Source organism: Capra hircus, chromosome 16 (genome assembly GCF_001704415.2).
Source record: "Capra hircus breed San Clemente chromosome 16, ASM170441v1, whole genome shotgun sequence".
Taxonomy (NCBI): domain Eukaryota; kingdom Metazoa; phylum Chordata; class Mammalia; order Artiodactyla; family Bovidae; genus Capra; species Capra hircus.
Genome location: NC_030823.1, coordinates 2,989,547 through 3,098,725, shown reverse-complemented (window position 1 = coordinate 3,098,725; position 109,179 = coordinate 2,989,547). Strand labels below are relative to the sequence as shown.

The following is a 109,179-nucleotide window of genomic DNA, read 5'->3' as shown; positions in this document are numbered from 1 at the left end:
CCCTGCATTGGGAGCATGGAAACTTAGCCATTGGACCACCAGGAAAGTCTCCCCTGAAAGAATTTTCTGTTGTATTGTTTGTAATAGCAAAAAAAAAAAATTTTTTTTTTAAGAAACTGAAAATGATCTAATGGAAATCAGATAAATAAAATGTGGTATATTCAAACAGTGGCACTTCCCAGCACTGGAAATAAATAAAGCCACACACATCAACTGGGTGAAACTCAGAAGCTCTGGAAGATAGCAAGCCATAGAAGACATATGGTAAAGCATTTATGTAAAGTTTAAAACTTAACAGCTTATCTTCATACATATTTATCATAAATGCATGTGACAAAACAACAGAAAGCAATAAAAGGCGAGCAAATAAGGGACACCTGGACCCCAAATTTAGACTGTGTTTACCTTTGACAGGGTCAGGGTCAGGGGAGGCAGAGCTGCAATAGGGGCCAGACACTCAAGGCACCAGGACGATGCTGGAAGACTTTTATTTCTCCAGTTGGGTTGAGGCCACAGGCAGTCATGTTGTTATTACACTTTGTGTCTTCGGTGTATGCTACGTATATTACACGTATTTTAACCACTCAGGGATTCAATTTTTAAAATTTTAGCCGCAGTCTGAGCCTTAGCATCAGGCCCTCCTGGGTTTGAAGCCTGACTTTGTTTTTTGTAGCTGTGTGAACTTGGGCCTGTCCCCTGCCCTCTCAGAGCATCCATGGTCTCATCTGTGCTAAGTCACTTCAGTCGTGTCCGACTCTGTGCGACCCCATAGATGGCAGCCCACCAGGCTCCCCCGTCCCTGGGATTCTCCAGGCAAGAACACTGGAGTGGGTTGCCATTTCCTTCTCCGATGCATGAAAGTGAAAAGTGAAAGTGAAGTCGCTCAGTCGTGTTCGACTCCTAGCAACCGCATGGATTGCAGCCCACCAGGCTCCTCCGTCCATGGGGTTTGCCAGGCAAGAATACTAGAGTGGGCTGCCATTGCCTTCTCCTCTGTACATAGGGATAATAATGTTTACCACTAAGGGTTATGTATGTGCTGTGCCTGCTTGTAGTAGATGCTCAACGCGTACTCAGTCGCTTCAGCCATGTCTGACTCTTTGTGACCTCATGGACTGTAGCCTGCCAGGCTCCTCTGTCCATGTGATTCCCCAAGCAAAAATACTAGAGTGGGTTGCAATGTCCTCCTCCAGGAGATCTTCCTGACCCAGGAATTGAACCCAAGTGTCCTTCGTCTCCTGCATTGCAGGCAGATTCTTTACCCAGTGAGCCACCTGGGAAGCCCATAATTACTAATAGTGTGTCCCCCAGTACATTAAGTATTCTCCATCATTTCTGTTCATTTGGTCCTTTCCTGTAATATTTTATTGGCATGTCGCAAAATGAACATTAAATTATCACTTTAGTCCCTGAAATAATACATCTTAACGTGTTTCTGTCTTTGGTGACCAGGGTGATCAGGAAGGAAAACTAGGAGAAAGAGCGGTGATCCCTAGAACACGGGCGTTGTTGGGGTTTCTGCAGGAAAGGCAAGGCAGGGCTGAGTAAAATGTTTACGATTGGCTGGTTTAAGTAATTCCCACAGGCTTTGGGGCAAGTGAGTCTTTACCTAGTCGTCTGGTTCCTGGCCCTGGGTTGATTTAGGACAGGAGAAACATTTACATGGTGTGTGAGAGTCGAAGGTGGCAGAGGCTTGGGTCTACACTGGAAAGGTGTGCTCCAGGCAGGCTACTTGCAGGAGACACATAAACAATTCTAGCTCTGAGGGTGGCCCTGTGATTTGTTGCTGCCAAACTGACAGATACAGAATCTAAGAAAGCACAGTTAGAGAAGTAGAGAAGGGCCACAGGTCAAAATGAAAGGAGTTTTCACAGGACGGCCCGTAACTAGGTTTACTGTTCTTTATGATATTAGCCGAGAAAACAGATCTGAAATTTGGGGGACTCTCTAATATTATCTTGGTAGAGTTGTAAAGTGTATTAAAAGTGTGAGACCTGTGATAAATCTCGGTGTATGTCTCAGGAGAAGGTGGTAGGCCCAGCAATAAATGCTGGTTATTCTTGGGTCGGGAAGAGTTTCAGGAGGATTGGCTTAAATCTCTTTGTGAATAAAGGTTATCAGATTCTTTAACTTACCTTTATTAAGTTAAGGGTGCAATTAAACAAATGAATGAACTGAATGAATGAATGAGTGAGAGAACAAACAAAAGAAGTCATCCATCCTGTTCACATCTACTCATCTTCCCTCACTGACTTCTGGGACTCAAGCTGCCTGGTTAGCATTGAGGTCACTTGTAAAAGCAAAATCCAATTCTCACACCTTTGCAGAGTGTCTGGAAGCAGGCAGCTGGCACGTTTAGCCCCAGGAAGACTCTGCCTGCATCCTCCAAACTGGACCAGAGAGAAGACCTCATGGGCGGAGCTCACTGCGTCCTCCCTGCTGCCATGCCCCGGCACGGTTCTGAGCCCACGGCCACTGTTTTGGGAAGACAGGTCTTCAGTCAGCAGGGAGCTCCCCAGACATCTGTAGCCTCGGATCCATAGCTCTTGAATTTCTGGGAGATTTCTTTGCCCTTAAAGTCTCAGAAACATCTGTTCTATATGCAATACCAGCCCATGATTGGAGAAAATTAAGTGCATTTCAAAACTCTGAAAATGAGAGAGACTGGTGTTTATAGGACTTCTGAGAATCTCTACCAGTCTCTGATTTGATTTTTTTCCCTGTTTCAGGCTACATCTAGGGGAGAGAATTACCTGTGAAATCAGAGACAGGGCCATAGATTTGAAGTCAGGTGATTTTAACGAAGTTTTTTTTGTGATATTAAGCTAGTATTCTTTCTAGCCTCAGTTTTCTCTTCTGTACAATGAGAACAATAGTTGTTTCCTGGGGATTTCCCTGGCAGTCCAGTGGTTAGATTCTGTGCTTCCGTAGCAGAGGGCACATGTTCCACCAAAGGTCAGAGAACTAGGAATCTGCATGCCATGAGGCACTGCTAAAAAATAGTTATTATTATTATTTCTTGCTCATTTCTCAGAGTAAGATAGAAAAATGATAGAAAAATAAAGTAAAATTATATATATGTTAGTCATTTGGAAACTATACAGCTCTGCATAACATGGTGTAGGGAGGGAATGCTGAATTCAAAATATCTTGGTTGGTTGGTGGGTGGGTTGCTTGTTTTTAACACAATACATTTTAATGCCACAGGTGTTAGTTTCTGCAAAAATCCCCTGGTCAATAATGTGTTAGACGATCAAACATATATTGAGGCTGATTATGTACTAGGCACTGTTCTGAGCAGTTTATGAATGTTAACTATTTTAGTCCTCACAAGAGTCCTGTGAACTAGGTGTTAAATCATAATCCACATTAGACATATGGGGAAACTGAGGCACAGTTCAGTTCAGTTCAGTTACTCAGTCATGTCCAATTCTTTGCGACCCTATGGACTGCAGCATGCCAGGCTTCCCTGTCCATCATCAACTCCCAGAGCTTGCTCAAACTCATGTCCATCAAGTCAGTGATGCCATCCAACCATTTCATCCTCTGTCATCCCCTTCTCCTCCTGCCTTCAATCTTTCCTAGCATCAGGGCCTTTTCTAATGAGTCAGCTCTTAGCATCAGGTGGCCAAAGTACTGAAGTTTCAGCTTCAGCCCCAGTCCTTCCAATGCATATTCAAGACTGATTTCCTTTAGGATTGACTTGTTTTATCTCCTTGCAGTCCAAGGGACTCTCAAGAGTCTTCTCCAACACCACAATTCAAAAGCACCAATTCTTCGGCACTCAGCTTTCTTTATAGTCCAACTTTCACATCCATACATGACTACTGGAAAAACCATAGCTTTGATTAGATGGACCTTTGTTGGCAAAGTAATGTCTCTGCTTTTTATGTGCTGTCTAGTGTGGTCATAGCTTTTCTTTCAAGAAGCAAATGTCTTTTAATTTCATGGTTGCAGTCACATCTGCAGTGATTTTGGAGACCAAAAAAAATGAAGTCTGCCACTGTTTCTGTTGTTTCCCCATCTATTTGCCATGAAGTGGTGGGACCGGATGCCATGATCTTAGTTTTTGTAATGTTGAGTTTTAAGCCACCTTTTTCACTCTCCTCTTTCACTTTCATCAAGAGGCTCTTTAGTTCTTCCCTTTCTGCCGTAAGGGTGGTGTCATCTGCATATCTGAGGTTATTGATATTTCTCCCAGCAATCTTAATTCCAGATTGTGCATCATCCAGCCTGGCATTTCACATGATGTACTATTTAGCATATAAGCTAAATAAGCAGGGTGACAATATACAGCCTTGACATACTCCTTTCCCAATTTGGAACCAGTCCATTGTTCCATGTCCAGTTCTAACTGTTGCTTCTTGCAGATTTCTCAGGAGGCAGGTAAGGTGGAACTCTCCACTATGGCCCGTCCATCTTGGGTGGCCCTGCAGGGCATGGTTCATAGTTTCTTTGAATTAGACAAGGCTGTGGTCCATGTGATCAGTTTGGTTAGTTTTCTATTATTGTGGTTTTCAACTGAGGCACAGAGAGGTTAAATTACTTGTCCATTTTGTACACTAGTATGTGACAAAGCTGAAACCCAAACCCAAGCTGTCAAGCTCTAGAAGCTGAGCTGTTAGTCAGCTATGCTGCCCCCTCCTTGAGAGATCTGAAGCCTACACCTGACTTTCACTAATTCTGCCTTCTAACTTCCATTCAGTGATTCCATTTATATTTACTGAGTGACTACTGTGTGTTGGGCACTATTCTAGGGATGGATCAGTGAACAAAACATACTGTTATGGAGTTTGTATTCTAGCATGAAAAGCGGACCGTAGACAGATAATCATATAAGGTGTCCAGAAGAGTGAGTGCAATGGGTGAAGAATAGGGTGGGAGTCTACGTCTGTTCAGGCTACAGGAATAAAACACCAGACTGCTGCTGCTGCTAAGTCACTTCAGTCGTGTCCGACTCTGTGTGACCCCATAGACGGCAGCCCACCAGGCTCCCCCGTCCCTGGGATTCTCTAGGCAAGAATACTGGAGTGAGTTGCCATTTCCTTCTCCAATGCATGAAAGTGGAAAGTGAAAGTGAAGTCGCTCAGTCGTGTCCGACTCTCAGCGACCCCATGGACTGCAGCCTACCAGGCTCCTCCTGGATTTTCCAGGCAAGAGTCCTGGAGTGGGGCGCCATCGCCTTCTCTGGACTAAGCAGCTAATAAACACCATAAATTATGTCTCACGGGTCTAGACGCTGAAAGCCCAAGACCAGGGTACAAGCACAGCCGGGTTCTGCTGAGGACCCTCTTCTGGGTTTCAGTTGGCCAGATTCTTACTGTGTCCTTGCAGGGTAGAAGGGACAAACTTGTTCTCCAGAGTCTCTTTTATAAGGGCACTAATCCCATTCATGAAGGCTCCACCCTCATGACTCAACCACCTGCCAAAGACTCCACCTCCTAATACCATGAGTTTGGGGTATTAGGGAGGAATATGTATGAATAAGTGAGGAGCACAAATAGCATTGTATGAATTTTGGAGGAATACAAATAGCGGTGCAAGGGAATATAACGTGACTATGGGTCACGTGGCACAAGCCCTCTTGGAGGAGGTCGCCATTAGCTCTACCATAAAGCTGCCAAGCAGACGACCCACAAACTGCAGAACAATTATACCAAAGAAATTCTCAGACTGTTAGGAAAGTTCTAGGACCCACAACAGATTTCCCAACCTGGGTATCCAGTGAAGGGACTGAGAACCCCCGGGGAATTTGACTTTGGAGGCCAGTGGGGTTTGATTACAGAACTTCCACAGGACTGGGAAAACAGACGCTTAGAGGCCACAAACAAAACCTTGTGTGCACCAGGAGCTAGGAAAAAGGAGTAGTGTCCCCACAAAAGACTGAGCCAGACTTGCCTGTGAGTGTCCAGGACTCTCCAGCAGAGGCCTGAGTCTTCAGTGGCCTGCAGCAGGGTCGGGGCCCTGAAAACAATAGTGCAGGTTTAGGTCCTTTTGATGGAGAAGGCAGTGGCACCCCACTCCAGTACTCTTGCCTGGAAAATCCCATGGACGGAGGAGCCTGGTGGGCTGCAGTTCATGGGGTCGCTAAGAGTCAGACACGACTGAGCGACTTTACTTTCACTTTTCACTTTCATGCATCGGAGAAGGAAATGGCAACCCACTCCAGTGTTCTTGCCTAGAGAATCCCAGGGACAGGGGAGCCTGGTGGGCTGCCGTCTATGGGGTCGCACAGAGTTGGACACGACTGAAGCGACTTAGCAGTAGCAGCAGCAGGTCCTTTTGAAGAAGATCACCATTATTGTCATTTCTCCTACCATAGTTTGGCCTCAAGCCAAACAACAAGGAACGAACACCAGCCCATTTAATCAACAGAAAATTTGATTAAAGATTTACTGAGCATGGCCCTGCCCATCAGCACAAGACTCAGATTCCCCCACAGTCAGTATCTCCCATCAGGAAGCTTCCACAAGCCTCTTAGCAGACAGCAGACAGAATGAAAACCACAATCACAGAAAACTAGCCAAACTGATCACATGGATCACAGCCTTGGCTGACTCAATAAAACTGTGAGCCATGCCCGGTAGGGCCACCCAAGAGAGTTCTGACAAAACGTGTTCCACTGGAGAAGGGAATGGCAAACCACTTCATCATTCTTGCCTTGAGAACTCCATGAATAGTATGAAAAGGCAAAAAGATACGACACTGAAAGATGAACTCCCCAGGTTGGTAGGTGCCCAATATGCTACTAGAGAAGAGTGGAGAAATAGCTCCAGAAAGAAAGAAAAGACAGAGCCAAAGTTAAAACAGCACCCAGTTGTGAATGTGACTGGGGATGGAAGTAAAGTCTGATGCTGTAAAGAATAATATTGCATAAGAACGTGGTGTTGTAGCTACATGTTCCGGGGAACAAACTCACTCAGAAGGACAGTGCAGATAGTGGAGTGCAGCTTATTACACCTGCGGGCCCAAGGCAGAGTCTCCTCTTAGCCAAGGACCCCAACCAGTTTTTGTGAAAACCTTATATACCGCACATGTACGTGCCCAAACCCGCCTCCCCAAATTCCCTGAAACTAATCTGGACAAGGTAAAAGAGAGATAGGATCAAAGTTAACACATGATTCAAGTGTCACAAGACTAGATAAACAGTGGATATTTATCAATAGGCCTGTGGTCATATCCCAATAAACATAATGGAGTTTACCACTTTGTTCTGTTACAGAGATAATTAGCATATTCTTTTAGGCAAGGGAGAGTCCAAGTACAAGTCGCGAGGCTCTTTTATCTGGGGGAGAGGGGGGTCTGGTTTTCCACGGGTATGCCATTTCTGTAGACACCAGGCACAAAGTTCAGAGTCCATTGGGAGGGTGACCATACGTGCTGCCTAACACATTGTAAAATGCAGGGTCCACAAAGCAGAGCTATCAAGGCAACTACAATCATGGCAAATATAGTTTTCCACCAATCAGCCTTCACCAAGATAGGACCCAAGTCCAGAAAGGAATGTTTTCATTCGACATTGCTTTTACGTGGTTTTTCATGTCATCTAAACCCTATAGCTCAGATGGTAAAGAATCTGCCTGCAATGCAGGAGACCTGGGTTTGATCCCTGGGTCAGGAAGATCCTCTGGAGAAGGGACTGGCGATCCACTCCAGTATTCTTGCCTGGAGAATCCCATGGATAGAGGAGCCTGACGGGCTACAGCTCGTGGGGTCGCAAAGAGTCGGACACGACTAGGCGACTATCCCACCCACCCACCCAAAGCAGTTGATACATTGCCAGATAAGTCAGGAAGGCATACACAACATTCAGCCTTAATTATAGCACAGGTCCCTCCTTGAGCAGCTGTGAGTATGTCCAAAGCCATTCTATTTTGAATTCCCACTTTTCTCACTTGGCTTTGCTCTTCATTTACGGCTTGGATGGCTTTTGTTCTATCTAGGAGGGCCTGTTTTGTGAAATTAGTCAAGGCCTCTACTTTAATCATAATATCTGTTGTCCCTATAGAGGGTACGAATAAGGCAGCAATATACTCGTACCACTGAAACACGGATCTTGTCCACCTAGCACGTAAATAAGGTAGATTTACTGGGGCTTGTTGTAGATTAGGCTTTGTTACACTGGCATTTATATCAAATGTAACCCTATGACTCAAGTCTGTTGACTGTAGGTCTGGCTTACACCCAGAGAACAGGGAGAGATTATGATTGTGTCCCAGAAAAGAGCAGAGTGGTTTAAAATCTCCTTGGCAGAGCGGTGACAGCACCAAGGAAGTCCATCCATCACAGACAGAGGCAGAGCCCCGCACACCCAACGGCTGGAGGCACTGTGGAAGTTGGCGTAAGAATGTGCGCATTGATGAGACCAAGCAGCAGGAGTTGATTGTGCAGCTTCATCCTCAAGGGGCTCATCCGGGATCTTCTTTTCCTTCTTCTTAAGGATGGTCTTAGTCTCTCGAAGATCAGTGGGGTCCCTCTGTGCAGTCCACTCAGCATTTTCTGGGTCTGTGTGGTATGTTCTCTTCACCCTCGTAAGATGGATCCAAGGGGCAATAACTGCAACTTTAACTGCAGTAGGGGTAGTTAGAATAACATAAGGGCCCTTTCACCAAGGGGCTAGCAAATCATGTTTCCAATCTTTGACCCATACTTGGTCAAGAGGCGTAAACTCAGGAATCTGTTCCCCAAGGGGGAATGGCACCCTTTCTTGCACGAACTTAGTTACCCGATTTATTACCTTACCCAGTTCCATCTGCTGTGAAATCCTATCCCCCCTTACCTGAGGCAAATTTGTTGACACCTGTTTTATTATGGGAGGGGGCCTGCCACACACAATTTCGTATGGAGAATAGCCTTGGGACTGTGGGGTCATCCTGAGTCTGAGCAGAGCGTCGGAAGCAAGTCCACCCAGGAGCAGTCAGTCTCTATGCGCCTCTTGGAGAGTCTCTTTAATGTCCAGTTGGTTCACTCCACTATCTCAGAACTCTGGGCCTATATGTAGTGTGCAGTTTCCATTTGATGTTTAAAGTTTTGCTTACTTGTTGTACTGAATCAGCTACAAAAGCCAGGCCATTGTCTGATCGATGCTGGTAGGAAATCCAAGTCTGGGAACTATTTCCCTAAGCAGGCACCGGGCTACTTCTGATGCTCTTTCAGTCCAGGTAGGAAAAGCTTCTACGCATCCTGAGAACGCACATACCTTGACCAGCAGGTAACAGTAGTGTCGCTGAGGTTTCATTTCAGTGAAGTCCACTCCCAGGTGTTCAAAGGGCAGCGTGCCTTTCAGCTGAATACCAGGAGGTTTTTGTCTGAATACCCGAGAGGCAGCACTAACCTGTGAGCAGGCAGCATGGCCTAGGTGGGTCACTTGGTGTGTTTGGCTTACCAGAATGTGTGCCAGCTCCTCCAGGACCAATAATTTGCCACTTGGCAATTCCCACCATCCCTTTTCAGTCTTGATGGCCCCTTTCGCTTTGGCTAACCTGACAGCCGTTGTCCTTGTTTTATCAGGCTAGTGCCATCAGTATATAGGACCCAACTAGGGTCTGGACCCTTGTGTCCTTCTTTAAAACAAACCTTACCTCCTCTTTGTAGATCTGTGCCTTCTTCTTCGACACCCGGTAACCTGCTTCCATCCGCAGCTGGAGCAGTGTTTTTGTCCCTTCACAGCATTTTTCCTTGGTCTCGGCAGCGAGCAGCAGGTCATCCCCTTATTGTAGGAGCCAACATCCATACTCTTCCGGATGGAATGAGTCCAGGTCAGAAGCCAAGGCTTCCCCAAAGATGGTTGGGGAATTCTTAAACCCTTGTGGGGTAGTCCAGGTGAGCTGTTATTTAGCACCCCCAGCTGGATCTTCCCATTCAAAGGCAAAGATGGGCTGTGACGCTGGGGCAAGGTGTATGCAGAAGAAGGCTTCCTTGAGATCTAGGCAAGTATAAACTTTAGTCCTTGGCAGGAAGAGGCTAAGTAAGGTATAGGGGTTTGGAACAGTGGGGTGTAAAGTCACAGTAGCCTAGTTGACTACCCTGAGATCCTGTACAGGCCTATAGTCCTGTCCTTCCTTTTTGACTGGCAGGATCAGCGTATTCCAAGCCGACTGGCACTCTACTAGAATGCCCGCTTGTTTCAATCTATTGATGTGGGGCAGTATGCCGGCCCAGGCCTCTATCGGTAGCAGGTACTGGTGCTTTCTAACCAGGATGGTGCTTGCTTTGAGTTCTATTATCACTGGAGCTTGATGTTGAACCAGCATGGGGGGAGCTGGGAGGGGGGCGGGGAGGTCTTCCACCCAGACATCAGGGAATAACTGAGTTAGCTCTCTCTCTCTTGCTCTTCCGGCCCACCTGGTTTTTCCTTCGGAGGCTCATGCAACCTCCACTCACCTTGGGGGGGTATTGAGAGAGAGAGCAAATAAGCCATAGTGCCCATCCGGAAGGTGGGCCTCTCCTCAGGGGAGAAAGTCACTTGTGCTCCTAGTTTGGAGAGCAAGTCTCTTCCCAACAAGGGTACTGGGCACTCAGTGATGTAGATGAACTCATGAATCACTTGGTGCCCCCCCGTCTGACATTTTCTGGACTGGCAAAACGATTTAATCGTCTCTTTTCCAATACCCCAGCTACAGCAGTAGTCTTTTTGGATAATGGTGTCACAGGTTTTGTTACTACGGAAAGTTCTGCTCCTGTATCCACCATGAAGTCAATGTTTTGGTTCCTCACTTTTAAGGTTACCATGGGCTCTCAGGGACCTGATATCTCTGAGCCCCGGCAGCCCTATATAATTTCCAAGTCAGCAAGCCCCGCAACTGCGGGAGCTTCCTCTTCCTTCCTTGCCTTAGGGCATTCATTCTTCCAGTGGCCAAAACCTCACACCGGGCACACTGGTTCGGCTGTAATGGGGCCCGAGGCCTCCGTTGGGACTGGTTGAAGGATGTCCTGTCCCTGGGGTAGAGGAGGTTTTCCAAAGAGCCCAAGATAGACCTTCCCACTGCAGCAGCTAGCATTGCAAATCTCTTGTCTTTCTCTTTCGTTCCCTTCGGCTCTCTGGCAGAGTGCAGTCTCTGCTTAATTCCAACGTCTCCCTCCACTTCTTGTCAGTACTCACCGGGAGAGGCGGGTATAGCTTGGGCGGTTCGGCTGGAGCCGGATCCTGGAAGTGTTGGCCAGAGGCTTCTGCCACCAGGATCGGAGCCCGCCGAGGTGGCAGCTCTATGACCTCTGGGAGAGCCGGCGGAGGAGCAGCGGCTGCTGCTGGAAACTCACCTGGCCCTGGATCGGGCATCAAGGCGGCCTCCAGTCATGGTGGAGCACTGGGCGGCGGGCGCGTCATCATCCTGTATGGGGGAGGGGCAGGTCATCCTCGTCCAAGTCCTGCCAGATCCCAGAGGGAGAAGGGGGATCGGTGTGTCTTCACCTGCTGGTTAGCAAGGCCCAACCAGAACACCATGTGGTCCAAGACTGTTTCTCCCTTTAAGTTCTGCCTTGGTGGGCTTGATCAGGTGCCAATGAAAACATAGATGGGTTAAATATCCCATGTCCCAGGCCGTCTCCAGAAAAGCCAATTCATACTCACTTATGTATCCCCCTCCTTCCAGCCTGACAATTCCGAGGGGGTCAAGAATTTCACAGCAGACGGGACATCTCCTGGGGGAGGGCAGAATATGAGCATACAAGGACTAGTTTCCTATCCTAAAAATCCCCTGGTGATCGCTGGTAATAATTTTCCCTGAGACGGTGTGGACACACCTCTTAAATGACTTTCGCAAATTCCCTTCCTAACCCTAGCGTGCTTGTCTATCTGTGTACGATCTGTGTACCAGGCAATCGCCGCCTGCCTATTCCAGGCTTCTGCGGGTCCCCGCTCCTTCTAGTCCCTCCAGGGGGTGATCAGGCCCCCTCTTCCACCCTGCCGGGTGGGTTCCTCCTCACCTGAGCGCTCAGTTCCCCTGCTGCCGTCCACTACCTGCTAACGTGAAAGGTCCAGGTGTTGAGAAGCAGAATCCTTCCAGAAGGGTGAGGTGCCTTTCCCCCTCTAAAAGATTCAAGTCACAAGGCCTCGGAGTAATCCCAAATGGGATTTGTCTCCTCAAAGTAAGGAGTTTCCCGGCCAAAGCACCAAATGTTGTAGCCATGCGTTCTGGAAAACAAATTCACTCAGAAGGACAATGCAGATAGTGGAGTGCAGCTTATTACACCTGCGGGCCCAAGGCAGAGTCTCCTCTTAGCCAAGGACCCCAACCAGTTTTTGTGAAAACCTTACATACCCTAAGTGTACTTGCTCAAACCCGCCTCCCCAAATTCCCTGAAACTAATCTGGACAAGGTAAAAGAGAGATAGGATCAAAGTTAACACATGATTCAAGTGTCACAAGAGTAGATAAACAGTGGATATTTATCAATAGGCCTGTGGTCATATCCCAATAAACATAATGGAGTTTACCACTTTGTTCTGTTACAGAGATAATTAGCATATTCTTTTAGGCAAGGGAGAGTCCAAGTTGAAGTCCTGAGGCTCTTTTATCTGGGGGCGGTGGTTGGGGCGGGGGGGAGTCTGGTTTTCCATGGGTATGCCATTTCTATAGACACCAGGCACAAAGTTCAGAGTCCATTGGGAGGGTGACCATGCATGCAGCCTGATGTTCGCAGCCTGGCCTGAGACGGAGTCCAGCTCTGTCTGTTTCCTCCTTCAGTGGTATATTAGGTCCATGAATCGAGGTACATTAGAAGTAGTCAAACAGGAAATGGCAAGAGTAAACATCAACATTTTAGGAATCAGTGAAATAAAATGGACCAGAATGGGCAAATTTAATTCAGATAGCTATTTTATCTACTGCTATGGGCAAGAATCCCTTAGAAGAAATGGAGTAGCCCTCATAGTCAATAAAGACTCTGAAATGCAGCACCTGGGTGCAGTCTCAAAAACGACAGAATGATCTCTGCCCTTTTCGAGGCAAATCATTCAATATCACACTAATTTAAGTCTATGCCCCAACTACTAATGCCAAAGAAGCTGAAGTTGAATGATTCTATGATGACCTACAAGATCCTCTAGAACTAACACCCAAAAAAGATGTCCTTTTCATCACAGGAGACTGGAACTCAAAAGTAGGAAGTCAAGAGATATTTGGAGTAACAGGCAAGTTTATCCTTGGAGTACAAAATGAAGCAGGGCAAAGGCTAACAGAGTTTTGCCAAGAAAATGCACTGGTCATAGCAAACACCCTTTCCCAATAACACAAGAGACCTCTTTACACACAGACATCACCAGATAGTCAATACTGAAATCAGATTGATTATATTATTTGCAGCCAAAGATGGAGAAGCTCTATACTGTCAGCAAAAGCAAGAATGAGAGCTGACTGTGGCTCAGATCATGAACTCCTTATTGCCAAATTCAGACTTAAATTGAAGAAAGTAGGGAAAACCGCTAGACCATTCAGGTATGACCTAAATCAAATCCTTTATGATTATACCATGGAAGTGACAAATAGAATCAGGGATTAGATTTGATGGAGTGCGTGAAGAACTATGGATGGAGGTCGTGACTTTGTACAGAAGGTGGTGATCGAGACCATCCCCAAGAAAAAGAAATGCAAAAAGGCAAAATGGCTGTCTGAGGAGGCCTTACAAATAGCTGAGAAAAGAAGAAAAGCTAAAGGCAAAGGAGAAAAGGAAAGATATACCCATTTGAATGTAACATTCCAAAGAATAGCAAGGAGAGATAAGAAAGCCTTCCTCAGCGATCAGTGCAAGGAAATAGAGGAAAGCAATAGAATGGAAAGGACTAGAGATCTCTTCAAGAAAATTAGAGATACCAAGGGGACATTTCATGCAAAGATGGGCTCGATAAAGGACAGAAATGGTATGGACCCAACAGAAGCAGAAGATATTAAGAAGAGGTGACAAGAACACACAGAAGGATGATACAAAAAAGATCCTCATGAGCCAGATAACGATGATGGTGTGATGACTCACCTAGAGCCAGACATCCTGGAATGCAAAGCCAAGTGGGCTTTAGGAAGCATTACTGTGAACAAAGCTAGTGGAGGTGATGGAATTTCAGTTGCATTATTTCAAATCCTAAAAGATGATGCTATCAAAGAGCTGCACTCAGTATGTCAGCAACTTTGGAAAACTCAGCAGTGGCCACAGGACTGGAAAAGGTCAGTTTTCATTCCAACCCCAAAGAAAGGCAATGCCAAAGAATGTTCCAACTACTGCACAGTTTTACTCATCCCAACATGCTAGTAAAGTAATGCTCAAAATTCTGCAAGCTAGGCTTCAACAGTATGTGAACCGTGAACTTCCAGATGTTCAAGCTGGATTTAGAAAAGGCAGAGGAACCAGAGATCAAATTGCCAACATCCATTGGATCATGGAAAATGCAAGAAAGTTTCAGAAAATCATCTACTTCTGCTTTATTGACTTCTAGTCAAAGGCCGAAGACTTTGACTGTGTGGATCACAACAAACTGTGGAAAATTCTGAAAGAGATGGGAATGCCAGACCACCTGACCTGCCTCCTGAGAAATCTGCATGCAGTTCAAGAAGCAACAGTTAGAACTGGACATGGAACAATGGACTGGTTCCAAATTAGGAAAGGAGTACGTCAAGGCTGTATGTTGTCACCCTGCTTATTTAGCTTATATGCAGAGTACATCATGCAAAATGCCAGGCTGGATGAAGCACAGGCTGGAATCAAGATTGCCAGGAGATATATCAGTAACCTCAGATATGCAGATGACACCACCCTTTTGGTAGAAAGTGAAGAAGAACTAAAGAGCCTCTTGATGAAAGTGAAAGAGGAGAGTGAAAAAGCTGGCTTAAAACTCAACATTACAAAAACTAAGATCAAGGCATCCGGTCCCATCACTTCATGGCAGATAGATGGGGAAACAATGGAAACAGTGACAGACTTTATTTTCTTGGTCTTCAAAATCTCTGCCAATGGTGACTGCAGCCATGTAATTCAAAGACATTTGCTTCTTGGAAGAAAAGCTATGACCAACCTAGACAGTATATTAAAAAGCAAAGACATTACTTTGCTGACAAAGGTCCATCTAGTCAAAGCTATGGTTTTTTTCAGTAGTCATGTATGGATGTGAGTGAGAGTTGAACTATAAAGAAAGCTGAGCGCTGGAGAATTGATGTTTTTGAACTGTGATGTTGGAGAAGACATTTGAGAGTCCCTTGCACTGCAAGATCAAACCAGTCAATCCTAAAGGAAATCAGTCCTGAATATTCATTGGAAGGCTTGAGGCTGAAGCTGAAACTCCAATACTTTGGCCACCTGATGCAAAGAACCGACTCCTGGGAAAAGACCCTGACGCTGGGAAAGATTGAAAGTAGAAGTGGATGACAGAGGATGAGATGGTTGGATGGCATCACCAACTCGATGGACATGAGTTTGAGCAGGCTCTGGAAGTTGGTGATGGACAGGTAAGCCTGTTGTTCATAGGGTCACAAAGAGTCGGACATGACTGAGCGACTGAACTGAACTGAGCTGACGGGTCAATAATGTTATCTCTTTGAGCCTCAAATCTGTCATTGTAAAATGGAGCTACTGAGTCCTTGCCTACTCCAAAGGTTTAGGGGTCAGTCAGATAAACCACGGAAGTGCCCATGGAACACGAACGTGAAATGCTATTCCAGTGCAGGCATTTGAGACCTTGTTGTGCATGCCTCTGTTCCTGTCGTGCTTGGTTCGTATCTCTGTCTGTTCACCACTGTTTCATGGTTGGCCATGCAGGTCTCTGTGTCTCTCAATAAACTGAATTTTTGAGGGCAGCAACAGATTTATGTTCACAGTCAGTGTGAAATAAAGGTGTCATTATCCACATGAATAATCTCTATTCAGTGAACCCCTACTAGTGCCACACACTTCACCTTCATATTATTTCTATTGCCAGAAGGGACTCAGAGAGGTGAGTACCCTGCCCGCAGCCCTTCCCCAGAGTGACAAAAGCAGGGTGGGAGCTTTCATCTCCCTGACTCCAAAACCCGTGATCTGTCAGCAACCCCAAGCTATCACCTGATTATCCATCACACAACAAAATATTTCATGAGCACCTGCTATGTTCCAGGTGCTTTACTAGGAGCTGGAGGCATGGAGATGGATAAGGCAGGTGTGCGCTTGTACACGCAGAAGACAGAACTGATACATTAACCAAGAACTAAGAGAGGCCCGCTTGGACATGCTGGGAGTCCCATCCAGGCTGAGAGAAGGAAGGCCTACCTGAGGCAGGGGCTACAGAGCTGAGCCCTGAGAAATGAAAAGAAGCTGACTTTCAGAAGATCTTGGAGGAAGGGCCAACAAAGAAAATACTCTGAGGTGTGGATGAGCGGGAAATGTTCTCCAAACAGCAGGACAATGAGTCGGCCTGAAGAGTCGTGAGAGAGTAAGAGGAGAGGTAGGAAAGGAAGTCCGGATCTGCACCGGAGCAGGACCTCAGAGACTGCAGAGGAGCGTGGGGACCTTCAGAGGTTTCCCAGTGGAAGAGTGATGTGATCTGATGTATGTTTCAGAAAAGACATTAGTAGTAGTAGTAGTTTAAATACAACTGGGGTTTGCTAATACTAACTATAACAACGTTTTAAAAAACATGTTTAGAAGACAAGAGACAGGGGCAAAAAGAGTAGGGAGTAGGGACGATAGTTCAGCAAATGATTTTTGCAGGTGTTTCCCGGCATCTGAACTTCAGCAGAATTAAGCTTCATTTATTTTATATATAACAATAATGGACTGTAAATGGAAAAAACTAAATAGATTTCCAGAGCTCTGCTGTGACAGGGATCAGATTTCTTCCCCTTTCTCTTCCCACTCTCAAGGAGAGAGGTGGCCCAGCACCCCAGGGCTGAGGGGATGTTATCTGCTGCTGTCTGGAGCAGGGTTGTCTGTTTAGCAGCTTCTCTGGTGGCTCAGATGATAAGGAATCTGCCTGTAAGGCAGGAAAAAAAAAAAAAAAAAAGCTGAGGTTGAGGAGCTGAGGAGACCCAGATCCAGTTTTCTTGCCTGGAGAATCCCATGGACAGAGAAGCCTGGCAGGCCACAGTCCATGGGGTCACAAAGAGTCAGACATAGCTGAGCAACGGCTTCCCTGGCGGCTCAGATGATAAATCTGCCTGCAATGCAGGAGACCCGGGAGCAGTCTGGAGAATGCTTCTTAAGACCATTACCTTCTCCCCAGGAGCAAGACTCTTAAGTTCTAGACACAGTTCAGTCTTGGCCAGATTGTGGCCTGGGAGTCGCGGTTCTTATCGTACAGCCTTGGTTGTCCTCTGGGAAACAGGCAGACAGCCCAGCCTCATCCCTACTCTACCGCCACGAATTTGTGAACAGAAAGACAATCCCACAGTGTAGGAACAACAGAAAGGGGAGACGGAAAGCAGAGGCCTCAGATGTCTACACCACCCCTTCTCCGGTTCAGATGGCTACACTCTGTCTTCTGCTCCCCATCCCCTTTACCATGCTCCTAGCCAGTCCTCTCCAAGAATCAAAAGAAAATTCATGCTGAGGTTTGACAGATAGCAGCAAAGTTCTGCAAAGCAATTATCCTTCTATTAAAAAGTAAATAAATTTAAATTTTAAAAAAAAGAAGAAGCAAAAGAAAGAAAACTCCAAGAAAGAAAAACTTGTAAGAAGCAGAAAAGATATAATTTGAACATTTCTGGACAACTGAGTAATCGCACCCATGCAAATTACATCGGATTATGCTCATTGTGGTGTAGCTCAGTACACTGTGACATTTCCTCTGCTATTTCCAACCTCAGCTTTTTGTACCCTAGAGGTGTCTGAACTAAGGGGACCCTGGCAGAACCCTCTGTGCTGGTGCAAAGCTGGCAGAGTTGAGTTTTCCCACTCCCAGAACTGCAGATTTCTTCCTTCAGTTCTGCTTCCCTCCACTCTGGCCACAAGGCATCTCCCAAAGGGACCTGGGGAAAGCCTTTGCCCATGCCTACCTCCCCAAAACACCCTTCGTCCTAGTGCCTGGACAGAATATTTATGTACCATGTATAGAGACGATGGGGCAAGTTTGAAGGAGGGAAGGGCTTAAAATAGATTCATGCAAATAGAACTCCTTTATGCTAATGATATGTAAATACCATTGGTTTTCTTTTCTTGGCCCCGTGGAGCCAAGAAATGACTTGTCTATGTGCAGTGGACCAAAAAGAGGCACAGCGAGAGAGCTAGAGAGCAGGAAAGAAAGAAAGAGTGGCCTGAGAACCCTGGCTGACATGCCACTCACACACGCGCACACACACACACACACACACACACACACACCCTCCCCACCACCACCACCTCCCTGCCCAGCCTAGACTCTTCTGAGCCCTGGGCAAAGAACGCAGACAAGGCTGCCCAGGCCTCCAGGGGTGGGGGAGTATCACCTGGGCTCTGAGCTTCCAGGACAGGTGCTTCCCCTTCCTCCCCACAGGGAGTGCCTCTCACCACCTCCCTCCACCTGTGGCGAGACTGTCTCTCTCTGCTATTGTCTCCTACATTTGCTCGTAAATGACAACACCCCCCCAGCGGCCCGCCCAGCACTTGAACCCCTTCTGGCCAGGCGGCTTGCCTGAGGATTAGCTCCTCTTTGGAGAGTCCACAATAGCCCTCCACATCCTTTGTGCCTGTTTGCTGTAAATATTGAAGCTCTCTCCTGAAACTCATTACAGGCCATCAGGACAAAGGCTTCCCACAGGTCTCCAGGACAGAGCCAGCACCAGGACGCTCCTCAATACCGTACCTGCTGCCTCACCTGCCGCTTCTTCTCCAGTTACCCCTGAAGGGAAATGACCCACGTTCACACCAGCCATCTCTGCTCCAAGGCGGTGGGCGGGCAGAGGCCCTGATGCCCACTTCCAGGCTTGCCCATTTGAAGGGAAGAGCAGGGCTGGGCATTCTGGGGGTGAACAGGGGTCCCAGGCAGTTGGGAGATAGAAGGATCTAGGGCAAGGGAAACGGATGGAGCCGGGGACACAGCAGCAGGGGCACTAAACACTCACTTGCTATCAGGCCTCCTTCATCGCGGCCTGCAACGTTCCTCCTTTCCTCTCCTCAGCCTCACTTTCAGGGGCTGGTTTTACTTATCCCTCTGGTCTCACCCTAGACTTTGCCTCATCACCTCCTCCAGGAAGCCTTCCCTGCTTCCCAAATTTAGGTGTCCTTCCTCAGTGCTCACACCGAGTATTATAGCTGTTTGCTCACCCTCTGCTTCCCTTGTCCCTCCGACACCCAGGCCTCTGAGGTCCCCAAGGCAGCTCATCATTGCACCTCACATCACACAGCCCTTAGAGCGTGGCGAGTGAATACTTCTGAGCAAATGAATGACTGAATGAATTTAATCAGGTGTGGGCTATGCCTAGTCCTGAGTCCTCAGAATTCTGCTTTAGCACCACGAAGGGGCGTGGGGAGGAAAGGACCAAGAATCTCTTGCTGCCTTCTGTGGAGACGCCTCTGTTTACTGAAGAGTACAGGACTGAGTCTACCTACCAGGAGACACTGGGGGAGTCTCTGATCTCAGAGCCTCCGTCCCCTTGTCTGGCAAATGGGAAAAATAACATTGGGAAGGTGAAGCTGGAGGAGACACCAAACACAGCAACAGAACTGAAGTGTGAGCATTACCTGGGGGAGGGAGGGGATGTGAGACCCTGGCTTGGGGCCGGGGAGGGGCCTGGTGGGGACGCCTCATGAGCGGAGGCACCCAGAGGTCACTCTGGACTAGGGGCCGGGCTGGAGACGAGGAGCTTGCCCGCAGGTCAGGGGGCAGCACGTGCGTCTCTGGGCCTGGGACCGTCAGGAGGCAGTCCCGGAGCCTGAAAGTCAGCCCGCTCTGCCCTTGCACCTGCCCTTTGCTCACCCGCTTCCTGTGAGTGAGGGACCTGGTCAGACGGCAGGGGCTGAGTACCGCCCCTTAGTGGGCAAGTTATTCGTTGCTCTTTGCTCTGATTTCCTCCTCTCTGTTTCACAGAGAGGAAACGGTGCCACCGCACAGGCCTGCTGAGACGCCTGGACGAGATGAATGTGCAAACACTGAGCCCTCCTCTCAGCACCTCACAAGCACCCCCATACACACAGCCGCTGTTCCTGCCTGTCCCCATCTCACCCTCCCCTTGTTTCAGGGGAGCCCAGAGGTCATCCTCCCATTTTACACAAGGTGATCCCAGAGCAGTTCCGGGACTTACAAAAAGTTACCAGTGACTCAGGGAAGGTTGGACGAAGACCTGGGCTGTCCCAGTTTCTACTCCCATTTCCTGATGGTTTGGAACTTGACTCACTCTTGCATTGCTTCGTGTGTATAAATCCAGCCACCCTTTAGGCAAAAACAGAGGTTTCTCCTGTATCTCTTACCCCCTTGGTAGTGCTGAGCTATATAGAAACCTAAAAAAATAGTGCAATGGCTCACATACTGAGAGACGGACAGCAAAGCAGAAACGGTTCCCTAATCCCCTCGGGCTCCTCAGAGAAGCTGACCAAGGGTATCTGGGAGCCCAGACGTCCAGAGGTGGACAGCAACGCCCAGGTGACTCTGGCAGCTGCAGGAAGGTTCCTGACAGGCCTGGCAAGCAGGGCCAGGGGCACTGGTTCTGACACAGGACTGCCAGGCGTGGAGGCAGCCCGGGCTGCTCACTTGCCGACAGGCTTTAGTCATATGGAAGGAGGCTTCTGTGGAAGTGTGGCGACATGCTGGAGAGCTGGCGGCCGGTCAGCTCTCTGGCTGTGTCCCTACAGGAGCAGGGGGGCAGCTGTCAGGAGACGGGGCCTGCCACTCAGGAGTCCGCCCTCGATGCGGTTGCTTCATGAGGAGAAAGGCTTTCCAGACAGACGGGACTCTCCCCCCAGCCTTCAGCTCGGGAGGGCTGCCTCGTTCACGCTTTTTCCCCTCTGCGGAGCAAGGGCCAGACCCGCAAGAAACACCAAAACATACCCGAGGGACAACTGCATGAACTGTCCTCAAAAAACACCAGGATGGAGCCTTGCACAGCCTCTTCCTGGACCATGTCAGGCCCTCAGGAGTCCGTCCTCTCATCTCAGTCCAGACCTTGAAGCTGCCACTGAATCTCAGATTGTTGGGTCAAGAGTCTAATAAATAAGCCTCTCCAAGCTCTTGGATGGTGATAAGGTGCCCCCTCAGCCTTTTCTGGAATAAGTAATCCTAAAAATATCTTTCATCACTTCCTTGGCTCTCCGCTTGGCCCATCTCCAAGCCCTTCCTCAGATTTCCTGCCTGGACCCAAAGCCGCGCATTCCTCTGCCGGGGAGAGAGCTCTCGTGTGAAGAAGCCTGAGGCGGGGGGTGGGCACCCGGAGGTGAGCTGCAATCTTCCGCTTCAAGGGCCCGCAGCCAGGGCACAGCCTCCCTGCCTGGTCTCTGAAACTCTGCTCATTCAACCAGTCTTATCTTAGCACTACCAACCCAGCCTCCTTCCTGGAATCCCGGGAGACGAGGTACGATGAGCTCAGGCCCTGGATCTTTCCCTTTACCATCCCTCAGAACTCCTCGAGGGAGCCTATTCAGAACGCAGATTCCCTAGCCCCGTCCTCAACAGCTTTGATTCCAAGGATCTGGGGTGAGACCCAACCAGCTCCTTTTTAGCAAGCCCCCCAGATGCTGATGGCCCAGGAATACTGCTTATGGACAGTCTCCCCAGGAGACCAAAGGGCTGACTGAGAGATGGGTGGCTCCTACAAGGAGCGCAGACCTGGTCTTGGTACCCATGCCAGGCATGAGGCAAATGGTGAGGTGGGGGCCGGATAGCAACCAGGACCTTGGAGCTGGTCCTGGCGGTGGGAAGTGAAGCCCTCTCCCAGGTTTCCCCCAACTGGGGCCCAGAGCATCAGGAAGCCAGCGGAGGCAGGAGCAGGAAGGCCGCAGAGAAGAAGAGGCTTTCCTCCACCCAGGGTAACTAGCAGGCAGAGGCTGGGTGCCTAGCTGATGAAGGGTGCTGGGTGCTGAGTGGTGGGTACGGAGCAATGGTCTACCTCCCCCCCGAGTGAGTGGCCCCTTGGTGACCCGTGAGCTTGTCCAGTCGTCCCTTCAGTCTCTGCCTCCCTGCCCTTTGCAGTCATTCTGGCCCCTGAAACTGACAGCCCAGCTCAAGGTTCCTGAGCTTCCTGACACCACCTGTCGGGTCCCACCCACAGAGAAGCAGCAAACACCCCCCCATCACCCCTCGACCCATCAAACTCAGGACCTCCACCGCAGTCCCGCAGCCCCAGTCTACCCTTGATTCTGTACGGCTCTGTGCAATCCCACCACACCCCAGGGGAGCTGCCTGCCTCCCGGGCATCCTGGGTGATTTAGAGTCGAGCTAGGGCAGCCTCCAGGCATTTCTGAGCCCCAATTTCTTCATCTGTAAAATGGGGCCCACCTCCAGAAGGCCCTTGAGGATGCTATGAGTGCTTGATCAGTCAAACGCGTGTACGGTTGACTCAATATCCCTGTCTCAGCTGGCTTGTCCTCTGCACCACGCCCACGTGCTCCCTCTACAAACCCAAACCCTGATCATCTCTCTAAGCCTGCAGACTCCAGCCTGCTCCCCGCATCAGGGTCACTTGTCAGTCTTCTCTCATCACCTAGACCCCACTCACCCCAAGAGCAAGCTCTACAATTTACCTGTCTGATCCTAGCCTTAAATAATCAGGTTCCAAAGCAGCCAATATCAATAACCTCAGATATGCAGATGACACCACCCTTATGGCAGAGAGTGAAGAGGAACTAAAGAGCCTCTTGATGAAAGTGAAAGAGGAGAGTGAAAAAGTTGGCTTAAAGCTCAACACTCAGAAAACGAAGATCATGGCATCTGGTCCCATCACCTCATGGCAGATAGATGGGGAAACAGTGGAAAGAGTGACTGACTTTAATTTTTTGGGCTCCAGAATCACTGCAGATGGTGATTGCAGCCATGAAATTAAAAGACACTTACTCCTTGGAAGAAAAGTTATGACCAACCTAGATAGCATATTCAAAAGCAGAGACATTACTTTGCCGACAAAGGTCCGTCTAGTCAAGACTATGGTTTTCCAGCGGTCATGTATGAATGTGAGAGTTGGACTATAAAGAAAGCTGAGCGCCAAAGAATTGATGCTTTTGAACTGTGGTGTTGGAGAAGACTCTTGAGAGTCCCTTGGAGTGCAAGAAGATCCAACCAGTCCATCCTAAAGGAGATCAGCCCTGGGTGTTCATTGGAGGGTCTGATGTTGAAGCTGAAACTCCAATACTTTGGCCACCTGATGCGAAGAGCTTCCCACCTCCACTTCACAGCACGTCTTTTCATTTGAAAAGACCCTGATGCTGGGAGGGATTGGGGGCAGGAGGAGAAGGGGACGACAGAGGATGAGATGGCTGGATGGCATCACTGACTCAATGGATATGGGTTTGGGTGGACTCTGGGAGTTGGTGTTGGACAGGGAGGCCTGGTGTGCTGCATTTCATGGGGTTGCAAAGAGTCAGACACGACTGAGCAACTGAACTGAACTGAAAGAAGCCAAAAATGTCATAAAAGACACATCACACACGCCATTCCCAAATCCATCCCTCTCTAGGAACTTGGAAACTAGCTGAGGATTTTCTAGTATCATGGTGGCCCAGCACAGAAATTCAAGCTTGGGGGCATCCCAGTGATGGCCTGCCAACCAGTGTTCATCAGATCGAACCAGGGTCTCCTGCATTGCAGGCAGATTTTTTCCCAGGTGAGCTACCAGGGAAGCCCTTCAAAATTCCTATTCAGGGCCTTTGGTGAAAGAAAGAGCCCCTCCCTGGTTGTGCTGGCCACCGGCAGAGACCTTTGTGCTCACATCCAAATGGTGGTATGAGGACTCAGGGCATTTGACTTTTCAGAGCATATAGAATTCTAGAGTTGGAAGCGGTCTTAGGAACCGTGTGGTCCCATGTCCCTTCCCACCTCCGCTTCACAGAAAGTCCCAAGGTCAACTCAGGAGACAAGGACAGAGCCAAAAATTCTCAGTTTCCTAGCACGCTGATCTCACTCTGGACTCCACTGGGAGGGATGTAGGCTAAAAAGCTACAGAATGTGCAAAGCGCTCTCACACTTGCATTTCATTTAGTCTCCTCCTCTCCCATTTGTATTTCATTTAGTCTCCTCTAGCCTTTGAGGTAGAGCTTCCCAGTGGTGCTGGTGGTAAAGAGCCTGCCTGCCAATGCAGGAGATACAGATTCAATCCCTGGGTGGGGAAGACCCCCTGGAGGAGGGCATGGTAACCCAGCCCAGCATTCTTGCCTGGAGAATCCCATGGACAGAGGAGCCTGGTGGGCTACAGCACATGGGGTTCCAAAGAGTCAGACACGTCTGAAGTGACTTAGTACACACGCATGCAACCTGTGAGGTAGGTAGAGATTTCTAATTTTAATATTGTGGAGGGAGGCTCAGAGGGTACCTGCCTGAGGTCCCACAGCTGACATGTCTGGAGCTCTGGCCTCAGAGCCCGTCATACCAAGCTCTGTTAGAGACCCGAGCTCTCTGTGTCTCACTGGGCTTAAGGGAAAAGGGCCCTTGGCCTCCTAAGCGGGAGTGGGAGAGTGGCCACTGCAGGCGGTGGGAGGAACCCTCACTCCTTGAATTTTTAACCTTCACAATATCTCAAGAAGACTGTTCCCAAAGTTATACAACCGCTGTAAACCAGTGGTAGCTCTTGGAACCAGGCAACATGGAGATCTGCTGTTCTTGGCTGGTTTCTATAGCCTTCCACCTGTGCATAAAAGTCCCACGGTGGGGACAGCTTCTGTGACCCAGAACCACTGACTCACTCACTCACTTACTCAACAAACAGCTACTGAGCAGCAACCACAGACCAGGCAGGGTGCTAGGCACCGAGGCTGCTTGAGCAACAAGGAGGGTCAGCAGAGCCAGAAGGGACGGGGCTGCTAGTGGGACTAGGGTCCTCCCTGGCCTTCGCCTCTTGGCCACTAACCTGTATGGCCTATATTCTAGTTGGGGGGTGGGGGCGGGCGGGGAATCAACTAGGACTTGTATATTCACCGTGGTAGGTGCTCTGATAAGGCTCACAGGGGCTCAAGTAGCCCAGGGAGCGGCACCTGGTCCAGGCTAGGGGATGACAGGTGCAGAAAGTGGGCTAAGTTCAGAAGTACGTACAGAGGTAAGCCTGGCAAGAGAGAAGAAACGGCGCTCCAGGAAGCAGGTTAGACAGCATGAGCAAAGGTGTGTAAGCTGTTTGTGCATGCTTAGAGAAAGATCTGGAAGGGTGTACCCTCAGCTGCTAGGCTGGCTATCTCAGAAAATTAGATTATGGAAGCTTTTGCTTTCTTATTTGCACGTTATTTCGCTTGAAATTTTTACAATGAGCTGGAATTATTTTCATTAGCAGAAAAAAGAATAACACACAAAGCAAGAATGTTTTGTGTATGACAGAAGTGAAAAAGCATAATGTTTGACGAGTGTAAAACTGAAGGAGAAAATGCAGGGAGCTGTCCCCAGGCCCTGGAGCAGTAGAGGGTTGACTCTATCTAGCCCGCAGGCAGCAGCTGGAGAGCTCAGTCGTTGGGTGTGTCCTTTCCTGGGGAGGCTCAGGGCAGCTGGAGCCGATGCCTTCCAGCTAGAGCTCCTTAGGGCTCTGGTGCCTCCCAGTTAAAGCTCCCACTTTCCTTTAGGCTGGGAACCGTGCTGAGGTCAGGCAGAGAGGTGATTCCCCTGGCAACATCAGGGGGTTCTAGGCTCCTTTTGGGGTATTTCTCTTGGCCCCCATCTCTGTTCCACTACCTCACTCCCAGGCCTGCAACTGGGCTAGACCAGTGAAGGACAAAACGCCTGAAGCTCTTTAAACAAGGTCGTTTACAAAAAAAATATTTTGATCTTATTGACCTTTCGAAGGGATTTTCTATAGACGTCATTTTTTTTTTTTTTAACAACCTCGGTATTAGTAGGCTCTTTCCCTATTTGTCCTTAGCCAGAGAAGGAGGAAATAACTTGCAAGCTGTAACTCAGCTGTATCATTCAAACACACACACGCTTGGTTTGTTCATCCATTCAGCAGAATCTATACGAAGAGACTGCAACGAGCCCAATTCAATCCAATCTCCTTCACTTATATTCGGAATTTTGTTTTAGAGTTAGACACTGCTCATCCTCTTCCTAAAGCTTCTATCTCCCCCACCCCCCGACTATAAATGCTAGGATCAGGTTAGAGCCCAAAAAGTTAATGTAGGTTTGTTGGTGGTGCATAGTTTTCCCAGCAGAGATTTCAGATCAATTTGGTAATATTGGTTCCACTGTTTAAAAAGCTCAGAAAGTGGAGAGTGCCTGGGAACAAATCAGGGGTATGGGTTTGGTGTGCCTTATCCACGCGCTCCTCCCACTGAGGACTGTGAAGAGTCTCCCAAGAAAAGAACAGGAGAAGTCAGCTTTCAGAGGAGGAGCTTGGTTCAGAGCCAGTCCCCAGTCTGATCACTTCTCTTTTGGTTAGAACTAGGTGGAACCGCTCTCTCTCCCGTGAGGGAGGTGTGCCTTCAGAGCCTCAGCAGATAAGGAACCCTCCAGAAGACAGGGACATGTCTCATTCAGCGATACCGCTGGTGATAGAGATGACAGGTGTCAGTATCAGGGTGGAAATGGCACAGGAGACAGAGGGACATTTCAGAGAATTTTCCATTTTAAAAGTGATGATGTGAAAGATCATCAATTACCGACCAAAATCGCATCGTTTGTGCCAGGAGACAAAACACATATTTGGGAGTCCAGGGAGGGAAGAAGGCAGGGTTTGGGCTATGGTGGGGCTCCCCTTACCTAGCTGAGTATTTAAATAGTTTACAGAAGACTCATGACCAGGTCCCCGGCAACACAGTGAGTCGGAGTATCTAGGGACAAAGCCTAAGAATTTTTTGAACCCTCCCGGTGTTTAAAGTATAGACAAGTTGGGGAAACCTAACTGTGATTAAGATGAGGATGGAGGCTGGGGGAAAGAATCACTGTGCTGGGGCTGGAGGGGGCAGGGAGCCCAGCTCTGAGAAGGGAAGACCTGGAGGGAAGGAGTCCTGTGCCCATTCTGAGGTGGCCTCCTGACGCTGAGAGCCTGTCGAGAACAAACCGGGACTTGCTGTTTCAGAAAGAAGCGTGCCCAGCTCATTCGGTCTCCCCAGAAGCAGAGGCTCTGGCGGGGAGGGGTGGGGATGGGAGCAGGGTTTGCAGAGCGGGCTGCAGCCCACTCAGCACCCTCTCCCATAAGCAGTGTCCTGCTGAACAGACAGCTTGGTTTCCCTTCGGGGGCCAGCAGAAGGAACTCAGAATGGTTTTCCGGGTCCCTCAGATCCCATTTCCCAGCAGTGCCTAAAATGCCTTTGCACAAGTCTCATCTCCAGGGCCTGCTGGTGGGGTGGGGGAGTCAGAGAACCCCCCAGGCGAGGGGGAAACCTGCCAGATCCTAGAGCCTTGCAGAGACCCCGCAGGGGGTTAGCGGGGGATGGGAAGGGTGGGGGTCATACTCCCAACAGATCCAGACCCAGTGGGCAGTGGGATGCCTCACACACATGCGCTTGTGAGGAGGTGCCTCTTGAGCGACACTTCTCTGACACTGTTTGGGTCCCCACAGCCCCCTTTCCCAGTGTGTATTCGTCTTTTCCTGAGTCTTCCGGCAGCCACCTTTGGATCTCGGTATGTTTCCACCTTTATTTATGATGATTATTTTTGCGCTGCCATCTCTGGATGGTGACCCATCTCCCCCCAGGGGAGGACGCGGAACTGGCCCCCCCAACAGAGCATTCGGCCCCTCCTCCGTCTCCTGCACAGCGTTGCCCACATGTCATCACAGAGTTGAGCCTCCTGGGCTGGACCTGCGACTGATTCCAAGAATGACTAAAAATCCATGACGTCAGAGCACAGCAGCTCGGTGGAGGCCGCGGGGCTGCCTGTCCTTAGGGAGCCTCAGTGGGAGTCAGAGAGGCCCAGAGCCCGGAGCCTGTCGGCCACGATCGGAGATAAAAGAGGGGACAAGTCAATACCGGTAGAGGCAGCACCTCGGTGGAAGGCGGTCCAGTTACAGTGTAACCGGACTATCAGTTATCTAGTGTAAATGACTGGTTATCAGATCCTCCTGGTGGGGGTTCGGGAGGAGGGGAGGGCGAGAAGGCCCGATCCTCAGCGCCGGAGTGGGGAAAGGATATAAGGGCCGGGGACCCCGAAAGGCCAGCTCAGTTCACAGCAGCAGGAGTAGGCTGGAGGTTCAGAAGTCTTGCCAGCCTCCCCGCACCCGCTCGCAGCTCTCTGGAGCCAGTGGGAGCAGCCCTGTTTACCTTTAGCTGGTCAAGGACACACAGAGTGGGCACTGAGGTGTCGATCATGCCTTTGTAAACACAGTGTCCCGGCTTGTAACGAAGATTAGATCTGGGGACGTGTTTCCTGCTGGTTTAAAAAAAAGTCTGACTCTATATAAAACAGGCTCTTTTCCAAAGAAGGCAGGATCCACTCTGTGAAGGGAAAGAAGCCCTCCCAAGAAATCCAATTGTATGGTTTCATTTGTGTGAATAAAGTTACAGGAAGGCCAAACTAATCTACGGGAGAAAGAAATCAGAAGAGGTTTTTTTTTGGGGGGGGGTGGGACTTCTTAGGAACGGGTCTGAGGGGACTTTCTGAAGTCATCACCGTGTTCTGCAGCTTGATGGGGGTTGAGTTGCACAGGTGTATGCGCTTGTCAGAACTCATCCCTGGCACACGAGATCTGTGTGTTTCATTGTGTGCAAACCTTATCACACCCACACACACAAAATAACTGCAACAAGTATTGACCTCTTGCTCATGATATGATGCTGACGTACTGGCCTAAATGGGTACTGATGTCTGCACCTCACTTTTTAAAATTCTGTGTGATATTAAACTATAGTTGATTTCCAATATTGTGTTAGTTTCAAGCGTGCAGCTTCAGACTCTTTCCCATCATAGGTTGTTACAAGATTTATAAGATAGTTCCCTGTGCATCTATTAATCCCAGATTCCTAATTCATCCCTCCCCTCCCCTTCCCCCTTCACTAACCATGTATTTGTTTTCTCTGTGTGTGAGTCTGTTTTGTAATAGAGTTGTATTATTTTTTTTTAGATTCCACATATAGTATTTGCCTTTCTATGCATGACTTACTTCTCTTAGTACGTTAATCTCTAGGTCCATCCATGTCACTGCAAATGTCAATATTTCATTCTTTTTAATGACTGAGTGATATTTCATTATATATATCATGTATATGATGCATGTACGTATATCACACCTCCTTTACTCTTCATCTGCTGATGGACACTTAGGTCGCTTCCATGTCTTGGCTATTATGAATAGTGCTGCTGTGAACAGTGGGGTGAATGTATCTTTTCGAATTTGAATTTTTATCTTTTTCAGATATTTGCTCAGGAGTGGGATTGCTGTATCATATGGTAACTCTATTTTTAGGTTTTTTAAGGAAACTTCAGACTGTTTTCCATAGCTGTTGGAACAATTTCTATTCCCTCCCACAGTGTAGGAGTGTTCCCTTTTCTGCACACTATCTCCAGCATCTATTATTTGTAGATATTTTGATGGTGGTAGTTCTGACCGGTGTGAGCTGATTGTAGTTTCAATTTTCCTTGGAAGGAAAGCTATGATCAACCTAGAGAGCATATTCAAAAGCAAAGTCATTACTTTGCCGACTAAGGTCCGTCTAGTCAAGGCTATGGTTTTTCCAGTGGTCCTGTATGGATGTGAGAGTTGGACTGTGAAGAAACCCAAGCACTGAAGAATTGATGCTTTTGAACTGTGGTGTTGGAGAAGACTCTTGAAAGTCCCTTGGACTGCAAGGAGATCCAACCAGTCCATTCTGAAGGAGATCAGCCCTGGGATTTCTTTGGAAGGAATGATGCTAAAGCTGAAACTCCAGTACTTTGGCCACCTCATGCGAAGAGTTGACTCATTGGAAAAGTCTCTGATGCTGGGAGGGATTGGGGGCAGGAGGAGAAGGGGACGACAGAGGCTGGATGGCATAACCCGCTCGATGGACGTGAGTCTGAGTGAACTCCGGGAGTTGGTGATGGACAGGGAGGCCTGGTGTGCTCCGATTCATGGGGTTGCCAAGAGTCAGACACGACTGAGCGACTGAACTGAACTGAACTGAATAATCGGCATTTTTTTCAGGGCCTGCTCCTCACCTTAAAATGCATCCAGAAATTAGGTGGATAGAGGGATGGATAATGTGATGTGTGATAAAGGACATACAGCAAATGTTAATTGTAGAATCTAGGTAGTGGGTATCTGGTGTTCAATGGAGAAGTCTTTTGGCCTTTCTGTATGTTTAAAATATTTCATAATAAAATGTGGAAATAAAAATAATTAGAGTATCCAGGAATCATCCTACCTCCTTAGGACCTTCTGATCCCCTCTCACAGGTCTTGGTTGGTTTGGCTCAGCAGAGTCTGGCTAAGTGAGCGGAGAGCCCAGCAACCCTTCTCTAGCCCGCCTCACCCCTTTCCCACTTGTTCTGCCCACTGAATTCACATGCCCAAGCCGATCTGATGACAACTCTAGATGTCCCTGGCCTCCTGCATACAGGGAAATGCTCCTTCTCACAGACTCCTCACCATTTCCCTGTTCTAAGGATCAAAGAGTCCTTCTTCTTTGAACACTTTCTGTCCAGCAGTCAAGCAGTGCCCCCACTGTAATATTCCGAGCCCCAAATTTCCTCCCTCTCCCATTTCCAGGTACAGAAATAAGCAAGGGAGAGAGTCCTATGCACCTCTTTCCTTTGTTCCTTTATTGCCTCTCCTTCTGCCTGGGCTTCAGGGTGTTCACCAGTAGGGACTGCACATCTTATTCATCTGGTTGTCTCTGGACAAGTCCCTCAGCCCTACCCTCACCCCAACAATCAGAGAGATAAACATTCCTTCCACATTTATAGGGACTCTCAAGCTTCCTTCAGAAGATTCCACACTGCCCAGTCTCGTATCTAATACCCTCACCCCAGGAAGTTCTCCTTTGTGTCTAACTTAAATCCTGCATGCTGCTGTACTAAAGAAGCCAGCGGGACCTGAACCTGGGGTCTGTGGTTCTAGACATGTGGGTGTGCTCACGTTGGGTGCTCAGGACTGTTTGTGTAATTGGTGGGGCAGCAAAATCAGGAACACTGGGGTCAAACCAACCTCTCTTCTCCACTGGACTTTATCCTGCACTCCGCCCAAGTACCTGGTGTGGCTGAGCCACTGGAGGTGAAAGGGATCCCTGCCCCCTCCACTTGAGTCTTCCTAGGCTGAGGACTCTCTCAGTTAACACTTTCCAGGAGCAGTGTTAGTGGGGTTCACCCCACTGGGACATCTCTCCCCCCTGCCCAGACCCCACCTTCCCCATACAAGCCTCCAGACCTGTTTGCCTTGCAGACTTGGAGTAAGGGCAGGAATTGGATGGGGACAGGATGTGAGGGAAAAACAACAAACCCTTTATTTGGTCTGGGAACTTCAGGGAAGTCCTGGGGCTTCAAGGTGTTCACCAGTAGGGACTGTACATCCCATTCAACTGTTTGTCTCTAGACAAGTACAGTTTAAGTGTCTCCCTTGCCCCTACCCACACATCAAGGAAGTCCTTCCCTTTTCAGAAGTAATGCAGGTCTGGTACTTCCTGAGCATAAGTCAAAACATCGCATTTTTTCAGCCTGGCAGGGTGGAGACATAAGAGCACAAAGCTAGAAAGTCGGGAACCCTGATGGTCTGATGCAAGCTTGGGCATTTCCCAGGCGTGGGTGACTTATCCTTGGTTTCCACATATGCAAAACAGTGATGAATAGCCCCTGTCCCTGCCACAGGGCTATGGCCAACAATTAGATGAGATGGCGCAAGTGGAAAGCATCCTATAAATTGTAAGTGCTCTATAAATACAATGCACCATTTTTCCTTAACCTTAGTTAGTAACACAGCTCCGTTTTTCATCTACTTACTAATCCCAGGGAGATCCTAGCAGACTAGAAACTACCAATCCATGGGGTTCCTTCCCAACCCTGAGACCCCCAACCCTTCCCATATCTTCTCATTCTAAGCAGAAGACAGAGATGAACTAAACAGGAGGATAGAGCCCTCATCCAGGAAGGCTCACCTTAACCGCGGGCATCAACTATAAAGATTTTGCTGTTACAGACAGAGAACAGACTTCCGGTTGCCAAGGAGTCAGGGTCAGGGTCAGGGAAGGAAGGATTGGGAGTTTGAGATTAGCAAATACAAGCTACTTTATATAAAATTGATAAACAACAAATTCTTACTGTATAGCACAGAGAATTACATTCAATATCTTGCGATAAACCATAATGGAAAAAAAAATGAAAAATGTACATATATATATATATATAGAGAGAGATAGAACTGAATCACTTTGCTGTACAGCAGAAATTAACACAACATTATAAATCAATAATTCAATAAAATCTTTTTTAAAAAAAGAGAGAAAGGGAAAGGGGAAAAAAATGATTCTGTTGTTGGGAAGCACAGGGCTGGGAGTCTCAGCCGACCCAAATTGGGATCCAGAGACTGGGTGTGTCTTATAAGCCGGTGAATCAGAGGTCCTCCAGACCTCTGTTTACAGGAGAGGAAGAGTTCCTGTGGTCAAGTCTCCGGGGCAGAGGAGGAGAACCCAGGAAATGGGCGTCTACGTTCTCTCTCCTGAGCCAAGCCGCGGTGACTACAAGCAAAAGCTGAAGGGCAGTGTTCTCATCATACTCGGGGCCCATGTGCGGGTTAAAGACCAAACTACAATGCAATGGAGAGGACCCCAGCACAGTGGCCTGCAGAATAAAGTCGCTCTTTTTTCCTACCGCAGTCTCAAGGCTACTAGAGCCCTTGACGTCATAAGGTCATTCATGAGCTCAGAGGCTTTCCATCTGTTGTTTCCCGTTTGCCAGGACACTGTCACTGTGCACGGTTGATGCTGGGTCATCAGCATGGCGGGAGGAGGAAAGAGCGTGGAGACTCGCCCAGCACCTCAAGGCCCAGACCTGGAAGGGGCTCCTCTGGCTCTGCGTTGCCTTAGTGCGCACTCAGTCACACAGTCAGGGAGGCTGCAAGATGGACCCCAGCATGTCATCACGCGCCCACAGCAATGCTGTCGCTGGTGGTAGAGAGCAGTCTGTGCCGTGGCTTCACAGCCTGGAGGGGGGCTCCCCCCGTGCTCCTGAGGGACGCACGGAGTGCCGCTGGTCACAGGGCTCACTGAGACACTGGGCTTCGAGGGCGGGAGCCCCAGGAGGCAGGAGAGCAGAACTCCCCAGAGGGGCCCTCTCTCCACGGCCGGTGGGCAACGGAGAGCAAGAATGAGCTAAGAGCAGAAAAACCTACCCAGGGATGCCCAGAGACTCCCAAGCCTGCCCACAGGAGCCTCAGCCCTGGAGGGGAAGTGGGTCTTCAGTCAGAGGGATGGGGCACAAGATGGGGGTCAGTGGTGACCGTTGACTGGGTCTCGTCAGCTGCTGGGACATGGCTGCAAATGACGCACCTTCTGGAAAGCTTGGACCCTCACTGAGCAAGGCTGAAACCACAATGAACGATGGTCCTTCTATAATTGCCCTGAGGCAGGACCCAGGATGGGCTCTCAGTCCGTAGGTAAGCACTTGCATTAATAAGCTCAGGACATTTTGGTCCGTGAAGGACACAATAGAAGCAAAACACCCAAATCCTATGATCCAGGAAGGGATCCCTTGTAAACCATTAAAGCCAAATCCCTAAGAGCACATGATCGAGTGTCTAGTTGCGGTTATCCCCTGAGAGACCTGCAGGAGTCTGAACGTGGTCGGAGCAAACAGGCTGGCTGCACGGGGGACAGGCGGCTTGAGCTGAAGGACGTGGAGAGCTGAGAAGGAAGGGAAAGCATTTCAAGGGACAGGGACAGCGGAGAAGAGAAAGGACCAAGTGGGTAGGGTGGGCCCTCTGGAAATGGCCAGATCTTGCGATAAATGTTTTTCCTGAATTGTTATTGTTCAGTTGCTAAGGCATACCTGAGCTGACTCTACAACTGCAGCACGCCAGGCTTCTCTGTCCTTCACTATCTCCCTGAGTTTGCTCAAACTCACATCCGTTGAGTTAGTGATGCCATCCAACATCCTCTGTCATCCCCTGCTCCTCCCGCCATCAATCTTTCCCAGCATCAGGGACTTTTTCAGTGAGTCAGCTCTTCACATCAGGTGGCCACAGTACTGGAGTTTCAGCTTCGGCATCAGTCCTTCCAGTGAATATTCAGGGCTGATTTCCTTGAGGATGGACTGGTTGGAACTCCTTGCTGCCCAAGGGCTTCATGAGTTACCTTGTTCCGTCCTCCCAGTATCACTCTGCGGCAGGTGCTGCTGTCTCTCTCACTTTGGAGATGAGGAAGCCGGGAGCTCAGAGAGGCTCAGCAGCTTGCCCCTAATCACACAGCTTGCTCCCTGGGAGCCAGAGCCAGTCCCGGGACACGCTGGCAGTGGGGTCTGCTCTCAGCCTCCTGGCAGGGCCAGCAGCGGCATCAGAACTTCCCAGGCAGACTTGCCACTACCCTTGGCAAACTGCCCCAAGGGTCACATTGAAGGCTGGTGAGCGCCCCTTCTCCCAGCTCCCTGCTCGACGGAGCAGTCCGGGGCCTGCCCGCAAGCCTGGCGCCCTGCCTGCCTCTGAAGATGTCCTCAGTGGGAATCACAGCCAACGAATGTACCAGCAGGACAAGACGAGCTCGAGCGGTTCCCCAGGAACAATGAGGCTCTGTGAGCGGCCCGGGCCGGAGCTCAGCCCTGGACAGCTGACAGGAACTAGCCCCAGCGACCAAGTTGTCCTAAGGACTCCTCCAAAGCCATCTGTGCTGCGGCCTGCTCCCTGAAATCTGGAGTTAGGACATGAGCTTCTGGAGCCTTGGACCTCAGAGCCTCGCGGCCAGCCTCCGTCATACCCGCCTCTGCCTGCTGTGCTGGGAGACCCAGCGAAGCGGCCCCAGCTGAGGTCCCAGCACACTGGCCTAGGCCCCCTCCTGCACCATCCATCAAGCTGGGACCACATTCTCCCACATTCTCAGGGAATTCCATGCATATCTTACACCCCCACCCCCAGACTCCCAGAGGGAGAATGGTGTTCAGACTGCTCAGGACTGAGGAGCTCTGAGTGTGTCCCGGGCTGAAGCCTTGAGCCAGCCCCAGTCCCCTACCAAGAGTGGACAACCTCTTCTCTGGGGCTGAAAACCTACCCCAGCATGCTCCCTCCTCTGCCTGAGCCTGTGATGGCTGGTTCTGGGCAAGAAGAGGGCAGAATCAGGATGCTAGGTGGCCTGACCTTGGAGGGCTGAGAAAACACAGCAAGGCTTATCTGGGGAGTAACTTTCTGGATGTAGCGCCCAAACACAGCCCCTGGGGGAAAACTCGGGAAGACACCTTCCCCTCCACTGTCCCTCTCTCCAACATGAACTGAGGGGAGTCCCAGCTGCAAGGCTCTGTTCCTGCAAGGGCTGCCCACAGCTAGTGCGGGTTCAGCTCTTGAGAGTCTGGCATATTCCTCAGGCAGGAGGGCACCAGGACCCAGAGGGTGAGGGGACTCACCCCAGCCCACCAGCCCACGGGCGGCAGGGTGAGGCAAAGACCACAGGCAGAGAGTAATTGGGGAGCTTGTGAGGTGAGGGGGCAAAAGTAGGGGTGCATACATGCCCCGAGCCCCACTCCCTTTCAGAAAAGCAACTTGTTCAGCGCCCACGTCGTGCACACGCACACCGACGTTCACGCTCACACCCTCTCTGCTTGGCACCTCCCAGAGGCAGGAGGGGAAGGGGGTGGGGGCCGCAAGGCCCAGGCGTGACTAATGCCCTCATGTTCTGTTGCAGCAGCTCGGGAGGAGAGCCTTCTTGAACCCAGTCTGCCACTTGGCTGCATCCCTGGGAGGCCAGGAGGGCAAGGCCTGCAAGTGGGAGCCCAACACTCCTGACTCCTGAGACGAGGGAGCAGGGTCATTGAGGTGCAGGGTGGCAAAGGGTGTCACTGGCTGGGGTGGGGCCAAAGGGCTGAGGGTAGCAGGTATTGGAGAGGTAACGGGTATGGGCAAAAGGCCAGGCGGTCATGCCCCAAGGGAAGGAACTTGCCTTACAAAAGCATTTCCTTTTCATCGTGTGTACCCTTTTACAGGTGGACAAACTGAGCCCCAGAAATGAAGAAACCCAAGATCACATGACCAGCAAACCCAGAGCCAGAGTCTCAGCCCGAAGTCTTTGTTCTTCCCACTACACCCTGATGCCTCTCACGTACCTGTGACATAGTCACTGGCTTCAAAGAGGTCTTGGGGAGACAGTAACTAGAAGACCCAGACCGCCTCACCTTTGGCCAGTCGGGGTTCAGAGAGCACAGCTGTCAGCATGCAGAGGAGAGAGGCCTGTGTGGTCAGCGGTGATGGGAAGAAGAGCTGGGAGGACTGGACTGGCTGGTGAGTGATAGGTACCTTCCCGTGTTATTCTTTCCAGGAAAATGTGGGATAAGAAAGGGGAGATGCGGAGGCATCTTTTCCAATCTCTTTGCGAGGTCAAGTCCCTCTTGTGATCAACTTCTCTCGCTGCCCAAGCTAGACCCTGGAGCCAGGGCGAGACCCTGGAACCAAGGTTGTCAATGCCTTCTTTCTCCAGCTGTCTCAGTTCTCCTGGAATTGGGAGGGGGTCTAGGTTGTCTTATACCCCAACCTCTATACCCCTCTTGGAGGCAGCCCTTATACCAGGCTAATACACGCTTGGCTTAAGGGCCCAAAGCCAGAATTGCAGTCAACGTGGCTAGACTTGGAACTCACCCCCGCCTCACCTCCAGCCTCATTCGCGGGGTTCCCAGGACAGTGTGAAGTGCCTTGGACACCCTCACCCAGCCCGCCAAGGTCCGGTCCTGAGCAGAGTCTTCTCCTCTGTCTGGCAGCTGCAGGACCAGCACGCCAGGGCTCCCAGGCCCGACGCTGCGGACCTGCTTGTCCCAAACCTCAGGGCAAAGTGCTCAGGCCCCACGAGCAGGGAAGACCTCTGCAGGCGGCACTCTGGGTACCTGGTGTCTCTGGGGAGACCCTGGGTGACACGGACAAGGGAGGGAGGGTCACAAAGCCACCTCCCACCTGCTGCGTGGAGAGAGGCCAGGCTGGAGGGCCAGGTTGGGGTCCTGGGTGGCTCCCAGCCTGGGCTCTGACACGGCCTCCCTGGGTGACCTTAGGCAGGTCCCTCCCATCTCTCTCTCACCTGTAAACTGAGAGAGAGGACTCAGAACCCTGAGACTCCTTCTTCCACTCCTCATCCAAGGGTTCAGCAACGTTCCCCTTCCTCTGGTCCCAGATGCTGTGGGGTCTTGGCCAGCGCTGATCCGACTCTCTCCAGATGGATTCTGTCCTCACTGTACAGCCTTCAGAGCCCCCCTTAGCTTCCTTCCGACTTACTGCCCACCAGCCCTGTGGCCGTGTGTGCTCTCGGAAGCCTCCCTCTGCCTGCTCTTCAGGATCATGGCCTCACGGGGCCTGGCAGTCTTCAGCCTCAGTCGCCAGCACCTAGCACAGTGCCAGGCACACGGCAGAAGCTCCGGTTCCCTGAGTTAAGACTGGATACAGCTTGGCATCCCTGGGGCTCGCCTTGCCTCCCCTGTCCCCTGACCCATCTCAGATGCTCACCGCTCTGTGCTCTGGCTTCCCTGAGGAGAGAGGTGCAAGCTGGCTTCTCCGTGGGTACCCCTGCAGCCCTGCCAGCTCCCAGGAACTCAGGAAACTGGCACCCACAGGGCCAGGTCAGATCCTGCCACCGCAGGGCAAGGTGCTGAAGATTTTTCTGACTCCAGCCTTGAGGTGTTTGCTTAAGTTGCTGGGCTGCTCTGCCCAAAACATGATCCTGCCCGCATGCTTGGCCCAGGCCCCACGCAGGGCACAGTACAAGAAGCCAGCAGGTGCAGATAAGGCTAGAGGTGGCAGGATTCGTCTCCTTGAGGTCTAGCCTCAGTTTACTAGTGCGGAAACTAGCTGCTCCTTAGCTGGACCAGCTCCAAGGTGACATAGTCAGAAGGGTACTTTATGACTATGGCTTTACCGACATAACTCAGTAAATCCCCCAAATCTGTTTGGTGTGAGCTTATGTGTGTCTGTACATGCACTGCTCTAAGATCTGCTGAAGAATAGGGTGGAGTTCTGGTCAAATGGAAACTCAGGGATAGGCTTTAAAGGGAGAACCTGGGATGGAGTCGGGGGTCAGAGTCTTGGAGACACGCTGGGACCCTTCCTCTATAAAAACACTGCTTCTAGAACAGTCCCCGTCCCCCTTCCCCCTGGGAGTGGCCACCTGGGGTTTAAACCTCAAGTCCCAGGCTCTGGCCACGATCGGCCCTTCTGTGTCCCCTCCTGGGGAAAGCCTTTCCCGACCACCCTCACCGTCCCCACAGCCTCTCCTCCGCATGGCCCTGGTACTGTGATTGCATGCGATGAGGGTCTCTTCACCTCGCTGTCTTGGCCCCAGAGTGAGATCTTCTCAGGGCAGGGGGTGGGCCTTGTGGATCTCAGTATCCCCAGTGCAGCATCCTGGCATGGGGCAATGATTATGTTAAGTGAATGAATGGATGGATAGATGGATGGATGGATGGATGAATACAGTCTTCAACTCTAGGGGTAAGGTTGTCACCAAAGAAGAATCTATACTCCGGGAAAGTACAGGGTTGATGCTGAAATGTTTTTATCATAAAAAATAGACAATGATTTAACAAGCATCAGGACTGTGAGCTGCTGGGATGCTGATGTGCTTGCTCTCTGCCGCTTGCTCTTGGTTTCTGAGTCTGCCTCTTCTCTGTGCTGTCATTTCTGCCATCTGTCTCTCCCCACCTTTGTTTTCTCCCCACCTGCCCTCTGTTCCATAATTTAACTCTATCCAAGATAGCCCTAAGATGTCCTGTTGAGCCCTCTGCCTCTCCCTCCTGTCCTCTGCTTCTCCAGCTTCTGATCTGGCTTTCCCCAGATTCTGAGGGCTCCGTCTAGCTCCCTCGGTGACTTCAGAGAACCCTCTAGGCTCCATGCTTCCTGTCACTATTATAAAAGATCAACCTTCCCAGAATTTTGCCAAGACGGTTGGAGAAGGATTAGGGAGGAGCCTTAACAAGTTGCCAGCCCCATTCTGTAGGCCTCAGCCATGTTTATCCAAGTTATCTTGGAAGATATACATGATGGGGAGGCTGAAAGTATATAAAAGGTGGAGTCTTAAAAGGTGGGTGTCATCCTTTGCTTTGTAGGTCAAAGGTTAAAGTGATAAAATGGACTAAGCATAGAATTTGAAGCCATAATATCCAAATTGGATTTCTGCCTCTTAAATCCAGGCCTTTGTGACTTTGAGCAAGTTATTTCGCTTTAGTCGACTTCAGTTTACTCCTCCTAAAGACGACAGTAACATGACTACATCACATGGTTGCTATGAGAATTAAACCAGATAACCTGTCTGAAAGCCTAGTGTCACTATCGAAAGTCAATCAGATTCAGGAGAGACTGACTCACATTAACAAAACTCACACTAGATCAATCGATAGATGGAAATGTCCATGGGTCATTTAAAACAGAGAAATGTACCTGCAGGCAGTCCTAGATGCTCCAGACAGTTGGACAGTACATTCTCTGCACTAAAAGAACCAAAGTACAACTGAAAGATTTCCCTTGCAGGCATGGTATCCCAGCAAGGGAACTTAGCTGTTTGTTCTCGGTACTCATGGTCACCTGGCTATAGGGAGAGTCTGATAAGGTAGCTCAGACTGTAAAGAATCCGCCTGCAGTGCAGGAGACTGAGCTCAATCTCTGGGCCGGGAAAATCCCAGGGGAACGGCTACCCACTTCAGTATTCTTGCCTGGAGAATGCCATGGACAGAGGAGCCTGGTGGGTTATAGTCCATGGGGTCTCAGTTGGACACAACTGAGCGGCTAACACTGATAACTCATCTGTGCAAAGTTTAGGCCAGGTCATGCTACCCGTGCCCCTGGGCAATACTGGAGATGGATGTGCCAGCTCTGGACCTCTGGCTCTACTTTGTTTGAAGATTTCATCACACAGTCATTCACCCATTGCACAAATCTATACTGAACTTTTACTAAGTGGCAGGCACTGCGTTACAGGGAGGCAGGAGTGAATGAAACAGGCACTGCCCTACCCTCCTCGTGGAGTTCACGGTCCTCGGAGAAAGTCAGTGACTGAACACATAACTTCCATCCATTGTGACCTGAAGCAGAGGGACCCGTGGAACACAGCAGCTGGGCCTGTGCGGGGCCTGCGGAAGGGCTGCTGGAGGAAGCGTCCACGCACATACCCTGCCTTCAGCAAGTGGCAGGGCATTCTCGGGCCAGCTTCTTTCAGGCCCCTGGCTACACCCTGACAACTCTGAGTGACCTTGGGTGTTACCCTTGGCCCCAGGAGCAATGCGTCTGCAAACTCTCCCTTGGGCTGGGCTTGCAGACAATTCATTCTTTCATTCATTCAACAAATATTTATTGTGGGACTTCCGTGGCAGTCCAGTGGTTAAGACTGTGCTTCCAATGCAGGGGGCATGGGTTCGATCCCCGGTCAAGGAACTAAGATCCCACATGCTGCACAGCAAAATAAACAAATAAATAAATAAACCCACATTTTTTAATTGAATCCTTATTATGTGCTGAAGCTAGCTCATTTCACCTTCTCAGTGGGACTTTCTCCTTAGCTTCCAGGGGGACTTACTGAAACCCTCTGTACTGATTGCAACCCATCTCAGAGCCTACGTTGTCTTCTGGAGAGAGGAGAGGACAATTCAGACTAACACAGTACCGCCCCAGATACGAGAAGGAAGGGGCTTCTGGCACCAGCTGGGGTCTCCCTCTCTCAGGAAATATGTCAAGAAACTCCCCTAGCCCACCCCTCTGCCCTGTCTGAGGTTCTCAACAATGCTCAGTGGGCACAGAGTGGGTGGGCAGCTGTAACCCAGAAGGCACGTGGCAACATGAGCCGAGCCACGACTGATGGGCGTTCACTCATTGATGAAGTGACAGAGGCCTGAGACAGAGATGTGCAAGCCTTCAGGCCGCCTTACAGATAACTGCTGGCTCTCTAGTTTCTTGAGGGCCTTTACCATATCCCAAACCCCCATGCACCCTGCACACCCTGCCTGGGAAGTTAGGAGGGCATCTGTCCAGACACAGAACTTACGAGTGCCTTAAGGTTGGGGACGGACCTGGGAACCAGGTCTCTACCACTGCCCCAAATCTCTCAAGGGCCCTCAGGCCTCCCCAAAAGTGGCCTGCAGCCTTCCTCGGAGGTTCTCAGAGCTCTACTGTCCCCCTGTAACACCCCAAGTCTCCAACCTTCAAAGCAAGAAGCCCCAGGCCCCCTCCCCTTGGGTGGCCTCAATGCATCCCCTTGTCCAAGAGGCCATGCGGCTTGACCCCAGAAGCAGCAGGACAGCAAGCTCGGAGAGGGGTCTGCTTCGACCCCTCCTCAGCCACGGCTGGCTGGCCAGGGGGAGCCCGTGGGGCCGGGGCCGCTGAATGTGACCTATTGTCTCCGGGGTGGATTTAGGAAGTGCCAAGCTCCCATCAAACAGCCCTGCTCCTTGGGCAAAACAAAAAAAGGGCTGTTCATTTGGGACCTTTCTTCCCTTATCTCCTTTTCCTATCTCCCCAGGCTTAGCTATGGTGTAGTGTTCAAAACCACTTCCCCTCCGAGCCAATCGGAAGCCGGGGCTCACCCCGTGGCCCTGAGGTAAAGTTATTTATAAACGCCTCCCTGGATTATTTGAGCAGAGCCCTTTCGCACACCTCTCACACACCTTTCGGCTGCCCGCTCCCCAGACACGCCTGCAGCCCTGCCCAGACGGCCCTGCTCACCCACCGGTAAGCACCAGCCAGGTGCCCCTTGGACTGGGGTCATCCCTGGAGGAGGGCGGGGGCGGGGGTCCGTGAGGGGAGGGATGACAGGGACCAGCTGGCCACGGCGGCAGCTGTTTGCCAACCTGAGCACCGGTAGGGAGCAGGCTCTGAGCCCCCAGGGTCTGAGAACAGTGCCCAGCCCTTCAGCCCTGAGAAGCCCCTGGGGCTCTCACTTCCATGTGAAGATCTCAGCTGCAGGGCCAGGGGCCAAGGGAGCGAGCAGGACAGAAGCTCCAGCGGAGAGACCCGCCAGACCCCCAGGGCTTCTTCCCTTTGCAGAGGAAAGAACAAAAATATTGGACCTTCCCTGGGGCGCCAGCCTTCTAGGCTGCTGGCTGCACCTCTCCTTCTTTGCAGGTCCTGGAAGCAGCGGGTTCTTAATGCTTGGCTCTCTAGTCTCTGCAACTGTCTCCCTGTCCTTCTGCCCCAAGGTGTTCTCTCTCACTTGTTTGCTTCCCCACCTACTCAAGGCACCCGCCCCCTGTCCGCTGCGCCCCCTGAGTCCTGAGAGGTTGGAGGAGGTTGGAGGGCAAAGGGAGGCTTAGAGACAGCAAGCAGGGCTCCATCAGGCAGGCAGGCAGCAGCAGGACCCGGCAACCTGACTCCGTGGTGAATGTTTCGCTCAGGAGGGTTGGACCAGCTCCTAACTCCTCATCCGACAGCTCGGAGGGGGCCCACATCACCCTCAGGCAGGACCCCCTCTCCTCCCAACGAGCCCACACGGTCCCCAGGCTCGGCCAAGCTGATCTGACATTCGAGCACAAGCTCCCCCACTTACACTTGATCGCACTGAGCCTGAGGACCAGAGAAAGACCAGCTTTAAGGTCGTGCCCCTTGGAGAGGCGCAGCATGCCAAGTAGGGCAAACCAAGAGAGGCCTTCCTCCCAGCGGCATCACTCCCGCTGCCACCCCTCTGGCACGGCCCTCCCAGCCTCCCTCGACCCTGGCGTTCAGGGTCCAGCAAGACCCTCCCTGGGCAACACCAAGACTGGCACTCACAGCTCCTTCAGCACCAGGATGGTCTCTGTGGGCGCCTCCCAGAGCCTGGTCTCTAACCTGAAGCCTCATGTGTATGAAAGCTTGGGGGACAGAGGAGGATTCATTTTTATCTCTTGGTGTCCAGTCTTTCAAGGGATGGTCACAAAGCAGGTATTTAGCGAATGTGTGTTGAGCTAAATCAACCAACCCACATCTGATCCCAGGGAAGTCCCTGAGGGAATGAGTGACCAGGTCAGCACTGAGGAAGCTCCAGATTTCTTAAACCAGAGCAGCGGGCCCCTCACTGGAGTCCTTGGACACCCAGCTGCTTCCAAGAGGTACACAAGAGTAACCCTGGTCTCCATACAGACCTTCAGGAGCCTGACCTGAAGTGTTTCAGGCACCCATGACCTTGGCCAGGTCTCACTGCTGGGAAGTGCCTTCCTGCTGGAGCTGATTCCTCAGCCCAGCAGCTGTCTCCAGCAGAGAAGCAGAGAGGGGGCTTGCAGGCTTAGAGACGAACAGTGGGATGGGGTGGGTGGCAGGGATTCCCCCCGGCGGGGAAGCCAGGCCCTAGAACAGCCAGAGAGCAAGAAGGCAATTCAGGGAGATTTCACGCTCTCCCCTGGCATTACTGGTGAGGGAATCGGCCTGGGGTTTGGGGGTGGGAAATTTGCCCAAGAAACATGGAGGCAGTAGAGATAAAAGGAATGTTGATAAAAGGTCTTGGAAACTCACAGGCCTCTCCGCCCACACTCCTTCATGCCAAAGACATGGTCGCCAGAGGAGACCCCAGCCCTCCTCTCCCATCATTAGCTCCCACCCCACCCACCCCAGCACCCACGCTTTCCCTCTGGCTCCCACCCTGGATGAGACGGGGAGGAACCAGCAGCTAGAGCAAAGGGGAAGCCTGAAAGTGACCTTTCCTCTGCCCAGGACACAGTGATTGCTCCAGTAGGGACCAGTGATAAGAAGACCAAGGTGGGTTGGCCGAGCTGGGGTTGTTCCTGTGCCTGGCACGTGTGCACATCAAAGGACTCCCCTCCAGTCATACACACACACCCCACAGGGCTGAGGAGGAAGTCAGCCTGGGCCACAATGACGGGATCACCCCCAGGCCACTGAGACCCCACAGACGGGCTCTGCAGCTCTCTGTTTCCCAGGTGTCCTGCCCCTTCTGAAATGACTTCTCGGTCCTCCTCTCACCAATCCTGGAAGCTTTCAGAGGAACAAGGGCATGGGGAAGGGCATATGGGAGGCATGTAAGAGCAGAGTGGAAAAAGAAGCCCAAGAAAAGCAGAATGACCTGCCTGAGGTTACAGAGGCGCAATGAAGAGACCCCTCCAGGGTAATCGGAGTAATAATAATCACAGTGCAGATTTGTTGCTCACATACCATGGCCGGGCACCGTTCCAAGCCTTTCTATGCATTCACTCGGGCACGATGCCCAAGCCCATCTTTGCCCACAGCATTCTCATGGGCATTGTAGACAGACCTTGTCAGAAATACAACTGGGAGGAGATTGCAGTGGGCTTTCTTTCGAATGAGCTCACTGCAGGGGGATTAAGATTCTGAGGAAGAACCCAAGAGGAGTGTCTGCTCTGTCTGTGCCCTCCCAACAGAGTCCATTTCCCCCTGTCCCCACCCCCAGCTCTGCAAAACCCCCCATCCCCGCTTGCCCCAGATGTGACCCCAGTCCCCTGCCAAGCCTTGGGGACTATCCAGACACCCACTTCTCCTGCCCTCTCTCTTCTCTTCTCACCTTCTGCTGCCCTTAAGCCCCACGCCCCCCTCTAGGTCTCTCCGGTGACTCAGGACCTGCTCTCCTTGCCTCCACACTCGGAGGGGCGGGGCACCCTTTTGTTTCTCCATATTGTCACATGGCACCTGCTGTTTGTCCCCGATCCAGTGGGGGATGGGGGGCTCTGGAGGGGCCCACACCGTTTGACGGGAGGCAGGCTGGGTGATACACACCTATGGCAATGGAGCACTTGACTTTTTTCAGCCATGCTGACATCATTTGGCAGGGCTGTGTGTTTGTTTAACCAGGAATCAAGTCTTCGTGTTCCCTACACCCCCTCCCTTCTTGCTCCCTCTTTCACCTTTGTGCCCCTAGCCAGGCATTGTAGGAGCCCTTTCTGGGGGACTGGGAGGCCCTGGACTCTCTGAGAACCCCGGGAGCCACGTAGGAGAGGTGCCTCCCACCACACTGCCAGCTAGCCATTTTCCGCCTCTCCCTCCCATCCCCCTCTCCTCCAGGCCAGAAGGACTGGCTGGGGATGAAGTAACCTCCCCTCCGAAGCCCCACCCAGCCTCAACCCCTCGTCTTGGAATTAGGAAGTGTGACCGGGGCACCTCCTCACCAGGAGCTGGGGAAGCTCGGGGGGTTGCAGGTTTGCCACTCTGTCCATCCCTGTCCTGGGAAAGTCCAGGCCCGGGGAGGAGCCAGAACCTCCCACAGGGCCCTCAGGAGGAAAAGCAGAACCTGGACATCCTGTATCACTGGCTGGGGTGGAAGGTCACGGGGTGTCCGATACCACTCAGGGATGCCACAGAGCAGAATCAGGGTCGTCTCTGAAAAGTCTGGGGCCTTTTCAACAGGAGCACTTGAGTTGGAGTCAAAGGCCTGGCTCAAAGTCTCACCTCTGAGACTCAGTTTCCTCGTCCACAAAATGAGAGATTTGGACCTGCCTGGTCCTCAGGTCCCTTCTGAACAAAGCTTTCTGAGGCTGCTGGGCTGCTGGGCTCTCATTTTTATACATAGTGCACACTCAGGTTTGGGAAAGCTCCCAGGGCCTTCTTCCCTTCAGCACCCATGTCTAGATGAAGACAAGCAATGTATGGGGAGAGAGACAGACTTTACATTCCACAGAAGGGAGGGATCTTTTCTCCTCTGTCAATGGGAACTCCCCCAACATCTAAGCCCCATCTGTAAAAAGTCTGAGCACAAGGGCAGCAACAGTCCCGTGTCATCCAAATCCATCTGTGCTCTCGAAAGGATTTCCAGCACCAATGCCCTCTTTCCTGCCTCCCTTTGCTGGAAGCCAATAGTGGTGTGCAGGCTGGAGGGGTCCAAAGAAAGGAGTTTGGAGGAGAAAGAGATCCCAGGTGAGGGTGTTCAGGAAAGGCATCAGAGAAAAGGAGGAGGAGGGCAGGCAGAAGGAAGAGAGGGAGGAGGAGGAACCTAGCAGGTCTTAAGACTGGGCAGGGCTGAGTGAGGGCAGAATGAGTCAGGGCATCTCAGGTAAGGTGGAAAGTATGGAGGGAGCCCCAGAGGGAAAACTGAAGAAGCTTGCTCAGGTGGGGTGAGTGGACAGCCCGGATACAGAGGGCAGATGCAACCCACAGATCTACTGAGTCCACCAAAACAGGGTCAGCTGATGCATGGACAAGCATGCCAAAATAAGGAGTCTGGACTTGATCCCCTCCTGGACACGAAGAAGCTGAGAGTTTCTAAGCTGGGGGTGTGGGCTGGGGAATTGGTCAGAAGGCTAATGCAATAGTCCAGGTGTGAGATAAGGCCTGGGAGTGACACCGGAAGGAAATGGCAATGGGATTGGATGGGCTGCTGAATGTGGAGGCTGCAGGAGGGAAAGGGCAGGGACAAGTACGCCGGGTAGCGAAAGGTGCCACTGAGGACCTGAGGGAGCCAAGCAGGGGAGCCGGGTGAGTGGGTTCTGTAGGATCAGATACTGACCACCCTCTCCCCACAACACGCACAGCCCTAGAACGCAGAGCCCCTGGTATCACTGCGTGCTGCTTGGCATGGAAACAAGATCTTCCATTGCCTCCTCTTCCCTCTCCTGGTGCAGCCCCCTTGAAAATCCTGGCTATTCCTTTATAAGTGGTCCGTTTGGTGGCCAGGCATAGACTCCCCAAGTCTATGAGTCTTCCTCTGAAGCCAGGCTGGAGCTCGGGGTCCCTCCAGAGGGTCATGATCCCCACTCATTTCTCCCACAGAGCCCACCAGGCAAAGCACTGGGAAGGTCGGACCCTTCCAGACCCAATGAGAGGGTGGGGTGGGAAAGGGGGAGCGAGGCCACCCTGCCTCATTGGAGGTAAAGGGCTGGAAGCCTCTGAACAGTCTCTCCCAAGAGGAAGGGAGCACCCTCCCATCTTAATCATAGTAATCATTGCCATTACCATTCACTGGGTGGCCTTGGAAGACCAGACTTCACACTCATGATCTCATTTAGTCCTCATGGCAAATGCCTGGGACTGTTATTATCCCCATTTACAGATGAAGAAACCAACTCTGAACCCAGGTCATCCTGGCTCCAAAACCTGTGCTGTTTTCCTTATGTCATGCAGTCTCTCTACTTGTCCCACTGAAATGTCTTACAGGCCTTTACTCTTATTCAGTTCAACCCATGTGTTCTCCAAAAAGAACATTTATTGATTCACTCAACAAGTAATTGTTGGGTGCACACTAACCGCCAGGCAAAGGGCTGGGCGGGCCCAGGCGCTGTGGGCAGATTCACCCACACCTGCCCTGCCAGCTGAGTAGCATCTGGGGGCTTCTGCGGGGCACCGTGCTTACAGGTCCTAGTGGAACTCAGGGTCCTGTGACCCAGTGAATGGGATGCACCAGCCTGACCTTCATCTACCTGGACACAGTCTTATCCACAATAGCAATTTACATTTATATCACTCTTACATTTTACACAAGCCTTTCTTGTCCATTTACTCATCTGACCCTCAAACAACCTTGTGAGGTTATGGTCCCGCAGTTTTGTTGATGAGGAATCTGAGGTTCAGAAAGGAATGCTGCTCCTTCCACTTCACCTGTAAAGCCAGCACTAGAACCCAAGTCTCTGGGCCCTTAGTTAATGCATTTCCCTCCTCTCCCCCAGGGTGCCCTTCCACAAAAAGCATCAACCAGCCTGCTCCCCTCTGACAACCTGTCACTCACCCAGCTTCTCCCCTGGGAAGCCTGCGGAGGAGCATCTTGAGTCCCCCGTGTGGTTTCTCACTTGTAACTCTCTCTCAAACCTTTCGCCAAACTGGTTACAGCCATCCCACACTCTCCCCCTGGGAGACATCATCTCCTTCTAAGCTTATGCCATCTCTTTTCTCCCCCTCCTTCTTCCTCTGAGGTCGTCCAGGCAGGCTTCTCCCAGCGCTGGGGGGCAGGGGACAGGAGGGGGAGCCAGCAGTTGGAGGATGGAGGAGGGAAGATCTCTACCGGGAGCTCCTCTGGGCCTCAGGGGCCTGGCACTTAGCTCTGCCCTGCTCAGCTCCTGGAACGTCAGCAAGGTTGCGCAAAAAGCAAGGAGAGAAACATCAGTATACAGGGTGGGGGAAAGGTTAGACACAGGAAGCCGTGGGAGAGCCAGTCAGCGCAGACCATCTTGGTTTCCCCAAACACCACTGTCCCCCTGGGAAAACCTGTTGGTGAAGTCCTAGGCGGCTCCTTTAAGAAGGGTCCTCCCAAGGTCACCCTGGTCATCCCCCTGCCTCCAGGCAGCCTGCTCTCTTTCTTCCAAGCTGACTGACAGGAAGGTATGAGCCTTTGTGCCCAGGAAACTGAGGTGGGAGGGCAGGGCAAAGGGGCTTGCGAGGATACCAGGGGCCAGCGCGGGTTGCGGGGAGCATGACAAGGGAAGGAGGGAGAGGATCAACCCGCTGAATCCCAGCCGTGACTCCTGCCCTTGCACTCCCGCCTCCTTGTTGCCTGGTGTTCAGCAGGGGTGACAGTGATGTCATAGACGTGGAGTGCCAGCCACGTGCTGAGTGCCAAGCAAAACAGCCAGGGCAAGTGTATGCATCACCTGTGCCTGGGAAGGAAGGCCACCAGGAGAAGTGAGTCTGGTGGAAAGACTTGAAAGAGGGAAGGGAGGCACCTTGCTGGCTGGGGGCGGGGAAGACAGCATAAAACCCTGCTGAGCTAGGACCAGAGAGAGATGGCCCAGGCCGGCGCTGAGAAGGGATGCCCCTCATCCTCCCTACTCTGTTTCTCCCAAAGCTTGTAAATGCCCCGAACATGAGCCAGCCCAGGCCCCGCTACGTGGTAGACAGAGCCGCATACTCGCTCACCCTCTTTGATGACGAGTTTGAGAAGAAGGACCGGACGTACCCACTGGGAGAGAAACTTTGCAACACTTTCAGGTAACATGGCTGGAAGCCCAGATTCCTCTCCCCTCTGCTCCCCACCAAACCCTCCCTGCACCAGGGCACGGCTCCTATACCGCTGTCCCTCAGACGGTACTTGGGAACCCTGAATTTGAGATCCTACACCTCACCTTTACTGAGACCCTCGAGGAAATCGGGAACCGGGACAAGGACCACTCACAGGCCCAGAGAGGCTGGCAGGTGTCCCGACCCCTGCATGGGGTCTCACCATGCTCTCAGCTCACGCAAGTCCCTCCTGGTTCTCAAGGGTGCTGGGAAAGGGTGTGTCGCCACAGCAGGTCAGAGCCCTTACTTCTGCTGTGCCTTCTCCAGTCCTTTCCTCACCAAGGAAAATCTGAAGCCTCTCCCACCCCATGGCCTTTGTCCTCTTTCTCTCCTGGATGCTCTTTCCCTTCCGAGGTCCAGACAATGCTCAAAGATAGCACCTAATTTCCTGGGCTCCCCTAAAGGATACTTACCAGGATGTGGTCTCACCAGCTTGTTCCACTCTCAGATCCCTGGAACTGGGCTGGTGGGTAGTGAAACCACACCTATACTCTGCAAGGTGACCAATACCTGCACTCCAGGAACCTGAGGCTATGAACTTTACCTTCCCCCCTTTGCAGACAGCTGATAGACCTCCCTCAGGCCTCACTGTGGTCCGTGGTGGAAGTCACTTCCCCACTCCCCTGGGGAAACAGCTGATTCACTTACCTGAATTGAGGTCACTGTCAATGGCTGAAGTGGAGATGCAGGTGGAACTGGTTCAGGCTGGGGGATCACCCACTTGAGTCTTCACTAAAAGCACCAGCCCAGCCCTATCTCTCCTGGGAGGCTCCGTCTCTGCCTGGTTATATAAAGACCTTGTCAGCATTTGTGCCAAGGAGTTTAAGTCTGTGTTGTTTCTGTACTGGAGGGATGAGGATATCTGCTGTTGTCCTAAAAGAGGATGATGGAAACCATAAAAAGATGTAGGGAGCTAACAGTTCCCATGTGGCTGGCAGGAGGGCCTTGGACAGTGCCTGGCACACAGAAGGTACTCCAATAAATTTTTGTTTAATGAATGAATGAATATCTAGAAAACTAACCCACTTCCCACTATCCTCTTCCCACTTGGCTTCTGGAACCTCTCTATAGGTGTTCAGCATCTGTTTCCAGATCTTCTCTCAGACTTCAGAGAAGTCAGATTGCTTTGCTCAACTATGGCAGGCTTGCAAGTAAGGCTGGACATGTACAAGCCCTTGAGTGGGTTGTTTTACTCCCCCAGCCAGCTCTCTATTCGTGAGTCCAGTTTTCCCTGCCATGAAAAAACCTGAGAACAAACCTGGAGGCCTGGTTCTCTCTTAGGACAAGCCTATAGAAATGCTTTAAGCTATTTGCTACCAGTCCAACTCCCTGTCCATCATCCCGGGGATGGGAGAGGCACCACCCACTGGAGAGGGGACAGGGGAGTCCACAGGCGATGGTGATGCTCTTCCATGAAGTGCTGGTTGGGGCAGAAAATCTACCCAGATTTTAAAGGGCACAAAGCATCGTCTGTGTTGATTTCAGTTTGTGGTGACAGCCAGGGGACCCAGGGTCAGGGAAACTACTGTTGAGCAACAGTAAAGAACAGGAATCAGTGCTGGGCAGGAAAGGAGGCCTAATCACAGCAAGCCAGTGAGTCACCAGGTGGGCCCTGAGCATTTGAATTCCCTCAGCTGGGAGAAGAAAAGCGAAGGCCTCCCCACCTCTTCCGGGCATCAATCCACCAGCTGTCATCCTTGAGATTGAAGGCCCTTGTTTTTACCGCTTCTGAGTTTCTGATGAAAGGACCTCAAGGTGTTCAGCAAACAGGGGAGGGATCAATGCTCCCCACCCTGTGCTGACCAACACATAGTTTCCCCATTCTTCCCTCTTTTGATGAATTAACAGGGGAAAGAATTCCAGCATTGGAATCACCCACAAAGGATGGTGGGTCAGCAGAGGCGTACCCTGCGGGGACAAAGAAGCCTTCCTGTAGGGGGAGGTTCCAAAAAATACAGCAGCCGCCCCCATTCAGACTGAGTTCTGATTCAGGCCCATTCTTTCACTTATTCATTCACTCATTTTTTCAACAGATATTCACTAAGCATCCCAGTGTGACACATGAGGTGTACGAAGCTGGACAAGAGACCAGGCTTCTTTCCATGCTAGTTTCACTGTGTAGTGGGGGAGAGAGATGGAAAGCGAGAAATTATAGCCCGAGGTATTGCTACAGGAGCCCAGGGGAGGGTGACCGGGCCTGTTTTCAGTCAGGTCAGAGAACGGCGGTCTGAGCTGGACTTGACACCTCGGAATGCTAGGCATCCACCAAATCCATGCCTTTAAGAGAAGTCTTGTAGACTTCCCAGGTTAGCAGAAGGCAATCAGAAGACCTCCAAGCAGTGTCCGGAGCAAGGTGATGGCTCTCAAGAGAAAAGTCTCTGCCATATAGAGTGCGTGCTCACTGAATTTTGCATGAATGCATGAATGAATGACCAAGAACGGGATATTATAACAATTCCCAACTCTGAATGCAGTGCTAACTGAAAACCTGCCCTCTTCCCCTCCAGATGTTCCTCAGCCAAGATCAAAACCACAGTGTTCGGGCTGCTCCCCATTCTCTCTTGGCTCCCCAAGTACAAGATCAAAGACTACATCGTCCCCGACATTCTTGGCGGCCTCAGCGGTGGATGCATCCAGGTCCCACAAGGTCAGGGGGTCCCCTACGCCAAGCCTCTTCCCCTTCCCACTCTGCCTTCTGTGCCCGGCATCACCCAGCTGTGCCCCAGGGCCTTGACTCTCTGTGTCCTGTGCAGGCATGGCATTCGCGCTGCTGGCCAACCTTCCTGCCGTCAACGGCCTCTACTCCTCTTTCTTCCCCCTCCTGACCTACTTCTTCCTGGGGGGTATCCACCAGATGGTGCCAGGTAAGGCCCCTCCCCTCTTAGCAGGCGGGTGACCTGGACCACGAGGATGGGTGGTGGGTGGCAAAGGGGATTCGGGTGCTTTCCCATCTGCATTCTCCCCCTGCTGGCGCTGCTTGGTCCCAGAGGGACCGCCACCATGAGTGTCCATCCCAGGTCTTCTGTGACCTTGGAGAAGCCACACAGCTTCTGTGAGCTCAGTTAGCATGACCTGTTGAGTCTCCCTCCCTGGAATGTGGGGAAGACTTGGCAGAACAAGAAAGGCCGTAAAGGGTTGAACAGATGCAAGAAATGGCCATCCGACAGCCATCATCCATCAGGCCAATTCAGGGACATTCGGAGTTCTCTGGTGTGAAACGAGACAGAGGAAAAAGGCCTGGTCACAAAGCCTGTTTCCAACGCAGGCTCTGCTTATATATCCAAGCCTGTTTCCTCTCGTGTCCAATAAAGTAATATTAACAGTTGGGGTGAAAGCACCTGGAAGAGTGTAGATCATGGTCAGATACGAACGGTGACTGTGATGCCGGAGAGGACCCTGGAGGCCCGGAGCACCGTCCCTGTGGGGCTAGGGAGCGTTCCGGGCCCCCTTCTGGTTCCCATGGGTGCCGTCCAAACCTCTGACTTTTGCTGGCTGGGTGGGGCACCACAGGTACCTTTGCCGTTATCAGCATCCTGGTGGGTAACATCTGTCTGCAGCTGGCCCCAGAGTCGAAATTCCGGGTCTTCAACAATGCCACCAATGAAAGCTATGTGGACACGGGGGCCATGGAGGCCGACAGGCTGCACGTGTCGGCAACGCTAGCCTGCCTGACAGCTGTCATCCAGGTGAGGAGCTCGGCTTCCGTCTCTGCCAGGGCCCCCCCTTAGGACAGCATCAGCTCACATTGCCCCTTCCACAGAGGCCCAGCCTTGACCTTAAAGCTGATTGAGGCCTCTCCATCCTCCCTCTTCCCCATTTGGAGGCCACAAATGAGCCTAAAACTCAGAGTATCTCACCTGTCCTCAGCAGATGCCTAAGACCAGCATCCACACTTAATAAAACTGTCCTGAGCTAATGACTGTCTAAAGGGCTCATGGCCTCTCTCCGATATCCTTTCCAGTGCCCAGCTCTCTGCCAGCAGTTTTCCATTTCTGTAATATTCCTTATCCCCCTCCAGCCGCCTCTGCTCCAAGCCACAGCACCTCCCGCATGAGATAAATTGCATTTCCGCCACATGCAAAGGACTCTGCTAGATTTTAAACAGGCAAATACAGCAGGACAGAAAGTAAGAGCAGGAAGGGGCCTCAGAAGTCTCATTCATTGATTCATTCAGTTAAGGTTTTTTTGGTTGTTTCACCATGCCAGGAACTGGGCTAGGCTCTGGGGATAAAAGATAAGTAAGAAAGAGGCCCAGTTCTCCAGAAGCTCATAGCCCAGCGGAGGAAGTAGCCATATCAACAAATAAACGTGTAAGCGGTAAGATAAGCAGCAGAGTCGAGCTATATATGAGTAGCTTAGGGAACATCAAAGAGAAAGTCAGAAAGAGAGGAAGTGCCATTTGACCTCAGTTCCAAAGGATGAGTAGAAGTTGACCGGTAACCCCAGGAAAGAGGTACAGAAGGCCAGTCCAGTCAGAGAAAACAGCACCCCAAAGCACTGAGGCCTAACAGCGTGAACTGACCAGGGAATGGAAAAGCAAGGCATCTGGTGTGGCTGGAGGGCAGGAGGCCTTGGGAGAATGAGCCGGAGAAGAGGCCGGAGAAGCAGGCAGGACCAGTCAGTGAAGTCTGAGGTCTGTCCCCTAAGCAGCAAATTCGGTTCCTATTTGGCAGTCAGATTGGATCACTCAGACTCTGGAGAAGACGATGGATGGAAAGTAGATTAGAATCAAAGCACGGGACCAGTTGGGAGACTATGAAGAGGCCCACGCAAGAATGATAAGGGCCTAGACCAGAGCGGCAGGCAAGGAGACGGCGGGTAGCCTGGAAGAATGCTTTGCCAGGATAAACAGGGCTTGGGATATTAGAAACGAAGGGTGAGGGGGGATGACTTCCAAGTTCTGGGTTGGCCAGTTGGGCGGACGGGGGTGTCAATTGCTGAGAGGGCAAACACTGGTGAGTACTAGCTTCATTCCACAGTGGAGGAAACTGGAGCCAATGAGGTCAAGTGTCAGAGGCCTGAGCCCCGAGGGACTAACTTTCTCTGTCAGCACAAGGCAGGACAAGGTCACAAGGGACTCGTTTTCCTAGAGCTACCACTATCTCGGGGCTGCGTGGGCTCCAGTCCTGGGCTTGGGCCAGGCAGGTGTGAGAGCGGCTGGCCCGCCGCAGCCTGACCCCACCACCCCTCTCCTCTCAGATGGGCCTGGGCTTCATGCAGTTTGGCTTTGTGGCCATCTACCTCTCTGAGTCCTTCATCCGGGGCTTCATGACGGCCGCTGGCCTGCAGATCCTGATCTCCGTGCTCAAGTACATCTTCGGACTGACCGTCCCCTCCTACGCAGGCCCGGGGTCCATCGTCTTTGTGAGTCCATGAGTGCACCCCTGCGAGAGGGTCTTGAGCAGACACGCGAGCCGAGCTCACTGTCTTAAGAAGTTGTGAGCACCTCACCATGAGATGTTCTCAAGCAAAGGCCGTCTGACCCATTGTTTAGAGTGGATTTCAAGAGGTTCCCATTTGGGGAGGGAGGATCAAACGCATGACCTTGAAGGCTGGCTGAGGTTCTCTGTGGTTGTTGTTCCGTTGCTCAGTCGTGTCTGACTCTTTGCAACCCCATGGACTGCAGCACGCCAGGCCTCCCTGTCCATCACCAACTCCTGGAGCTTGCTCAAACTCATGTCCACTGAGTCCGTGATGTCATCCAATCATCTCACCCTCTGTCGCCCCTTTCCCCTCCTGCCTTCAATCTTTCCCCGCATCAGGATCTTTTCCAGTGAGTCAGCGCTTCGTATCAGGAAGCCGAAGTATGGTTAAATCTCTGTGGTTAATTCCTGCAGAAAAGGAGAGGGCACTCTCCATCAGCTCCCCATTCCAGCGCCTCATCCCCTCCCTGCCTGGAAAGTCTTTCCTTATGTCTAATCTCCATCCCTCCTCCATTAGCTTGAACTCTCCCTAGAGGAAAAGGAAGGGAATCAGCCTTCCCGTCCCAGCATGGAGACAGGGGTGGGAAGTGGGACCGTGAGTAGGGTCCAGATTCTGCTTTGCTATGCCTCTCAGAGCACTGACGACACCTCTCCACTGGCTCAGATGCTGGGTGGTGGCGGTACAGGAGGAAGGGGTGGGAGCCCACGGGCGTGATGCTCTCTCCCCCAGACCTTCATTGACATTTGCAAAAACCTCGCTCACACCAACATCGCCTCGCTCATCTTCGCTCTCATCAGCGGTGTGGTCCTGGTGCTGGTGAAGGAGCTCAATGCCCGCTACATGCACAAGATCCGCTTCCCCATCCCAACAGAGATGATTGTGGTAAGGGCCGTGCCCAGGGCTGGGGTGTTGGGGCCCAGGCAAGAGGCTGTCGAAAAGGAATCTAGCTCCAGCCGGAACCAGGAGAGCCCCTCTCCCCATCCCTCCCCCACCCGCTTGCCCTCTGTGAGCTGGTAGGACAGAAGGTCTGGGGCGAATCCACTCCACCCCCGTGTGTGGCTCCCACTCTTCCCGATCCTCAGGTCGTTCCTTCTCAAGGAGCCAGGGGAGTGGGATTTGGGGTCCCCAAACAAAAGGGAGACTTGAGAGGGACCCTTACCCTGGCCCCAAGTTAGAGCGAATCCTTGTTCTCTATTCTGGGTTTTGCAGGTAGTGGTGGCAACAGCTATCTCCGGGAGCTACAAGATGCCCAAAAAGTACCACATGCAGATCGTGGGAGAGATCCAACCTGGGTGAGTCCAGGGGGCTGGGAAGCCTGGCCCCACTCCCACTCTCCTCCCCACCTAGGTTCAGAGTCAGAAATGAGATGAACTCTGTAAAGTATGTCATAAAGTCTATGACACTGACCAGCTATGAATTATTACTATCACTTATTATGAAGAGCCACACGATGCTAGCTGTTTCACGAACAGTGAGTCTTAGCAGCCACGTGTATGCATGCTAAATCGCTTTAGTCGTGTCCAACTCTCTGCAACCCCACGGACTGTAGCCCACCAGGCTCCTCTGTCCATGGGATTCTCTAGGCAAGAACACTGGACTGGGTTGCCATGGCCTCCTCCAGGGGATCTTCCCAACTCAGGGATCGAACCCTCATCTCTTACGTCTCCTGCATTGGCAGGCTGGCTCTTTGCCACTAGCACCACCTGGGAAGCCCCCTTAACTGCCGCACTCCCCCCAAAAGTTTCATCTGACGGGTGAAGCCTCTCTGATCAGCCCTCCTCTGGTTCTTTGCCTCGCTTTAATGCACGGGCTCTCCTATCCACATGGGAAAAAAGCTATTAGGATCAACAGAATTCACCAGCTATCTACTCTGTGCCAGGGACTGTGCTGGACCCTAGGAGGAGAGGACCAGTGTTTATACGGCAGAGCGGGAGCAGACAATGGAGAAAAGGCCTCAGAGCGCTGGGGGCTGTGGCTCTGGGACCAGGGAGAGTAAGGAGTCCAAATTCTGGACGTGAACGAATGAGGCCCTACCACTTACTAGCGTGGTGACCTCAGACAAGCTGTGTTCTCTACGCCTCGAATTTTTGCGGTTTCAAAGGGGAGTGGTGGTGGCTGCCCTTCAGTGTGACACTGAGCATCCAGTTTGGCAGTGGTGGTTCACACAGAGGCCCTGGCCCCCTGTGGGTGCTGAAGGACTCGAGGTGCCCTCCTCACACCCTTGGGCCCTGCCCCCTTTCTGGCTCCTTGACAGTTTCCCCGCTCCCGTGTCGCCTGTGGTTTCGCAGTGGAAGGACATGCTTGGCACGGCCTTCTCCCTGGCCATCGTGGGCTATGTCATCAACCTGGCTATGGGCCGGACCCTGGCCAACAAGCACGGCTATGATGTGGATGCTAACCAGGTAGGTCCAGCCACCCCCAGCAGGGCTGAGCAGGACGGGCCAGGACCCACAGAGGCCTGACGAGGGATGTCAGGGGCTCTTTGGCTGACTGCTACTTGGTTGGGAGTGTACGGCTTTATAGCAGCTGGGTCACTCTCAAGTCCAAGATCCAGCTAGCTTGAACGACTATGTTTGGTCTGTACCATGTGCCCAACCCCCACCCTCCCCCCGCCCCCAGCTTCCAATCCTGCCCTGTGCCCATAGGAGATGATCGCCCTGGGCTGCAGCAACTTCTTCGGCTCCTTCTTCAAGATCCACGTCATTTGCTGTGCTCTCTCTGTCACTCTGGCCGTGGACGGAGCTGGAGGAAAATCCCAGGTGAGCACTGGGTCAGGGCAGTGGGAAAGGGATTGGGCGTGGCAGCACGGCTGCCCCAGAGAAGCCAGGTCAGCTGGTCTCCAGCCTCCCTCTGCACTCCTCTGTCTCCACTCCGCCAAAGGCATTTATTGGGGAAAAAAATCAAGAGCAAGAATTTCACACCTGCGCCCTGTTTCCATCTCTTTCTCTGGATAGGTGTCAAGCCTGTGTGTGTCCCTGGTGGTGATGATCACCATGCTGGTCCTGGGGTCCTATCTCTATGCTCTCCCCAAGGTAAGAGCACAGCATGAGAGCAGAAGCCAACGAGAGACTCCAGGAAGAGCAGGCCTTAGGAGCTGTGTGATGCCTCACAGGCTGCAAAGTACCATCACTGTTACCCTCTGTCCTAGCCACAACCTGCGAAGTAGTTAACGTAGGTTTTACTCTCGCCATTTTACAGGTGAGGGAAAGTGAGGCTGAGAAGCAGTGACAAGGCTCAGAAGCGCAGGGCTGGCCTCAAACTCCGGCCTTCTGACCTCAGGGTCCACACCCGAGTCAGTGTTCACAGCGTCTGTGGGCCCCTGGCTCAGAGGGCCCTAGACACAGGCTGGGGATGAAGGAAGATGGGGGGATGGCAAAATTCAGGCCCAAGGGCCCTCTGGCTCCAGCACTTTCCAACCCTAAGGTTGAGTGCAAAGATCTGGGGGCTCTGCCCGTTCTAGAACTGCAACTCCGTCCTGCTAGGCTCCAGCGCCAGGCGTCCGTAGGAAGGGCAGGGAGAAGGGGCCACACCGCAGGTGACGGGGAACAGTGTTCTGCTTCCCCAGTCTGTGCTAGGAGCCCTGATTGCTGTCAACCTCAAGAATTCGCTCAAGCAGCTCGCCGACCCCTACTACCTGTGGAAGAAGAGCAAGCTGGACTGTGTGAGTAGCGGGCGGCCCCGGGTGCCTGTCATGCCTGGTACCCCAGGCACTGCAGCCCCCAGGCCTGGCATTCTGTCAGTGGCTCCCTACTTAGCGTGCACGCAGTCGCTAAGCTGTATCAGACTCTTTGTGACCCTATGGACGGTAGCTTAACAGGCTCCTCGGTTCATGGGTTTCTCCAGGCAAGAACACCGGAGTGGGTTGCCATTTCCTCCTCCAGGGGATCTTCCCGACTCGGGGATTGAACCGGCATCTCCTGTGTCTCCTGCTTTGGCAGGCAGATTCTTTACCACTGGGCCACCTGGGAAGCCCGAATTAGCATAACCGAGTGTTAACAGCTCAGCTTTTGGAGTAAGACAGCTTATGTTCAAATCCTAGCTCAACTGTTCACTGGCTCTGTGGCCAGTGGCAAGTCCTTTAACCTCTCTGAGTCTCAGCTTCCTCATCTGTGGTCACAGGTATTTTACACCCTCCAACCCCCACCCCGACCCCCAGGGATGCTTATGAAACGAGATAAAGCAAGTAAGGAACACATTGTCTGAACTGTGTTTTGTGTTCAATAAAACTTAGCTGTCTTTATTTTTATAGTTCCAAAAAGCAAAATGAAATCATTTTAAAAAACAAAAAACCTAGAACGCAAAGCCAGTGGACCAGGATCTTGGGCAGGTTAAGACTTCTGTGGAATTCTATCTCCCCATCTGTGCACAATGGGGGTGATATTCATGGCTGCACCACACACTGGTTCTGAGGATTAAATGAGATCAGAATTGGAAAGCAGCATGTAACTGTGAACACTTAGCAAACATGACTTATTGCTTTGATAGTCACATTCCCAACACATCTCCCACTGGGCAGTAGAAATGAGGCTACTGTGTACCGACCACACTGCTTACCACACTTGAGCCCAGCGTCAGCTGTGAGAGAGGATTTCCTAGCCTCCTTTCAAGATGAGGACACCAAGCCTCAGGGAGGTTAAGTAACCCATCAAAGGCCTCAGAACTGGTTAGCGGCAGAGGCAGGACTGGAGCCCCGAGTCTCAGCCTCCAAGCCTCTGAGCTGTACTGTCTCTGGGGGAGGAGGCACACTTACATGGTAAGGAAGGAAATCCTTAAAGTCTGAGAAGTGAGTGGTCCATCTGGGGTCCCCCTCGAGTGAAGGACGAGGATGGGGAGAAAGATGAGGCCCTGGCATCCACCCCAAAGGTCTGCTTTGCCGTATCCCAACCATCACCCCACAACAGCAATAGTCCTGGTATTCACATCGTGCTTTGGGTTCACATCTTACCCTCCCTCCCTCTGCCCTGCACCCTCCCTCTCACCATCCCCCACCCTCCTGGCTTGCACACACAACCCAGCCCCAGGCTATCAGGTCAGGAAGCTGAGCGCCGGTCGAGTGCACACTTTCCATCAGTTGGAGGAATGGGACTCATGTTATTGCACCCATCACTAGGCTTGGCAGGACCCTATCTTCATTAATCCTTCAGTCCTTTCATGAAGCTGGTATTATTATTCACGTAGCTGTGTGCGCGCGCTAACTCGCTTCCGTCCTGTCTGACTCTTTGCGACACCATGGACTGTAGCCCACCAGGCTCCTCTGTCCATGGGATTCTCCAGGCAAGAATCCTGGAGCGGGCTGCAGTGACCTTCTCCAGGATTCACATAGCTAGTAAGTGAATATTCACAAGTAGGACAATGAAACTTGGAGCCCAGGCATATCTGTCCCAAGACTCACAGTCTTTGACTGGGCCACGCCAGCTCCCAGTGGGCGCGGGGGTTGACTGCTAACAGCCAGACAGGACCAGGGAGCCACCCTCAGTCCTCTGGAAATGGGCGGGTGTCACCGAAGCTCGCCTGTGTGAAATGCTGAAAAACTGCCATGAAGAGGGAAGGGTGGTCTGAGGTTGGGCTAGCAGAGAAGGGCCTCGGCTGACCCCAGAAGCAGGGAAGTACCCCTAGGCCTACTCTGACGTCTCTCTCCTCACAGTGCGTCTGGGTGGTGAGCTTCCTCTCTGCCTTCTTCCTGAGCCTGCCCTACGGTGTGGCGGTGGGGGTCACCTTCTCCGCCCTGGTTGTGGTCTTCCAGACCCAGTTGTAAGTAATGGCCGCTCCCTCAGGGCATGGCCTTCAGGCCCCAGCCGGTCTGCAGGGACTGCCGTGGGTGGCCTGGCACAGCTCCTGGGCCCTGCTGCCTGCGGGGTCTGGCTCTGGAGGGGCTGCCAGGCCTGAGGAGAGCCCGGCCCAGCTTGGACTGCTGGCACAGGCCGGGCTGTCTGACTCCCATGTCCTGAAAAGCCAGGGGAACCCATCACGGCTGTAGAGGGCTGGGGGCCGAGGAAGCAGGGTCGGGCAGGCGGGTGAGACTCAGTGTCCTTCCAAAAGTGTGCCAGACCCCAGATCAGATGGTATCCCACCCCGAGGGAGCTATGGGCCAGAGGACAGCTAAGTCTCTCCCATAAAATGTTAGGTGAAGCAGACAGGGGGTCCAGTCCAGGGCAGGAAGGATCCTGGATGTCAGGGACCTGTCTCCTCCTCTTGAGAACTCAGAACCAAGAAGCGGTGACTTTGGGGCCGCTTCTGCTTGTGTTCTCTACCTTCCTGCCCACTGAGCCCCCGCCTGGCAGCTATGTCAGGGAGCTGCCTGCCATCTCTCTAATTACAGCCCAGCCACAGGCCACCAGGCATATGTCTCCAGCGCAGAAAGACAAACAGAAAAAGCCCAGGATCAGGACGGGACCCTCTCCTCCCCTACCTCTGCCCAGCCCCCAGCCTAAGCGTCCCTCCAGGCCTGTCTGCTAATAACATTCTCTTGTGTTTGTCTTTCCCTTCTTCATCCAGCCGTAATGGCTATGCTTTGGCCCAAGTCATGGACACTGACATTTACTTGAATCCCAAGACCTACAATAGGGTGGGTAATCCAGGCTTATGACCGCCCTCTTTTGCCCTACATCACCCCATATAAAAGGGTTTTGTGAAAAACTGATAAAAGAGATTGCTGCTGACTGAGCTGACTCTCCCTGCCACAGGCCCAAGAAATCCAAGGTATAAAGATCATCACTTACTGCTCTCCTCTCTACTTCGCCAACTCAGAGATCTTCAGGCAAAAAGTCATTGCCAAGGTAAGGCTCGGTCCCCTGGTGACCAGAGGGAGTGGACAGAGTATGCCTGGCAGAGACAAGAAAGGGAGCTGGGAGCCAAGATCCGGCCACCTCCAGAGAGGGCAGAGGTGAAGACTGCTCTTGGCCCTCTTCCTCCAGACAGGTGTGGACCCCCAGAAAGTGTTGCTGGCCAAGCAAAAGCACCTCAAGAAGCAGGAGGAGGGGAGAGCAATGCCCACGCAACAGAGGAAGCCTCTGTTCATGAAAACCAAGGTGAACTGAGGCCAGAAACAGCCCACACCCTCTCCCTTGCCCTCTCTGACCTTGCCGCCTGGTGCCCCACCTCCCAGCACCCTCAGAGGCAAGGACAGCAAGCCTCTGTGGCCACTGCCTGGTGGACGTTGTCTGGTGGGCATCTTCTCCTTGCATGAGGAGCCATCAGCTCCTGGGGTAACCACTTAACTGCCATGGCCCCCTCCTCATTTTCTGGCTAAGATGGAATACGTCCATGGACTTATGAACAACCCCAGATCGGGAGTTGCAGTGAATTTCCTGGGGTCCCCAGCCAACCTAGCACTAGCAAGGTGGGTGTGGATGTGGGAATTCTGCAGAGAAAAAGGTAAACACAGCTAAATGCAAAAAGAGTCTCAGTTGTTTCCAAAAGGGCTTCCTCCCAGAACAGAGTGGGCTGAAGCTTCAGTGCCTCTCTTAGAAGGGTCCTCTAACTTTGCCTGCGTTACGGAGACCAAACGTGCAGACCTGCTGAAGGAGGAGGCTTTGGGAGGTGCCAGTCCTCAGGGAATACAGGGGCTTGGATTCCCCGCCGCGAAGTCCGGTTATTCACGTCCACCTGCACGCATCTTTCCCCACCTTCAGCCACAGCGAAGTCTGATTGAGCCTGATGACCCTAACTGCGCCCTCCCACCCCCCCTCCAGACTGTCTCCCTGCAGGAGCTGCAGCAGGACTTTGAGAACGGCTCCCCGACCGACCCCAACAACAACCAGACGCCTCCTAACGGCGCCAGCGTGTCCTACATCACCTTCAGCCCTGACGACTCCACCGCTGCCCGCTGCGAGCCCCCAGCCTCTGCTAAGCCCAGTGACATGCTGGCCAGCGTCCCACCCTTTGTCACCTTCCACACCCTCATCCTCGACATGAGTGGGGTCAGCTTTGTGGACCTGATGGGCATCAAAGCCCTGGCCAAGGTGAGGGAGCCCCAAGGAGGAGGGAGCCCCAGCCCAACCCCACCCCGACTCCCTCACCCCTACCCTCCCACACTCCCTTTCCCTGGAGCCTTCATTTCAAAGGACTGAGTGAGGAAGCTCACCAGGGAGCCTACCATCTCCTAAAATCCCTTTTCCCAGATTCCACCAGGACAGGATGCTGCCTGCAGAGCAGGCCCAGACAGCGCAGAACAATGCGTGTCTGGGCCCCGCTGGTCCACCCCGTCCTAGCACCCCTCTCTAGCAGATGCGGGAACCCGGCCCAGGGTCCTCTGAGTAGAGCTCGTTTTGGCCCAGGTTCATGATCTACTTACTGCTCCTTCCCACACTCACCCAGACACTCTAGCATCAGCCGGGTCTGGTCAACGGAGGGAAGAAGAAGAAATAATATCAGCGGCCCTCACCTTCAGGCCAAACAGACAGTTCACAGGGCCGCTTGAATAAATGCAACCGTCTGATAGCTTTTCAGCAGCCACTTCTGATGGCAGAGTCATCTCAGACTGGCCCAGAGAGGCAGCACAGTGGAACCGAGGAAGAGAGAGAACACACAGGCTGATGGCCTCGTCAACCTGCGCACAGCCGGCTCCATCCCCAGACAAGGGCTCGGCCTGCTCCCGCAGCCTGGGTCTACTAGGATCCAGGTGGCTGAGGCATTAGCCATTCCAGGCCATGGTCCTCCCCCGCGGCTTCTGCCTAAGCCTCGAAGGCAGGCACGAGGTGGGGTCTGGGATTCTAAGCTGTCGAAAGAAAAGATCTGGCCCCACAAGAAGGGGCCACGGGGACACCAAGTGGCTGCCTTGTTGGCAAAGCCCCAGGTCTGCCCCACTTTCCAGAGGAGCGGTCGGCCAACACTCCAGGGAGGAGTGGTGTGCTTTGCTGCTATTTTTATCTTGGGCTGCCAGAGCTCTCCTGGTTGCTTATTTGTTTGGCTTCCCTCTCTGGCTTCCCTCTCAAGTGCGTTTTGTGAATCACTCTGGAGGCCCACTCAGAACATTCCTTTCCTTCTGTCTCCCTACCCAACTCGCTCCCGGCTCCTCCAGCTGAGCTCCACCTATGAGAAGATCGGGGTGAAGGTCTTCTTGGCGAACATTCATGGTAAGAGAAGGATGTTTCGGGGACTGAAGGCTGACGAGGGGCTAGGGTGGGACTAGGACGGTGGGAGGCCGAATAGTGAGGGGGTAGCAACTAGAACAGCACCTGTTCCCCTAAACTACTGCCTGCTCACAAGAGCTCAGGCACCAGTCAGAAGGGACTGCAGCTGGGTTACGTAACATCCTATACGCTGTGCTGTGCTGAGTCGCTTCAGTCATGTCTGACTCTGTGTGACCCAACGAACTGTAGTCTGCCGGGCTCCTCTCACCATGGGATTCTTTCTAGGCAAGAACACTGGAGCGGTCACCATGGCCTCCTCCAAGGTATCTTCCCAAGCCAGGGATCAAACCCACGCCTACAGCACTGGCAAGCAGGTTCTTTACCACTAGGGGTCCCAATAAAAGTGTTGGAGGAGGGGATTGTAAAGTTAAGGAGAGGCAACTAGGATTCTGATTTGCCCACCACTAATTTGCCATGTTTGGAGAAGGCAATGTCAACCCACTCCAGTACTCTTGCCTGGCAAATCCCATGGATGGAGGAGCCTGGTAGGCTGCAGTCCATGGGGTCGCTAGGAGTCGGACACAACTGAGCGACTTCACTTTCACTTTTCACTTTCGTGCATTGGAGAAGGAAATGGCCACCCACTCCAGTATTCTTGCCTGGAGAATCCCAGGGACGCGGGAGCCTGGTGGGCTGCCGTCTCTGGGGTCGCACAGAGTCAGACACGACTGAAGTGACTTAGCAGGAGCAGCAGCAGCAATTTGCCATGTTTAGCTCAGTTGGTGGAGAATCTGCCTGCAATGCAGGAGACCCCCGTTCAATTCCCGGGTCAGGCAGATCTCCTGGAGAAGGGATAGCCTACCCACTCCAGTATTCTTGGGCTTCCCTTGTGGCAAGAATCTGCCCGCAATGCGGGAGGACTGGGCTCGATCCCTGGGTTGGGAAGATCCCCTGGAGAAGAGAAAGACCATCCACTCCAGTATTCTGGCCTGGAGAATTGCAGAGTCAGACATGACTGAGCGACTTTCCCTTTCAATTTGCCATGTCACTTCATCTGCCTGGGGATCGATTACCACCTGTGTAACATGAAGAGGTTGACTAGATGAACCGGGGAATCTTCTCCAAATCCAAAAGTCCATAAACAGGCAGAAAGCACAGATATGCCATAACTCCCCAGACGCACAGGAGAGAGGGAAAGGCCCACGTTTGCACACCCCACTGCCTCGGAGGGTCAGCGCCTTCCAGCAGGACCAGTCAGCCTGGGTGCCGGCCTGAGCGTGGCACAGACTCTGTGCAAGCTCCGCCCGGGGAGAGTCTGCGCTGGCTCTGCTCTGTGCCTGTGAGCTGTGCACTGCTCTGTGCGTACTCTGGAGCTGGACTCAGAGGCTCCCTGCCCACCCTCACTGGACACGCCTCAGGAAATCATCCCCAGGACTAGAGCAGAGTAAGGGCTCTGCCACACACCGGACTCTGCAGGAAAGGTCTGGGTGAACAGGAGGAAGAATGGACCCTCAAGAGACAGAACCGGCCCATGATTTCGGCTTTCCCTCACCACCAAGTACCGACACCCTGAATCAAGCTATTTCCTTCTGCCCAGGGTTGAAGGTTCAGCATCCTCAAGCTCACGTTGCCCTCTGCTGTCCAGAACTGGCACTGCAAGGCCAAGGCCCAGGCCCTGTGATGCAGCAAGGGCGCGACCACCAGGCCGCTCTCTCTCCATCTCCCCCACCCCCAGCTCCAGGCCACAGTGGCGTCAGCTTTTGAAGGTGACCTTTTCCTCCTCGCAGCCCAGGTGTACGATGACATCAGCCATGGAGGCCTCTTTGAAGACGGGTGTCTGGAACGCAGTCACATCTTTCCCAGCATACACGATGCGGTCCTCTTTGCCCAGGCACAGGCCAGGGAAGTGGCCCCAGGACACGACTTCCAAGGGGTAAGCTCTCTGCACCTGGGGAATCCGAGGCCCCAGGGCACTGAAATAACAGACAATCAATTAACTTTCCTTAATCTCGGTTTTCTTATGTGTGGAATGGGTGCCTTAAGATAACATTATCTCTCTCACAGGATCTTTTGTTTTGGTTTTAGGATTAACTGATAATTATATCTTTTGTGTCACTTGAAAAAGCTTTGTATATTACAAATTCTTTTTATTAGAATTTTTATGAGATCAAACACCCAAAGCACAGTAGGTTATGCCCTGTATCCTGACATGGCTCAACCATCCTGTTCCTTCCCTCTTTCTACAAGATGTTTTGGAGAAGGGAGGGGAGTAAGCCTGCCTGTTTTAATTTAACCGAGCTTAGAGATTTCAGGCTGGTGATGGATGAAGAGTGTGGATCAGAGTTTTGTCTCATTTTCTTGACATTTAATTTACTAGCTCAGTCAGTGGTATGCCAATGAGCTACAAATAACAGTGTCTACAAATAACACTCCAGAAAGCTGGGGAGGCAGAAAAAGCCCATCCAGTCGGGGTCCCTGCCCAGGCCTCCCCAGACAGCTCCATCTTCCAAGCTGCCCTGCCAGCTCATCTTCGGCCCTCGGGCTGCCAAGCCTCTGTGTCCTAGTCCGCAATGCAAAGCCCTTCTACCCTCTGGGGATCATAAGAAAGGCTTTTCTGGCCCTAGAGCAACAATTTGCTCTTTGCTTTTTGAGACTCATGAAGCTGGAGCCATCTGTTCTGGGTGCAGAAAGCCTGTCCAGGGAAACACAGAGCCGGGCACCCGCCCACCACACACAGAGGCAAACCGTGAGAGCAGTGGCCTTCTTGGCCTCATGCTCTTTGCCAGCAGAGCAAAGAGAGGGAGATTCTGGGGAAACCCTCATCATCATAACTGCACAAATAATGCCCTGGTTTTACAGTTTAAATTCTTAAAGATGTATATTGTACCAATTGTATATTTACATATTACAGACTCTATTCATATCTGTAAATTATACACACATACACTGTTTTCAACAGCGTGGTAAGGCAGAGAGTCAGCAAAGTGAGTGTGATCATCCTACTTTTACAGAGAAGGGAGATGGATTCCCCAGGTCGGGCAGCTGGGTAAGCTAGGTAAAGCTTTCCTGCTTCTGAGGTGCCCGCCAAGGGAGCCGACTCTGATGCACACCTGTCTACAGGGAAGAGGGAAACTGCGGCTGTGCTGTATTTTGAGAGGCAAACGAGGGAGGGGAGGAAAGGACAAGAGGCCAAGTTACTCATCAGAACACATGACGCCCTCTCCCACCCCGCCATTTGTGCCAGACCACCATTCGGTCGCTGCAGCTCACTCCGCACTGGTTTCCCCCACCCAGGCGCCCGTGGACCCTGAGCTTTCTCTGTACGAGCCAGAGGAGGACAGCCCCAGCTACTGGGATTTAGAGCAGGTAAGCTGACTAGCGGGGGTCAGAAGGGGAAGGAAGGAGAGCCTCTCCCACCCAGTGTTGGCTGGGCTCTCCCACCAGAAGTCAGAGCAGTCACCTTGAAGGCAATAATGTTTCTTTCTCGCCTTTCTTTTAATAGCAGATCTTAATTCTTCTCACTCCCTGAAAGGCGTCATGGGGGACGGGAGAGTCACTGGATCAAGTCCTAGAGAAACAACATCTATTCTTAACTCTCCCACGCACTGGCCACACGATCTTGGGCAAGCCACGTGACACCACCAGGCCCCCAGTGTTTATCACTGTAAAATAAGGGAAATACGAGGAATACCTGTCCCATCTACCTAACAAGATTAGTGAGGGACGCTTTTGTTCTTTTGTTAATTCAACCGGTATTGATGGTGTGCCTACTACCTGCCTGACACTGTCCCAGGGTGGGCGCACATCCAATCAGATGAATTCCAGGGGTACAAATACTACTGCAGGTGGGCAGCCGTTCCGAGCCATGCGGATGTGGCTTGTACTTCATATAGAACTGTATGGTCCCGACATGAAAAGTAGCCCCACCCCAATGCCCTGAATCAAAGAAACCAAAGCTTTAGAGAAACCCAGCTCTGGGTCTATTAGAAAGAACAGCTCACTCTGTGCCTCTTCCCTTTCTCTTTGGGCGTGAGTTCTGACGGTCCTCTGAGCCCATCGCCGGGAGGGCTGGTGGCATGCAGCAGGCATCAGGGAATAGAGCCAGGCCGCAAAGACTTGGCACACTGATTTCTGGGCTCCCGCAGAATCTCCAGCACTTTGCAAACACCTGGCTAGGACAAAATAGCTTGTCGGAACAAGAAACAACTTTAGAGCTTGTCTGATCTCAATCCTCACCTGACCTAATGAAGAAAGGAGAGCAAAAACGGAGGGAGGGACCTGTGACGGCCACACAGCACAGCAGGGGTGATTCAAAGCTAGATTTCAAGCTGCTTCTCCCGTCACCTCTTTACCAGTTCACCTCTTGGGCTGACCCTGCCCCTCTACTGTTCACACACACACATGCACACACTCACCCTCACTTCCTCATAAGACCTCTTACTGGCCAGCGTGTCGTAGGGTCACCTGGCAGTTGGGACTACTTGGATCTAATCTCTCTCCCCCACCCCCCTTCCTGTGGCCACTGCAGGAGATGTTCGGAAGCATGTTTCACGCAGAGACTCTGACTGCCCTGTGAAGGCCCAGGCCGCCTCCAGAGCACCTCGGGCGCCCGTGAAGGATGAGCCTGGGACCCCAGGGAGTGGTGCGTCGAGGAGAACACCTCCACTGGAACCCCGGTGCCTCTCCGTCCTCCTCGTCTCTCTCTCTTACGTCCCCCCAGGCACCTCTAGAGCTAGCCGATCTCAGCAGCAGGAAGAGACACCTCTACGCCCTCCTGCTGACCCTCAGGGCCCCAGCTTACAACGAGCACGCCTCCTGCTGGCTGCTCTGCACCCGCCCACACCCTGCCTGTGGCCGCTGAGGGGACCCTTGACTGCCAGGCTTCAAGAGTGACTCGGGAACGGAGGGAAAGCTCGAGCTGACGTAGTGTGCAAGCTCCGAGAGTGCCCTGAGACCCGCACACCTCGGCGTCAGGCGGTGTCACGCTGTCACAGGACACAGGGACAAACCGGCCCATGACTCTGTGGCTCATCCCCTCCCGCTGCCCCAAGTCCATCCGCGGCAGCTCTGTACCCCTGAGCCCATGGGCTCCAACCACCCAGGAATCTCCGTCTTGGCGACTGTGCCCCATTCCTCCTCCTCTCAAGGCTGCTGAGACCCCCACTGCTATTTGGCACATCAGACTCTAGCCTGGGGAGCGGCCACCAGAACTACCTTCCCAGGGGCAGCCTCCTGAAACGTTATCAGCCCCCCTGCCCTCGAGGGCTGCTCCCCTCTACTTGAGACCAGGTAGAAACCCAGGAGGAAGAGAGGGTCGCTGGCAGAATGCTCTGGCAGCCTAGCAACAGATACCAGTTATTCCGCACAAAAGCTCTGGGCGGTCCCTGTACTGGAGACATGGAGATGAAGGGACGCTCCATCAGTCCAGGGCCAGCTGGTGGGGCCCGAGCCCTGAAAGCCCCCCGACCTCCCCCACTGGAGAAGTCTGCCTTGTCCTCTTCTCCGGCAAAGAGCCAACGGCTTTAACTCTCCCTCGTCAGCTCGGGCCTGAGCGGTGCAGGCAGGTGAGGGAAGATGCCTCCAAGGGCGTATCCCAGCTGGGTGCCCGGCGCGGAGAAGGGCTGACGCAGACTGAGTCTTCCTCCACAGGCATCCCGTAACAGATTCAGGATCTGAGGCCATCTCCTTCTAGGAAAGATGAGAAGAGGGGTTAAGTGCTCCAAATTTATAGAAAAATGTAGAAGAAACCCACGATTGACTTGAAAATAAATAGGTTCCATGTGCAGGTGTTTGGGGAAACTTTCCACGGAAGTGCACAGAAAACACTCTGGCCTCTCCGCACTGCGTCTCCCGAGCTCCTTTGGTGAGTGATCCGTGCCCGAAGGGTTGGGCTGGCCCAGCCTGGAAAAACGCCGGAGTTCCTACTCTCAGCCTGAGCTGTGTGTCTGTTTAGTGTGAGCTGGTCAGCTAGCAAGTCTTCACAGAGTTAAAGGGGGGGTTGCTGGTGAAGAGCCAGCAGATTCTTGGCCTACAAGCACTGCTCCTCTGTGAATTCATTATGCCATCTGCCTGCCAGTGGAACTCAAAACTTGGAAGGCAGAGGACAGTGTTATCTGGAATTCACCGTGCCCAGCACCCGAAGTGCCAAATTTCGGGAGGACAAGAACCGTAGCCAATGAAAACTCAACCTCCCCTGCTCCACCTCCTGCAAAGTCCAGCTCAGGCCCAAGAGGTGGGGGAAAGATCACAGACTCCCAGGACATCCCAAGTCACAAGTGCTTTGGGAACCAAGTGTCTAGAACCCTTGAGGACTTGCTGAAGTGACCACAAACCCCCAGGCCAGCCCCAGACCTGAAGGGGATTGCTGGCGCACAGGGGCCTCTAGTGGGGGCTCAGGGAGGGGTCCAGCGTCACGTTCAAGACTGTAAGTACTACCAGAGTCCACGGCGGAGGTAAGGTGGGAAACACCCGGGGTGGAGAGAGACAACCGGAAGAGAACTTACTGCTGGAATGCCTTAGCGAGAACACAAGCTCACGGAGACCACTTACCTCATGACTGAGGCAGGGAAGGCGGGAAGGTAGAGGAGGCATCCGCAATTTCAACGCTTCTGAATGTTCTTAGTGATGCTGATGTGGTTCCCAGGAACCAGGACTCTTGAGATATTTGTGTAATTTATTTAATTTAAATGCCATTCTCCTTTTGTTCATTTTGCTAATAAAGTGGTTTTGAAATGTGTACAAATGCATGTGTTCAGGTGTTTTTACAGAGAAACAAACAAGTCACCTCCAGAAAGAGGTGGCCTTGCTTTGCCCAGTCCCTGGGGGGAAAGAAACAGAAAGCTAAGACTTCTCCTTGAGTCTCCCGGCTCCTCTCTGGGGTCTGGTTTTCCACTCCTGGGAATGAATAAACTCCCATGATACAGCTGAAGAACAGAAATAGGGTGAAACACCTGGTCCAAGGGATCCTCCAACTCAAGACCAGTTGCCAGAGCCAAATTTGTGATTTCTGTGGCTATCAGGGAAGTCGAACTTCCACTGGTTCATGCGCTAGTACTTCAGCACTCATGAGATGTCTCCCGAACGGGCCAATCCTATCAATACCCAGCAAAGCTTTCCGAATCCCCAGTTCGGGGGAGCACACAGCCTAATCCCACATTTCCTTCCCCTGTTTGTGAGACAATGCAGCGAGCAAAAGGCCAAAGGACTCGAGTGTCCAACAAGCTTGGCTGACCCAGAACTTTGTTTGCTAACTGTAGGAAATAAGAGGAACCACAGAAAAACAGCAAAGACTTCTTCTGTCTGAAAGAGACAGAAATAGGATGAAGTGGCAAGAGATGGAGGGCTAGAGATAAGACAAAGCAAAGAAGGAAGGAAGATCAGCAGGATAGACATATGGAAACAAAGACACCAAGAGCGCTAGAAGAGGGGGAAACAGGTGAAGGACGAAGAAGATAGGTTGCAGAGGCAGAGAAGCCATTGAGTTCCAAAACAACCACGTATTGAAAATAATCTTGCCTCACCGTGCTATTTAAATGCCCTTCAAGATCTGAGTAAGCTGGCAATGGGCATCCCTCCCCCACCCTTTTTTTTAATTTAAATTTATTTATTTTAATTGGAGGCTAAATTTAAATTTATTTATTTTAATTGGAGGCTAATTACTTTACAATATTTTATTGGTTTAAATAAATAAATCCGCCGCAGGTGTTTCCCATCCTGAATTCCCCCCCCCACCTCCCTCCCTCCCTTTTGAATTTTATATGAATTTTTAATGATACTATCTTAGCCTGACCACTAAAAGTAGAACATGAGAAAAAGCAGGTATTTGGGAAATGACCCCAGGGAGCAGGCGTGACAGGCAGAAGGAGTGAAACAGGCAGGGAGGGAAAACGAACAAAAGGATGAGTCACTGTGGCAGCCCCTGCAGAGGGCAACCGGGGCTCCAACCTCCTAGAGGCTGCGAAGCGCACCGCCAGACTGACCTGGAGAAACGTTTAACCGTCTTTCCCAGCTTCTCTGGGTCAAGGGTGGCCTGTATGGGTTACAAGGACATGAGCACAAAGTAGTTCCCCTTTGCTATGGCATCAGGGAAGCCCCCCAGGGCAGGAAGGAAGAGATGTGTTTGGCTCCAGGAAAGGCCAGCAGGTAAGACTGCTCAGAACTATTACCTCTCAAGAGGGTTCAGAGGAGAGTTTTGAGTGGCATATAAGCAGCATCTAAATCAGATGCGTTTCTTTAACCTATCTTTATTTTTTTTTTTTTTAAATTTTAAAATCTTTAATTCTTACATGCGTTCCCAAACATGAACCCCCCTCCCACCTCCCTCCCCATAACATCTCTCTGGGTCATCCCCATGCACCAGCTCCAAGCATGCTGTATCCTGCATCAGACATAGACTGGCGATTCAATTCTTACATGATAGTATACATGTTAGAATGTCATTCTCCCAAATCATCCCACCCTCTCCCTCTCCCTCTGAGTTAACCTATCTTTAAAACCCATTTTTACCATTAGTTGTAAAACTACAACATGGCTTTAGCAGTCTTTAGGGAAGAAGTGTCAAAACTTTTATGTTAGCTAGACTTATTGTGGTTATTATTTCACCATATAAACAAATATCAAATCATTATATTGTATACCTTAAACTAATAAATTATTATATGTCAATCATATCTCAGTTTTTAAATTCTGTAAGATGATCTCCCCATTCTACCATGGAATGGAGTCTTTTAAGACTAGGCGTTCCTAAACATGGTCTTTCATACAGTTCATTATTAAGAGGTACCAGGGCCCCTCAGAGCAATGACTGGTTACAGGGCCAGGGCAGGGTAGGGACGAAATGAATCTGAAACAACTTTTTATGCCAGGAGGCAAGAAATTGTTCCCCCAAAATGATGGAGGCATATCACAGGGTCACAGGAATCAGATTCAAGCACCTTCTACTAACCAAATGTAGGGTAATTGGGGCACCAAAATAAACACAATGGTGGATTTTAAACCACTAAAAACAATAATTGTGACTATACCAGTGCCAGGTAGATAGATCTCAGGTGCTCTTGCCAGTGATTCTGTCATGTCCAACTTTTGTGATCCTGTGGACTGTATGTAGCCTGCCAGGCTCCTTTGTTTAAGGGATTTTCCAGGAAAGAATCCTGGAGTGGGTTGCCATTTCCTCTAGATAGGTAGATAGAAGATAATTACAGAGGATTTGTAGTATTTTTTTAACATCTGGAAAGGTTAGTCCCCACCTACAACATTTTTATGATATAGTTTTCTTAACTAAGGATGTAATATTCTTTCCTATTTAGATCTCCTTTTGATAATTTACGTAGTGTTTTCTCATATAGATCTTACACGTCTCAAGTTTATTCCTAGTTTTCTTTTTTTTACCTTTTTGTTATGTAACGTAATCTTGTATTTTCTAACTGGTTGATGTTTGCTATTGATTTCTGTATATTAACTTTGTACCCAGAGTACCTGCTGAATTCTTACAATATTAATAGTTCTGTGATAGTTTGGCTATTGAATATTTCAAGTTTGTCAGCAATACAGACTGTGTCTACAAATAATTATAATTTTATCTCCTTTTCAAATCTTTATACCTCTAATCTCTTTCTCTTTTTTATTTGTCTTGACTAGTTCCTCCAAAACTGATATCAAATAATGCTGGCGAAAGTAGACACTCTTCTCTTATTCTCTGACTTTAATGCTAAAGTTTCTACTTTTTATCATTAAACATCATTCTGACTTTAGTATTGGAAATATACTTCATAATTATTTTCGCATTTTTATCACAAAAGGATTGAGAAAAATCAATGTCTTTCATGACAGTGTGAGACACTACATTGACCAGCTCTCCAGTGAAACTGGTCACATTTGTTTTTTTTAATTTAAGCCTCTATAAATGGTCCTAAAAGGGAAAACAGCAAATTAAGAAATATCTATTCAAGATAGCTATGAAAAGAATACAGATATAAGATATTATAAAAAACACAGAGGTAAATTTTCATGACCTAGGATTTGGCAAAATATTCTTAGATATGACACCAAATGCACAATAAAAGAACAATAAAAGGAAAAAATAGGTACATTGAATTCATCACAATTTAAAACTTCTGTGCTTCAAAACACACCATCAAGAACGTAAAAAGACAACCCACAGAACAGGATAAAATATTTGCAAATCATACATATGATAGCAGCGACCTGTATCTAGAACATTAAAAAACACTTACAACTCAAAATATTCTAATAGACATTTCTCCAGGGAAGATTTACAAATGGCCAATAAGCACATGTCGACATCAGCAACATCATTTGTCACCTGGGAAATGCAAATCAAACCCACAATGACTTATCCACATATATACATTCTCAATATTCTTTTCCATTATGGTTCATCATAGGATATTGACTATAATTCCCTGCGCTATACACTAGGATCTTGTTGTTTACACATGTATAACTGAGTCACTTCACTGTACAGCAGAGATTGGCACAACATTGTAAATCAACTATCCTTTAATATACACGAAGGTTTATACTAACATTATTCATAATAGTCAAACAGTGAAAATCCTAAGTCCACCAATATATGAAAAGATGAATAAATGAAATGTGGTATTCTCATATAATGTAATATTATTTGGACGGAAAAAGGAATGAAATACCAATACAGGCTATAATGCGGGTGAACCTTGAAAAATACGTTGAACAAAAAAAACCAGACACAAAAGATCACATATGATATTGTTCCATTTACATGAAATGTCCAGAGTAGGCATGTATGCAGAGACAGAAAGTAGATTAGTGATTGCTTAGGTCTAGGAAGGAACTGAACTGAAGTCGCTCAGTCGTGTCCGACTCTGCGACCCCATAGACTGTAGCCTACCAGGCTCCTCTGTCCATGGGATTTTCCAGGCAATAGTACTGGGGTGGATTGCCATTTCCTTCTCCAGGGGATCTTCCCAACTCAGGGCTCGAACCCGGGTCTCCCACATTGTAGACAGACGCTTTACCGTCCTGAACGGAATTACGGGATGAGATGATGGTTAAAAGGTACAAGGTTTCTTTAGGGGGTGATGAAAATGTTCTGGCGTGCTGTGATTCATGGGGTCGCAAACAGTCGGACACGACTGAGCGACTGAACTGAACTGAACTGAAAATGTCCTAAAATTGACTGTGGTAACGGTTGCACAACTCTGTGAACACACTGAATTGTACACTTAAAAAAAGAGAAATTTGACATCTAGACACCTTGTAATGAAACTTAAGAACACTAAAAACAAAGAGAAGTCCTTAAAAGGAGCCAGAGAGAAAACAGTTCACTACAAAACATCAATAATTACATTATCAGCCAACTTCTCAACAGAAAAAAATGGAAGCCAGCAAACAGTAAATTAATGTCTTCAAAGTGCTAAAACAATCATCAACTTAAAATTGTATACTCAAGAAAATCGTCTTGCAAGAATGAGTATGAAATAAAGATATTTTCAAATAGACAACAATTGAGAGAGTTGACTATCACGACTTTCAATAAAGTAGCTTCAGAAAGATGAATATTGGGAAGAATAAAAATTATTCCAGAAGTAAGGTTTGAGATTCAAAAAGAAAGGTTAAACAAGGAAACTGGTAAACATATTGGTAAATATAAAGAAATGTCTATATAAATAAATTTAAAAATTAAAATAACAAACTACAAGAGTATATAAAGAGAAGGCAACCAGAGTTAAAGTGTTCAAATGTCTTCTTATTTTTCAGAGGAAAAGCGTTACAGTATTAAATTCAAATCTATTAAGTATGAATATGAAATGTGAATAGTACATCATAAGATAGCAAAGAATATAATTTCCAAACCAGTGAGGCAGAGGAGAATGGGATAATAAAACAACCCACATGATGAAAATTTAGTAAGCTGTTTAAAAAGCCAGTACATAGGGGGGAAGAAGCATAGAAAATGTAGAGCTGATAAAAAGAAGATAGAAATAAGCCCAAATACACAAATCACAAAAAATATAACTAATCTCACTAGTAAAAGAAATTGTCTGATTAGATTAAAATTAAATTCAGAGACCCTGTAAAACATAGGGACACAAAAATGGAAGAAAACATTTACAAGACAAATACTAACCAAAAGAATGAAGTAGCTATATTAATTGCAAAAAATTGGCTTTTAAGACAAGGAGGCCATGAAGCATAAAGAAGACTACTATGTCATGATAAAATTTTCAACAGTTCTAAATTTGAATGTACCCTAAAAGTCTTAAAATAAATACAGCAAAATTGGTATTTTAAAAACTGGAAAAGATGGCAAATCCAGCAACATAATGGAAGATTTCAATATACTGTTGGTTACTCATAGAGATTTTTTTAAAGTTAGGTATGAAAGAGTTAAGCAATAAAATAAACAGTCTTGATTTAGTCATACATAGAATTCTGCACACAGCAACTAAAATGTACACTTCTTAAGTACATATGAAATATTTACAAAAATCGTTCATATACTAGGCCCTACAGCAATTCTCAACAAATTTCAAACATAGGTATCATTCCACATTTTGTGACCCCACACTGTAGTTAAAAATCAGTTACAAAAAGGGAATAAAAAGGTATGCATTTAAAAAATTTTTAAAAACACTTCTGAAAAACTCATAGTCAAAGAAGAAATTATATGGAAACTTTATAACACTTAGACCTAAACAGTAATGAAAATGCTACCTATCAAAACCCACGGCACACAGGGAAGAGTGCATCAAAGCAAATGGACAGCTCTGCTGCTGCTGCTCAGTCGCTCAGTCGTGTCCGACTCTGTGCGACCCCATAGACGGCGGCCCACCAGGCTCCCCCGTCCATGAGATTTCCCAGGCAAGAGTACTGGAGTGGGGTGCCATTGCCTTCTCCGTTATAGCTCTAAATGCCTTTATCAAAAAAGGAAAAAGACAAAAATTAACCAACCAAATATTCAACTATGGCAGCTGGGAAACAAACAAACGTAAAGAAGACAAAAGAAAGGAGACAGTAAGAACCGCTAACGTCCTTTCAACGGTTACTATATGCCATGCGCTCTTCTAAGTCCCTCATGTACAGAAACTAATTTAATCTTCCCAACAACTCTAAGAGGTGCATACTGTTAGTATCTCCATTTTACAGATGAGGAAACTGAGGCTCAGAAAAGTTAAGTGAATTTCCCAAGATCATTCAGCACAACTCAATGAAAGTGGAAGGCCTAGGAATTTAGCTCAGACAATCTGGCTCCAGAGTTTAAACTCTTAGCTAATATAAAGTTGAAAACTTAAATGAAATGAATAAATTGCTAGTAAATATAATGTACAAAAAATGGAATCAAGAAAACAGTAGAAACCTGAAAAGTCCTGTAACTATTAAGTGAAATCATCAGTTTAAAATCTTCCCACAGAGAAAACATCAGGTCCAAATTATTCTATTTTTTAGAATTATGAGAAAAATATCTTAGATATTTGACTCTACTTTATATACACTCTTCCAGAAAATGCAAAAAACAAACAAATAAAACAAGTGGAAGGAAAGTCAAGCTCAGATTTCCCCTTCTTTCCTCTTCCCTCCCCTTCTTCTTCTCCTCCCTCTTCTCTCTCCGCCACCTCCCCCCACAACCAACTCTCTCTCTCTCTCTCTCTCCCTCCTTCCCTCCCCATAAAAGCAGATCCTCATGGTCCTGCATGCCTGCTAGAGCTGCCAGCCATCACATGTGAAGCTGGAGAAAGTGATTTAAGCAGAGAGTATCTACTTATCCTTCATTCTCCAAATTTAGTCACATGGCAAACCTAGCTGCAAGGGTGGGTCTGGGAAATTTGGTTTTTTATCTGAGTGTCAACGTGTTGAGTTCTTCAGGGTTCTTATTACTTAGAAAGAAGGAGAAATGAATATAGGGACAGCTAGAAATCACTACAATATCCTCTAACTAGATTTCTACTATACACTTGATACCAAATCCGAAAAAGAAAAATTACAGACCAATCACACTTAAAAACAGAATTGCAAAAACCCTAAAAGAAGACCCAGCAATGGGTTCATCCAAGTTGAGTTTATCCTAGGAATGTCAGAGTGGTTTACATTTTTTCAGCTTATTAATATAATTCATTTCATTAACAGGCTAAAGGAGAAACATGCTCCACCAGATGTTGAGACATATTTTAAAGTTATAGTAATTAAAACAATCATATTAGCATAGGAATAAACAAAGCTAATGGAACAGTATAGAAAGCCCAGTAATGGGCTCATTCAACTGAAAACTTAGTAAATAGGAAAGTTGCCCTTGTAGATCACTGAGGAAAGGATAGACTGTTTAATGAATGGCCCTGGGAAAACTGCTCTCTAGTTGGAGAAAAATAAAATTGGACCTGACCTCACACCATTTATAGAAAAGCAATTCCAGATGGATTAAGATCTTTGATGTAAAAGGCAAAAGTTTAAAAAGATAGCATATCAAAATATATTTATAACCTTAAATAGGAAACGACATTAAACAAGAAAACAAAAGATTGATAAATTCACCTACATTAAAATTAGACTTCAGTTCATCGAAAGAACATAAAGTGAAAATACAAAACACAAATGGACATAAACATTTGCAACATAAACATAACCAACAGAATATTACTATCCACAATATTTAGATACTCTGAAGAGTCAACAAGAAGGAAAACAACTCAAAACAAAAATGGGCAAGAGAAGTAAACAGCCATTTTGTTGGGAAAACACAAATAGCAAATAAACATACGAACAGATACTTAAACTCCTTAATAAGCTGGGAAGTACAAATTAACACCACAATGAGATATCATTTTCCAGCCACAAAATAAGCCAAATTATCCATCTGAAGTGTCTACTGCTGGCGAGAAAGTGAAGCAGCAGGAGCTTACAGGCTATGCGCAGCCCAATGATGGGAATAAACTGATTCAGTAGCCTTGGAAAATGATTCAGAATTTCAAGCCGAGTACTCTCATATAGCGCAACCCAGCATTTCCACTCTGGGATATACACCAGAGAATCTCTTTCACCTGTAGCCCAAGAGACAAGTACAACAGATGTTTATCTATTCCCAGGATGCAATATCATGCATAGTGGAATTGAATAGACCACAGCTAGATATAACAGTGTAAATAAATACCACAAACAACATTTTGAGTGAAAAAACTTTTCATAGGACTATGGATTGCATGCTATCATTTTTATGAAAGCAAGCAAAACCAAACTCTCCTCTCACACATATCCATATATGTCAGGGCTCACACATATGTGGGAGAACTATTTAAAGCACACACATAGACACGCAGGATTTCAGATAGTGGTTACTTGGCAGGAATTGAGGGATAGAGGCAATGGGTCACATACACATCTTCAGTGTTATTGATCATTGGGGGGAGGTCACAGTTGTTTGCATTATTACTTGCTTTACATAGTCATTGCATATACTCATTAACTTTTAAATATTATATGCTAAGAGAATTTAAAGAATATTTAAGGACAGGGTAATACTCATGATAATGCCAAAAGAAAGAAGCAGAATATAGAACTCTGTGTATAGTATGCATCTGTTTTATTTTAAAACAGATACATACTTCATGTGTGAATATTTGTGAGCATAGGAAAATATTGGGCAACAACAAAGTATTATGAATGAATATCTTTGGATATTGGGATGGCACCTGATTTTTTTTTTCTTTCTCTTTCCTGTGTTTTCCAAATAGTTCACAGGAGCATAAATGTATATTAAGTTGACAATTAAAATTTTTAAGTTTGGGGGGAATTCCCTGATGGCCTGGTGGTTAGGATTCTGGGCTTTCACTGCCATGGCCCAGGGTTCAATCCTTGGTTGGGGACCTGAGATCCCACAAGCCCAGCAGCTTGGTCAAAAAAAAAAAAAATTAAGTTTGGTAAGAATTAAACTACTTTTAATAAAAATTCTGTCAATGTCCACTTTAAAAAAATCATTTCAACTCTTTTTTTTTCACATTCAGAAATCTCATCTAATTTGTGGTGCAAAAAATGGACACATCCATTAGGACCTTGAACTTTCAGAGTAGCTTCGCCTGAGGGATGACAGGGGAGGTGATAATGGCCCCATGGTGAAAGGACAGATGCTAACAGAGCGTGACAGGGGAGCCGCTGGCACTATGACCCAGATTGGGGCACAGGTATAACTACAGCCCTGCTGTACCCCTGTCCCAACCCACTGCCTGACTTCAGGGCTGGCCAACAAGCAACTTCAGTTCAGTTCAGTTCAGTTCATTCACTCAGTCGTGTCCAACTCTTTGCAACCCCATGGACTGCAGCACGCCAGGCCTCCCTATCCATCACCAACTCCCAGAGTTTACCCAAACTCATGTCCATTGGGTTGGTGATGCCATCCAACCATTTCATCCTCTGTTGTCCCCTTCTCCTCCTGCCTTCAATCTTTCCCAGCATCAGGGTCTTTTCAAATGAGTCATGTCTTCGCACAGGGTGGCCAAAGTATTGGAGCTTCAGCATGAGTCCTTCCAGTGAATATTCTGGACTGATTTCCTTTAGGATTGACTGGTTGGGTCTCCTTGCAGTCCTAGGGACTCTCAAGAATCTTCTCCACAGTTCAAAAGCATCACTTCTTCAGTGCTCAGATTTCTTTATAGTCCAACTTTCACATCTATACATGACTACTGAAAAAAAAACATAGCTTTGACTAGATGGACCTTTGTTGGCAAATTAATTTCTCTGCTTTTAAATACGCTGTCTAGGTTGGTCGTAGCTCTTCTTCCAAGGAACAAGCGTCTTTTGATTTCATGACTACAGTCACCATCTTCAGTGATTTTGGAGCCTGAAAAAATTCAGTCTGCCACTGTTTCTACTGTTTCCCCATCTATTTGCCATGAAGTGATGGGACCGGATGCCATAATCTTTGTTTTCTGAATGTTGAGCTTTAAGCCAGCTTTTTCACTCTCCTCTTTCACTTTCATCAAGAGGCTCTTTAGTTCTTCTTCACTTTCTGCCAAAAGGGTGGTGTCATCTGCATATCTGTGGTTATTGATATTTCTCCCGGCAATCTTGATTCCAGCTTGTGCTTCCTCCAGCCCAGCGTTTCTCATGATGTACTCTGCATATAAGTTAAATAAACAGGGTGACTATACAGTCTTGACGCACTCCTTTTCCTATTTGGAACCAGTCTGTTGTTCTATGTTCAGTTCTAACTGTTGCTTCCTGACCTGCATACAGGTTTCTCAAGAGGCAGGTCCGGTGGTCTGGGATTCCCATCTCTTTCAGAATTTTCCCCAGTTTATTGTGATCCACACAGTCAAAGGCTTTGGCATAGTCAATAAAGCAGAAGCAGATATTTTTCTGGAACTCTCTTGCTTTTCCTATGATCCAGCAGATATTGGCATTTTGATCTCTGGTTCCTCTGCCTTCTCTAAAACCAGCTTGAACATCTGGAAGTTCACGGTTCATGTATTGTTGAAGCCTGGCTTGGAGAATTTTGAGCATTACCTTGCTAGCGTGTGAGATGAGTGCAATTGTGCCATAGTTTGAGCATTCTTTGGCATTGCCTTTCTTAGGGATTGGAAAGAAAACTGACCTTTTCCAGTCCTGTGGCCACTGCTGAGTTTTCCAAATGTGCTGGCATATTGAGTGCAGCACTTTCACAGCATCATCTTTTAGGGTTTGAAATAGCTCAACTGGAATTCCATCACCTCCACAAGCTTTGTTTGTAGTGATGCTTCTAGTTCTTTTTGGTGAGAAATGGCAACATAAGTATGTGGTATGAGTATAGTATGTGGTGAAGGTCCACTTTACAGAGCACAGAGAGCTGGAGCTGGGGAGGCTGGGGAGAGAGCCTCCCCTCTCCCCAGGTCAACCTTGAGGGAACCTGGAGGGAGGGAGTACAGAGCTGGGAGCAGTGGGCCAAGGTAGCCAGAAAGCCACACATCTGGGATCTGTGCTGATCTGGGCAGTGGTGTTCAGAAGAAGTTGGAACTTCCTCACTTGGGTTTTGTCATCATCTTCAGAGTAGCACAGACTTGGGTCTTGGTGCGCTTGAACCTTAAGAATGGAGGGGCAGGGGACCCTACAAACAGGACCACACACCCTACCAAGGGTGTGGGCAGAGGGCCAGCGTCATTAGCTGCCGATAGCACAAAGGGCAAGTTCAGGGCAGGAGGCAGAATGCGTTCCCTGGCCCCATCCCAGCAGGGATACCGGAGGACTATGGTTCCCCTTGAGCCCACTCCCAGCAGCAGGCAAGAAAGGGAAGGGGTGAAGAGGCGTCTCCTAGAGCAGCTGAGTCTCCCCAGCCCACCAGCCAGGGCCCGGCCCTACTGCCAAACTTGAGTGTGGCCATGTTAGACCATCCAGCCTCAAGCCTGCTGCCAGCTGACCATGGTCACAGTGTGATCTCAGGCCAGACTGGCAGAACTGCCCCCAGCTGAGCTCAGCCCAAATGACTGACCCACAGATCATGAGACACAAAGTTGTTTAAGCCTGTAAGATCTGGGCATCTTGTTCTGTCATGCATGGTTGGTTCCCTGAAATCAGAGCCAGGGGCAAATATTTCACAGGAGAGACACAATCCCAAAGGGTAGTGAGTGTGGGTGGAGAGTGGGCCCTGGTTCACCAGGAGTCACCCAGTTGGCCCCGCAGCAGATGTGACCACACCCCCGGGACAGCTGAGGAAAGAGGAAGGAGGGAACTTGACGACTTTCCATCTAGTCTCCCTCTTCCCATTAGCCAAGATTTGCCCCTTGGGGAGTGAGCTTCCACACCGTCAAAGGGCACCCCAACCCCTTGGACAGCCATTCAGAAACCCAGGGGCCCTGCAGTCCACCCACAGCCAGAAGTGGCAGAAGAAGCAGCTGAAGGAGACTGCTCCCTCCCCCAGAGCCAGGCGGGCGGCCGGAGAGGGCTAAGCTGGATCCCAGGTAAATTCCATCTTTAATATTCTAGGGGTTAAGCTGCGTAGTGAATACAGGTATGTCTGTTTTATTATTCTTTACATCTTTCTACATATGTGAAGTTTTCATAATATTGTTTCGAAATTCTATTGAAAAACAAGTACATGATTGCAGGGGTTTTTTTAATTTTGCTTTTTCAAGTAGGATAAGTGAAAGAGTTGGAGCAAAGCACTTCCTTTCTGAGCTTTTGCAAACATCAAGAGTGTTAATTTGCAAGTTTGGTCATGACTAGTTACTGACCGCAGAGCACTTATGAGTTTTTTTTAGAGAATTGTAAAATGTGACAGTGGTACCATATTAAATTGCATCAAGGGATTTGAAAGGAAAAGTTTTTTTGGTTCCAGGAAATCTAATTTTAAGTGTCTGTATTTTACGAGATTTTTTTTTTTTTTTTCCAGAATGACCCTCTACTCTAAAAGCTATCACATTTCAGTTTGTTGGACATACTGAAGTTAGTAATATGTGAAAGTGAAAGTTTAGTCGCTCGGGCTCCTCCCTTCATGGGATTTTCCAGGCAAGAGTCCTGGAGTAGGTTGGAAGATCTTCCTGACCCAGGAACAGAACCCGGGTCTCCCACATTGTAGGCTAGACGCTTTACTGCCTGAGCCACCAGGGAAGTCTAATAACACATAATCTTTCTAAAAATCCTTCCGTCTTATTACATTTGCCTAGAATTGCAAAAATGCGATTTAACATTGATATCAAAAACACTTCCAGCGAATTCCTAAACAGAAGCAATTCCTCTGATCCAAAATACTTTAGAACAATGTCCATGGACAGAACAATATTGTCCTGATTCAAATGAAACCGAGCCGAGGGTTGGAGAGCTCCCTCAAGGAACCTAAGAGAACGGTCAAACCCTAAGCTTCAGAGGAAGCGACAAGATCAAGGTGATAAGCTTGGTTCATTTGCTTGCCTCTTCCCCCTTTTATCTGATTTGTTGTCACGAAGAAAAGGATTGACTAGCATCTCAAAGCAGAGGGTCAGACGCACGCAAGACCTGCTGGTTAACTAGCCTGGTGCCCCACTACACCTCAGCTCCACGGCGACCCGCTACCCAGCGGGAGGCCACGACCCCCGAAAGGCCTTGTGGGCCTGGGGCGAGGCCGTCCATGGATTGGTGGGCCCGCGTCTCCAGGAGAGCGGCGATTGGCCAGCTCTGGGAATGGGGCGGGGCTAAGGCAGTTGCGGGAATTGGAGCCGTGACAGGGGGAAGAGCTCGGTCTGTGCGTTTAGGTCCAAACTCCAGCCGCCGACTGGCAGCGAGGACGTGAGAGGAGCATGGCTCGGCCGTCCGTCTGCCTGCTGGCCTCGCTGTCTGCGCTGCTCCTAGGTATCGCCGCCGTCTCCAGATCGAAGGGCCTGCGGGGCACGGAGAGTCAAAGGGAGCCGCGAATCCCTTCTCAGTTCAGCCAAGAGCAGCGCATCGCCATGAAGGAAGCGCTGAAAGGTGAACCCTGGTCCCCTTTACCGCTTATTCTCAGATAAAGGTCCCCGTCTCCTCTGGCCAACCCGTGACTCCCTTCCCCCGCCGCAGAGGTCCGCCCCTCGAGCTTGAGCTCCCCGACACCCCACCACCAAGCCCCAGCCCCATTTCCCGGCCCTGGAGACCGCACTCTGCTCCTAGACCTACCTTCTGGGGACTCCAGGGCGTTCCTTGCCTACCCTGGAAGCTTCAACTTCGCCCAGGTTGACCAGGCTGTCATCCACCCCACCCCCACGCCAACCTCCGCTTGCCTGGAGCATTATAGTCTTTAACCTTTGGCAGTCTTCACTTGTTAAGTTTCTTAAGACTAAACGATCTGAATCTTATGTACAGATGAGGAAACTGAAGTTTATGTTGGCTGAACCATCTTCCCCAGGACCCTACATCTTGGAGTAAGCAGTGGGTGACAGCCTCTATTGCCTGTAGAATCCTGCGGGTTCTAGATGGCTCCATAAAGAAGTATGGGGCTGTTGCTGAGGTGTGAGATGTTCCTAATTTCCTCTACCAATTAAAGGACATCTTTCCCCTAGACCTCAAACCAAGCTAAAAACGTACTTACCATCTCAGTCTGCATTATCCAGGAGAAAAGAGTTGGGGGCTCAATAGTGAAAGGATCCGAAAGACACGGGTTCAATCCCTAGGTCGGGAAGATCCCTTGGAGAAGAAAATAACAACCCACTCCAGTATTCTTGCCTGGGAAATCGCATGGACAGAGGAGCCTGATAGGCTGCAGGCGTCAGTCCATCGGGTGGCGAAAGAGTCAGGATACGACTTAGGGAATAAACAACCATGAAAACAATGAGATCCTTCCTCACTGTTGGGCTTATCTTCAGTCTTTTCCCTTCCATTAAGTAATGGATTAAAAGAAACTGCCTTAAAAAAAAAAAAAGTCACTCAGTCGTGCCTGACTTTGCGACCCCATGGATAGTAGCCTGCACCAAGCTCCTCCGTCCATGGGATTTTCAAGGCAAGAGTACCAGAGTGGGTTGCCATTTCCTTCTCCAGAGAATCTTCCCAACCCAGGGATCGAACCCAGGTCTCTCACATTGTATCAGACGCTTTACCGTCTGAGCCACCAGGGAAGTCCTAAATAAACCTGCAGGCAAATCCAAAAGCTAGCCCTTGTTGTTAAATGTAAACTCTGTTTGTACTGAAGTGATAGGCCTAGGAGTCAGAGCAGGGCTTTCCCAAAGCATCCTAGTGTAAAGAGTTCTCTGAAAGGCATTGGGCAGCCATTCACCAGAGTCTCTTTGCACACAAGAAAGCAAAAGCTAGATAAGAAACTAAAATACGGACCTCATAGCACCATGACTTAGAACCCTGAATATATGGAATATTGAAGTCACTCAGTCGTGTCCTACTCTCTGTGACCCCATGGACTACATATATAGCCCACCAGGCTCCTCCATCCAGGGGATTCTCCAGTCAGGAATACTGGAGTGGAGTTGTTGCCATGTCCTCCAGGGGATCTTCCCCACCCAGGGATCGAATTCAGGTCTCTCGCACTGGGGGCCGAGGACAAAACATCTGAATTCAAATCTTGAGTCTGCCTCTCGATCTCACATAGGCAGTTCATTTAATCTTTTTGAACCCTGGCATCCCCACCTATTTGTAGGCTATGATGCAGGGCTGATTCTTCGCAAAACTGAGTACAGAAGTCAAAGGCCTCCCTTGACATCAAGCTGCTCTGGGTGCTTTTGTTCCCACTATTTTTTGGATAGCCATCTAATCAAATTATCTCATGACACCACCCCCACCCCCTACTGTTTGCATTTGACAGTGGAACTCTTTAAGAATATAAAACCTTCACCAAGGAATGAACCTAGTGGCAACTCAAGAACTGGACTTCTGGGTAGAATGGATTAGATTGTTTATGACAAAGGAGCTTGTTTGGGAGCTTCTAAATTGCCCCCTTCCCAGGCATCATGTGCCCCAAAGCTGACCTGGGCTAAGATCAGTGACACTCTGGATTAACCAGTCTATGAGGAATAAGCCTACTCTCTGTACACAAAGAGTACTTCCCCTGTGGCTCAGATGGTTAAGAATCTGCCTGCAATGCGGGAGACCTGGGTTCCATCCCTGGGTTGGGAAGATCCCCTGGAGAAGGGAAAGACTACCCACTCCAATATTCTGGACTGGAGAATTCCGTGGACTCTATAGTCCATGGGATCACAGAGAGTCAGACACGACTGAGGAACTTTCACACACTCACTGTACACAAAAAGATACAAAGGGACCCAGGACAGTGGGCTCATTGGATTCATCAAAGGGTTGGTGGTTTCAGAGGCAGAGTGAGGCCTTAGCAGCAATTTATAGCAGCTTCCCACTTAGAATCAGGGTACAGAATTTACTCCTGTCTGACCTCCGTCACCCCATCCCGTTTTGGACTTTATCTTCCTTTAAGAACCATATTAGCCTAAACAAAGGACTTGAGTTTAAATCCCAGTTCTACTGCTTGTTTCTGGACAATCTCGAGCAGCTCACCTAATGCTTCTAAGCTTGTTTCCTCACCTTTGAATTAGGGAAAACAACAACGCCTACCTGGAATGATTGTTTTGCCCTCCACAATAAGATAATGAGTGCAAGAGAACTTTTTATGTACACAGGGCTGTGGAAAAATCAGTGGTTGTTATCATCTTCCATCTCTGACTCCAACAGGTGCCATCCAGATTCCAACAGTGTCTTTCAGCCCCAAGGAGCTCAACACAACAGCCCTGGCTGAGTTTGGAGAATATATTCGTAAAGGTCAGCCACAAACCGTGGGAAAGGGTTAGGAGAGGTAGCACTGGAGACACAGTGCTTTTACAAGGTGATAAAGAAGTTTATCTTGTGATTGACCAAAGGGCAACCTAATGTGCCTGCGTCTCTTTGGACATGTTTGTATACAAGGGGGAGGGATAGAACGGAGAGTTCAGGAGTTAGAGCAGACAGAGACTAGATTTACCCTTTGAAGAACCAAGGCACATAGCCATTGGGTTGGCTGTCAATTTTGCCCTTTAATGTCAGTCAATAACATAAAAAGATAGGACTGGGAATTCCGTCTTCATTTGCAAGTTTCCAGAACTGCACCACGGTCTCCTCCCCTCCCTACCTCCATACACACACCTACAGCCCACACACAGGCACACTCCACCTACCCAGGCCCTGCTTCAGATTCATTACTAACACTGAGCTGCGAGGCAGTCAAAAACTTTATCGCATGATTGCTCTCTTCTCACCCCACTGCCCATGAGCTAAAGAAGGATGGGTCAAGGGGAAAAAGGAGACTTGGAGCTCCCTCTCCCCACAGAAAAAGCTCATGCAGCGTAGTGAGACCACTTTACCAAATCAAATAAAAAAACAGCCCCCTCTCAAGTCATCAGGAGTGGGAGAGGCTGGCACAGCACAGCAAGTAGTCCCTTCTCTAACACTCTGGGACGGGCAGTGGGGGTGGGTTGGGAATCTGGGATCAATCCCCAGTGGCCAGGCTGAAAGTCTTCACTAAATAGGAAATAAAACTGGGAAAGAAATGTTCAGTAATAGTAGATTAGATAAGCAGGCTGACAAGAAAAATAATATATTCTTCTTCAGTTTTTTGTTTGTTTGCCTACTTGCTTGTTTTCAGTTATCCACAGAGGCATGTATGGATTCTTCCAACACAGCACAAAGGGAGATCAAAGTTCTTTCTCCCATGTATCTAAAGCCACCTGTGTTATTACCTATCTGTAACTAGCATAGTTGACCCTGAGAACACTTGAACACGGAAGTGTGGCCATGTGCTCGACAGGATCATCCTTTATCTCCATATAACACAAACATTAGGTGTATTTTGCAAAGGAAAAATATCTCTGATTTTTTAATATACATAGATAAGGGCCATGTTTGGTTCCAAATAATTTGGATACTGGGGCCTATTATATTTAAAATTTAATGTAATCCTAGTCTGCATCACTCTGTAACTTGTATTTGTGACAACATTAGAGGTCAGGTCAGTCCAGATCTTGAGCTCTTATCTGTCATAAATGATGCATGTCTTGATATGCATGTTATTACACAGTGATAGCACATTATAATATGAGGAAGAGATATTTCAGAGATTGTCTGGGAGAATCAGGAATCAGACTAGCTTTGTCCCAGAGGGCTTCCTAAAGGAGGCTGCCTGTTTTAAAGGGGAGGAAAAAGGCAGGGAGAATCAGTTAGTAGGAAAAGCAAAGGCAACTGTTGAATCTGGCTTTTTCTCACTGCTTTGCATCTCTTTGCTTCTAGTCTTTCCTACTGTGTTCCATACCAGCTTTATCCGGCATGAGGTCGTAGGAAATTACAGCCACCTGTTCACTATCAAAGGCTCAGACCCCAGCATGCAGCCCTACATGCTCCTCGCTCACATTGACGTGGTGCCTGCCCCGGACAAAGGCTGGGATGTGCCCCCCTTCTCTGGGTTGGAGCGTGATGGCTTCATCTATGGTCGAGGCACACTGGACAACAAGAACTCTCTTATGGTCTGAAATGCTATGTTCCCTCTGCCTTAGAGTCCTAAAGATCAATCCAGGGTGGGAGTGCTCTGCTAACCCCTGGGAGGTGGGAGGTTCTGGTAGAGAAAACCTTGGTGCCAGGAGATCTGAGTTCCAGTCATCAGTTGGTCACTTCTCTGGGTCCTGATTTCTCAACTGTGAAATACAGATCAGAGTAGATGATCCCAGGTACCCTTTCAGGTCTGACATTGATAAATTTATGCTTTTCTCCAGGTGGGGATGGTTTTATGTGAGCTGTTTCCCTACAGGGATTCCCAGGTGGCTCAGTGATAAAGAATCCAGCTATCAGTGCAGGAGATGCAGAAGTTGTGGGTTCAATCCCTGGGTGGGGAAGATCCCCTGAAAGAGGAAATGGCAACCCACTTCAGAATTCTTGCTGGGAAAATCCCACTGACAGAGGAGCCTGGCAAGCTACGGTCTGTGGGGTCACAAGAGCCAGACACAACTGAGTGACTGACCATGCATACACCCACTGTTTCCCTCCATTCCATCCCCTGGGGCCATTTTAATGTGTTCTCTCTAAAAGGAATCCATCACATCCTAGCCCTGTTGCTAGCTGCTGAATATCTCTGATGCCTTGGTACCACCACTTAAATAATAAGCCTTTCTCTTCTCCCATTGTCCTTCTGTCCCCCAGGCAATCCTGCAGGCCTTGGAGCTTCTGCTGATCAGAAACTACATCCCCCGAAGATCTTTCTTCATTGCTCTGGGCCATGATGAGGAGGTAGAATGCCTTCATCCTAAGCCTATCTCTGGGTCCCCTCCTGGGGGAGGGAGTATGCTTCACTGTGGTCCGGTTTGCTCCCTGGTTGCACAGTTTGCCAGCTTCTCTGTGAATATGTCTTCTTGGCTGGAAAACTCCATGGGCAGAGGAGCCTGGTGGGTCACAGTCCAGGGAGTTGCAAAGAGCCGGACACAACTGAGTGCACACACACTGTGCATATGACGCCAGAAATATCTAAGGACTTTGACCGAAATGTAGATGCCTGGGCTCTGTGCCGCAGGTCCAGTGTTTTTTTAATTTCTTTTTAAGAGCAGTTTTAGGTTCATGGCAAAAATTAGAAGATACAGAAATTTCCCTTCTTCTCCAACCCACACACGTGCACAGCCTTACCCAATATCAACGTCCCCCACCAGAGTCATCCATTTGTGACAACTGATGAGCCTACCCGGACACATCATAGTCACCCAAAGCTATCGTTTACATTAGGGCTCACTTTTGGTGTTGTACATTATAATGGTGTGTCATTATGGTATCACACAGAGTATTTTCACTGCCTTAAGAAAGCTCTGTGTTCTGCCCATTCATCCCTCTCTCCTTCCCCAAACCCTGGCAACCGCTGATCTTTTGACTATCTCCATAATTTTGTCTTGTCTAGAATGTTATATAGTTGGAACTATACAGAATGTAGCCTTTTCAGATTGGCTTCTTTCACTCAGTGTTATGCACAGATCCGAATGTTTAACAAACTCCCTGGTAACATCCGCAGCAGGCACATAGTCCATCAACTACACCTTGAGAAACACCAGTGTAACGGGAAGAGAGATAACAGGCAGATCAATGAAGGTGTTTTATTTCTAATGATGCCACTTACTTTGACCCTGGGCAAATCACTTCACACTCTGGGCCCTGGTTTCGTAGTTTGGGAAATGAGGGGGTTGGGCCCTTCCAGCTCTGACATTCCAGATTCTTTGAGGCAGGATCGTTGAGGGCCCTGTCCCTCATGAAGGAGCCTGGATGGGGAGGCTCTGGAGCACCCAGCTGTGCTGAATGGGTCTCTGTGAGCTATCTCTGGAGATCTGACTGAGGAGAACTGTGGCTCTGGGTTTAATATCTGCAGGTATCAGGGATAAACGGGGCTCAGAAGATCTCAGCCCTGCTACAGGCAAGGGGTGTCCAGCTAGCCTTCGTGGTGGATGAAGGGAGCTTCATCTTGGATGGTTTCCTTCCCAACCTCAAGAAGCCCTTTGCCATGTGAGTATAGCACCCCAGCCCCACCTCAGCAGAGATTCTCACATGGGAGCTGACCTTAGTCTGGTTATCGATAAGCCTACTCTTGCTTTAATCAACCTGCTCCAGGATTCTTGCTTGGAAAATCCCATAGACAGAGGAGCCTAGTGAGCTACAGTCGATGCGGTCACAGAGCATCGGACACGACTGAGCCATATACACAGGCACGCACTTGCGTTCATCACCCTGAGCTTTGACCAAGTCTGAGCTCTCCTTTCCCTATCTCTTCTAAAGTAAAAATCTTTAAGCAGCATGAAACAGACCTCTTGGCTTACCAGACCCCTGAACAGATGGGCGTGGGGATCATTCAGGGTGGGAGGAAGTCAGGAGGGCCTTCTCTGGTCCTCTCTTACAGGGTGTCAGTTTCCGAGAAGGGTGCGATTAACCTCCGGCTGCAAGTCAACATGACTCCAGGCCACTCTTCAGCTCCTCCAAAGGAAACAAGCATAGGCATTCTCGCAGCCGCAGTCAGCCGGTAAGCAATTCCTGGCCTTGCTACCCCCGCCAGACTCCGGCTAGAAGACCTGGCACTTCCTCACTTTGAGTTGAGGAGGCTAAGCTTCCTGTCCTAATGGGCTGAGAAGCCATGATGGAGGTTATAGGGAGGAGAGAGCTAGCAGTACCCTGGCAGGGGTTATAGATCAGAAAAGGACCTATCCACACGGCAAGCAAGGGCCAGCAGACAAAAGCTAGGTTAGGTAGCTGGAAGAGTCCAAAGTCCAGGCCTGAAATTATAGATCACAAGCTGGAAAAGAACTGTCTAAATTCTCCCCTTGCCCCAGCAAGATGACTTCAAGATAAGCAGAGGCTGTGTCTGTGGATGAGGACAGCAGAGTTTGTAACAGCAGAGCTTACCTCTGGCTGGTTTTCTTGCAGAGTAGGAAGAAAAGCTATATTCTTTCAGCTAAATATTTAACTATCTACCATGTTTGAGACTGTGTCCAGTAATGGGCACGTGGTGGTGGAAGAAACGGACAGTCCCTTTCCTCCAGGAACTCAGCAGCTGGTGGGAGAGGCTGACAGCTTTGCTACAGTGTGGCAGGTGCGATGAGACTGGGGTGCCCTCTCTCGGACTTGGTATCCGGGGACAGCTCCTGTGAGTGCAGTAGAAGTAGCCCCACTTGTGCTTGGAGATGTGGAATGGTGGAGGTGATGGGGAGGCAAGCAGGAGAACTCCTGGCCAGGCCTGTGGAAATGTCCTGTCTCCCATCTTCTCCCTGGAGTGCTGAGTTGGGTGAGTCTTGAGAGCTCCATTTCTCTTCCAGACTGGAGCAGACACCAATGCCGAACATGTTTGGAAGTGGGCCGCTGAGGATGGCACTGGAGCAACTGGCAAATGAGGTGTGAGGAGTCTCACAGACTCTGGTCAGCTGTGGAAGGGGAAGAAAGGGTGGCGGAGAAGCTGCCTTCAGAGTAATAAAGGGGCCCTACTGATGACCAGTGTTCTACCCATTCTCCCCTATTTCCAGCTGCTGGCTGAGCCAAAACATAGCTTGTTCACTGGGGCTGTTGGTGCTCAGGCTGAGAACCTGAGCCCCAGCACCAGCCACTCTGAGGGAGGTGGCTCCTACTCACCCTTGAGGCTACTGCCCCGGGCCCTCGAGGTGGGTCTAATACAAGGACAGGCCCAGGTCCCAGAACAGTGAGCCTGTTATGCTGACCCCTCTGAAACCCTCTGACCTGTTGCTTTCCCTTTCAGTTTCCCTTCCCTACCAATATAGTCTTGAACAACCTGTGGCTATTTCGGCCCCTTGTAAGCAGGTAAAGTTTTATCTTATCTTTCCATTCTTCACATCCCTACCCCAAACCTACCCACTTCCCCATCTCCTCTCTTTGGCTTAACCAGGCCTGACTAACCATCCCTCAGCCACCAGACACTACATCTAACTGGTACACAGGACATCCCTCCTAGTCTTAAAGATCTCCAAGGTTCAGGAAAGGGGGTATCCTACAACCCTCTCTTTCCAGTGGACAGTGTCTGACCTTAGTCTTTTTGCCTTAGGTTGATGGAGAGGAATTACGTAACCAATCCGATGGTCAGGACCACCGCAGCGCTCACCATGTTCAATGCCGGGATCAAGGTAACACCACCTGACTCCCCCCACACACCCCTCCATCCCTTGGCTTTATCTTCTTGGCTTCTTCCTTCTCTGGCTACAGTTTGGATAGTAGGAAGGCTCAGTGCTGAACTGCCCTCTGTCATCAGATGGGTAAACCTCAGGAGCAAGGGTTCTAACTGACATCTGCAAACTCCATGAAGTTGCTGGCCAAGTTTCCTGTATGTGTGTTTCAGAGGCCTCCCTCAGGTTCTTTGGGACTGTACCCATTCAAAAATATAACCATTACACTGATGTGAAGAGACATTATTTGGGAGTTAATTTTTGTGACCTATACTCATTTAACAGGGCTTCCCTGCTGGCTCAGATGGTAAAGCGTCTGCCTGCAATGCGGGAGACCCGGGTTCAGTCCCTGGGTCGGGAAGATCCCCTGGAGAAGGAAATGGCAACCCACTCCAGTACTCTTGCCTGGAAAATTCCATGGATTGAGGAGCCTGGTAGGCTACAGTCCATGGGGTCGCAAAGGGTCGGACACGACTGAGCAACTTCACTTCACTTCACTTCATACTCATTTAACATGTAATATATTCATCATCATTATTATTCAGCATTTTGGTCATGTAGGCTAAAGATTCCCAACCTCTTTACCACCTTTTTATTATTCTTCCTCATGGTTTGAAAGCTTTATTCACCTCACAAATTTAATGAATAATTAATATCTTTTCCCTGAGTTGAATTAGAGAAATTCACCTACTATTTTTAAAATCTATAACATTTGTGATGTATACAGCCTTCAAATACATACATTGTCATTCTCCAAAATAAGGTAAATTTTGGGTTGCTTTCAAAAATATAAATTCTATATGAGATTTACTTTTTTGGCTTGTGGGAGCCTAGTTCCCTGAGCAGGGATTGAACCCTGGACCTTGGCAGTGAGAGTGCAGACTCCTAACCACTGGACCACCAGGGACCCCCTAAGGTTTACTTTTATAGAAATAAGTCTCAGGTGAACCAATACTTTGATAAAGTTTTTTTCTGAGAACTATTTTTCAGCTAATTGGTCTACTTTCAGTTGGACCAGCCGCTAAGGAGCTTTTCTGTTTGAACTAGCCACGCTAGCTCACCGGGGCTGAGGCTTTTCTGAAATCTTGAAAGGAGTGAGACCGTTCCAGTTTCTACCAGTGCCACCAGCGCAACTTCAGGGAGGACCATTCACCCAGTGCAGCTTTGCGGAGCTCTGCTGATGTGCAGCCCAGGTTGAGAATAAGTGAATGGTGCCTCATTGATTTCTGCTGTGACTGGCTGGTGTGTTTGGCATGTCAGCCAGACCTGAGCTGTTTTCACCAGCTGCCTAGAGAATGCACCAAAATAATAGTACTGTGTACTATGTCCTTGCATTTGAATGGTGTTTTTATCTGTCCAGAATACTTTCACATCTGTTTTTCCATTTGGTCCTCCTAACAGAGGAGGAGCCAGCTGAGAGATCGAGACACAAAGAGGTTGTCATATCCGAAAATCATACAGCTGGTTTGTATCAGCCCAGTTCTCCTGGCCCTAGCCTGGTGCTTTTTTGCACCATAGCAGTTCAAAGAAAGATACACAGCTGGGGAATCTCCTCTCTTGTGGGCTCTGAGGAGAAATTCCCTCCATAGCTTAACCCTCTTTTCTAATTAGTCCTGAGTTTTTTCCTCATCAGACAGAGAACAAATTTCACAGTAGGATGTGGAAAATCACTACCACCATCAGTTATAATGATCATCCCCCTCAGGGCCTTAATGGGGCCTCAGAGGCTCTCGGGTGCCCCTCCTGAGTAAGAACTCACACTGCCCACTGCAGAACTGTCCTACACCCTGGGAAAGAGTGCCACAGAAGACCGCCAGCAGCACTGTACAGGCCAAAATAGAGGCGTCCTGGCGGTCCCAGAGAAAGCAGTCTTGCTCTGAGCAGCTCTCTGTGACCCCTCCACGACCAAGAAACATGAAGGTCTGGCCTGAAGCAGAGACAGACCTCTAGCATTGAGCATAACCACATGTCAAGGGCCCAGGGAAGACGGTGGCTGGCTAAGAATATTAAGCCTTGAGTTTTTCGGTCAAATCAGCTTCCGCTCCCTCTGCTGGTGGCAGGTGGCTTTTCCTGGGCAGGGGCCAGGTGTGGGGAACTAGAGGTCAGCTCAAGCCAAGGTTTGTGGTTCTCTCTCCAGGAGAACGTCATCCCCCCTGTGGCCGAGGCCATCATCAACTTCCGAATTCACCCTGCACAGACTGTTCAGGAGGTACGCACCACGTGTTCCCGAAGACTGGGTCAGCCCCGCTGAAGTGTGTCCGTTGGGACTGGGCGGAGCTGGCCCAGGGGCTCATTTGGTCAATGATTTTTCAAAGGCTTCCCATGTGCCGGGTGCTTGGCTGGGATAGGAGGTCTCTGGCTTTAGGGAACGTGGAGTCTAGGAGTGGGAGATGAATGATGATAATTAATGATAAATAGGAAATGATAATAGCAGCAACACGGACAGTGGGCTTGCTGTGCTCTTGGCACTCTGCTCAGGTATACATATACTATAGATATACAGTTCACCCCTGCAGCCGTTCCGTGAAGTGGGGAATGTATTATCCTCATTGAACAGGGAAAATGGAGGCACAGATCTACACAGCAGGTAAGTAACATACCCAGTATTATACATCCAGGACCAGTTCCAGAGTGTGCTTTCAGCCTCACACTATACTAGGATTATAACAATTAGGGATGAACAAATTCCCGTAGAACCTGAGCCAAAAAGGGGGGCTGATGCTACCTCTAAGAACCAAGAAAGTCTTTTCCAACCACTAGAAAAGGACTTAAAGGACAAATAGGAGTTGGCTAGAAGTAGGACATTCAGGGCACAGGGAAAATGAAATCTAAAGAGTAGGATAATTTGGGGAAAAGTGATGGAAGATGAAAATGGAGTTGTATTGATAGTTTGGGGGTCAAGGCTTTGTGTGCCATGCCCACGAGTTTGGGCTCTAATCTGTGGACAAATGTCAGGGGTCTTCAAACAGGCCTGTGATGGATTCTGTTTTAGAGAAACACTGCTAGCGGCGATCCTGAGGAAGCCTTGAAGTAAGAAGAAACAATTAAATTGTTGCAACATCTCAGGCAGTGGGTATGGAGGTCTTAACTGAGGCTATGATCATGGGGTAGAGTAGGTGCCCACAGAGGTATGAGAGGCGGGCTCGTCAGGACGCAGTGTGTGATGTTAGCTGGTCGTGGGGCAGAGTAGGTGCCTGCAGACGAGTGAGAGGCGGGCTCGTCAGGACGCAGTGTGTGACGGTAGTTGGTCATGGGGCAGAGTAGGTGCCCGCCGAGGAGTGAGAGGCAGGCTAATCAGGATGCAGTGTGTGACGGTAGTTGGTCATGGGGCAGAGTAGGTGCCCGCCGAGGAGTGAGAGGCGGGCTCGTCAGGACGCAGTGTGTGACGTTAGTTGGTCGTGGGGCAGAGTAGGTGCCCGCCGAGGAGTGAGAGGCAGGCTCGTCAGGACGCAGTGTGTGACGTTAGCTGGTCGTGGGGTAGAGTAGGTGTCTGTGAGAAGTGAGAGGTGGGCTCATCAGGATGCAGTGTGTGATGTTAGCTGGTCAGGTACTGGTGCCTGTAACCAAGATTGGGAATTCAAGAGGAAAGCAAGTTCTCAGAGAAATATAATGGTTTAGAAATGTGAGAGGCTTCTAATATATTAATAGACAGTTATAAATACCTTAGACCCAAAGAGATAATAGAGACAGAGGCTGGAGTATTATTAATTGAAACCCGTAGAGCCAATAAAGTCCCATGGGAAGGGTGTGTAACCCCTTGGAGAGAAAAGGTTGCAGACAGACTTGGGATGTTCTGCTATGAATGTCAATTTAAAGGTTAGAAAAATGAATGTGTAATTGCAAACCATGAGTGCAATGAGGAAAGGGGGCTGCTGCTATTGAAGAATTTAAGAAGGAATGAGAATCTGTCCACAGGTCAGGCAAGACTTCCTTACGTGATATCTGAGCTGAAAGCTAAAGGGTGAGAAGAAATACACAGAACGTTTGACATCTCTAGGAAAGACCAGCTTATTTAAACGTCAGGTTGAGCTAAAAAGAATTCAGAAGGTAAATCTGATCCTTTTGAAAATGATCAATAAAACCCACCTGACAACTATGAGATGAGTATTATATTCCAGGATTAAGCAAGGTAAGGGGCAGGTGGTGTTTCCTGATGATCTTCCTGGCGGGTCATTAAGGGTCCTCCACGCTTCAATTTCTGTGGTCCTTTCTCCCTGGGGCCTTCCCCATGGAGGATGCTGTGTGTCCTCGCACAGGCTGGGGGGCATGCCCGCATTGCAGGGGCTGGGGGCAGCCTGCCCAGAGTCACCCAGCATTGGCAGGGAACTGGAACAGTGTAAGCCCTGGGCTCTGCTGCTTTTCATCCAGTGCCAGCCTTTGTCCTCTCCCTGGGGGCTCATGGGGCCAGGAAATCACTGAATTCCCCTCACTGAGCTTCTTTCCACCAGTTTTTTTCCAGCCTCATTCCAACTCCATGCCCTTTCCAAGGGCTGTTTTCCACCAGCTGGGGCTTTCATCTCCCCAGGTTCTGGCATGCTGCCCTCCTCTCCAGTCCCCTGCCGCAGTGGCCTTCCTTCCCCGCTGATCTGATGAGATCTGTGGGCTCCCTAGGCCCACCCTGCTCCCCTGCCTCCGTGGGGAATGGAAAGCCCCCATCACCCCAGGAGTACACAGTACCTCTTTGTCCTGGTCACACCTCTTCCTCATGCCCTGATTCTGAATGGCTCCCTGAGCCCTCTTCATCCATCTTTACCTGGTCTCACCCATAAGTTTTTACAGGAAGGATCTGAATGAACTTTGTGGCCCCATCTGTGAGGAACAAGAGCCTTCAGAAACCTAACAGATTGCCACGTGGGAAGGAAGGCTTGTCCTGTGTGGCCCTTGAGGGGGAGAGATAAGGCCACTGGGAAATTTTTCTGGAGTATGGCACCTCGCATGACAGTGAGCTTCTCAGAGGCTGGATGTCCACCTATCGAGAGTGTTTTACAGAAAATTCCTGTCTTCCTTCATTTATTCATTCACTAAGTGTTCATTCAGTGGCTACTATGGGCTAGACATTCTCCCAAGCACTTGGGAAAATGGTGAACAGGCCAAGATTCCCATTCTAAAGATGTTTACATGCTAGTGGGTGTAAGTAATCAAATATATGAACAAGTGGAAGAAGTAGGCACCACAAAGAAAACCACAGGACAATGTGTCACGAAATGGTTGTAAAGTGGGGTTGGGACAGTAAGCAGCTTCGTATCTGTGGTCAGTCCTCTCTTAGGGGCTTCCCCTGTGGCTCAGCAGTTAAGAATCTGCCTGCAATACAGGAGTCACAGGAGCTGCTGCTGCTGAGTCACTTCAGTCGTGTCCGACTCTGTGCGACCGCACCAGGCTCTCCCATCCCTGGGATTCTCCAGGCAAGAACACTGGAGTGGGCTGCCATTGCCTTCTCCAATGCATGAAAGTGAAAAGCGCAAGTGAAGTCGCTCAGTCATGTCCGACTCTTAGCGATCCCATGGACTACAGCCTACCAGGCTCCTCCATCCATGGGATTGTCCAGGCAAGTGTACTGGAGTGGGGTGCCATTGCCTTCTCCGAGTCACAGGAGAGGTAGGTTCAGTTCCTGGGTTGGGAAGATCCCCTGGAGGAGGAAAATGGCAACCCACTCCAGTATTCTTGCCTCAAAAATTCCATGGACAGAAGAGCCTGGCAGGCTACAGTCCATGGGGTCGCAAAGAGTCCCACGTGACTATATGACCAAGCACGCACACCATCCTCTCTCATGAGGCATTTACACTGAAACCCAAAAAGGAGCAAAGACCTGGGAACAGCATTCAGGCGGCACGAGCACAGGCCTCTGTTCTCAACAGAGGTGAGATCCTGCTGACGGCTCTAGTGCTATTGATACATTATCCTGTGGACTCTACAGAGTATTTTAAAAATAAATAAAAGAGGTATGCGTAGGTTAGATGCTACAGGAACCCGTACCTCAGTTCATTATTGAGAAGATGCTCATCACAGAGTTGTTCAAAGATGAAATGGATTAAAACACAGGATGGTGAGCTTTCTGCCACTGGAAATATTGAAACACAAGCCAGTGACAGCCTGTCATGGTGGTTTTGATGACCAGGCTCACAGTAGGATGGAAGCTGGTCTTGCTAACTCTAAGTGCCCATTGTCCTTGCCCTCGAACTTATTCACTCAAGGAGAAAATACAGCTTTGCCTAAAATAGAAAACAACGTAATGTGGGAATACGGACTGTAGGAGCTCAGAGAAATGAGGAATCAATGTGTTCTGCCTTTGAGGTCCCCGTTACCATTGATGAATCCCTCCTCTTAGTCCCATCCTTATGCCTCTGATTATTGCCCAGAGTGGTCCCTCCCTTCTAAACAGGCAAATAACAGCTAACATATATTGAGTGCCAGGAACCAGCCTAAGCGTATTACACACATCCAGTCATGGTAACAACCACCTAACCAAGTAGGTGCTACTATTATCCTTCTGTTAAGAGATGAGCAAGCTGAGACGCAAAGGCTAAGGAGCTCGCTGAGTGTCACACAGTTGTGAGTGGCGCTGCAAAGCCCAGAGCTGAGTTTTTGTGCATGCTCACACTGTCTCTTGCCTCTTCTCCATCATTCTCATATCCTTCCTTCAAATTCTGGCTCAAAATTCATACCACTAAGAAATCCATCTTAAATGAACACCGCCCTCTTTCTGGCTCTACTCGATGCCATTTCAACCTGTAGGTACTTTGGGAAAAGTAAAGCACCATCCTTGTGAAGTCAGATACCCAGCCCAGCAATACTACCTCCATAAACCCTGGGCCAGTTCCTTAATGAGACAACTCCTGTTGTTTTGTTTATTACTGTTTCACATCTTTTAAAATGTATAGATGCGACATTCATTGCATGCCTTTTGTATTCTTGGTACTAGACGTAAAGAAACGAGGCATTTGAGTCCGGACCTAGCCTAGCAGCTGGTGGGAAACCTGGGCTCTGTAGGCTCATTGCAGGCATGCGTGCTCAGTCGTGTCCCACTCTTTGCGACTCCATGGACTGTAGCCTGCCAGGCTCCTCTGTCCGTGGGATTCTCCAGGCGAGAGTACTGGAGTGGGGTGCCATTTCCTCCTCCAGGGGATCTTCCCCACCCAGGAATCGAACACACGTCTCCTGCATCGCCAGGCAGACCGTTCGCCGCTGAGCCACTTGCTCACTGAGGTCCGATCTGTGCGCCTTCTTCAGTTCTGGAGGCAGAAATCTTTAAGTAATGTGGGGCAGGGCACAGCAGACACTTCTGGGGATGACTTTAGGAGCCTTCCAGAGGGTCAAGAACATATCCAGACTATATATTAATTCTTGTATCAGAGTATTTGAGACATCTGTGTTGGAGTGAAAATAAGCTCTGACAAGTGAGTTACCCCTTCCCTCAGCCCAACAGCACAGAATTTGCTTTGCCTCAGATGATGGTTTTTAAGTCAGAAGAAGGAACCCTCACTTCCTTTCTAGACCTCACACTGACCTAAAAGAGGTCCTCTCAAGATAATGCCCCCCAGTTATGAGACACACACTCCCCTTTCTAGGGCAGAGACTGTCCTAAACCAAGTGTTATCCAGATAGCTTGAGACTGGTGCTGGAGCTTTCCCTAGGTGGCTGGGTGGGTTTGTGGGGCTAGACTGTCAGCATCCTCATCCATTCCCACACAGCTTCATGTGATCTGATCCTCAGGGTCTGGTCTACATCCTGCCTGGGACCAGGACTTTTGCTGAGTTGAGCTTTAGTTACTTCAGACTGAAATTTCTAGAAGCTTCCTCATGTTCCTTCCTGAGGAAAGGAGGCTCAGAGAGAAAACTTGAATACTAGCCCCCCAACCTCTGACTTTTTGTCTGTTGAGCTCATCTTCCTGGCCCCAGTGCAGATGGTTACAAACAGGAAGCAGGGATGCCCAGAGAAGGAAGAAAGTGTATGATCTGTCACCACCTGTCTGAGACTCTCCCAGGCTTAAGTGAGGTCATCATATCTACCCCCCTGCCTCGAGATGGTTGAGATTTCCACTGTGCTGTCTCCTACATTTTCACCTAGCCCATGGTTCTCAGCCTAAGGGAAATTACCCAATATCCTGATTTTCCAGTTCCTGACCTACCTCACGGCTATAAGGCAAACCTCCCAAGCATGTAACCTAAATCTACCGTGCTATAGATTTCCAGGAAGAACAGCCATTCTATCTCCTACAACCAGTAGGCTGAAATTGAGGTCTCAGAGCTACAGTGAGTCTCCTCTGTAAAGGCTCTGCCTTGCTGGAGAGAAATCAGGACTGTATAGATTCATACAGTACTTGAATAGCAGATCAATAAGAAATCAGACTTTCTTTGTTTCCTCTCTCAAGGTCCTAAAACTAGCCAAGGACATTGTGGCTGATGACCGGGTCCAGTTCCACGTGTTGGATGCCTTTGACCCCCTGCCCATCAGCCCCTCTGATGATCAGGCCTTGGGTTACCAGCTGCTCCGCCAGACCATACAATCTGTCTTCCCGGAAGTCAACATTGTTGCCCCAGGTAATGACTTCATCAACTGTGGCTGGGGGAGTTTGGGGGGAGCTTGTGGGGGGTGGGGTGCTGGAACTGTATCCTATCTGATATCCACTGCCCCACCCCCATGCCAGCTGTTCAGCCTGGAAACAGCTGGCTGCTTCCTCTCCTGATGGGACTGGAACTGTATTTTCCCCTCCAAGTGGAAGTGAGAAAGCAAACAGGAAAGGATCAGAAACAATAAATTAGGTCAGCCAAGCCTGGGTCCTTGCTTAACCTAGGCCAGCCACTCTGGCCTAGAGGAGAGGATCAGCTCAGATTCCCCTTCCTCTGGAGGAGCTACAGAGGGGGTTGGGTTCCACCCATGCAGTCTGGTTCTGATCCATTCTAGAATAACAGCTCAGCAACAGAGCTCAGAATTTGCAGCCCAGGAACTTCTCCTGGCTGTACCATTGGAATTAACCCCCTTCACCTCTCCCAGTAGCAGTGCCTCTATGCCCCTTCCCCAGTCTTCCAGCATGCCTTCCAAATCTATGTTGTATAGATAGTGGTTCTCAAATTTAAGAGGACAAGAGGATCACCTAGGGAACTTATTAAAATGCAGATTACCTGGACCCACTCCCAAAGATTCAGGTATATTAACTCTGGAGAGAACCCTGAAATCTGCCTTTTTAACAAATATCCCAGGGGATTCTGACACCAGCTGATGGCTGACCACAGTTTGAGAATCTCTGGTCTGTGATGTGAGGAAAAGATGCTCTCATGTGAAGACTTGTGTTCACTTTGCTTTTATATACCTTCAATCATGGAGTCTCTTATTTTTCTAAGCTAATTCTTAGGACCTAGTAGGCGTGGACCTTAAAGATATTATAGTGAAATTCTACAACCATAAACTCCTCGGGTATTAGGGGGGAAAAAAAGCACTCAGTTTTTAATCAACTTAAATCTAACTCATTTCTCAAAAATTCAACCTCAGGCATTATTGAAGCCTCCAAGCAACCCCCACCACCCCCACCTTGAATCAGGCCTCCAAGCACCCCCACCTTGAATCAGGCCTCAAGGTCTTATGCAGTAGCATAGCGTCAGGATCCCTTAGTCTGTGATCATCAGTCCTTGTGTTTGCCTCTGAGACATCCATTATCCTGCCCACAAGGTCACTTCAGGTTGCAGATTTCCTCTGATTCCTTGACCTGTCTGGGGGGTGAGAGCTCTGGATCCAAGATCTCCCCTGAACATCCCCTCTGAGATTTCCTGCCTCCTTGGACTCCTGCCACAGAGCAGGACCTGGGCCCCTGCCATCGAAGAACCCTGGCTTTCAGGCTCCCAGGTTCTCCTCTCTTGGCTTCAGAGGCTCTCTGCCTTTCCCTTTCCCTGTGGGGCACCTGCGATAATCTCATCAACACAGTTAGGCTTGTACAGAATAGAGGCAGGCAGACATCAACAGCAGAAATCTCCAAAACCAGGAATTGTGAAGGGACCCCTTTGAAACCAGGAGTGGAAAGTAGAACAACGGACCTAGAGGTTATCATACTAAGTGAAGCAAATCAGACAGAGAACGGCAAATGTCATCTGGTGTCACTCGTGTGAAATCTAGGACAACGATACAAATGAACTTACTTGCGGAACAGAGACAGACTCAAAGACATGGAGCACAAACCTGTGGCTATCAAGTGGGAAAGGTGTTGGGGAGGATAAATGGGGAGTTTGGGAACAACAGATATACACTATTACATATTAAGTAGATAAACAGTGGGGACCTACATTCGATATCTTGCATAACCTGTGATGGAGAAGAATCTGGGAAAGAGCAGCTCTGTCTGAACGTGGATGGCTGGGTCACTTTGCTGTCCACCTAAAGCTAGCACAACACTGTAAGTCCGCTATACTTCAGTTTTAGAAAGGATACTCAAACAAAACGTGCGTGCGACACAGCATCCCAGGGTTGCTATAAAGCAAGAGCCAATGGTGTTTTTGAAATTTTCCTGTCACCTTTAAATTATTAACAATACCTATCCAACTACATGAACACAGAGCTATGACCCTGTCATGAACTCAAAAAACACATCTGTACTTGTGGGATCTTTATGCATACGCTTAATAGCTTCATGATAAATCTGTTCTGCCTGAAAGTACTTAAAAATGGGATCCATTTCTAGAACAAAAGCACTAACTCAATCAAAGTAAAACACAAATTACCATCTCAAATTCGTCCCACCACACTTTAACTGATAAGCTAGGGAGTCTTTTTTCAAAGAACATTCATAATGGGGAGGAGTCCCAGCCCCAGCTGGGGAGGAGGACAACTTACTACCTTCAGGAGAATGGGACACTAGAGAGTATCCTGGGACTCTCCAGACCTGAAGTTTGACTCTGGGAAGATAGAGTCCTCCTTCAGAAGACAGGAATAACCAGAAATCATGTTCTACTTTTATTCTTGCCTGGAGAACCCCCGTGGAGAGAGGAGCCTGGTGGGCTACAGTCCATGGGTCACAAAGAGTCGGACACAACTGAGCGACTAAGCACAGGGGCACAGCGTGTTCTACTTTAAGAGGATCGCCATCTATAGCAGTAAAACTCCCCCAGAGAGTGTTTGTTTCTAACCTGAGCGATACACAAGAAAGCTTGGGCAGTAAAGAAATGGTGCTTAGATTTCTGGATATCTAGATTTCTACTGATAGAATAACCTGGCCGTGGGTATGAAATGAAGCCGTTGGCCTCCGTGGCCATCATGGAGAGAGGGCGCTTAGCCTTGGACCATGTAAGGGATGTCTCTCTAATGCCCTTGGGAGGTGATTCTGTGTTCCTGGCTGAAATGGTATCTTAGAAAGGTTTTGAAAATGGGTAGGCTAAAGGACAAAAATCCTTGGCTGCAGTCTCCTAAGGAAGATCCAGACGTCTTCTGTGGTGACACAAGGGCCCAATTTTCCAGGTAGCCTGCCTGCCACCGCTTCCTTGGCTTGGCTGCTCACATAAACCTCCATTTCTCTGGATTCTTCCTTTCTAGGTACTTGTATTGGCAACACAGACAGCAGACACTATCTAAATCTTACCACTGGCATCTACCGGTTCAACCCCGTCTACCTACAGCCTCAGAGCTTCAGTAGGTGAGTGAGTGGAACAGGTTTGGACAGCTTGGTGGAGAGAGGAGATACATCTGACCTGTCCCTTTGCCACTCATTCTCCTGACAGTCCGCAGAATGGGGGAAACCTGGAATTTGTACAAACTAAAAGATACAGCAGAGCCCAACTGGCCAGCTTTTCTCAGTGCCAGAGTCTTGCCACTGCCTAGAATTTGGTGGAATCAGTGACTGTTTTTCAGGGGTGGAGATAATCAGATGACTGGAAAGAACCTGGTAGAATTAGGACCCTCGAGTCCCACCTCTTCCTTCCTTTGAGAGAAGCCCTCCCCTCTGGATTTCATTTGCCCCAAAAGTGGGTACTCCAGAATTCTCAACTTCCACTTAGTGAACTGCAGACACATTTGAGGTCAAAGATGAACTCATGCTTTGAATTCTCAAAACGTACTTTGGGAATCTAAAACATATTCACCAGTTTCAACTACGGTATGTGAACTACTACTTTGTGGGTTCTTCAGCAAATTTTTAGTCCTGGGATAGAGGGGCATGATTTCCGTTTACTTCTCTGCTCCTTACCATACCCAGCTCTGATTTCCTCATCATAAGTCAAGTTGTTTGAATATGTATTTGAATTTGAACTTAAGAACAGGTTTCATGGGAAGGGGGTCCATTGGTTTTTTTAAGGAGTGTAGGTTATCTCCTTTCATCTTTGAGGTTACATGTGTGCTTCGGTTGTATTGTTGTGTGGAGGCAGGCTGTGGGCATCGGATCTGGTAGTGAAATTCGAGATGAAGCAGAGAACCCCATAGGTAGCCTGGGTTCCTATCCACTTGTGCCCCTAATAATGTGGGGAGGGGTGGCTGGCATAGGGGTAAGTCTAGCTGGGACTCCAGCCTTAGAGAGAGAATTAAAAGATAACTTCCCCTCGGAGGAGAAATTATTAAACAGATTCCAGAGCAGGAGATGATTTGCACTCCCCAGGACTGTCATCTGCTCCCCCTGTACTTTGCCATGGACGTAGATCCTGCAGGGGTGACCAGCCTGTCATATGGAATCTCACTTCTTCTAACTGGCTGCTCCCACCTTGCCCACTTCCTACCCCTGGAGGGTCAAAGGCCAGTGGCTTCAGGGGTAGGGTGCTCTGCAATAACATTTGAACTAAAGCAGTGGCCTCTCCTCCCAAAACTTCTCTCCCTCAGCATCCATGGAATCAACGAGAAAATCTCGGTGGAAGCCTATGAGACCCAGGTGAAATTCATCTTCGAGTTTATCCAGAATGGTGACACGGACGTGGAGCCAGTTCCTCACCTGCACGAACTGTGAGGTTAGAGACCAGCTGGATTAGGGATACCTGATGCTGGACCAGGACTAACCCAAGGGGGAAAGCCAGTGTTGATGTCAAAAATCATGTTATAATGACCTCACCCACCTGTCTTGGTCACTCCTAAACTCAATGAAAAACAAGGCCGGGAAGAAGGGGAGAACCAGCAGGAAGCTGGCCTCTCCCTCCAGACAGCTCCTCGATTCGCCATCCGCCATCCGTTATTGCCTTCTTTTCCGTCTTTTACAATAGAAGGTATCTGGCTTGACTGCCTTGCACTGGTGATGTCACTGCTCCTTGTTGAGGCCTAACTGAGCAAACACAGATTTGAAAAATATCAACCAGATTTTACCTCTTAAAAGTTTAATTTAAGGCACGCTTGTTGAGCTGCCTTTTCCTCGGCTTATAAATTTGTTCTTGCCATAACTTCCTTTCCTTTTTTTCCCCCTCCCTTCTTGGATTGTTTATCTGGCTCTTCATCTCTCCCCTCCTCCCCCTGCCTCTCACCTCTTCCCCTTCCATTTATTCTGCACCTGGAGCAGGACTTAAACTGTGTCACTACCATAATTACCGCAACAGCTGGTCAAATAAAGCAGTCTGTGCAGCACCGTCTGATCACTGGGGGTAAACTGAGGCCGGGGGCTTTGGGGGAACCCCAGACCTCCTGGTTCTGGAGGTTGGAGCCTGGAGAAGACAAACTTCGTCCTTGGGCTCCTCCCAAGGGCTCCCTGGGTTTCGCTCCCTCCCCTGCCCTGTCCTGCCACCTGCTGCTGCTGCCCCACCCCAGGAGGCACTAATCTGTGGAAACATTTCCCTGGCACATCCTGCGGGCTCAGCTCCCAAGAGAAAGGCAGCCTCTCTCTGGAGCCCAGGGGCAGCAGGGCCCTGGCCCTGTCGTCGTGTCCTGGTTCAGACTTATCGAGGGAAAGTGGAGGGCAAGTGGGGAGGGGACTGCCTACAGAGGCTCTGCTCCACCGGTGGGGCAAGGGCCAGCTGCCCTCCCTTAGGGGACCGAAAAGCTCCAGTCTGTTTTCTGTGGGGTCCAAGCCGGAGCATATTGGAATCTGCTCAGTAGCTGTCAGGTGGGGGGCATTGAAATGCAGCATTTCTTGGCTCAAGGCTGGGAGCTATGCTTTGTGAATCACAAGGGAGTCAAGGTCACGGAGGGAGACACAGACGGAGCTGGGACTTGAGACGACATTCCCGCTTTTTCTCCTGTCCAGACAGGACCTTCCTCGCCTTCCTGGGGTTTAACAGCAGTGGGACAGTGGCTTCTTTTCCCTCGTCGCAATCCCCTGCCCCTTCCCACCCGCCTGTGGGTGTGAGCAGCTCCTCAGGAGCTGGAGCCTAATGGACAGTGTTCAACACGGGCAGCAGGGAATATTTTAGGTTCTCTGCTACTCCCCCTAAGATTCACATTCCTTCCCTCGCCCTCCACTTTTTGGCCAATTCTGTGTTTAATTTAGCCTTTGTTAGAGGGTGAGTTGAAGAACAAAAAGAACTCTTCACATCTGTACAGAGCTGTACAAAGTGCTTTCCCATACCAGTCTGACTCAACTTGTGCTCTGTCGTGTCCGAGTCTTCAGGACCCCATGGACTGTAGCACACCAGGCTCCTCAGTCCATGGGATTGCCCAGGCAAGAACTGGTTGCTGTTTCCTCCTCCAGGGGATCTTCCTGATTCAGGAATCAAACCCGAGTCTCCTGCGGCTCCTGTGCTGGCAGGTGGATTCTTTGCCACTGGGCCATCTGGGCAGCCCCACTTAGCTCACTGGAGCCCCATGAGAGCTACGTGAAGAGGCACCGTTCTTCCTACAGAGGAGAAATTGTTTCTCAGAGAGATTACATGTCTAGCTGGAGGCAAATTCAAATGCATGTCTCCTGGCCCCAAGCTCGTTGTTACTCCATGATCCAATGTGACAGATGAAATCTACTTTAACGAGATTAAATATTATTTAATACTGACAACAATGCCAAAGGTTTTATTGCCCCTGTTTTTAACAAATGAGGCAACTGAGGCTCAGAGGTTAACTAATTTGTCACGCAGGTGTTAGGGGCAGAGTCTGTCTGAATCTAAAGCTTGTCTTCAGAGGAGTCATTTGCCCAAGAAGACATAGTTCTGAAGGGGCAGCCTCAGAATTCAAATGCAGCTCAAAAATCCCCAAATCCAGTGCTTTTTCAATCATCCTACACTGCCTGCCCCCAAGAACCTCTGGTGTGTGGCTCATTCATTCTGATTCAGGGAGATCTCAAGGACAAAGGTGGCTCTGCTATTGAATTTGGTTCTGAGCTCAAGTTCTCTGTTCTCCTGGCTGACCTTTTACTATTCACACTTGTCCCACTGTCTGCCAACTTTCCTTACCACCCCCACCCTCAGCTTCTGTGTTCAGCTCTTCTCCCTTCTTGAGTTTGGGGGCAGCCAGGCCTCTAATGATCTGTGGGATAACTGGGGAAAAAGCGAGCAAGGGTCCCTGTCCCTATCTGGTCTTCCTTCTCTCTTCTAGCATCAGAACAATAGTCTTCCAAGCCCCCGGGGAGGGAAGCTCTGCAGAGGGAACTGCTCCCAATCCTGGCTCTGAGAACACAGACATTCCAGCCCTTTGGCCCCTGAAGTTTTCTGAAAAGAACAGTTGAACATGCTGGCCAGAACAACGTAACATGATACTGGGTAGGATGGGACAATGAACCTGGAACTTTCCTCCACCTTTACTCCATCCGTGTATCACTCCCCAAATCCATCTGAAAGAGATCGAGCAGATAATCACATGTACACTGCACACTCCCATCAATGACATGGCTCAAGTATCCTATTCATACCTCGCTCTCGAAGGTTGGAAGGAAGACACAGTATTCATAGGCAAAGAAAGTGGAGGAAAGGAGTAAATTTGGGCTGAAGACCTTTGATTTTTTTTTATTAATTTATTTTTTATTGAAGGATAATTGCTTTACAGAATTTTGTTGTTTTCTGTCAAACAACATAAATCAGACATAGGTACACATATGTCCTCTCCCTTTCGAAACTCCCTCCCATCTCCCACCCCATCCCACCCCTGTAAATTGATACAGAGCCCCTGTTTGAGTTTCCTGAGCCATACAGCAAATTCCCATTGGCTATCTATTTTACATATGGTATTGTAAGTTTCCATGTTACTCTCTCCATACATCTCACCCTCTCCTCTCCTCTCCCCATGTCCATTAATCTATTCTCTGTATCTGTTTCTCCATTTTTGCCCTGTAAATAAATTCTTCAGTACCATTTTTCTAGATTCTGTATATATGCATTAGAATATGATATTTATCTTTCTCTTTCTGACTCACTTCACTCTGTATAATAGGTTCTGGGTTCATCCACCTAATCAGATCTGACTCAAATGCATTCAGTTTTATGGCTGAGGAATGTGAAGTCAAGTGGGCCTTAGAAAGCATCACTACGAACAAAGCTAGTGGAGGTGATGGAATTCCAGTTGAGCTATTTCAAATCCTGAAAGATGGTGCTGTGAAAGTGCTGTAGTCAATATGCCAGCAAATTTGGAAAACTCAGCAGTGGCCACAGGACTGGAAAAGGTCCGTTTTCATTCCAATCCCTAAGAAAGGCAATGCCAAAGAATGCTCAAACTATCGCACAATTGCACTCATCTCACGTGCTAGTAAAGTAATGCTTAAAATTCTCCAAGCCAGGCTTCAGCAATGCATGAACCGTGAACTTCCTGATGTTCAAGCT

The 109,179-nt window shown here is 49.7% G+C and overlaps 2 protein-coding genes across 5 annotated transcripts; both read left to right on the top strand.

Annotated features, from left to right (window-relative positions):
• On the top strand, positions 41,698 to 70,215 carry SLC26A9 (solute carrier family 26 member 9). Of its 3 annotated transcripts, none has more exons than XM_018060067.1 (21): positions 41,698 to 41,787; positions 48,767 to 48,909; positions 51,486 to 51,625; positions 51,732 to 51,842; positions 52,489 to 52,664; positions 54,178 to 54,342; positions 55,132 to 55,284; positions 55,612 to 55,694; positions 56,657 to 56,804; positions 57,048 to 57,161; positions 57,357 to 57,434; positions 57,968 to 58,063; positions 60,047 to 60,153; positions 60,898 to 60,967; positions 61,086 to 61,178; positions 61,317 to 61,430; positions 62,094 to 62,363; positions 63,422 to 63,476; positions 65,261 to 65,406; positions 66,768 to 66,839; positions 68,002 to 70,215. In XM_018060067.1, the coding sequence occupies exons 2-21, from the start codon at positions 48,785 to 48,787 to the stop codon at positions 68,047 to 68,049; spliced, it is 2,364 nt and encodes a 787-aa protein (XP_017915556.1). In that variant the 5' UTR covers positions 41,698 to 41,787; positions 48,767 to 48,784; the 3' UTR covers positions 68,050 to 70,215. The 3 variants fall into 3 exon arrangements, 2 of the variants coding, with proteins under 2 accessions (XP_017915556.1, XP_017915557.1); XM_018060068.1 differs by lacking the exon at positions 41,698 to 41,787 and adding an exon at positions 48,508 to 48,603; XR_001919268.1 differs by lacking the exons at positions 66,768 to 66,839; positions 68,002 to 70,215 and having other exon boundaries at positions 41,706 to 41,787; positions 62,719 to 63,476; positions 65,261 to 65,327.
• On the top strand, positions 82,123 to 106,063 carry PM20D1 (peptidase M20 domain containing 1). 2 transcript variants are annotated; one of them, XM_005690403.3, is made up of 14 exons: positions 82,123 to 82,390; positions 83,660 to 83,873; positions 86,568 to 86,654; positions 88,155 to 88,387; positions 89,058 to 89,144; positions 90,262 to 90,395; positions 90,787 to 90,906; positions 91,697 to 91,772; positions 92,131 to 92,192; positions 92,434 to 92,512; positions 94,689 to 94,760; positions 100,920 to 101,088; positions 104,066 to 104,165; positions 105,338 to 106,063. In XM_005690403.3, the coding sequence occupies exons 2-14, from the start codon at positions 83,705 to 83,707 to the stop codon at positions 105,459 to 105,461; spliced, it is 1,512 nt and encodes a 503-aa protein (XP_005690460.2). In that variant the 5' UTR covers positions 82,123 to 82,390; positions 83,660 to 83,704; the 3' UTR covers positions 105,462 to 106,063. The 2 variants fall into 2 exon arrangements, with proteins under 2 accessions (XP_005690460.2, XP_005690462.2); XM_005690405.3 differs by lacking the exon at positions 82,123 to 82,390 and adding an exon at positions 83,124 to 83,313.

Coding starts and splice junctions, on each gene's coding strand:
- PM20D1 (XM_005690403.3), top strand. CDS start 83,705: ATGGCTCGGCCGTCCGTCTGCCTGCTGGCCTCGCTGTCTGCGCTGCTC. Junction 91,773..92,130: donor TGGAGCAACTGGCAAATGAG/GTGTGAGGAGTC, acceptor TTTCCCTTTCAG/TTTCCCTTCCCTACCAATAT. Junction 92,193..92,433: donor TTTCGGCCCCTTGTAAGCAG/GTAAAGTTTTAT, acceptor TTTTTGCCTTAG/GTTGATGGAGAGGAATTACG.
- SLC26A9 (XM_018060067.1), top strand. CDS start 48,785: ATGAGCCAGCCCAGGCCCCGCTACGTGGTAGACAGAGCCGCATACTCG. Junction 54,343..55,131: donor GCCCGGGGTCCATCGTCTTT/GTGAGTCCATGA, acceptor TCTCTCCCCCAG/ACCTTCATTGACATTTGCAA. Junction 55,695..56,656: donor GTGGGAGAGATCCAACCTGG/GTGAGTCCAGGG, acceptor GCTCCTTGACAG/TTTCCCCGCTCCCGTGTCGC.